At 41.8% G+C, this 144,179-nt stretch overlaps 8 protein-coding genes across 9 annotated transcripts; 2 read left to right on the top strand and 6 right to left on the bottom strand.

Annotated features, from left to right (window-relative positions):
• Positions 1-32,764: 32,764 nt before the first annotated feature.
• On the bottom strand, positions 32,765-33,679 carry LOC131285723 (trypsin 3A1-like). The gene is made up of 3 exons (XM_058314580.1): positions 33,446-33,679; positions 33,027-33,382; positions 32,765-32,957 (listed from the first exon to the last, which is right to left on the bottom strand). The coding sequence occupies exons 1-3, from the start codon at positions 33,677-33,679 to the stop codon at positions 32,765-32,767; spliced, it is 783 nt and encodes a 260-aa protein (XP_058170563.1).
• Positions 33,680-66,262: 32,583 nt separating this feature from the next.
• Positions 66,263-67,091, bottom strand: LOC131285722 (ribonuclease P protein subunit p29). Its single transcript, XM_058314579.1, has 4 exons — positions 67,085-67,091; positions 66,715-67,024; positions 66,499-66,644; positions 66,263-66,432 (listed from the first exon to the last, which is right to left on the bottom strand). The coding sequence occupies exons 1-4, from the start codon at positions 67,089-67,091 to the stop codon at positions 66,296-66,298; spliced, it is 600 nt and encodes a 199-aa protein (XP_058170562.1). The 3' UTR covers positions 66,263-66,295.
• Positions 67,092-67,287: 196 nt separating this feature from the next.
• On the bottom strand, positions 67,288-70,873 carry LOC131285721 (uncharacterized). Its single transcript, XM_058314578.1, has 5 exons — positions 70,814-70,873; positions 68,280-68,475; positions 68,089-68,212; positions 67,455-68,028; positions 67,288-67,395 (listed from the first exon to the last, which is right to left on the bottom strand). Exons 1-5 carry the CDS (start codon positions 70,871-70,873, stop codon positions 67,288-67,290), a joined length of 1,062 nt encoding a protein of 353 aa, XP_058170561.1.
• LOC131289961 (pantothenate kinase 3) lies at positions 70,225-85,217 on the top strand. Its single transcript, XM_058319315.1, has 5 exons — positions 70,225-70,931; positions 82,975-83,446; positions 83,522-83,821; positions 84,560-84,695; positions 84,767-85,217. Exons 1-5 carry the CDS (start codon positions 70,889-70,891, stop codon positions 84,956-84,958), a joined length of 1,143 nt encoding a protein of 380 aa, XP_058175298.1. The 5' UTR covers positions 70,225-70,888; the 3' UTR covers positions 84,959-85,217.
• Positions 85,218-100,111: 14,894 nt separating this feature from the next.
• Positions 100,112-100,412, bottom strand: LOC131289964 (uncharacterized). The gene has a single exon (XM_058319318.1). The coding sequence runs from the start codon at positions 100,410-100,412 to the stop codon at positions 100,227-100,229; it is 186 nt and encodes a 61-aa protein (XP_058175301.1). The 3' UTR covers positions 100,112-100,226.
• Positions 100,413-100,484: 72 nt separating this feature from the next.
• LOC131289963 (uncharacterized) lies at positions 100,485-101,857 on the bottom strand. The gene is made up of 3 exons (XM_058319317.1): positions 101,631-101,857; positions 100,743-100,870; positions 100,485-100,660 (listed from the first exon to the last, which is right to left on the bottom strand). Exons 1-3 carry the CDS (start codon positions 101,774-101,776, stop codon positions 100,485-100,487), a joined length of 450 nt encoding a protein of 149 aa, XP_058175300.1. The 5' UTR covers positions 101,777-101,857.
• Positions 101,058-119,012, top strand: LOC131289960 (protein argonaute-2). 2 transcript variants are annotated; one of them, XM_058319313.1, is made up of 12 exons: positions 101,058-101,175; positions 106,285-106,359; positions 108,538-109,147; positions 109,715-109,809; positions 109,897-110,119; positions 110,197-110,442; positions 110,510-110,675; positions 115,509-115,848; positions 115,932-116,098; positions 116,165-116,683; positions 117,125-117,294; positions 117,380-119,012. In XM_058319313.1, the coding sequence occupies exons 1-12, from the start codon at positions 101,058-101,060 to the stop codon at positions 117,516-117,518; spliced, it is 2,868 nt and encodes a 955-aa protein (XP_058175296.1). In that variant the 3' UTR covers positions 117,519-119,012. The 2 variants fall into 2 exon arrangements, with proteins under 2 accessions (XP_058175296.1, XP_058175297.1); XM_058319314.1 differs by lacking the exon at positions 101,058-101,175 and adding an exon at positions 102,571-102,935.
• A 4,102-nt stretch (positions 119,013-123,114) lies between these two features.
• Positions 123,115-128,168, bottom strand: LOC131285720 (lipase 1-like). The gene is made up of 5 exons (XM_058314577.1): positions 128,091-128,168; positions 127,644-128,011; positions 123,637-124,118; positions 123,425-123,570; positions 123,115-123,258 (listed from the first exon to the last, which is right to left on the bottom strand). Exons 1-5 carry the CDS (start codon positions 128,166-128,168, stop codon positions 123,115-123,117), a joined length of 1,218 nt encoding a protein of 405 aa, XP_058170560.1.
• Positions 128,169-144,179: the final 16,011 nt, after the last annotated feature.

Raw genomic sequence — 144,179 nt, 5'->3', positions numbered from 1 at the left:
ACTATTTCCTGCAAATCTATCCCCCCACCCGCTTCGCCTCACCCATTACCGCATGCCCGGAGGCACGCGGCGACCGTACGATCATCAACATTCACATCAACATCGGGCAAACATCATGATCGCTTTGGCCTATTACTTACCTCCGCACCGCCACCTCCCTACCTTACCCGTCCGCCTGATGGCTCATTTGCGTTGCTCGTTAGCGGTCGCCATATTCGATTTGTGGGTGAGTTATTATTTTCTCTCCGTGCCACACAACCGCCTCTTAACATAATGGCTCTACTAGAGGGGCGAGGGGATGGGGGACTTTGGTGTCGCAAAAATGCGCCCGGAATGCTACCACACAAGAAATGGCGAACCAGGAGGATATACATACATATCGATAATGCGCAACGAACGATTTCAGGAACACAAAGTTAAGTTAACCTTTTCGCCCGCCCGAAGTGGTTAAGAGCGTGGGTAGATAAATGGTAAAGAAATTAAATTGAATCTACGACACCAAAGTTAATTACGGATAAAATATACTTATAAACATCAGATGTCGTAAATTATTCGTAGCAGATTTGCTTTTCATTTGTTTGTAGCAGTTGTATAATTAAATTTAAAAGTGTCTTTAGCTCACGAGAAATCCAAACACAAAAATATAGCTATTTTTTATATTTTATAGATAAGAAACATTTACAGACCAAATCGATCGAAATGTATGATGAACTACCGAAGTTTATTGTTAATTAAAGAAACTAAAATTAGCTGTCGTGTAATGAAATTGACTTCTAAATCTAGAAAAAATATACAAGTGGAGAAATATAAAAATTCCAGAAGAAAATTACATTTTTTTTAAACACAGGATATCACATCTTTTAAAATAGTTTTAAGTATAGTAAATAAAGCATCACAACAAACTAATTTTTCAATTTTTTTTCAAATGTTGAATCGTACTGAATTTCTAATTTATATGCTGAACTTACGAGGAATATTCATTTTGTTGTAGCATACAGATCCGAGCATACATTTGAACTATAAAATTGTTAAATCAGGTATGAGCAAACTGCTGCTCTAAACCTGCATAGCAAACTACTTGCTACTTAAAATAAACTTGCTCAACTTACATGTTTTGTTTTATTTTCAATAAGTTTTAGCATTTTAACTCCACGTAAAAATGTCAAACTGAATCTTAAAACAGACTTCAATGACGTTATTCAATATCTTTGTTTGAGAAATACTTCCAAAACGTATGAAAACCGGTGTCAAAGCTCTCCTTCTGTGAATTTGTGATGAAAACAGCTAATTCATTTTTGATGTTCGAGATGTTATCAAGCAGGTAAAACAAATAAAAAGCAAATCACATGTAAATTAATCAGCTTCGAATAAAAACCCTTCCCGTGTTTAGAAATGCTGCTGCCACCAAATGACTGCCTGATGACAAAATGCAACCGAAGGTAGGCGCACTCAGCCAACCGTATGTCGTGTAATATCTTCTTTTTTTTAAAAAGAAAAAGGCATCACACATTCGTTTCCTGCTGCACCCGAAGCCGCGTGTGTCACATTTGCATATAAAAAGGCGCGCACGCATATCGATGCACCCGGTGCACCGGAGGGATGCAGATCGATGCATCGATGCACCTTCGCCGATCCCACGATGACAAACGGCACGACGGACGGGTTTGGGACCCACGAATGAGAAGCGAAACGAGTTTTGTTGTGGAGTTTATTTTTTACACCCTCCGTTCGGTTCTTGGAGCTTGTCTTTCCTCTCCTTTTCACCATCGGTTCCTCGTGAATGGATGCAACATTAACGGAATTAGGCCCGATTTATCATCATCCGGTGGTTTTCGTACGGGAGGCATATGGTGCCGTTCCGGAAGTCTCGCCGCAACGGAACCGATCCGAGGACAAACAACAGAATCGACCGCGGGCCAATCTAGATGCACCGACGAAGATAAGTGCTTCCGTTCCTAGGTCAAATGTGAGAAAATCTTCGCCTTCCTTTTTCCCGGCCCCTCTCCGCCACTAGTTTATCGCTCCCTTTATCCGAAGGCTAACTGGATCGAGCGCCATTCGTGTGGCAGACAGCGATCGAAGCCGAATGCATCAAGGACAAGGACAAACTCGGGTTCTAAATCGACTCCAGCTGGTGGAACCGAGGAAATGGGGCACGCAATTCTCAAAGGTTCTGAACGGAGCCTAACCTTCGATGAGATCACTTAGCGATCGACCGAACGGAAGATCTGTAGCAGCATATGCCGTGCAGCTGATCGTGTTCGCCTTTGGAATGTGGAGCTGAAACGGAACTCTAGCCAAAAAAGTCATAGAGCATTCGAACGATTTGTAACGTTTAGCGACGGTTTAACGATGTAAAATCAACCAGAAAAGAGTAAAAACCAACATAAATCATAATTAAATATGGCCATTTCCCAAAACCGTCCATTCCTGTTAAGCCATTCTAAACACTCCCCGGGTATGAAATCGGTGTCACCAGCAATCAACTAATACGACGGTGCACAAATCTTATTTATTTAATCACCCATTAGCTCACTCTTCAGCTGAAGACGGGGGAAACCCGAAAACAACCATAAATTTCGTGTCATTACCGTTAACTTTTCCACCAGTTTTTCCTTTTTTTTCGTTTGTCGGGTCACGAAAAGTGGCAAACCAAAAATTTACACCAACTCGCGTGCCACGCGGAGCTCTATTATCGAGCCGGCGCAGGTTGAAAACTTGGAAAAACGGCTTGGAAAGAAAAAGCGAAGGAAACAAACAGTGACTAGCAAACTTTGACTGTTTAATTGGATCAAACAATTAGACACGAACCACATTTTCGCCGGATTTCCACGCGTTGCTTTCCGCCAACAAGACAGCAGCACGGAGCGAAATAAAAGCTAGTTCCAAACCGTTACCTTGCAGGATGGAAAACTTTTCCCATCAGAGGCAGTAAAGTAAGTCATATAAATTTATTCCACATGCCATTTGACTGCTGTCAACGAGTGGAGCATTTTTCGCCTACTTTTTCACCCGCTTCGGGGTTTTTTGTTTTGTTTTGTTTTGTTATTGTGGTGTATTAGTTCAGGACCGTGTTCCGCTTTTTCCATCGTGAACCCTTTTTGCCGATATCGGACCCGGGGAAAAACTACCGACCGGGAACATTGGTGAGCCTTTTCGAAGCCTCGGTGCCAAAGTTTGCCCCGTCGCGACCCTCCCACTTCCGCATCGGGTACGGGCATTGGGTGGGGGCGGATTGTTTGAATTGTTTTCCCCGCGATGTGGGTGTGGACACAGAGCCACCCACCAAACGGAAGGGCCGTGGAAAAAGGGGTAATTTTTCGTTCCACCCGCTCGGGCTTGGGCGGATGTCGTTCGATAAAGCGTTCGATACTTGTGCCCCAACCGCCCACTGAAACGCCCAGGCGCGCACGCGGAACATGGACGCTCCGTGTCACTTCGCGTTGAAGTTTGTCAATTTGAGCCCACGTTTTCCCTCACCCGTCGGGGTTGGTGCGAGATCTACGATTCCAACCCCGTGGCCCCAACAAAATACGCAAGGTGTGGGTGTCACGGCCACATCAGACTCGCGGAGTTGGTTGGGAGGTAGTTTTATCTTCTATTGTACGTCCGTTCATTCTGCTATCTGCTAGTTCTCATCGATGTTTTGAAAAAACACGTCTGCCCACATCATGCGCAAATTAAAGTATTGTCAGGCTACCAATAAGAGAAAACTTTCCTATGAATTGAAAAATAATCGCACAACCGAAAGGCCGTTTAGGTGCTTTATAAAATAAAATAACAAAACTCTATACAAAATTTGATTTTAAACACTTTCGAGCAAGAATCATGTTACGTACGACGTAGAAAATAAAAAAAAGTACTCGGCAATCAAACATTTCCTTTACTTTTACGTTTTTTAAATCATTAAGTAACTAAAAGTTACTTTAAGACGGCGTTCACACGGCATCGTAGCGTAGCGATTTTGACACTCCGTCGTAGTGTAAATGTTGGTCGAGAGGCCTTAGCCACGGCCATAAAAAATAGTTGACACTACGAGGGAGTGTCAAAATCGCTACGCTACGATGCCGTGTGGACGGCCAGTAATGCGAGGTTATTTTGTCTGTTATCCTGTTTTGTCTGACTTTTAATAATGTCGCTCGAATGGCTCAAAGAGCTTGATCAGAGTATGCCTTTCGCTTTTGTTTAGAACAAATTAAATAATGTCGAAATGTGAGGAATGTGACCACAATTTAATTTTTTTGGTTAGTTTCAAGAGTTTTAATAAAAGAGGGAATAAAAATTCTGAGCAGTTACTGAGCTATACTTAGAGGTTTTTTTCTTCACTTTTTTTAAGCATTATTTAATCTAAAATTCATTTTTATCTCTTTATACTCTCATTTGTTTGATTTAACAACACAAAAATTCATAAATTTACAAACGTCAGTTGCAAATCAGATAATTACTTTAGTAAGTTGCGCATTAAGCAACTGTCAAAAAGGAATGCGACGAAAAATGTATTTCTTTGCCTCATAAAAGTTTTAGTAAGAGTGATAACCAATATTGTGAGTAATTCACAATGGTTTTACTATAACGAGAGTTTTTATCTTTGGCTTTTAGTACTTTAATTAATGCTTAGAGTAAATCCAAAATTCATGTTTATCTTTTTATCTTTTCTGTTGTTTTATTTAGCACAACAAAAATGTATAAATTTATGTTCATTAGTTGCAAATCAGTCATATAAAAAAATCAACTCATATCAAATAATCGTTTCGTGCTGCTTTGAGTAAAACTTTATAATAAGTAAATTATTATTTCATGTTCTACTTTTGTTTGTCAGTGTACTAGCCGATCATTTAGAAGTTATCCAACCCTTCCCCTGTCGGTCCCACGGTGACGTCCCTTTGCAATGAAGATCGGTGCCTTTGCGTTAACAATTTACCATTTTTCCTATTCTTATTAACGAAACAGAGCTCACTATCCGCTAGAGCCGCGAAAGAAAGGCGACACAAGACACAACGCCAACTGCGGGTTTAGCCCAACCCGAGCCCGGTCGGTTCGGTGTCCGTCCCCAAAAACGGTGGGAGGATTTGATTTTCCATTATAGATTTATGGTTGTTTATTCATTATAACTGTGGCAACAAACTGTCGCCGGAGTGGTTTTGACAAGCGGGGTGACAAAAGAAAAAGTCCCACGGAAAGCCAACCGAACCGACCCGACCGACCGGAAACCGGGTTTAATGTAATTTGGAGAAACCTCCCCCTCCCGATCCCACCCAGTTCGAGTCGGCTTCAAAGGGCCAAACGATCGGGAGAAAAAAATTAAATAAAATGGCTATCAACAGCAAAGCTTTTCCGAATGCGAGGTGGTTTCGGAAAGGGTTACGCTGGCAGGCTCTATGTCCTTTTTTGCGTGTTGAAACACATAAACCAAAGGGTGGCTGACGGTGGTTTCATGAAATTACGACTATTGTCAATGCAAAAGAGGTCGCGTTTTCTTCCAAACCGCCAACCCCCCCTCCGGGTCGTGATTCTCTTCTTGGCTGTTTGCGTTTTCGGCTCGTGTATCTAAGAGCGATCCCTTTACGCCACCGCACTCAACGTTTATTAAGCAACCTTTCCATTGTTTAATGAGACAACCCCGGGGCGGATTGTCCTTTTTTGCCGGATAACTGCCAAACAAATGTACTCCACTTCCGAGCGTTGGGGACCAAAGCACCGACCGACCGATTGACGCTCGAAAGAGAGATGTCCATGCGTTCTGTAGCGTAGGCACAATCTCAACCGAGGCCCCAACCGTGGCCCGACGGATAGATAAGTTAGCTGCTACAAGCAAGAAGCTACGACGCAACTCATCACAACCGCCGAATAAAATATTTATTGCTCGAGTATCTTTGCGATCGAGGGGCTGAGGGGAAGGGAAGGGGTGATAAAACAACAACGTTAGAGCTTGGGCAACCGTTCGCCAACTAACTAATTGGTAATTCCAGTCAATTCCATACCGAGTGCCGCCAGGTTCGATCGATCCATCTTCTCCGACCGACTGTTGAATGGGAGGCGCCGCCGCCGAGGTGAGGCGAAGGGTGGCGCGGGGGCCACGATCGGAATCATAAATTATGTTCTTTGCGGCTTTACAATTGCACCGACCCCACGAACTGCTGGGCCCCGGGTGGGTGGGAGTGGTGGGGAACTTTATGGTCAACGATAAAGACGCTCGATAGATCGAACGCGCACTTCGAGGTGGCATTCGATTATGGCGATTACGAAACATCGCTCCATGGAAGGAAACGGAAGGCAAGTTTCTACCGTTGTGGATGGAATTTTGAGGGGATGTATTTGGATACTTAAAGGCTTTTAAGGACTTGAGGAAAATTAAAAGTGTCCTGATGCGGGTTATAGGTTCCCTAACTATTATTAACAGCTTACGAAACGAGTGTAACATAAGCTAAAACATAATTAAAAGAAACATTTGTCGGCTGAAGTAGACTGTAACATCACAGCTAATTATAATTCGTACTCTTTTATTTCTTTCCATAAAACAATCTCAAAGTTAAGTAATCTCCATATTTTAAACAAATATTTTTCTACTTTTATTTGAAAACTGATGTCAATTTAATATAAAAAAGTAAACAAATGTTTTGACGAATTTGCAAAACAATCGATCTTAATAAAACGTTCTCCAAACCTTTTCGATATTTGAGCCAACTGTTACAAAAAATGTATTTAGTGAGCATTGTTGATTTGTTTGCGATGGATTAAATAATTGATTCAATAGTTCTTGTTCATATTTATTTCACATTTCTATTCGAAACCATGTTAATGCCGCTTTTTAATCTTTGCTGAGTAATTATTTCTGAAATTGAATACTGCAACACTGGACTTTTTAACGCAAATGTGAAAAAAGCAAATTGAAAGAAGATTTACCATTCGGTTTCGAAATTTACTTTGAACAAAGGCTAACATTTGTACTATAAATCGTGCAAAGGAAGCCTTACGGATATACTAGAGTTTTATGCAATCAGCATAGAGAATAAAAGAATAAAAAATGAAACGGATTATGAAGGGTATGGTGACCTGGTATTTATTTCTGCTCGGTTCTATCGATGTAAATGGATGATAATGTCGATTTTTGCATAAACCGTTATATGAAACCATACAATTGAACGCATTAAAAATTGTATTCAATAGATACTAACATAGTATAACATGTTAAAGCTTCGACCCCATTTAGTTGTGTTGCAAAACATAAACCAAGTTCAACCCTTTGAACCGAGCTTAATACTAAAGTTCAAAATCAATTTTCATGTTCAAATAATGGCTCACGCCGGTTCAACACTATTGGCAAATAGGCTATACATACAGTGATCCTTTTAGCCCCACTAGTGGCTGCTTGCCCCAGCAGGTGAATACAGGTGAAGCGTGTGTGTGTGTGTGTGTGTGTTTGTGTTGATTTTCCTTCAAATGAGTAATTAAGCAGAATTCGATACAATTGATTCGCGAATGCGTGCCCTTAATGAGCAAATTCTTTCATGGCGATGGCTCAAACCCGATCGCTAACCGTTAATATTGCCACCCGGATTTTCGCACCCGGCATCGGCAGCCTCAGCCGCCATGTTCCGTGGAAAATCCACGATTGCCCCAGCCGGGCGTCGCTTAAATTGCCGTACGGGGAATTCGATATGGGAAGCTTTCGGTCGTCCGGCCAACCGGTGCAGTTTCCACTCATTGAAACTCATTAACACCAGGTCAATGAATACCGTTTCGTGCTGGCGTCAAACACACGCCCTGCTCGTTGTCCGTGCCGGGCCCGTGCCAGTCCTCGGGCCGCCAAAGCTCGCTTCAATCGGAGCATCGTTGGAAGAGTTTGCATGAACCGCGTTCAAACTCCACAAAGCTCGAACAAATTTACCGTCAATAATCGATTATGAGTTCATGCGCATGCACCAGCGAATACTATAATAATCAACGCCCGACGGTGTGGTGTGACATTTTTTCTGACATTCTCACCATACCACCCCCCGTGCCATTAATAGCGATCATCATACACAGCGTCCCGACTCGTTGTCCGGCCGCGCTTTCCAAATGCAGTTTGCCCCGGTAAATCGTTTCGAATTGATCGCCTTCGGGTGCTAAACGATTAAAATTATGCACCAATCGCACTTCAACGAGCACCTGTCGCATTTTCGCACTGGCGTTTTCTCGGTACGATTATGGGTGCAATCAATGTAAATTTTCTCTTCCACTTTCAGTGCGCTTCAGAGGGTTTTTTGGTTTGCTTGTCTATTTTGAGCCACCGCAATCTATTCATTTGCTACACTTCAACTGAGTCTTGATAAAAAATGCGATAAAATCATTTGACCGTTTAGTTTCAATAATAATTACTGCTATCACCGGTAATCGATATTTATCACCTCATACATATTGTTCTCTGTATCATTAAAGCAGTTTAAAAAATTTATCGTTATTCCCATTGATTTTGTCTCTGATTCTGATTCAAACATCTTGGCACAATTTCTCTAATAACAAACCGTAACTTTTTTTTTGTTTTATGTTTGAATTCTACCTTGTTTCTAGCTAGCTAGCCTAACTATTAATTTAACTTAAATTTATATAAAAAAAAGTTGTAACATTGAGAAAACACTTGTAAATAACCTCGAAGTAAGCGGAATACAACAATATCCATGGTTTAAAAACATCAGAAACAAAACAATGCAGAATAAATCATACGTCGCAATCAATATGATCCTGGATAATAAAGAATGTGTGTCAATATTGCTATTTTAACCTAAGAAATCGTTTGAAACAATGCTAAAAAGGTAGGATACAACTAATCATACACCAAGAAAGCAACTTTTGTTGTGTTTTATGTAGGATACAACTAATCATACATCTAGAAAGGAACTTTTTTATCTTTTATATGTTTACCCAAAACTAGTAAATATTTAACACTGGTTAAAATGTAACAATTTAAGTTCTTTTAACATATGGTTCAAATCGGGAGGCTGACATCATTATTAGAAACTTTACTCTTAACATTTGTTAGTGTATGCTCATCCATGTTGAACATATGTTTGACGGTTTTTTTTAAATGTTGAGGGCCAATTTCAATTTATTTCAAGAATCACTTTATTCAAGCAATCGTTCTTAAACCTGGTTCCTTTGACACCAAAGCAAATCTCCGGCGTGTTCCCAAATCTCTCCGTTGAAGAACATCTCATTCACACACTCACTCGGCAGCAAAAACGTGCAGGATTGCGAGCGAAAACCTCTGTCCAGAATTTATTCCAATTTTGCTTTCGTTGCTTAATATTCTCGTAGTGATTTGTCACTAAGGGCGAGCAAACGGGCCGCGGACGCAGCCGCGATTGATGTTCTAAGACGGCACGATAAAGACCAAAGCCACCAAAGCGGAGCAGATCGGGCTGAAGAAATGAGCATCAATCCCAACCATGATCTATTTAGTATGACTGCCGCCTCGGGGGAGAATTGACAGTGTCAAACCATACCGCCCGCCACCTTGGCTCCGGTCTTATTAATTCCTTCGCCGTTATTCCAACGTCGTTTGCGAACTCACACGTTTTCGTGCTAGACATGAGCCGTCTTGCTCGCGACACTTTGGACTTGCGATCGTGTGGAAGATCTGTGCGATATTCGGGTGCGAAGCAAACGCGGCGATCGAGAAGAAAGTGTCGCGCCGACCGCATGGGAACTTTTTAAGAGGAGAAAAAACCATCCCTTAGTCACCCATCGCTTCCGAGCGCATTAGCGTAGAATTTTCTCACACCTGATTAACATATTTACGGCACGGTTTGGTTTCGTAGATGTTTCGTTTTGCGAAGATAGCCCAAAAACGGTAGCTAAATTGGGCTAATGACGCATACGGGAATCCATCCTAAAGAGCTTGACAGAAACAGAAGAGATGTTAGATATGTTTAATACCCGGAACATTTTACTAAAAATCACAAGAAGAGGATTTGACTGTTTCATAATGATTTTTAAAATTCACTAATTTCAAACATCCGTGAAAAAAAGATGATAAACATAAATCAATTTTCAATGCATTAACAGCAGCTTATCAAACAGATTTTGAGATCAATCGATGTTTAGTTATCTAGAACAAACGTCATGAAAAATACATTTCAACCCAGCAGCGTTATCATTAATTGATTTGACATACAATAAAATCTTCACGTTAACGAAAAATTCATCAGAATCTCATTGAGAGCCACTACAATCTTTGAGCTATGTTAAAGTTATATTTCATTTCAAAGTAGATAATATGAATTTACAAGTTACAACTCAAACAAACAACTTAAATCTGTGTGAGAAAAAAAGTGCAATTGCATAACTTTTGTACTATTTTTCAAGACATATTACTGTAACACCTTTCCTAATTATACGAAAAAAACATGTTTATGTCCGAGGAAATATGTTTTTTCTAAATTGACAATTCCCAAATCGTAAGCAAAAAACGAAACCAATACATTGTTAAATAAGTTTTAAAACAGAAAACTTAATTATACTGAGTGTGATTTGATTATTCAAATCAAAACGGAATAACTCTATCTATTTCTATTCTTCCTATCTTTCTCAGCATCTTAAACCCGGATACTAAATAGTGATGACCAGTTTTTCTTCCAATGCGTGTATTTGCGTCCAAATGGCATGCACAATTTGTGCAGACAGTTTGCTCAACCTTGACCAAAGTCACGGCACTGATGACTGATTTCGCGCATTCGAACTCGCTCCGCTCGACTGCTTCCGTCCCGGGAGGCCAAACCTCTCGAAAGCATCCACCACCATCAATCCGACCGCGGAATCCGATCACACTTTCACTACACCACGCCATCGGCCCCCTGTTTCCACTGGCGGAAGTGCATTTTCCTTCTCGTGAATGCTTACAAATCCTCCGATTCACGCCCATTTTTCAGTGAGCGGTTATTTTTTTACTCGTTATTATTTTAACCTCCCGTTCTACGCAAATTCCTCGAACCTCTCCTGGATTCCATTGCCGCGGTGTGGTGGTTGCTCTGGGAAAGCTTGGGCGGAACTGGTGACGGGGAAAAATTCAAATCAACATAATTTATTGCAGTTCGAAATTATCGTCAACAATAGAAGGAAGTGGAACATAAATTCCATCGGCGTCCACCAGCGGGTGCGTATTTGTTTGTTTGTTTCTTTTTTTTCCCCCTGTCCCAATACTTTATTTTCTTCTCCTCTGCCTGGTTGAATGCTCTGGATCGGGGAACAAAAAAAACCATCGCTGGGCGGCAGTTTAAAACTTTTATTACCATCGAGCAGACACTCCTAAATGGTGTTACAATTTCAGTTTCGCTTCCTGCAAATGCCGCACTCTCCCCCGGCCGGCCGATTGCTGTGCGCTCATTATTTCTCTTTTATTTTTATGAAACGCCGTTCAACACCGCCGGTAGCATAAATTTGACTCATAGAACTCGATAAATAAATGACTCGCCAAGAACGCGCTCGCGGGGACTTCGGAAAGGGAAACGGAACGAACGAGTCGACAATCGAAACTAATTGATATGCCAATAAACAAAGAGCAAACCCAAACCGATAATGTGAACTGACTCGTGACACGGGTGGGAATAAAAAAAATCGTACAAAACGTGCGCCCTACAAATAGGGAATTCAAAACGGGTGACAAAAAGAGCAACGACTACCGCGTTTGAAGATCGAAAGCCTGAAGAGGTTTCGTTATGTTTAAAAAAAAAACCTCCAAAACAAAGGCAACATAAAAAACGAACAGGCGGACCAAAATGGAGATGCGTTAATCAGCATTCAGAGATGTCCGGTCGAACAAAAGAAGCGAACGCAATTTTATCCGCGTAAATTGCAATCTCGCCGCCATTATTTATCCACATTTCGACTGGGTCGCGTATTAACGCAATTTACCACTCGATTCCGCGTCCGGGACGAATGATGCATTTTTTTTTCATCAAACGCATCCCCATCGATCGGTATGATTGAAATACAACATTTTAAATGAGCCAGCACGGAAGCGAACCCAACAAAAAAACCATTCGGCACTTCGGATGGTGTTTAAATTGTGAAAAGCGCCACTAACACGTTACCGACCCGACGGATAAGCTTTCGGGAGTTATTGGAAAACCATCCGGGTGTTAAGCCGATTGCGAAGTGCCGTTTTGTGCTGCTGATGCGATCGGTTTAACGCCATCGAATACCCGGAACCAGCAAGGATATTATTTTTTTTGTTTTATTTGCTACCACTTCAGAAATTAAACGTTTAATCACTTCACCATGAACAACTTCAATCGTTTCAAAAAGAAGTTTAAAACCAAATATGATTATAAAATTTTTTTTTTACTATTGTTAGAACTTGTAGTGTATTTTATTTTGAAATAACTGTTTCTAACTAATTTATTTGAAACAGTTGTAAATCTACACTCATTTGAATTTGAACATTGATTGTATTAAAAATATTTTTCACGCCCATCTTCATTACTTTCGCTGTTTTACTTTCACTTTACTCTGCCTAGTTTTTATCGTGTACATTATTTAGTCTGTTCCATTTCTTTCAGATATATTATTTATGTTTACGACGTTTAATTCATGGTTATTCAGTCAACATGATCTATTACTAACCATTTTGAATTTTTGAGTTTTCAACATAATACATACATTTTTCAGTGTTTTCACCAAGAATATTTCTTATACTACTGGATTGGAATTTAACTAATTTGTCATACTGCTAAACAGAAATGTAATTTAAATTCTGTCATGTTCCTGTTTGTGTAATTGTTTTTTTTTTAACTTGGGCAGAACTAACTGGATTATCAATTTGAATGAAGTTTATAATAAAGTTTAGAGAATCTTATGGGGCTAATTTGAGACATCATAATTTTTTGCATATGTCTGTAGGGAACAAATATTGCTTTATTTGAAAATTCTGAACGGAATCGAAAGCCTAAGTGATTAATTAAAAATAATTTGAAATGAACCATATTGTTTTGACAGGCCATAGAATAAGCTTGGTTTGTCTTTTAAGAAAATGAAACTACTTTTGTCACATGCGATAGTTTAGTCTGTCGATCCAGAGCGATCCATTGTTCATGTATTTTGCACGATAACTCATAAAAAGGCAAATTTCTGCTCGTATCCTGTGGCATGGAAAACCTCACCTCATTAAGCCACCCATCCGTTCGAGGCACACAGTAGATCAGTTTGGTGCTTCGCTAGTTTGCGTAAGAAGCCGGAGCACCACGCACCATTAAAACCTGACGACAATTGTGCGGACCGAAGTGGGACCTTCTCCCGCGTCATAAAACCTGGGCTCTAATCGGCTACCGGCCATCTTCCAGGCCATTTGGAGAGAAACGACCTCGGCCCATGATAAACATCTCCCCACCGCCATCGGTCGTAATTTCGAGGGCAATCGACGGAAATCTTTCGAACGACGTCGCGAATAAAAAGGAACGTCACACATCCGGTTCCGTGGCGCAAAACCTCTCCCCTTCGGTCGGCAAACGGTCGCGAAATGGACTCACATGTTGATGCTCACATTTCATCTATAATGCAATCTGCACCCCCCGTCCCTTCATCTCGACTGTCCTTCCTTCCACCGCATCCTGGGTTGCACTTTCCAACGTAGGCAAAATCGCACGAAAATAAAACCATTCCAACGCACAATGACCGCACATGGTTAGTGTGGGGGAAAAACCTACGCACCCAGGAAACTATTGCTGCCGCATTCGGGAAATGGTAACAAGAGGGTTGGGAATAAAGTTGCTGGCGACAATTTAGCGAATTAATTACTCATATCGGCCGAGCATCAAACCCGACGCAAACAAACCTCCACCCGGCTCGATGTTTTGGCACCAACAATCTCGCTCTGTGTGTTTCATTACTTGCTGCGGCACTAAAAGTGAAAATGTTGGCGACAAAATTTCGGTATGATAGGTATGAAGGGATAACAGCAAACCAACCGCACACACATTAAAACATCCAACGATGGCAAGAAAATGTTGCATTTTTATCTGCCAAGCGTCTTCCTCGGAGAGTTTTTATGTGGTCTATCAGATCTCTACGATTAAACAGAAGGGCTCACATAGAAAAAGCACCCAACACAATTACATAAACCATTACTAGTGTTCACTCGATTTACTAGCGTTTGTTTTACGAGAAGTGTGAGACCGTTTTCGGGAGTCCTTATAGAAAGGATAGCGAATAGTTTTATCCTGTTTCAAATGAGATCAGTGTCTGAGTGGAACATAACAACTGAATGGGGCTTACAACACAACGGACCTTTCACAATTTTAGATTCTAGTGGTGGTCAACTTTGGTGTAAAAGAAAAAAGATCAGTTTAAGGAGTAAGGAGAAATTTTAAAAAAATAATTGAAAACTGTTAGTCAAAATGAAATTTTTCGTTCGGAAAGAAATAAAAATAATGTTATTAAATAGGCTATATTGATTTAACTTCTTCATCTTGATTAATTTTGGAGTAATCTTCAAAATAAGACGAATATAAAGGCAAAATATAGTAAATATTTATGTTAATGTCCCAAATTAAATAGTAACTTTTACGAACAGAGAGTATTTAGAAAAAGTCTTGTAGAAGAATCATTAAACTAATATCACAGGAATTAACAAGTAATCATTGCACTTCAATAATTGATCAATCCAGTTACTAAAAACTTCGTTTGAAAATACATAATCAACCAAAATAAATGAAGTAAGCATTTAAATCAGGACATTTCTCTTAGACTGCTGAATATTCATCACCATCGTATTGTGTTCGTCATATTTTGCGTGACGTTTTATAAAGTGGATCGCATAGAAACTTTCCGTCCCAGCCAAACAACGCCTGACAAATGCACCACAAATGAAACGATTTGAAAACAAAGCAAACAAATGAAAAAAAGAAACAAACCAACGAAGATACAAAACCGTCAGTATGCTGTCATGTTCGTCGCTGACAAGCGTAACAACGCGATAGAAAACGATCTGACACGGGGATGGAGCGATAGCGCAAACGAACTCTAAAAAATAACCCCGGGATTAAACTCGATCACACAACATCGACAAACGAAAGGAAGGAAAAAAAAGGAATCGACCTTTCAACCCCAAGCAGTCCCCCCGAAATGGTGTCAGCAGTAAAATGTAACCGTTTTTCGGGTGGGGGGATGTTCGCGGGGGAGAAAACTCCCACCACGTTGGACGGCGAAAAGCGAGGAAACGCGCGTATCATATTTACATGACAAAAAATTGTATTGTTCGGAATACTTTTAATTGGTTCTGTCATAAACTTTGACAAGAACCTCGCATTCGCCGTCTGGTTGTGGCGTGCTTTGCTGATTGCCTTTTTTTTCCTTCCCGTACTCGCTGTCATTTTTTCGCGCCGAAGCATTCAGGTTGCGGGTGTTGCGAGGGGGCGAGAGTTGATGTTGCGCAAAGCATTCCCGATGTCCCGGTGGTGCTTTGGAAAGGACCTTCCGCTGGGGCTCGGGTTCGGCGAACGGCGTTGTCACACTTTCATCCTTCGACGCCCACGAGTGTCCTGGCAATCGCCATTTTCCGTTCGCCTCCGGCACATCGAATACATTATTGTGGAAAGGAAACGATGACTCTGCTGTAACGGGATGACATTTACAATCCGGTAGGCTAATTGACTATCACATTTTATGAACATCTCAACCAGAGCTTGTATTGGTAAAACTCCCACAGGTTTTTTTATTGGTTGCAGGAAGAAGGAAAGGTTTATTTTGGCTTTTAATCGTGTTATTATTATTTATTTTTGTGTTTCTTACCCTACTTACGGTATCATTTGTAACTAAACTTCGACATTTTCTACCCTTCAGTCAATCAAACTTTCAACTATTGAAGAAGTAAGTATAGTTGGATGCTAAAAGTTAGGAAGGTTTTGCATTTTATGATTACTTTATTTACCATTTCAATGTTATCTTATTGAGATAAGAATTGTTGTGTGGGCACAACATTTTTTTAAGACTTTTCAATAGATCACTTACACACAGGTTTACTCTTAGCAAACACATTACTCCTTTTCTAATTTTGAGTATCGATTTGACTCGTAATAAAAATCTGTAAGCGTAAATTATCTAAGAAAGTTTTTATGCATACTGCCAAACAAACAACACAAACGCTCATCGCATTATGCTGCGCTAGTTTATGGGGAACATTCATTGATAAATACGATTTGACTGACTGAAACACAACGGAAGGCAGGATCTTCTTCACACGGTTTCATATTTCAGATTAGTCAAATAGGTTTACGATGGAATCGCTTCGAAGCATTCGACACAAGAGTTCCGGTTAAATGCGATGCTTGTGAATGGACCTCATGATTATGCAAATCGGTCAAAATTAAATTAATATATCTGGAAGTTTCGCTACCGTATCGCGTTTTTGGGGATCCGAATTTAAATTGAATTTAAAAAGATACTCCATCTTCCCCAATTCCGCCATATTGTAAGCTTTGCATTAAACATTCGTTAAAATCGGAGATACACTTTTTGAGCTATTTTTCCCGAAAGTTCTCTACTCCACGTTTGGTGACAAAACGTTTGAGTTTCATCAGTTTTATCTTAAATATTAATCGACACTGTTTACTGAATACTCCAGGCGTTGAACAAAAGCTTTACTGCTCATTAAAATCTTCAAGCGGGTTGGTTTTACGAGTATTCAAAACAGTTTATTTTTATTTGTAATCATGATTATCCCACAAACACATAATCAATCCATCAATCTCGTAGATAGACACTCAACGTTCCACTAGCAAAAGTCTTCGCAATAAAATAAAACCCCCACCAACACCTCCCGAAACAGTTATCGGGACCTCAAACTGTACTAAATATTTATGAACATATGTCATTTGAATATATATTTCACGCACTCCACAGCCCCGACACCCCATTGGCGTTTTATGTAGGATATTTAATCTCCACATCGGAGGCGTTTTGGGGAGTCTTTATAGCCCATCCACCTGATAAACGATCGCTAACCGAAAAATGATCGGTTTCCCTTCGTTCCAACCTTGCTCCACAGTTGACCAAAAATCGTTTCGACCGAAAATCTTCACGCCATCATCGTGGGAGTAGACGTTTGATTTTCTGTTTTGTTTAATTTTATTATTCCTTCCATCGAAGTATTCGATTACAATCGCAACCGCGTTCCGCGCGGTACACTGCATTCTAAACACTCGCCCCAAGGGAGCTCGCATTCTTCACACACCCAACCGTTAAATCCTATAAACAAATTAACATCCTTGTTTATGCTTGAACTGGTTTTGCTCCGACCAGAGAGACGCATAGATCAATAGATAATTTTTAATGTTTACCAATCACCGATTCGCTTTCACTCAGCAGCCGCAGGCCGTACAACTGTGTACGAATGATAATAAAAAGTCATGGTCCGCTCTCGGTTGACGGTTTCAGCTATCGGTGGCAGTTAATTTATGTCGTTATCTTTGCGGCAAAATAGTGTGGCAAACTAAGCTTCGAATTTAAATGCACCGTTTAGCTGGCCATTAAGTTTTTACTGTGACACTTAAAAGGAATGTAGTAATGATCTTTGAATCGCGCTGTTGACTCACAATGGGTTGTATTTCTTTTAACGCCATAAAAAGAAAGAAGACAAATTATAAGACTAAATAATTCCCACCTATTAAGAATATAATTTTAAAGGAAAAGTTTCAAAATGTGTAACAATTGCTTTATGACTATATTCAAAATAAACTCTTGCAGCTCTATGAATGGATAAAAGAAGAAAATGTAATGAATAAATAAAAATATATAATAAAAATATATAAAAAAGAATAAAATAAAAATATAATAAAAGAAGAAAATGTATAAAAGTATGTGTATGTAAGTGTATGAATGAATAAAAGAAGAAAATGTAATAAAAATATAAGCCTCACGTAAAAACATTATTGAAAAATAAGAACAATCGTATAAAATGAAGCACATTTCCTTCCATCCAATTGTAGAAATAACAAAAGTTTTTTCGACTGCATTTTAATGTTGCTCAAATCTTACTATGATTGATTAACCATATTTTGTGCACTGACTTTTCTTATCCCACTGAAACTTATGGAATGTAGAGGATCAACTTTAGCAAAAAAAAAAAAACTTTTTAGAATTTAATTTTTAATAATATTTCAATTTGTTAGTAATTACTAAGGAATTAAACTTTTATGCCATACATAGTGCTGTTTCAAATTAAAATGTAGTTTAAGACAATGAATTATTGTCATGAAGTACAATATCAAGAGAGCATGTTTAATAACATGCACTCACCACTCTACGACAGTTACATATGTCACGTCAAATAAAAGTAACTCCATAATTTAAAGCATATGTCCTGCACACACGCCATTTTCAATTCATTGACTCAGCAAAGGTGGCATCCACCTCGAGCCTTATTCCGTTCACCGTTTTCCAACGCCGAGACATAAACATTTGATATCAATTGCAGTACAATTGAATTAAGAACTCAAGAGCACGGAACAGTCCCCTTTCTCCAATAAACCTAACGTTTCTACTTACAAATTGCCCAAAAAGTCATTGTTTTTTCCGTAATGGAACACACGGCCTGGGTCTTTTCAAGATTAAAACAACTTTTATAGCCGCGAACCCCACCCACCCCCGAGGCAGTGGAAACAGAACATCCAGCAATGGCCTATAATCGACAGCATGCAAATTGAGCACCTCACCCGTCAGTCAGTGGTGGAAGGTAGTTTTGTTTTTATTTGATGTCGTAGTTGCAATAAATACGTCATATTTTACATGCTCTCTGGAGCGTTCCATTTCCCTTAACAACGACGGCGTCGAGGGACGTTTTGGCTTTTCGGTAAATGAATCATTTGTTAAACAAACTCCCGAAAGTGTTTTAAGTTTCCCGGGGGTTGGGGCTGCGATGGATCACTGCGTTCACTTTTCCACCAGTGTTTGGCCCAAGAGTCGGGGGTTCCGAATTAGACGAAAATCAGGGTGTGTTTAATGGCTACTTCCTGATCTCTGTTCTGCTCACATGTCCCCTCGAACGTTATGCTGATTGGCGGTGAGGAATCAGGTGAAGCTTTTTCCACCCCACGGTGGCTCCGTCACAGACAATCTCCGTTTCCTATTAATTGCACGGTTCTATCCCTCGTAGGCAAACGTTAATAATTCCCACGAAGAAACCATTGACGACGCTGTCAGAAAAGTGAAAAGAAACGATGAGTGGCAATGATCGACTGCATCGAACCTCCGCCGGTCCCGTACGCTTCCTCCTCCCTCGGGTCGGGCGTAAAAAGAAAGAAGCATAATTTATCCAATGTTTTATGGTGCGTGACCGTCACTTGCGCCTGACGGTGGCGTCCAGGCGAACTGCTGCCGTTCACCACAGACCTTTTCGGTTCGTGACGTCAACAAGCAACAAGCAGCGATGCACCCGATGGCTAAAACCACCGATGGAACTGGGGGGCCTGGAAATGGCCCGATCGGGAAGCATGTCGATGGACAAATTCATTTCCCGTTTCTCACCGACAAACCCGCGACCGGACGGCGGACACAAGGAAAGGGGACCGTTTTTAATCGAATATTCCGACGGCCTTCCTCCCGAACACGGCCTGGCAGCATATGCCAGCATTTCATAAAATAACCATAAATGTGGCACCCTCACCCTCACCTTTCCCCTGTGACCACGGCCAACCACACCTCACTGTATGAGTGTGTGTGCGTGCGCATTGAATGGTGCATTTTTAATGGGTTTGATCGTCAAAGTGCACCGTCCGGGATTGACACGAACTCACCAGAGGAGGTGGAGGAGGGCGACGATGGGGCGAAAATGATGACCGGAGCGCTCGGAAAAAGTAAAAACTATGCATAATTTGTCGCATGTGACCCGAGGGGGGGTAGGGAGTGGCCCGACGGGAAGAAGGTTTCGGAGTGATTATATGACCCGTGTGCAATCAGGCGTCAACGAGGAAGTGCGCTTGAGAAGGGAAAAACAAATAGTTTTCCTCCGGCCGGGGAACGGGCCGGAGTGCTTGCGCGGGGAGAGGAGGGGATGAAAAGCCACAACCTCAAGCCAGGCTCGGGCTAAGAAATAGTGCGTACTGTAGCGTGGAGAGCCCACCGGCCACCTATCATTAGATGGCACGATCAGAAATTATTCACAAAATGCAGCAGAATGAAACGCACAACAGAAACCCCAAAGCAGTTGGTTTGAGGGTGAAAAGTAGTGCAACATGGTATTAATAAATGTAAAAATCAATAAATATAACACTGTATGTAATACCAATTAAGAAGGAACAAAACAAATCAAACACTCAGAAATATTGACATTCGGTTTCTTTGTCATAGCTATTCTCGTAATTTCGATTACATTACTTATTAGTTAAAGCTTTAAAAAACATTACGATAGTCTTCAAAGAATCACAAATGAATTTTAATGATTTTCCTTCTAAAAACTCTACATCCGAAATATTTTGCATTTTGTCGATGTAAAATATAATATTGAACTAGAGAAAGAAGTTTAGAAAAATGGTAATTTTTTTAATTATTGTTTTGTTGTCAGATGAAATTACGGAAGAAAGTTTTATGGAACGAAGTTTCTTCGTATTACTTACTTATATTTACGACCTTTTTAAGTACAACATTGTCCATTCCAATTAAAACTTATTAGGTACCGTGAAGAAATGCAAACCCTAAAATTGCTACAAATTTTGTAGATGCGTTTTGGAAAGGTTTTATAGTTTTGATGTAGGCTTGGTAAAATTAATGATAAATGGATTGTTTCTCTTTTCTCTTATCGAGAAATTTCATGAAGGACATATTTTCTATATGCAATCAAGTCAAAGTAGATAATTGTTTATCAAAGTAGAAAGTATTCATCTATGAGCTTTTTGAAATAAACAATAACATTTTTACAGATATTATTAATTGTTTAGAAAAAGTTTTTTTCCTTACTACATTTCGGTTGTAAAATAATAACCTCCTTCGAGCGAAAGACGCATAATAAATTACACCATCCCGGACAGCCCCTGCTTGATTCAAGTGCATTTCTATTGCATCCCGGACTCCAATAAATTGGGTAATAAATTCAAATTAGCAGGAATTAATTTTCAATAATTTCCGTGAGCGCCATCCTGTCATAAAACCATTCGCCGTTTATTTGGATTGTTCCAAAGGGAGACGCCAGTTGTTACGCGCCTCGCGCCTGGCTGTTATTATTTGTATTTCACTATTCCTTCCGCGTTTTAAATACACGAATTTCCATACGAAGAAAACGGTTGACGAAGGTAGACTTAATTTGAGAGTAAGAAGACGAAAGTTCGAAAGACGATCACCTAAAGGTGAGCATGATTTCTCAAAGCATCACAACATTCACCGGAGGTCACCTGGTGTCGGACGGAAGGTTACACACACGGAATGCTCTAAAACCAGGAAATAAAAAGGGAACATGAACCCAAATGCGATCATGCAGCAAGTGGCGCGTTCAACTGCGTGCGAGCCTACACTTGGCATCATATTTTTGACGATTGTCCGCTTATCCGTTGTTCGTTCTGTCCCACCTTAGAGAACGGTGGAATAAATTTCATGCTCGCAACGTGACGATGTGACAATTGGTTTATTATTTCCGCTTCCGGCTGCAGTGCGATGGATGCATCACATTATGAACGGTTTACGATAGCGCTCCCAACCATGCAAGAGTCTTGGAAAAAAGAGTTAATTTTTGATCACTTTTCAAGACTGGTTTCTCGTTTTTAAAAATAGTATCAAGCTTTTTGTATCTTAAAACATTCCCTTGAAACACTTTTTGGGAGACAAACATCGGCGTAGTGTCGTCCAAAGATTGCCACCCGATAAGATGGCCTATCGGGGGGACGCGGCGACAAACATTCCGTCATCCTTTATCACAACTGACAGCTCAACTCGGGCGTGTAGCGAACCTTCGGGTATAATAAAATAATTGCCCTTTTAACCAGCCCGAGACAAACACCTTCAGGACGCTGGATTCAGCTGTCGGTCGCTCGTGACGTGTCAAAACCGATGGCAATAATTTACATTGAATCGAAGAGATCGCCCGGTACAAGAAACCCCCGGATCTTGCGGTGGGAATGAGGAAAAAGAAACAGTGCCCGTTGTGCACATATTCAATGGAAATGTCGACCGTCGACGGCAAGGATCTGTTTTGTTTCACTGTTCGGTGTCCCAGACTCGAGCCCGTTTCTTCGACGCCGTTGCTGCATTATTGATATCATTGGCGGGATGATTTTGGTTCTGTTTCACCTTTATCACATCTTGCTTCACACCTTCTCGCGGTATCGAAAGACGAAAACCGACTCGATCTCAGACCCCGGGCACGATAAGGATATTGCGATACGGCCGCCACGATAAACGTGTCGCACGGATTGACGCGCCCCACGAACGCCAGTGACATGTTTCCCCCGCTGCCTTTCCACCCCCTCCCACCCGCGAAACACACGATCAATCGCACGATCGTGGCGGGCAGGGGAACGCATGCGGTAATAAATCTCATTTTGTCACTCAACAACGGAATAATGTCCTCATCGGACACCTTCCGGCGATCTCGCGACGCGAAAGTCCCCCCCCCGGACGCATTCCGATACGGTTTCGACCGGGTATGATTGTTCCGGGTTTTGTTTCACTCGAGCATCCGTTCTTGTTCTGTGTGTCCACCGGGTAGGATCTTCTTCGCAACTATTTATTTTACTTCTCTTGGGCAAGAGTGACAGCTTTGGGGTGACAAAGATGTATAATTGCGAGCTCCCATCGTCAGGGAAGATGAGGTTAAACAAAACCGAGGCATATTTTCGTGGCATCGGCAAGTTGTCGGTTTGAAAAACTATCACCATTTAAATTAAGGGATGCTTCCATGCTTTCCACGACACAATTAAAACTAAAATAATCCTAAAGGGGATATTCCAAAAATAATTCTTCTTTGAACTTCTTGTTATAAATGGTATTCTCAAATGAAAAAATTTTTTTACAGAATAAATAATACTTATCATTTTGGTTTTTTTAGGTTAAGTTTAGTTGCATATGATCCAATATTGTATTTCTTCAGTTCTACTATTTTTATGATTTTTATATGACTGTAAGCTCGTAAATGTTATTCTTCAACCACCTCCCCCCTTCCCCCCCCCCCCCCCCCCCCCAACCTTCAAATTACCACGAGGAACATAAGGCTTTAAATATCTTCTAATATCGATTCGCAAATTTAAAACTAAATTTCGTAGCTAACTAAAATTCTAAACTATATTTAAAATTAAATTTAAAATTAAATTTGATGAGCACGTTAAAATGTCAATACGTCTAGTGGTTTTGGGAAGTTATAAAAATTGATGATAGAACGAGTTTTTTCAAAAAGCAACATTATATACTCAAGTTAAACTGTAAAACAAAACATTAAAACCAAAAAGGAATATCTGAAATATCTTAAAAATATTGTTTCTATGCATCATTAAAATTTCATTCTTCTACTACATATTTTAGCTTTTTTATATATGGAGTTCTGTGTACACTAAAAACTCGACCAATACTGTAACTTCTCACACTTTAAGTTTAAGTACTTCAGATGTTGTTGAAGGTTTGTTTGATCACTATTTGCTGAACAAATCATCTAAATTTTAAAATTTAAACTCAGTTTTACTAACCCAAACAAAACAAGCATGTAAACAAATGTCAAGGTGTATCCAACATATGTAGTTACCCTAAGATTTGTACATTACGGGGAAATTGATGAAATATCAAACATTTTAAATATGTCGTTATTGTAACTTTACTAGTACTAAATAGTTTCTTAAAATACGTTGCTCTCAAAAAACATGACACACTACCCCCTTAAGAAAGGCGAATTCTGAACTCCCATCCACGGCGTTCGAACTTTCATTTTCTTTCCTTTTTTCCTCCCGATTTCCCAAACCATTGTCCAAGGTGCTATGCGGCGGCTCCTCCGACGGGCCGTGTGAAATAAGCAAACATTTATCCCGCTTGTCCTGTCAACGGCGGCAGCCGGCAAACTGAGGAGGCAATTGAATAAAATTGGGATGTAACAGATTCTCGAGTTAATCTGTTCTGATAGCCTTCCGCGCGGCGACGGAAAGGACGCAAGCAATCCCAAATCCACCGTCGACCAAGAGCTGTCGGCCGGATCGGGTCGGCGGAATGTCGGACGGTCGGACGGCGTTCGAAAATTGGTCTGCAATCGATTGTACATTTCCGTTTTGTCAACCTCGCGACGGTGGCGGCGGAATTTACGAGCGTGTTAAAATTATTCAAACATCTTTGGATTTCTAACGCGCTGGGGACGCGTCGACTGCGAGAGTCGGTTGAATGTCGAGCGTTGCATATTCGGCTGTTGAATGCGTGGCTTTTCACGGCCACTAACCGAGCGGCTACCGGTGTTCGGTGGTGGGCTTGCAATTTAAACGGCCGACCTATGCAACTTGAGCAAAGCAGTACCAATTTCGCACCCGGGCAGAGATTATCCTCGAGATGAGGATCCCACTCGATTCGGTGCTTTAATTCGCGAGCGGTGAAGTTGCGTTCGCTGATCGAACATAATTTGCATTCCACGCAAATAATCCAATCGCACCTTTTGTATTGTGAAAAATGTTTTTGTTCGGCTTTTTGGCGTTTTTTCACTTCACTGTTTTACTTTATCTTCATTCTTTCTTGAGCTTTCACACAGCTCATTATATTAACTAACCTTTTAGAATTTTTTTAATTTATCTCAATGATTTCAAAGCATTAATTCTAACTTTTTGTTGGACGTTTCTCGAGAAAAATGCAAAGAAAAGTGACAGCAATAATTACAATGCAACGCATAACGAGTTTGAACCTTGTATAGATTACTTTCATTTCGAAAATGAGAACATTTCATCATTTACGACTTCATAAGAACACGATAAGCACAGTATTCCAAACTTAATGGAATACTAAACGATTTACACTTTTCGAGCAGTCAAATTTACTGTAACAACGTATTGAAAAATTTGTCACAAATAACAAAAATTCTGAAATTACACAGTGTTATTCCAAAAGAAGGCATACTTGAGATCATTCACCTGGTATATGAATTTTATTTGTTATATTTTACATATTGGTAAATTTCTATGTTATTAGAACATAAGATAAGAGTTTGAAAATGTTTTGACACTGAAGTAAACAACCATCATTTGCAAGTTTCACTCCTAATTGTGTTTGAAGAAGAATCCTTTCCAGCTTTGCTCGATTTTTCATTGTTCTTATGTAGAAGAAGTTTTCCAATAATACCCTAATATTTGTAAAAAGATGGTCGTTGATATTGGAAGTAATTCGAATCCAAACCGGACTCTAAAAGCTTTAATCAATTACATCAAATTTACATAGTTGCTTGTATCTCGAGAATAAAATATCCTTACAGTCGTGTTGAAATTGTAAGAAATTTCCCATTCCTTTTCCTTTTGTGTTGCATACAAAAACCATACGATCTAATCTAAGCCAAGGAAAGCGCTCAAAATGGTTCCGAGGAGAAAAAAAAGGTAAATGAAACAGCTCGGGAAATAACCATTTATTGCAGCGCGTTTCGGTTGCCCATTTTATGGCTTCGTCGTTTCGGTGACATATCGCCAAATTGTAGATTCATATCGGCACCATAAACCCCACCAATCTCGCTGGCAGGCGAATCGACACGAAACCGCACCGGATGGGCGACCAACCCCGGGCTCTTGGTCTAGCCTTAGCGAAACTCTTCCTTTTTGGTGTTTTAAAAATTCGATTGTCAGCCTGGCTGACTGGCCACGGTCGGTCGGGCTGGTGCGACGTTCGGTTGGAGTGGGCGAGCAGTTTGCAAACCGTTTTTTCCGTTTCCCCTACCCCCGTCCCTGTAAGGGAAGCTTCGGTCGAGCGTTCGTCGGTGGAAAAACCGATAAAGTTTTCAGCATGCAAGGGACGAAAAATTGTCACAAACTTTGTGTCCTCTCCGGTTGCTTCCGATTTGCCGTGACTCGCGATTCCGTGGTGTGCGCAAATCGTTCAAATTACGCCATGCGACCTCCTTTCACCTTATACCAAGCGCCCTTCCCCTTCTCTCACCCCTTGTTAACCGGAGGGCAAACAAGTTGAAGTTTAAAAAATGTTTTATATACTCCTACCGCTCCGCCTTCAGTTTAGTGCTTTATTTGAATCGAGTTTTAATGACTACAGGCTAACCACTGAGACAGATAGCAGATACAGACAGATACAAGTGTGCCAGGGAGGAGGAAAGGGAGGCTTAAATATACGACCCTAGGACTCGTAAATGGTATTCCGGACAGTTTGAGCACGTTTGTAATTTCCATATTTTACTGCTCCACTTTTCATAGCCGCTCTGACTTTCCTCAGCTCTGCCGCCTCAACATTTGCACCGTATTTTGATAGTTCTTGAAAACTCTATCCGAGTTTTTCCGGGCCACCATCGGATGGCCACCGACCATATTTTAGTCCATCTCCCTCTCGAACCGCTCAAGCTCACTTCTTGACGCGACCCCCAAAGGATTACGGTGGAATGTTTGGTGCTTTAGAATGGGTCTATAATTCAACAGTATTCTTGTACGCGGACCTAAGCGTTACTTCGCACTGACACCACCTTATTATGCCATAGAAATAGGATCTAACAAACAACCAATCGATGATATAATGTTTCGATTTTCCTCCCAACCTTTTTTTCAACACCAGCTCTGTGCTTTGTTTGATTTCAATCGGTTTTTCAATCCCCTACTGTAACCTTGTAGATGAATGATTTCGGGCGAAATCTAACTCGAATGCATAGAAACACTGCGAAAAATTTGATTTTGTCCTAGTCTAGACGATACTTATCTAGAAAAATGATGGTGTATGATTAAGTATCATGGTTGCCGACTAGCAAATAGACCGTATTAATCAACCAATTGATAAATAATTCTCAATACAGTTGTAATACTACCTGATCAATGAAAAAATAACTGTAAACAATACTAGGCGTAATTCTATGAGATAATATATTGACACTTCTTGATAGCTGATTTTTATCCCCAAACATTTTTACTTCTAATTTTTCTAATTCCAATTCCAACCATGAAAATCATTAATTTGTAGTCCATTAAAATAGTTTAAAAAAATGCTACACTTTTTCTTGATTTATAGCACAGCTTTGCGGCACATTAAAATAACGGTCCCTTTTTAAAAAAACCATGTCCCCAAAACGCCTCACTAACCTAACTTCCGTGCACATATTGGAACACCGTTCGAGTGCGATAATAGTTCCGGGTTTAGAGCAGATTACTGTTTTTCCTACCGTAAAACCGAAAATTCCCTTGCACAATGTGTCTCATAATTCATTTCCTTGCGTTCAATTCTTACTGCTGCTCCTGCTGCGACTCGCATGGTAAAAAGCGGCACAGTTTGGCCGCTTCCTGTACATTTTCCGGGCGGAAGCTGTGGCAGCTTCGAACCATTTTGTAGCTGCAATTTTTACAGCCCGCGCGGCTGAAATGGTAACGGAATATGTTCGCATCGTAAATTTACAATTTTACCGCCAACGCTTCGCTGGGTTGGGGAATGCTTAAATTTTTGGTTTAAAACTGTTATACACCTGCCCGCTTCTCTTTTGTTGGAATGCAAGTTTAAACTGTACTTTAATTTTTGTACAAATTTAACTTACATCTTATGTATATAACGTTTTGTAACAATGCTGTGCAGTCTTTATTGTGTTCGGTTGAAATCAGTTTTTAAATATTATTCTGACTCCGTGGTCACGCTACAACTTGCCCTAGAATGCGAATGTAGTTGCGTGCATACATCCTACCCTAGTGACAGTTAGGATCATTTTCCCTGCTGCACAGGCCAACCCACCTCCACGGAAAAGGGTGTAACGCATCGGTGAGTGAAACTGTTTCCCTTCGCCAGGGCAATAATAGCAACCGCACGTATCGGGTTTGCGTGATGCAAAAATAACCTTCTCACAAACATTTCCACAGGTCCAACTCTTTGGCTTTACTAGAAAAAAGAGGAAAAACTGAAACCGAACAAAAAAAAAGGCGACACAAGAAACCGACCACTACTGGCGTGCAAGAAGGCACGTCGACGCGTCACTGCACATCCAAAAAAAGGGCGAACGGGCAAACGTCACGTCGGTCGTGTTAGTTGTCATTTGTCGAAAAATTTCTCGTCCGAGTGCCATCCCCGGGCGGGAGGGGCACGGGGGACGTTCGGCACGCCGGTGGGCGCTCACTCGAGCGTGGATTATTCGTTATAAATTTTTAGTACGACTAGCAGTAATAAATATAATTATGTTGTCACCCTTTACGAGCTGTGAAAGAGTTTTGCGCAAAACGAGGGCCCGAACTGCACCGAGGTGTGGCTGTCGGGGTTTTTGCTCGCATTAGTTCCTGTGCGTTCTGTGAGTTGATCTTTTCTGACAGGTTCGTCAGCCCGTCCGGGCGAACACGAACCACCCGGGAACCCCGGGGTGGCATATCATGGATAATTGGAGGAAAATAAAAGCGAAATCGACTCGCAACGGACAGTCTTATAGCAAACCGTACGCCGCGACGACATGCAAACCAAAGCGACTTTTACATAATACACGAGCATCGATTGTAGTTAGGGATCTCATTGTGTGTATCAAAAGTCAACTCAAACAACAATAGCAAAGGAATGTTTAGCACAGATTTACATAATTTTCCATACATCAATTGATGACGCCACCGAATGTCTGAATATTCGAATATCAATCCTTTAACGATAAAGGCCAACAGTTGTAACTAAATAAGTTTCAACAGAAAAAAAGTCAAGCTCGAAGCAAAATGTACAACTTTGATTCGAATGATTCGAGAAATTACAAATTAACTTTGAACTGGGACATAAAAAAGAATACATATATTTTAAAATAAAAAATTATTCAAAATCAAATAACTAATGAGTAACGCACAAGTTTTTTAGAGCGAAGTAGAATATGACAAACACAAAAAACCAAAACGAAACTCCAAATAAGTCCAAAAACAATAAATAATCCAACAAAATCATAACAGTGAATGATAATTGTTCAACAGTTTCATTTTGAGACATGTTCAACATGAGCATTAACATGAAATAACGCTCAAAAATATCCCTGTAATAATGCACATCCCTTTTTGAACACATCGAGCAAACGTTAAATGATGAACCACTACGCCGCATGGTGGCCGCATTAATGTTGTAAATCCATCATAAATCACACACCACACAGCGCAGTGCCACCAGCGGTGTGTCCTCGGCTCGGGCGAATCCACCAACAGCGCTGTGAGATTAGATTATCCACATCCATCCACATCCGCTTCCGAGTGACATTAATCGAACCGCAAGACAGGCCGGCGTCATCGACAAAAGGACACCCTTTGGCGTTTGCGATGGGGCAGGTCCTGCGCCGACTACACCACCGTTGCAAAACCGTTCGCGGGATGCAGGGTTTTGCGGCTCATAAACCGCGCAGCGTGATGCAGCGTGGCCAACATGGCTGCAGTTTCTTGCTGCGGAGAGGGGAAAAGCGAAGAACTCAATAAAAAAAAATAGAAAACAACTATATAGGGTCACCCGGAGGTCGGCAAAGGAACTGCGTGGAGATCATAAATTAGCGCTACCATGTCATAAATTTGCAATTAGTTGCGAATCATTTCAAAGCAGCAGTAATCTCCATTACAAGACGAAATAGTGTTTAGTGTAGCCATGGGACGATGAAGAAACCCCCGGCAAACTTGAAACTATAAATTGTAGGATCCCCAGCAGGACAAAAATGAGACGGAGCAGGAACTGATCGAAGGATACCATTTGTTTGCAATAAACAACATAATCTTCAAGATAACATAACTGTAAACAAAATAGCAGAACACTTTCGTCTTCCACAAAAGACACAACATCTACCGACATTAGTATGAGCCCCGCAAGGGCCACATCCACCAGCTTAAAGGGTTATAAACTTACACCTCCGGAGGCGGGCACGTACTGTGTGTTTTAAATAATTTCTTTTCGAATACATTGACCGGAGATTACACAGACTTTAATGGCCTCCCGAAACTCCCGCCCAAAACATGGTTCCGATGGTTTATTGACTTTGTCCGACGTCAAAATTTTGTCCCCCGCGCGACCCTAAATCATGCCTTTGACGACAGTGGAATCTGTGCGTGGAATAATTAGTCACAAGCGCGGTGAAATGGTGTGATGGTGCGATGTGTGAGGCTTTTTAGAAACTTTCGAGACTTCGATACAGTTCAACACTCAAAATTCAACAACACGCAGCTCGCTGGTTTGTGGAGCGTGGAGCTGCCCAAGGCGTCCCGATGTCGAATGGTCAGCTCGGAGCGCGTCTGTATCAGTATGCCGACGAGGTGTGAAGAATTTATGCTCGATGATTATCATGCACGCACGTTACACGCGCGTTCTGTCGGGGATGGGCGATAAGAAAGGCGGCAGAGAACGAGTTGTTCCACGGTGGGAATTGATGTTGTACCGGTGATAGCTTGTACTGGACGTAAGGTGCATGTATGTTTGTTAGACCGATGGGAATCTTCAATTTTTTTACATAGGGCTTTATGGTTTTAACTTGGTATTTTTACACACAACGGACTTTTCATATTTTATTATGAAAAATAAAATTTTGGTGCAATGAACATCTATTTGGAGACACATTAACATTGCATTCAATTACCCCCACATACACGTAGAGAACCGGTATGTTACAGATTTGACAAAAAAAAACAAACACGTTTAAGTTCTACATGGCCACATATGAATTATTTAAATTACCAAGTAAGGCATTGTAGATTAGTTCCATTCCATTTCCTTACACCTACGCCGGCACGTGTCGATCGAGCAACAACGGTTCAGAACCTCCACCTGACCACTGGGTCCAAGACATTCCCGATGCAAGGTGCATAATGGGCGAAGGTTTGTGAGACAACAAGAACTAAGAACGGAACATGCATTCCAATGGGACCCTTATGTTCGTAACTGTACATTCGTAGGCTCTTTTAATGAAAGAGAAAGTTTAGTGGAAGCATTTTAAACAAGTTGAAAAATATCCATAAATTGCAGGATGGTTTCCCCTTCAACATTTTCAAAAGCAGGCCATAAACCTAAGGAATTAACTATAATTCCATTAACAGATGTAGAGCAAAGGAGAACTAATATAATGCTGGAGATACTTAAAGACCTTGATTTCTTCCGATTTGTTATCTTTTTGTTAATATGGCTATATGTAGATACTATTTCGTTTGATGTTTTCCTAAAGTTTGCTCTAAAATTCCAGCAACTTGTTTCATGAACGAGCTAATGCTATTAGAAGACACTTTTGCAAACACGAACTGTTGGAAGCATTCCAGTTCAGTCACGATATCCTTACAAATGGATGCCAGTTAACTCTCCTTCACACACGAGCGGTCCACCACTGTCACCTCTATAGACAGCCGTGTTCAGGATACTCGTACTCATGATCCTGTACAAGATTGGAGAGTGGTTCATCAGTTTATTTTCTATATCAATATTAACATACGATACACTTGCCGTGAAGTTCCATCGTGAGTGCAATTCCTATAACAGTTCTACTGCGATACCTGACCTACATATACAGTAGAATATCAGAAGAAAATATCGTCTCGAATAAATTCACAAGTTGTTTGTAGACTTACGGGAGCAATATTCTCATATCCCTCGAACCAGGTATCTTCCAACTGAAACAGGAAGAACCATGCTGTTAGTTGTTGAATAGCTCTCTTGCATTATCTGATATACAAAGATCCACAGCTGGAATTAACATGCTTGAGCATGATAATGCTAACACCACAGAAGAATTTGCCAAAATTATGTAACCGTGCAATCAATTTTTAGAGCTTAATAGAAACTTCCAGAAACCCTTCCAGTTCTTCCAGGTCTGTGCGAGAACGCTGACGAACACATATCTCACGCAAAAGAGAACGATCACTGGCTTCTTCGTGGCGCAAGTACTGTACTAGCTCTCACCTCGTATGCCATTAAGTTTGCACAGGTGCATTACAGGAGACCGCGAGCCGTTCGCGAACAAATTCCTTTCAGTGAAGGTGAAGATTGTGTCGACAATGACCTAAATCAAGCGAACAAATAGGAGAAGAGTCCAATAACGCGCTTTTATTGGAATGCATATGCAATAGGTTCGACTGAACTTTTCAATGTCATTGAAAATCTGTTTGGCTTTTGTTTTGGACGCGACAAAACGAACGATATGGTGTACTATGGTTACTAAAATGGTCGAAACTGCAACTGGTGAGCCCTGGCGCTCATGGGTCCATTTTTATCCGGTGCTCGGCTGTCGCAGACCCACCTTCAATATTACTAAAACATGTAATTAGTTAGATAATAAAATTTAGCATCTTTCATTACCAATTAAACAATTGATGTAATGAATTATACAATAAATTTAACCCGGCGTGATTCTTTCGTAGGGTATCCTTGGACTCCTCATTGTCTGCGAGGTAGTTACAATCTTTTGAATGATCTTTCAAGTAGAATCTCAACTTGATGTTTCTTGAAATAGAAGGCATTTGTAATCAAAAATATGTTTACCAACCACCGTAATTTTTCGGACGGAAGTGGTCACAGAAAAATCAGTCTAACAGATTGATTAAAACAAGTATAGCTAATGGATACAAACTGAAAATTGCGTACGAGGTAGAATTGAAGGAACGGAACATATGAAGAATTTTTTGAATCTATTCTATGTTTGGTTTGACCCGTTGCTCGGGTTTGTTATGTTTATTTACCAGAATAAGTTAATTCAAAGACCAGTGTGTTGTTTGATGAACGAGCGAATGCTTGTTGATGATACCTTTGCAAATACCGATGGCGGCGATCCAGTGCAGTACCGATCTCCGAATGAGTTGATGCCAACCAACTCCGCGTTACACACGAGCGGGCCACCACTGTCGCCTCTACATGCGGCTGTGTTCGGAAGGTTGACACACACCATTCTGTAAGTGAAATTAGTTATAAGAGTATCCTTCTCATAAACTTGTTAACACATCGGTTAATAAACTTACTGTGGTGTGATAGCTACATCACGAGTCCATTTCTTTTGACAAACGTACTGCGATATAACTTGAGTCCACACGAGCTGGAGCGTATTAGAAGCTCCCGGCGAGTTCACGTTAGTCTTTCCCCAGCCAGCCATAAAGCACCAACTCGCATTGTCTGGTGCGTAGGTTAGATCCTTCGTTGGCAAAGATATGGCCGAAAAGACCGGGTAATCACCGAACGAACCATTGATGGTGACAATAGCCGCATCATTATTCGGACTTTGGTCTTCCGCGCTTACGTATTCTGGATGAATAACGTATCCTTCTACAGAAAACTGGATACCACTGTTCAGCTCAGAGCTTCCGCCGATCAGCTTCATCTGTGACAGAAACGTGCTCTGGGTTATTGCATTTCACAGTCATTTGCTTGATCTCATACTTACAAAAAAAGGATGCGGCCGGGTGTGAAATAAACAATGGGCGGCAGTTAAGGCATGCTTGTATGATATAATGCTAGCACCACAGAAAAACTCGCCCAAATAGTGCATCTGTAGGAGAAACGAATATACGTCAGCAGACACGGCAGTTCCGCTAACAACTCTTCCAGATGGTTTGTTCTGCGCGAGAGCGCAGCCGAACAGATATCCTAGGCAAAAGAGAACGATCACTTGCTTCATCGTGGCGGGGAAATGTACTAACTTTCGGAGAGATTCTGTGTGTTTTTAAATCATTTGAGATAGAATTTTGCCGCTCGTCATTTAATTTGCACAGCCGACACTGCGAAGGTCGTGTGTGATACGGTCGACATATTGAGTTTAACAACACGCCAACAACTCAGGCGAATCATATCTGCTTTTTCATGGCATTGAACCCTCCAATGAGGTTAAAAACAAGGTGAATCAACAACACGGAGCTGGCGTATGTAAGGAACATTCTAGACCTTTTTAACCTAGCCTAAGGAGTCCAAAACAAAGGTTCAAAGGGGCCAACGACGAGACAAATATATTTCATATTAGATGTTTAAACTTTTCAATGCAAAACTATATTTTTATAAATCAACTATGATTTCTCTTTTGACAAATTTAATTGATAAACTCACTCAATGGACATATTAAAGTCTATTTACTTTTGCAAAAGTCAATTTTCTAGTGAGTCTACATCCCATCTCACGCCTCAGATAGTGCTCTTGTTATCTGACGTCCTTGAACATGTTTTGCATAACCTGGGGATCCTGTAAACCCACCTATGTCAACACATACGCAGCTGCAAAGTTCGTGGTTTTGGGGTTTAAAAATGCCTAGCACCCAACATCTCCCATAGTAAGCATTGCTCGCATCAGGATGAAGCAATCGTTTGGCATCGTGTCTTTCGTATTACTTTTCGGTTGTGTTCTCGCGGAGAACAACACCGAATCGGGCCCAAGAGGAGCGCCATCTGGAAGGGTTGTCAATGGAACCTCAGTGTCTGATGAGCATTATCCGTTTATTGTGGGCTTGTACCGCATTGAACGTTTAATCTGTGCTGCTAGTATCATTACTGAGAAACATGCTTTGACTGCAGGACATTGTTTGGCTGATCAGATACTGGAGCCTTCAGCTGTGAGTATAGAAAAAGGATCCTGACAGACCCTCAATAACCAACACAATGTTTATGTCTGTTTCAGTATATACTAGTTGGAGGAAGCTCATATATTTACAGTGGTATCCCATTTTCCGTCAGTAACTATACTATACATCCAAAGTATAGCACTGATAATGATACAGCGGATTACGATGCAGCCATTATGACCATTGATGGTACGTTCAAAAATTACCCGAATGTTGCCCCCATCAACCTACAGAAAACGCCAATAAACTATTCGCGCGATAACCCATCCTGGTGCTATGTCGTTGGATGGGGAAGTACTGATGCCAAGAAGGGAACTTATCCTAGAGTGCTCCAGCATGCATGGATGCAGGTTATATCGCAGTACAAATGCCAACAAATTTATATTAAAAAGACAGCTATAACATCGCGGTAAGTAAATCTTATTCTGATTTTAACGATCAAGATTAACCGATTGTACTCCCTCTTTCTCTCTTTTACATGTTCAGGATGATTTGCACCGACCTCCCCAACACATCTGCTTGCTACGGCGACAGTGGTGGACCGCTCGTATGTAATGGAGAGCTGACTGGAATCGTATCTTGGGGTAACGATTATTGTTTGGGACAGCCATCCGTTTTTGCGAAAGTGGATTCAACAAGCATTCGCGAATTTATAAAAGAAATCGCTGGCATCTAGGCAAGGACATTTATTTTATAAATTCACCTACCCCATTTTACCTTACCGTATCAATAAAGACATTTATTGTCGTAGAGGACCAGTAAAGATAGTGTTCGTCTATAGGTCAATTGCGTAAGCAGTGCTTGTCTACTGATTATCAATCAATATTACTATTCAGATATATCCGACAGTAATGGAAAGGTTGTTAACTGAGGTATAAGAAAAACAGTATACAATTGTGTATATTATTTTATAAAACAGTATCATGCACAGCTTTCTGGAAAAAGATTTGTAAGATCATTATCTCAAAAATGCCATCAATCCTACTTGCCAGTGACAAAATGTCGTAAAAATAGAATCAGGTGAATAAACAGACCCAACGGCAGAAAAACAGAGGAATGTTCCAGTGCACTCCAGTAACCTTGACCGGTTGAAAAACAGTAGCTCTATGTGTTGAAATGCATTGAAAATTGCAAAACAAGAAATGTACAGCAATACGAATGTAAAGAAGTCCATCCCACAAGATGATCTCATTATTTGCACATCTTGCAATAGCCTTGAAAATCGTTTTATTGGGACAATTCACATCGATATTCATCTTTTGGATGTATCCTTAACCTAAATTTACGTGCAGACGTTTTGTTTCTAATATACTCGTTTCATGTGGATTGGTTTCCAAAGTGGATAGGATTTTAATGAACAAGAAAACGGGACCATCATGCAGTACTGACAACAGAGACTGATCTACCTATGAGCGGACTGACAGGTCGCGGGAGGGCTTACGCTTTAGGGGCCCTCGAGTTGAAAACCTAAGAAACCATCATAACTATTTTTCGCTTTTGGATATGGATAGCGAGTGACATCAAAGATATTTGTTTAGCTAGATACAAAGCTTTTGGTATACTTTGATATTGATTTACCATTACTTTTAATGTTCATCTTTAAAACATTGATAAAATATGTTTTATTTTGCGTTGTTTCGGTCTAATTTTTCTGTTTGAAGTTTTAATCATTGAAAATAATTATTAATAATTTAATATATGAATTAATTTTATAAAATGACAATGGTAGTTATTTGCACTTTAAATAAAATATCCTCTATTAACAAAAGTTTGAATGCCTTCATAATTATTCTATCGGCTCTGTTTAGGATTTGGAAGCCGTAAAGAGAAGCTAGATTCGGAAAGTCAAGATTTTTTTTACATGTATAGATTGTCTAGCTAAATATGATGATTTTTAAAAGTTGCATATAAAACACATGCAAATAGTCGATAAGAAAATGTGAATCACCTATCACATCCTACTGATGATGAATGTATAGAAATAATTGAAAATTTAATTCGGATCGAAGTCCAATTGTAAATTAGGAAACAAATCAAAGCGATTCCAAACTAAAGCATTATTTTAAATCATTCTTCTGATATTTCCCATGTTTACCTGAATCAGCAAAAATAACAGAATATTTTTTAAAATTTATTGCTATTGATAAACATAAAAACTTTACAATGGCTTACAAGCTAATAATAAAACAATGAAGTTCAACTTTGGTCGTTGGTATAGAAAATTTAGGGGACAGGAAAAAGGCCCTCGCTTGGGGCTCCGGAAAAGATTGATCTGCCTCTAGCTGTCTAGCATACTTTTTACATATTTAAATGAACTACTGTAGTGCACTTACTTTGTTACAGTTCACGTAGTAATTGACGTTCGTTTTTGTTTTATTTCCTTTTTTAATGCGCTTGCAAACGCGAGCACAAAATCATAAAACGCGGATCCATACACGAGTGCCCTCTAACGGTGACTAGCGGAACTGCTCAAACGTTGCCGGAAGGAACTCATAGGACGCATCGGGATGAACTGACAAACGCGTTGGTGGGCGCTTCGAAAGCTGGACATTTTCCAGGAAAACGCTAACACACCGTAGGCAAATGGTGGCGTATGCGTTGGTTTAATTATTTACCTAGAATTAATATCCTCCTCCCGACCGACCGGCTCGCCGATAGGAGCGAAAATACAAAGGGGGCCAAAAGGACACCGGCCGCCGCGATGCGTTGTTGCCGAGGATGGCACAGCCGGAGGGCAACATAACCGCCCCTCACCACACCCCTCACACCGCCGGACGGACGGGACGGACCGAAATAAGTTGTAGTACAATTTATTTATTTCCCATTAGTAAGGGATTTTCGACCTTCTGTCAGTCGCGTCTCTTTCGCTCTATCTCTTGCACTCGACGGCGGCCCTCGACGCTGGTCGTCGGCACCTTTTGGGTCGGCACGGGCGGGATGAAATCAATACTCCCTGAAGGGAAAATGGGATTCCTCCGTGTGCGTCTCTCCGTGCGGCTGCTTCTGCTCCGGTTGGGTCCTTTTTTTCTTTGTTTGCCTGTCTCCTCTGCGGTAGCGCTCCCGGCGCTCGTATCCCCCAGCACGCTGGTAGTTGTGTGAACGTGTCACGCAGAAGGTGCTGCAAATTGAATGCCAGAAACACGCGCGCACCACAGCTTCATCATCAGCGTGGTCCGGTGGTCGCGTTGCGTACTGCGCGATGGTGATTATTTTCACATCTGCCAACCGTCGGGAAAAGGATCCCTTCTGAGCATCACCGTTTCCCCCGCTCTTCCCCGCTTCGTGTGTCTTTCTCTCCGTCTCTCTTTGCCTCTTATCTCGCATACCTCCGATATTTCGGCCCAGGCGTAGTAATACCCTCGGGAGGACAAATCGCAATCGAAACTGCGACGCCGTGTCGAAAACACTCCCGTTTGCTCGAGAGCGAAACGAAGGGACTCGACTTGGGCGATGCCGCTGATGACGACGATGACGACGCTGATAATGACGAATCCTTCCGGGGGATTGGAGTTTTTTTCCCTTTCCCGCAATGGCTGACAGCACACCACGGGGCGGACGAGAAATCCCTTTCAAGTGGGAAGAATAAATAAAAAAGCAAATCCGACCCTCCCAGGTTCTCTCCCTTTGCGCCTGTTTTTGCAGGGAGATTCGGAAAAAAAGAAAAACAAAATGGGCCAGAGTGAATGGAGAGACGCCTCGGCATGACAACAACACACGCGGCCCTCTAAGGTACGTTCTGCCCTCTTCTCGAACAAGGGTGACAGATTTGGCGATTGGGTGAAATAATGAAGGCTTTGAGGAAGAGGAGCAAAAAGAAATAACCATGGCGATGATGATGATGATGATGATTTTGATGGAAAAAATAATCCCATACGAAATTTAATTAAGATTAGGCAATGTGTTTTCAGGATCGCGTTCGCTTAGTTGAAGATAGTGAAACCATCGAACGAAACATGGATGCATCTGAACTTTGTCGATATGAGTATTCTGATCGAACAGTTTTTGGAGAAATATTAACTTTGCTAAAACTTCCTTTTTTATATCAAACACTCCATTATCTAACAACCAACGAATACGAACTGTAAAGATGATTCATGTTCATGTTACATACACGTGAAAGTATCAAACTTCAATTGAAAATTAAAGAAATTAATTTAAATTCAGTTTACATTAAGCTCGATTCTAACTCTATTTTCGATTACAATGTACATGTTCACAATATTCATTTTCTTGTTCTATTTATCGGAAATATTTAAGATAATTATCAGTTTTTTCTTGTACGCAAAGGTTCTTTGGGTTGATATTCATATCTTTTCATAGATTTGTAAACAGCTGCGTTAATTGAAGATATAACTAGAAATATTACCGAAGGTTGTATTACAACGAGCAAAAGTTATGGCAATGACAGATTTTAAAAGCTGGATTAAAAATTTGGATTGGTATACTTAAAATTTGTTGCATCACACAAAAATGTGTAAAACATGATGTCATCAAAAAGTAAACATGGTATCGTATGGCCGATTTCATTTAACATCAAAAGACATACGCTCCAAGTTAAACAAAAACCTGTTTTAAGGTAAAAGCTGAATATATATGAACCAGCAAAAACCAATTCATGAAAAAAAGGACTATGACATGCAACCGTTTTCTACTGATGTGGAATTAATTTCAAAAACGAAATGAATCTTAACTATGGTAAAGTTTTCTTAAGTTTTGCTACATTTTTAGTTAAGCTCCACGTAATAATTTTTTACACAATTGATTCCGAAAAACTTTATTTATCTTCAGAAAAAATCAAATTTAAAAAAGAATTTGTCTGTGGTTTGATATTTGACAAACAACGAAGCATAAGAAAAAAAAGCTTTGAGTTTAAAGAATAAACTTCTTGTGCTATACAGATCAGGATTGAAGTACCAAGAAACATACATGCAAAGGTACACAAATAAAACAACATAGCGCTATTGTGAAAAGGCAAAATAATACAGCACGAACCTCGATTCAATCTCTTGAAGAACTTGATTTTAAGCATGCATAAAGACATGTTTTCATCCATGAAAACTCGAATGCTTTCCACGAGAACTGTTGAATTAAGAATCCAATCCTTCATTACTCAATCCACAACCAAATGGAGCCAACGAGTGAGTAACCCATTGCTATCGCTGCGTATCGTTTGCATTCCAACCCGTCAACTCGGGAGAGAAAAATATACTCCAATTTCCGCACCAAACCCGCAATTTACATAAGTGCTGATTCCGTTCCCCCGCTCTCGTTCCGTAGCGAACTGTAAAATTGTGAACATAATTTTCAAATTGTCTCCAAAGTGCACCGGAGCAACAAAGAAAACCCGCACGGAACATACACACACACACGCCAGGCACTCTTGGTTGGGGGGTGGATCTAAAAAGCCTCACCCAAAGCCGCTAAATAATGATTCCAACTCGGTGGAAAATGGCGCCGATGGTGGTTCATGTGCACAATTTGCAAATGGAACTGGAGGTTGCAGCAAAACAGAAAGGGTCCCATAAAGTGTCACCCGAACACGGATGGGGGGGATGGATGGTATTTCCACGGCGGGAAACACCATTAGCGTTCAGGTTCAATGAGGGCATGCCTAGAACGCTGACGATTGCATGCATCGGTACATTCGCACTGAGATGCACTTTACACGATGGGATCCATTAGACGAGCCTTTAAAATCCGGCCGGAATGCGGCGGTGGAAAACAGGAAAGTGTTCCTGCTTAATCTTTTTTCCCCTAATGACGTCGAACCATCTCCGTACCTGATAACCCTGCAGTTGTTTCTCAGGACAAGGTCTTAACCGGAGGCTCGGGAGGCAGTACACTCATTAACAGAACAATCCGCTCGTTTCTCATCATCATTAGGCAAAGCAGCGACACAAATGGGTGACATCCCGCTGGGTCTTCGGTGCGTTACTTGAGGACCGGACCGTGAAACAATAGTATGCAACTGCAGTGCTCCACTCGACTGACTTGACTACCGCCGGGGAGGGAAAACAAATAAAACTACACTCGAGTCAGAGACAGTGCCGTGCTCAAGATTACGGCAGACGCTTATGCCATGCGTGAACAACGCTCAAAAGGGGGGGCGTCCGTGAGCCACAAACGAACGATCGTCAACTTGCTGCGGTTCAAATGAAAATGCGTCCACTTGATGGATGAGTTTCATTTGCAGTCCAGCTTTTTCTTGTTTGTGATTTTTAATCATGAAATGTTCAAAACGTCTCGACGACCGCCGCGCAGACGTCTGCAACGCGGACCCTTTTCTGTCGTACTTCGATGAATGCGGTGGCTCTACCATTTTTAGTGCGGTGGAAAATACTCCAAGAAGAAGCCGTAGGACTTACCATAGACAAGTCAAATCAACAATGTTAGACGAAAAATTATGGATTTAAGGGCAGAATTGAGTGGATGAAAAGTGAGTATAAGTGAGTACCAACCAAAACCTTAGCCTATTTTAAAGATCATAATGCACACTTTAATGCCAACAATATTTCTATGAAACGTACTTGGTGCTTTAAACATCGGTACTTCATAGACAATACACACTAGATATTATCTAGCAAAGAGTGAAAAATGTAAAAACCATAGATTATTCATCAATAAAGTCAGTAATGGAAGAACTAATGTATATTAGGAAATACCTGAGTATTTATAGTGGACTTCTGAGGTAATGTTTTTGGAAAACTAGGTAATTTGTTAAAACTATGACTAAAAGCTCTTGTAAAGCAACACAAATCAATAATTTTGCTTGACTTTTCGGTTTTGTACAAAAAGGAGGCAAACGACATATAAAAAACTTTAAAATAAGCTGGCATTATACAGAATCAATACAAACAATGTACATCATATTCGTTTTGTATCAGCCAGCCACTTGTGCATAAAAGGATAATCTTAATGCTTGTATAAATAAACAAGTTGTGAAGATAATTTGGGACAAAATAAGGAAATCAAAATAAAAGTAAAAATATTTTTTTCGAAAGGCGACAGAATTATGGTGTGCTTTCCACACACTGACTACTTTCTTTTATTTGATTTTTAGTCCTAGTCCCACAACCCATCGCTAGATTGAATATTTCTTAATTTTTATACCCGAAGTTCAATCTGATGCGCAACATACCAACAAGCTGGTATTATATTTGGGTAAAAGGAAGACGAAACCGCTGAAAAGTTAGATACAAAAACAAGTCCGCAGCGTCGAGTAAGTGTAGGAAGGAGCGTTGGAAAGAAAAATTACGCCATTTTGAAGGGGCCCACGCCCGATTTGCTGGCTCGAAAAAAAAACATAAAAATATCCTCGGTGCTTGTCCTTTCCGAATCCTTGACTACTTTTGGCTGCAGAATGTGGCATAAAAAGAATAAATAAAAAAAAAACAAAAAAAATAGAAAACGAGTGCGAATGATTTCCGTCCTGGGGTGTCAGTGTCTACTGTGAACAGAGAAAATTAGGAGAACAAAATGCAGAATTACGAAGAAGAAGCATGACAAATGACACGCCAAAAAGAAACACTCTACACTGTATGGCAAGCAAACCGCGACTTCATGAGATTTAGAATTTTGTCAGACTAGCATAAAAAAGATATTTTTCCACAATCTCCTTTTTCAGACATTTTGGTAAAATCACATCGCCAAATTGGACTTCATATTCAAGAACAAGCTTTTTCGATTTAAGAAAGGTTTTAAAATGTAGAACAGAATACAATAACATTAATAAAAATAGCATACTACCATAAAAGCCCCACGCCAGCCAAACACTTGCCCATAACCGTGCGAAAACGTTAACGCAGCTCCCGGTTCCCGATAATGCCGGCGGCGGTCTACTGTATTTATGTGACACCGACCGGATGAAGCGAGTGTAGCAACAATGCAGGAATAGTAGAAAAGAAATGTCCAACTGCTCGAAAGCCACTCGCAACCAACAAAACAACCAACATGGCTGCATTGAAAAGGCAGTGACAGGGGGAAAAAAACGAAAGAAAAATACACCCCAAAAACCACCACGCAAGGCCAGCAACGACAAAATACAAAATGGAGTCACCAGCGCAGGACTATCAAAAGGACCACCCCGAGGAGCCGCAAACGGTTGACTATGGCACGGCGAGCGACGACAAAGCCACCACCAACGACGACGGCGCTGATGCTGATGATGATGATGATGATGGTGATGAAGAACGCCACACAGCAATGGCGGCAGCACCTCACGGGAAAAAAAAGAAAGCAATGCTCGAGGGGGAAAACCGACTAGGAAAAATTGGAAAAGCAGGAGGCTACCGCATTACACCGCTATGGTTGGGCAACGGAAAGAGATGCGCGAGGAATGACAGTGGTGCGAGTGAAAGCGCGGATGAAGCAAGTTGACAGCGAGGTTGACAATTTTCTAACCCCCGAGCGTTGAAAGCGTGTCCTTTTTCGGGGTGGAAACCGACCGTGAACCGTGAGATGGTGGTGAGAATGAGATGGCGAAGAGACGGGAGCGAGAAATGCGAGAGGATGAGATGGCGCTAATGTGTTGGGCTAGGGGTTTCCCTCGACGATTCTCACCCTTCGTTCATTCGCCCGGTTCGACCGGTTACCCTCAAACACAACCTTTTCAATTTTTCATCTGTCATCCGCCTTTTTTCCATTTCCATTTGCGCTGTTCAGTTAAAAGGAAGCATCAAAACCCGAAAAAAACGAACTCATGGAAAAAGCGAACATCGCTATCAGAAACGGGGCTGAAGCTCTCTTCAGCCCACCACCTACCCCGGTTTGTGGGTGGCACAACATCTCAATGCCAAACTAAGGCCACGTTGCCGGTTGGACGGATGTCACCGAAAAGTGAGATTTGCGCACCAACCGGTGGAAATTAAAAACAACCATCATGTGATTACAGTTTTACAAACTGCTCTCGCCCAACTAAAGCGAAACCAAACTAATCCGGCGCCTGGCGACGTGGGGTGAAAAAGGGTTCTATTTTGTTGTTTGTTTGTCCATGTGTTGATAAGCTGTAATGAATTCGATGTGTGGTTTGGTTCGTTTTTGCTTCGATGCGATGGAATAGATTAATTATTTTCCCGTTTCGCAAAGTTTTCATTTGGACATGGCGGATGTTTTTGCCAAATGAATATTCGAACCAACTAAATTACACATTTTCAACAACTTACAATACATTACAAACAGGGAAATAAAACTATAATAAATATTTATCATTATCATAATAATAATAATGATGAATCTCATCAACGATAAATTAAAGGGATTTGGATTTTTCCATGAAACAGCCAATTAAGTTAAAAATATTTCCTCTCTTATATTTCTTTTGATTTGCATTTGATAAAACATATATTTTGGCATTAATTTCGTAGAGAATAAACTTTCACTCTTTATAAACACAAAACACTTTTGTTCATGTGTATAGTCGCTCTAGACTGCATAATCGTTCAAACATTGTTTATTCGTAAACAAAGCATTGATGCAAAACATGATTTATTTCATTTCAAATATAGTTTTCATATCTCTTATTTCACATTGATGCAATTTTGACGCCTCTCTTTGATGTATACTTTAATAAAATGGGATCGTTCATAGTGATTTTTTGTTTTACTAGTTCTAACCATCTTTAGCGCTGGCATTGCAAGAAAATCAACAATATTTAGATTTATTTCAACAATTTTCAAAGCGTTCGTAGCCTTATGGAAATATGTTATCCACAAAAATTGAATAATATGAAGATATTATGTTTATGAAACAACCTCCAATGCCTCAACTTGAATAAAAGATTTAAAAATTCGCGCTCTCAAGCGTCAACCTGAACAGGATGCAAGAAAATGAAGGCAATAACATGAACAAAGGACATTTTACTTTTCTTTCACCACTCAAAAGTTCGGGCGCAAATAGGATCCGGTAGCCAATTATCGCACTTGAGAAGCGGTTGTTGGTCCACAAGTGCCGCCACGCTTCACGCAGGGAGTGCATTTTGGCCGGCGAAAACCTCAAACTCCCGGAAGCAAACTTCGATTTGGCACAGGAAGTACGAATATTGCCGCCGCAGTCACCCATTTTCCGTTTACAAAACAATTCCTCCAGTTTCGTGGAAATTTGCCCGCCTTGTGTTAAGCTGGTTGACGGTGGGCAAGAAAGGGGACTTGGAATGCGACGAAATATGTTTTAATTGGAAGGCAAATCCGGCACTCAATGGAACGGAATCACGCTGCATTCATCCACGTTTACCAGCAGGGGGGGGATAATTTTTACAAATCTTCATCCTTCTTCAGCCGACATTGTTAACCCTTTGCCATTGGGAAAACGTCCCGTTGCAAGATGTACGGCGGAGCGTAATGGCGGAAAACGAAGGCGTCATCAGCAAATGGGGCGTAGACGGCCCCGAAAGTCCCAATTAGAAATATTTCTACGGTGTCTGTTTCTTGCCTTTCTTCCATCCATCCATGCGCTGTTGCAGCAGCGGCATCCCTTCCCTACACTTAAAAAATCTCCCCACAGCTTTTTATTCAAACCGGGACTAATAAGCCGAACGATCTGAGGACTTCGCGCGGACAAAAGGGCGACCCAAACCCCGTTGAATGGTAGAAAACCGTACGCTACGCTGACTGCAGGATGAAATTGATTCCTCTCCAGGGGGATTTTAGCGACGCAAATGAAACGAAGCCGGCTGCCGGCCCAGACGCGCCCAGATTATGATCCGAATTTTATGATGAATTTCTCTCCCCCACCCCGACCGCGTTCCGGGTTCCTTGCCAAAACGTGCTGGCGCAACCCGGAAAACGTGTCCGGGAAAAACACTTACCGTCATCCGCGGTGGGGTTTCCCGAAGCCAAAGCAACGCATTTAATTATGTGAATACTTCTGGCCCTTATCTTGAAGGCTTGTGGTGGCAACCTTTTGGCACGAAGAGGGTGGATTTTATATTCACAGCCCCTGTCCATCGAGGGTGGGTTTGATTTGGGATCGAGTTTAGAGAAGGGTGCAAAAGAAAAGGCCAGGACTCATGCCATGTTTGGTCGAGATTTGTGCTGAATTTTATACAGACTTTCTGGCTTATTTTTCTCTTGTATCACCTATAAAAACTGTAAACACATATTTTTGTGCGTAGTTTTCTTCAATTTTGATACATTCATAAAAACTAACATTAATAGATACTAGTTTTACATTAAATAAACCGGATTTTATATTTTTTTATGTTACACTCTTACTTTCTTACAAAAGAAATACCCACGTCATTTTAGCAAGATGGTTTCATGACATAATTCAACTTTTGTATTCAATCCAAATGTCTATGTTATCCTTACTTTTTGCCAAAAGAACTCAACGTCTTAACTTAACCTTCCATCTTGGCTACCTTTCCAATCTTCAAGCAGCTGGTACAAGGAAATCATGAAAAAAGAGCCACGATACACTGAGCAACTCTCAAATAAAAGTACCGGATCGCTCGTCAAAAAATGTTTCGTAATCCCTTTATGAACCATATTTCACGCCATCGTGGTCTGATCAAAGCGGTGCCGTATTTTTCCCTCCGCAAGATTTTTGTTCCCAGATCTCCTCAAAGCTCGTACGTTTTCATGCCATATTCTGAATCCGATCGTATTCGAGAAGGCCCGCTTTTTTTCTAGGTCAGACCGGAGCAAGGACAAGCTCGAGCGCAGCCAAAAAGGAAACGTTCCACATCGGTTCATCCTCCGACACCGAGCGCATTGTCGAAGCGTAAAGTAAACGTTGTAACGCTTGAATTCAGCTTCCATTGCAAACGGCGGCCCGGCCATCGGTAGATCTTGTTTTCGAGTGGCTCGGCCGAAAAAAAAAACTTCGGGCCACCGATCCTTTCGCCGGATGGTTCCCGTGACGCATGAACAGCGATATAGATGGATGGTTAAAGTAGAGCGCAGAAAAAGAAACGCAATATAAACATTCAAACGCCCAAACCCAAAACATATTATTCCCGTTTCGGGCGCGAAGCATCCGGGAAGCCTTCCGACCCAGAGGGGTTGCATTAGAGGCGCTGGGAAACATCACAACACGGTTGCATCCATGTTTTCCGCGCCGATCGATTTTAATAAATGCAAACGGCCTAAGCGGCTATCGGCGGAATGGAAAGGAAACTTTGGCATTGCCGCATTTCCATAAAATATTGAATTGAATTTCAGACGCGATAAGATGGAATTCCCCACAATATTGTAAAAATGCAATAAAGATGCTTGATAAAAGTAAAATAATTGGACAATTCAAGAAGAATGTATATTTCTATACTTTAAACACGAACAATGTTCAATAATTTAAGTTTATTAATAGCTCCAATACCGAAGCAAACTGAATGTATTTATAGTATTGTTACAAAAAATAGTATTGTTACAAATTGTCATGTAAAATTCCTATTAAAAACCGTTAAGCAGCAATAACAAAAGTCGTATTTAAGAACGCAAATGTCTTAGAATTGCTTTTAAAACAATATGAAAAGATAGGATAGGATAGGAGATAGGAAAAAATCATTCGATCATCAAATATGCACATACGTATATTATTTCATCCAGTGACACATGGTCAATTGTAAGTCTTATGTGTTATTGTTCTTTGAAACAATATTCAACGGCTTGTGTGCAATATAATTTATAATAATTAAAAAAGTGTTTATAAAAGAAGTTATTCTTAATATTATATTATTAATAATTTAAGGAGATCAAAATAAAACAAAACAAACACGATAAACTCAATGTGTGTATGTTAAAGCAAACAACCAAAGGCCAACCATATTTCCCAACATTTTTGATTAGTTTATACCACACTACCTAAAAACTATCAATCAATGCAGTCGAAAGTTGAGATAAATCAGTTCGAAACAATTTGCTATGGAAAGGAAAAGAATGTATGGAATTTATTGCTTTTGTTTTACTCTATCCGTGCAGTAGAATCTTATTTACTATTTTTCTATTTTCATTCTAAACATACGGGAGAGGGGTGTATGCCCCTCCAACATTCTTGTAAAGCGGACCATCTATCCATCGATTAATTTATGCGCACATTTATGCGATGCTACAATCTGGAGTTTGCAGAATGCAAACTGCATGAACTCGCACAATAAAATGCCTGCAGGATTTTTACTGATCGCATTATTTCCGATTTTCACGTAAACGGAGGCCAACGGTTATGGAAGGCATGCAAAAACCGTTTCCTTCCCTGGCCGATGGAAAATCCTCACCGGGATTGGGGAAATAGATTTTTCCACACCCTCAACCGTCCCTCAGCCAGGAGGTTTAAGGTAATATTTATAGGATGCAAACGGCACTGCTCTTTTGAACCCTGCACCCGACGGCCCTTCCTCGTTGCATCCCGATATGCCATTTGTTGATTGGAAACCAATGACCGATGGAAAGACTTCTCGTTGCGACTCTCGGGGCTTGGGAGCAAAATAATATTTGCTAAGTGAACCCCCAAAGCCGCACACAGTGCGTTACGATTATGCGTTTCGCTCCTTTTTCGGTCCCAGACCGGGGGACACAATCCACCACCACCGCTCCCTGTTGACAGGGACTGGACTAAATCATCCATACACCGGCCCGTTTCCGACACGGGTCGGGCAAAAAGCGTACGGCACACGCTTAGGCTGGCCATCCAGAAGCCGAAAAACCCGAAATGCAAATATGCATGAGAGTGAAATTGAAAATTTATCTCTTAAATTAATCTCAAACCCAATCAAACTCGATGCGGGGCCCGGGCGGGTGGCCTACCCAAAAGGCCCCCAAATCGCAAAGTGCACTCCATCGGAAGAAAGCAGTGCCATGGTGTCCCGCAGCCAAATCCGACAAACCCGTCCCGGATGGTTCCGATGTGGATGCAATCGATTTGGGGCGCATTGGAAATTAAAAAAAGAAAATTCGGATGGACCCCTTTTCGGGGACGAGGAAATGTCAACCGAAATATAACAAAAACACGGGGGTGGGGGGCGGTGAAATGTGCATCGCCCGATGCATTCCTACAAACCAGCATAATCGAAAATGCATACTGCAACGGTTCCGAGATACGGGCCAAAACGGTAGGAGCTTGAGAAATTGGCAATGGTTAGATATATCGGTGAAATGCCTCAAAAAACCACCCAACTTCGCCCCGAATGCGAACATAAATCAACCATCCTAAATCCGCACGCTGGATGGCCGATTCTCGCCATGCAAACCCACCCCCTACACACACACACACACGTGCGGGCCGTGGAAAATCCATCGGAACCGGGGCAGGCATTTGGAACGTTGCATTTTGCATGTAGAAATTATCGAATCGATGAATTTATAATTAAACATTTGTCAACAGCCGTGGCCAAAAAAGCGGTGCAGAACCGTGCGGGTAGTAACCAGGGTCGAAACCTGGGCATCTGGAGATAAATTGCACAACTGCACATCACGGTGAAACAACATGACTGACTGACTTTGGCCGCAGATCGGACTAAAAACGACCATTTTCAATTCTACATGGAATGCATCTTTGATGGAGCGATGGCTGCCCGCGGTATTTACCGCTTACATTCAATTTTTAGCAGATAACAATAAATAACTGAGTGCTCTGGAAAAGACCAGCGTGGTGAAAACGTGTTGCTTTCGGTAGCTCAACCATCTGCGAAACTATTTTCCATCACCAGGAGAGTTCTTTCTTATTTCAGATTAAACATGTAGACGTTTTTGGTTTAGCACTAATAAACGAGTATTACGTAACTCAAAATATTATACATCCTTTAACGATGTTATAATGTTTTAAAGGTGATTTTAGAATGAGTATTAATTTTGTCCGCCAGAAAGTAACATAAAAATAAAAAAATATTCCAGACTTTTGCTTTTTTTTGAATACTACTACTTACTTTTAATGAATTTTGTACCTTTTCAATATTTTATTCGTTTGTTGCATTTACTTTACACTAATTGATTTTATTTATGCTTGAAATTGACCATCTACTCAAATTATTTTACCCTGACAAGGTTTTACTGGGGTGCTCTCACTAATAAAAAACAACTTAGCTTCGGGATATTTTGAATATCGTTATTTTGGATCACATTTTGTTTCGTTATGGTATGGAATCGACAATTGTATTCCCTGAATGTGGTTATTAGCATAACGAAGTAAACATGTCATCATGAGACTGAGATATATTTAGAAAAATCAATAGATGTAATGTGGTGAAAAAGACTTGAAAGTAGATGTCGTCTGGCTTCTTCGGCAGAAGAAGACTACTTCAACAGATTTAACGAACATTGCTAAAAAAAAACAAGTATCATATCGTGAACAAATCTGATGAGAGATATTTTTTTTTAATTGGTTGTATGTTGGTCTAAAATTTTCTTACGGGCCTGAGTTGGTCCGTGGGCCGGACTTCGAAGACGCTGATGATAACGAGAAATGTTTTATTTCAGTCTGAAATAGTAGTGTAATTCGATAAACACCTTAGACATCAAAAAAATGTGAATCATCGGAAGGCTTTTTGAAAAACATAAAAAATCAAAACCAAGTATTGAGAAACGCGAGCAAACTAAGGTAAAAAGTAAAATACACGTTCTAAACATTCGGTAGTGCTGTGTTGAAATATAAACATTTCCCACATTATCATCAAAATCATACAAAATAAAACGAGAAAAATGCAAACGCGCCAAATATAACCGAATACTATGGCACATTGAGTTTTAAAGAGGAGATTTTAGCGAGCAAATATTTTTTTGGCCCATCGAATGTTTGTTGACATTTTTACTTCCTTTCTATTGCGATTTCTTGCTGCTTGCTGAATGAAAATGTCCCGATAAGCTACCGACTCGAAGGAGCATCTTTTGTTGAGCTGACTTTATTTACCAACCACCGAAAGGATGTCCTTAAACTGCATCCAGTAGCAATATGTCTTGCGGAACGGTGCGCGGGCAAAAAGAAACGAAGCAAACATAAGTACCATAGTGGCAACCCTTTCGGTATCCCCAAAACCTGGCTCCCAGTGTGCCCATAATAAACCCAACGGGTCGGAAAGCTAATACTCACCGCATTTGTCACCATTCAAAAGCCTCGACTGGTGGCGTCCACTTACATGCCAACGAGTTGGATTGCTGAAGCTGAGAGCGCTCTCGAAAAAGGCAATCAATCCGACTTCCGCCAGCGGGAAACCAGTTCCGGGCGTCCATCTTTTCCAATGCAGATTATGTGCATTGCGTTGGGGGGGGGGGGGTCGTATTTTGTATGCTCGTGCGCTTCGAGTTCACCGATCGAGTGAATGAAAGAAGCAAAAGAAAAAACATGTCCGCATCTTCCAAAAATCCATCCACAATCCTTTGCCGACGAACGCACGATTCCGATATCCACAACGAAGCGGAGGAAATTGCTTTTCCCGGCGCCAGTTTCGACACACGGGAAGCACACGTGCGGGTGTTCGGTGTTTTCCGACCGGGCGAAGGTAAGGAAAGCAAACTGTTTCGTCCCGTTTCGAGAACGTTATATTAAATTCAAGAAATCTCCATTGCTGCTATTGTCATTTGAACTCCCCCCGAAATCGTCCGGGAGCGGATGCTTGCGGATCGATGGAAAACCCTCGGTTGCGGGATTAAAATTGTGAGGAGGAAACAGCAGCCTCGATTCCCATCGGAGGAAGTTATTCGGCGAAAGCAATGTCGCCCGCGGGAAGGCGTAGTGTAAAGATTGCAAATATATCCGCCATGTTTACGCCAAACATTCCGTTCCGGTCGTTGATTGTTCGAGTTCAATGCTTCACTCCCAATTTCCCAGCCTTCCCTGCTCCCAAGCATCGGCCACGTATATTTTCGCCTTCGTAAACGCTCGGGCACAACAAAGAGAGTCCTTATCAGCAACCCGCCCATCAACATTTATTTGTTTTATTTCCTCCCATCTAAAGCCGTCAAATAATAGCGACGATTTTCTTACTTTGAAAAAAAATCCTCCTCCGACGGCGGCGGTTGAAAGAATTTTATTGTGGGCGAAACCGCGCCACCGAAAAACTACTTATTAAATTTCTCTCGTGCATACAAAGATGGCGTCGTTTGACAAAAAAAAATGGCAGAAAAACTCGAAGGGCCGTAATAATGGCTTAAGTGCATCCGAAGAGCAGAGGGGAACGCACCAAATGAAACGAGCTGTCAGGCTCGTTGCGAACGAATGCCCGTCCCCGAACGCCATTGTTCACAGTAGGTGACATTTTATAAAGCCTGAAGTGTACGGTAAACAATCGAAACGTACGATTAATTTTCCGATCCGTTTTCCACTCCGGGACCGGGTTTTTTAATACTTGCCCAGCGATTGATCGATAAGCATCACTTCAGCTCTCAGTGCCCTACCACTTTCGTAGCAATTTTCGCTCACAATTGGTTCGACAAGATGACAGCTTCGATGACAAAGTCCTTCTGCACTCAGGAATATAAAAATAGGTTATATTAGCTTCCGATTGTGAAACCATCGCAAGTGGTTTGCAAAAAACCAAATTGACGAACCCAAACACTAATGTTCTCGTTTGAAAAGCACAATTATTCCCATCAATATAATTCTGGGGACCTTTTTCTTCGGTAGTTTCACTCCTCCGCATCGTAGTTCAGTACACTGATAAGAAATCACTCAACGAATCAGTGTTGCAGACCAATGCACTAACGATGTCCTGAAGCGAATGGTAGAAGTGGCACTTACACCACCGCTCCTCAAGCTATACGGCAAAACCAAGTGACATTCTATTTTCTACCCAACAGAATACAACTGCTTCGATTTTATATTCTCTTTTTTCCCAACTCCAATTATCCACAACCTTCTTCAACTCTAGCGGAATGGGTTGATAATTGGATAGCAATAATTATATATTCAAACTTGGATTTATGAGCGGATAAATTTTTGATGACAAGTTCAAAAGTACAAATTCATTATCTTTACAGTACACTTCGATTTGCTGGCGCAAAAACGCGTTTTCCTTACTCCTATCTTTCCAACGAAGAATATCTTTTTTATACTTTCTTTATGTTTTATGTATTTTACGGTTCAAAAATTTGTAAGCGGTTTTCGTTTTCGTAACATAAAATTAAACTATCCCCGCTATCTTATTTAATAAATTGTAACTCTTTACTCAACCTCGTATATTGTAAGTAACGTAATATAAATGATACACGTGTCTTAAATTGTACTTCATGGTATATGTTTCTTAACCATTGGCACATAAGCGATTCAAATCGGTTCATTCCATACTCTCCGAACAGAAAAGCAAAACACAATCCACTTGAGATAAGCCATGACCGAACAAACGGCACCAGAAAAAGCAAAAGGAAACTGTATATTGCAACAGCTTCCATTGTTACCACCTTCAAAATAAGTGAATTGTAAAAAAAAAGTTTGATTCCACCCAGAAACGAGAAAAATCTTACACCAATTCGACAAATGTCAAACGTTACGAAGTAATGCGACGGATGTTAATCGTCCCGAGGTAACGTAATCGAGATGCTCCTCCTTACGTTACTTTTCTTTTTTGCCGAGTACAAATCGTGGACGGTACAAACTCGGTCGAGATTTAGAGAAAAGCCCAACACACCCGTGAAGATGGAATAGATTGTAATGAGCAAAAGTATCCTATTACAGTGGTATCGTCGGTCGCATATCCGAGGAGGGTTGCAGTTCCATTTTCTGGACAGACGCTTGACCGAAGGTTCTGCTGTAACAACGGACGAGCGAAAATCCGCGTATCCTACCGACCACATTCGAGTGTCTGCTTCTCTTAATAATTCGTCCTTTTTTTATATTTCCAACCTTTGAGCCCTTTGCACCACAAACCCCGTCTGCCCAGAACACGAGAGGCTCGCGAAAAGTGCGCACTTATTGTTTCTGATGCGGCAAAAAGGATCTCACGCGATAATCGTATCATTTCACAAAGGACGACCGACTTCAACTCGGGCCCAAGGATGGCCGGCCGGTTCCCTACCTTGCTGCAGCCAAAGAGGTCCCTCTTTCGGACCACGACGAGCAAAAAAAAAAAAAGGGAACCCGATTGGCCACCGGCCTAGGGGAAGGTCCTTTACAGGGCGGCATAGTTCAATCATTTCCACCACAGCCGTCCGTTTCGCAGCTTCACTTGCATCACACGCGATTGGAACGGGGATGCAAAAGGCAAATAATAACGCTGAGGCAGAATAAATCTGGTAGAAATATGAGCGTCAGCCTCGGAAGAGAAAGACTCCTTGAACACAAGCCCTTCAACGGTGCTCACAGGCACCGTTTTCAGCAGTGTTATGAAGAAGTATGATTGACGTATCCTTGCCAGCGAACTCCGGAGCACTTAATTGTGTTATTAAAGCGATACGGCGGAAGGAAGCGGTGGCTCCGTTTACGCGTGCCGCGTGATTGATGATTGGCTCCAGTGCAGGATTTAATAAAGCGCGTTAAAAAGATGAAGCGTAACCTTCATCAGCACTGATTTCTTTATAGACTTTCAAAACGAACTTGAACTAGAAAAACTATTTTTGGAAGCCTTTCCAAACAGCTCGTAGTTATAAACATGACGGACGTAAAACCTTAACAATTTTCTTTTTTATTTAATTTTAAAGACTTTGATCTCTTGGTCATTCGTTTTTCAACCTTAATAATACCTCCTTGTTTTCTACAATATAACATTTAGCATTCTTGTAAACCTCTGAACCTTTCCTCGTTAGTTTTCAATAGATAGAAAATAACAGTTAAATAAAGTGCGTTTAACGTTGCTAAGCTACTTTCCTTAAGATTTTTCACTTTTTGATCCGCTCCTCGTATGAATTTATTTAATTTTTTTTGTATGCAGAAATTGCTAAGTTATTTAAAAAACTAACATTACGATTGAAATATTCATAACCAAAGCTGCAACTATCACTTCCAATTAAGTTGCTTTTCTTGCAGCATAGGAAATGCTTTTGTATGACTCTTGTTTAGGCCAAATTAGATTTGGCCTTCTTAGGTAAATAGATAACAACATTAAAATAACAAAAATTTCGTTTATTGTTCGTTTCGTTGGTGTCGTTTACCTGGTGTCGTTGCCTTCGTTTACCTGGTGTCGTGGCCTAAACGATACACGACATAAACACTGTAAGTTAAAGAAGTGTTTCTGTTGCCGTAAAATAGTATCTAATTGTCACTGAGATCATTCATTGAATAGTTTATGCAGTATTTCGTACCGATCACTTTTCAAAGATGCTCAGTTATTGAAATAGTGTTGGTTTTAGTAGTTAAACTTGAAAGCTACAAGGAATACCAATGTCTTTCGAGCAAACAAGAATGGAAGGTTTGCTATCCAGGTAAGATATTTTAATTTTCACTCCAATGGTTTGTTTTTGCATTCCAACTTTAATAAATTCAACCTTTTCGTGATGCTTTGCGGTGCAACTTAACATCGAATATGTTTGGAATCTGTACAAACGAAATCAATGCTATGTCCGATAATCTGCCAATGCCTTCCGGTACAGTAATGAAACATTAAATTACCAATACCGTTGGATATTGGTTTCGGATCGTACGTTTATAAAATTGGCAGCAAGAATGCGAAGAATTTCCTCCCGGCTCGTAATTAGCCAGTAATTTACAACGCGAAGTCATTATGTTGCTCGTTTTCCTTCCCCCGCACGCCTGGCTGTAAAATTATTTTCCACCAAAAATCCACCAGCGAAAAAATGCACACGCTTGTGATTGAAAGCGATAATTTGATTGGCTTGCTGATCGGGAAAGCGTTGACATGCAGGGTGGCAGGAAAAATAAAACAACTCCCCACTTTCGAAAGCGTACATTTTCGTGCACAATGTACAATCCAATGCCATCCACCGATCTCGTCAGGCCCGCGGGCTTGATGCAATTAATGCCACATCCGCCGAACGGGGGCCAGATTTTAAGTCGCCTTTTGAAAATTTCCACCCATGCAAGGACGACAATAACAACACCGACGACGACGACGATGACGACTACGCCAGGGATCCGAGCCGGTTGTTAATCGAACAATTACCAAACAAAAAGCGAACCATTTCGGTAGCAGAAGAGCACCTTTCTGCGTTCTACAGAAAGAAGCTGAAGAGTAAACAAACAAGGTAGGCATTTGAAAAAAAATCAGAAACACGGTAATAACAGGAACGGTAAATCGGTTAGCCTGGAACAAAAACATGGCCCACGGCAGCACCAAAGCAAACATCAGCGCACAGCAACACGGGGTCTTAGCGAAGGGAAAGGATAAAAACCACCGAAAGCGCCGCCAGCCTGATTACCTTTTGCAAACGCATTCATTAGCACACACACACGCAGAGCGAATAATACATCACCATTAGAAGCACCCTTCTCACGTGTCCCTTACGCCGAAAGGGTCTCTCGTCTCCAAAAGGGATTGGATGCGAGTGGAAAAAAGGAAATTTACGCCCTCGAGACATATTGATGCGTATCGTTCCCCTTCCACTTACCTTCGTGTTGGTGACGTACGCGCCCGGGCGATGACAGCAGCATCCGGTATGGAAAGAGATTTGTTTTTTGGTCCTTAATCCAGCCGGGGCAATGGGTGCGGTCGATCCCAGGATCAGTGTATGGCTGTGTTCGAGTACAAACGGGTATGCCTTTGTTCCACTGCTTGTTTTTGCATTTAACCGATTAAGTGCAGGCTACGTACCTTAGAAATTTTTTTGTGCTTTCCTTTTCGTCCTCGCAAGGACTCCCGCTACGGAGTCTTTTTCATTTTTCTTCTCGTTCGTTACTCCACTCTCCACGAGGACAACCCTGGCAAAGGACAAAAACGACAGCCTTTTCAGCCGTGCGCTGACAAAACAAACACGCTCAATTGAACGAGCAAGTGACACATGCGTACGGTTGCTTTGATTTTTCTTAACACCGGAGCAGCACAAATCCTACCATTGTGCACGTTCGCCTGCTTGTCGATCGTCCGTTTTGATGCGTTTTCCAGCCGACGGAAGAAAACCTCGAAACGCTCAATTGACCAGCCCGCCCGACCCGTGAGGGCGCACACGACGACAAAGGACTCACCTCTATCGATTTCGGCTTCCGAAATGGGATTACGCACTTAGGCTTCGTTAGGGGGGGTTTGCTTTCGGCTCTTCCATTATCCCAAGATTTCTTCCAGTAGGCGACAGTCGAGCGAGCGTTTCTTTGAACGTTGGGATTTCGCAGTCATTACTCCTTTCCTTTTTTTGTTGCTTTGTTTGTTCCTCCGACGGTCTTAAGGGTTTGTTGTGAGTTTGTCCCCTTACGTAAGATTATACAATATTTCGCAACAGTCCATACGTGGATTCACAACACTGCATTGCACACCACACAAAACGGAATCCGCTTCACACTACTTTATGCAATCGAAAAGAGTTGAAGTCCTCTGTTAAAATGTCCGTTTATTACAAAGTGTGTTCGCTTTGTATTTAAAAGAAACAATAAACATGAAAACAAACCACTTGCATGATATGAAGATGAACATGATGATGTTGATGATTTTCATTTTCTATTTACAAAACAACACCAATCTTGATGATTAGATATCAACTAGTATTTTCTTACAAAACTATACAAAACTTGTTCTACTTCAGGATTGATTGCGAACCATTTTACGAAATTTGTTTCTTTACTTTAATAAAAGTGAATTGAAATTACCCTCAGACAACCGAACAAAGAGATATGATGTTTGACTATTAGTACTTTTCTCCTCGGTATCCATCGTATATAGCACCAGAACTGGTGTATTAAAAATATCTCTAATTCAAAGTAAATTTCATTTAACGAAAATATTTTAGATTCACCGCTTTTGTATTTTGATTATACTGTATAATCTATAAGATAACAATAAAATGAAAGTTACAACAAGCACATTCACATTTTATTTTTGTTCTTAGAACTAATTTGATGTACCATACATGGTACTGTTTTAAGTAGTACATTAAACCAACCAATATTGAATACAAAAATAAACATGTAAAGTGGGTGTTTTGTTTATAATTTGTTTCTTTTCCTTTCATGTTTTATTGGTGTTTTTTCCTTCATTCATTTAAAATATAAAAAGTATTGCAGTTAAAATTTGATTTTCTTTTCTTTTGCACTGAGTTATAACTTCCTCGGACACTTAACGGATGTTCAGTGCGTAGAAAAGCTTGCATATGTTTTATAAAATATACTTTGTATTTAATAAAGACAATAATTTATTTAAAAAAAGACCCCAAATTCCCCACCATCGGACCGCTCGCTCTCAACTGCCATTATCTCCTTCATTCAACCGCTTGTTGGAACGAAATTTCCCCCCCGCCATCTCCGAATTCCGCTCCTCCATCATCCTTCGCCGAACACTTTGGCAAGTGTAAATCCAACACCGTAAAGCACACCGTGCGGTTAGCCGTTGCCAAACAGAACTTTTCCTCCCCCCATCGAACCCTCGGCCCCGGGAACAAGCGGATTGCGCCACACGGAGGGAGGGATGAAAAACACTTTCACAAGCGCACAGCTTTGCTTAATTATGCCCAAAGTCTGACGCTCGAGAGATACGATCGTAAAATACGCTTTGGCAGCGTGTTATGTGTAATCAGCAAAGGAGGGAGGGAATTAGCAACGGCTTCGTGCTGCTGGAGCATGGGACGGGTTGGTCTTCTCCTCCCACCCACCCTCTCCCCAAGAGTCATCCACTCGCAACGAAACTTGGCGAAGCCTGGATCGGCGCAAAAACGACGAACGCTGTGAGTGTGTGGAAGTTAATCCTACTTTTATTACTTCCATCACCAGGCGCCTCCATCAAACTTTTGGCCTTCCCCGTTTCGCCTCCACCAACCATCCTCTTTGCCCGGTGGGCACACGCCGGAGTTGGCCAGTGTGAAAATGGAACGAGAAAAGATGAAAGGCTCCGATCGGTCCGGGGGACGGATTAATTGAACCAAATTGAAAGCTTTCGAGGCATTCACGTTTCGAACGGCGTGTATGTTCGTGTGCTTGTGCGTGAGTCGTAGACAAAGAGGCGCATTAAAACATCCGAAACTGAAGATAATTTTCCTACACCCATACACACACACACGCGCGCGTTGAAAGTGGGGAAAAGTGTCACCCGACACGTTTGACGTGCAGGAAACGCCATCGCTGTGACGATAATGCATGAATTGTGTGAGTGTGTTTCGTTTTTCGATATCATTTGCGTACATGTGTGTGTGTGTGTGTGTGTGTTTATCCTGTAAGATGAAAGTTCTTTATCTATAAAAGATGAGCGGTAGGTAGAATGATTTTCCCCGGAAAAGGTTTGCAATTGAAAACTATACAGCAATATAAGGGACCGTTCTAACGAACGTCCCAGGCTCGTGGTAGGAAAAACAAAAGGGCCAAGCCATCCCAAAGGGACCCGATGACATGTCCATTCTGCCCTCTACCTCCTTAGCCATGGTGCAGGGTATGAATTTGTAAGCAGACCGTTCCGCAAACAACCCTCTGAATAATGTAGCACCCGGTAAGGGACACACGAGCGTGGCCGGAAGAATGAGATACATGGCGATGGAAGGGGGGTGGGGGCTGGCGGGGTTGTGGGCGAAGACGTAGAGCCAGGGGGTTGCTTCAAATTGTCACCCCAAGGCTTGTCGTAGGGACGGCTCCTTGGAAGCTACAGACATATGTCCCTATGAGCGGTATGTGTGTGTGTGTATGTGTCCACCGTGGTACATAAAGATGGCCGGATAAGCCGCTCCACATCATCATCTTCCCCCTCATCCCCGGTGGAAACCCTCCGGCCCTCTCATTTGGTCGCCTTTGGCTTGGCGTAATTTCGATTGCAATTCCGGTTCCAATTTCGCCTCCATTTCAAGGTGGCTGAAGTACACGGAAGAGGGCGGTGGGAGTCGTGGTGGAATCCTGTGACAAAATAACATCCCACAAGGGCCCGCTCTGCCCTAATGCAGTTTTCGAGAAGCCGGGCTCCGGAGGCTCCGGTTCGACTTGGCTTATCTTTCTTCCAGTCGGTAAAGTCGCGCTATGTGTGTGTGTGCTGTTGCTCGCACGCAAAACAGGCCTGGCGACATGTTGGCCATAGCGTTTCATCACTTCCAACATCCACGGTAGGCCCTTGCAAGGTCTTGTGTATGTGTGCATAAGCCAGCAGGGAGGGAGCCTTATGTACAGTCCACGCTTTTCTTTGCCGCTTCCACATCCGGTGACACGCTAGGAAAATCTCCCATCATAGGAAAAGCTGCGGCGTCTGCACAGAAATGGTGGAAAATGGTGGAGGCACAAGCGAGACAGAACCACAAAACTGTCTCATCCAAGTGAAATGGAGCAACTGCAGAACCCTCCGCTAGGGCGAAGGAGCGCAGGTCAATCTCATACCACCGCTCGAACGTTCGTACGGCTGGGAAAACAAGGAAATGGGGAGGGCAGGGAGGGAAATATAAACATAATGGCGTTGCCTTAGGGTGACACACAACACGCCAGCTCGGCTTCGCCCCGTCCTGCATGCCCGAGCGAAGTCAAACAACCGAGCGAACGAAACCAGGAGGCGCCACGATAGGCGCCCTTCACGTGTACGTGTGCGTCTGTGTAAGCGCTTGTCTTTGTACGTGTGACGGTTTCCTTTGCGTCACAGGGATTACATGGTGGAAAAAATAGGAAACGTCGAATCAGACTGGCACGGAAAAAAGGGCAACCGCGTTTCCCTCCGATCCGGTGGCAGTTGGAAAACATGAAAAATAAAAAAGACATTTTTTTACAACAAGAATGGCAAAAAGGGAGGAAAAAAATTGAAAAAATAGACGAGAACAAGCTGACGCAATGAAGCTCCCGATTCCGCAAAAGGTGTTGATGTACGGTGTTGTGTGCAACAAATCTTTCAAAAAATATATGATGACCAATTTCTGACGAAAATGATCGGGTTTTGAAATTGCCCTGTTTGTGGGATTGTTTTTATTAATACAAAAATCATGTCATGGACATAAAAATAAATGAGAAATTTAAATTGTAAGCAAAATTCATTTTCACTTGAATTAAACATGAAGATATAAACACGGTAAACTGATAAAAGTGCCCATAGTACAACTTCTTTAAATTCTGTTTAACAAAAATAAAAATCTTATGAACATAATTATTTAAATCCTCTTTTCCAGTTTTATCGAAAACGGAAAAAATAATTGAATCGACAGGTATTGATAACACAAACAAAGTCGTAGCTTAAAAATACCGAACATGCGAAAAGGAAAATAAAAATATAAGAAAAGCTGTCATAAACAAACAGACTGCTGTTCATTTGTTGAAAAACTAAAAAGTCAAAGTAAAAGTGTTGTTTAAAAGAAAATAAATAGTGTTTTGAAAAACAAACATTCTTATGGAACTCGTTCGAAGAGGTGGAAAAAGGATGTTTCGCGCATAAATTGAACATCAGTGCAGCTGTGTATTATAATAGCTATCTACACCAATCGCGAAAGTTCTATCTTCCATCTTTCTTGCTGGAAATATCCTCGTTGCCATGGTTACTCTTTGACACCTCATTGGTTCGGTTGCGGAGAAACGACGTTTGTAGAAGTGATTTTTCATGTGCATGAATACTTTCTCATGCCACAGTATTTATCGTAAATCATATATTATCCATCTTGCCGGTTTTAAAGCCTTCCAGGATGTTTGTTCAAAGGGATGTTAAAGAAATGCTTTTTATCCATAATGCATAAGAAATCACATAAATAAACTTAAACCAAGAAAACTTGTTGTTCCACTATCTGCCTGCGAAATAGTATGATGCAGATTTATAACTGCCAGTGTTAGCAAAAATACCGAGATTTCTGAACAATGTCGTCAAAGGGAAAATATATTTGCCTAAATACGGAAAAAGAAAAATTGAGTTACAACATTCTCTAGCTTTCTGGGTTAGGAAAAGATTGAACCGTCCGTTGTTCATTTGCTTTTTCCTCGCCCACGGTAAAATATTTACCGAACAAATAAAATACAGCCACGGCGCCATCGCAGCCACCTTCGGTCGCGAGAGTAAGCCGAAACACTCGAGGCTCCTGCCGGTTCTGACGACGGCGCACTTATCTGGCGGAAGCAATAGTACCGACGCCCCGCGCCGCAAACACCCAAACCTTCCGCGGGCGCTCAACGCCCGGCAGCGAAGTAGTATTTACCCTGTTTCCTCCCCCCCAACAACTTGCGGCCCCCATCAGCGCCTATAGTGCCGAACGAACTAAGCAAACATGATGGCGGCCATCCGAAAGTCATCCCGAACGCTTCACACGTCGAGTGTCGGTGATGCCGGTGCGCTACCGTCGCCATGGTGACACAAACAACACCCATACAGACGCGTGCTCGTCTGCCATCGTCCTTTTTGTACGGGTCGGACGACGCTGGGACGAGTCCTTCCAATGGGACGAGTGTAGAAAATTTACCACACGAAAATTAAAAAAAAATATATAAAACTACTCCACAAACACATCCACGGACGAACACGGTTGGATGATTTTCACCGATTGCTGAGTGCTATTAGACTTACCGATCCTTTCGCAGAACGTCCCGTCTCATTTTTGTCAGTAGAAGGTAGTGTGGCATTTTCCGCTTCGTGGAAAAACCTCTCGACAAATTTACTAGGAAAGCTTGTTCATTTTCAACATCAGTTCAATTTTTGCACTACTATGTTTTCCACTGCTTTGATTCTACTCCTATCTTGCTTCGCTTGGTCACTATACCTACAGTTATACATTTATCCGCTTTATTTCACAGCAGAACTCTCTTCCTACCAACATCTTAACATGTAAAATATGTAATTGACCTCTAAATTCCAAAAAAAACAACGCTAAATCATCCGTTGATGCAATTTTGGTTAACTTTAGTGTGAACATGATCCAAAAGAGATTTTAATTCGAATAATATACTGAGGGTTATTCTATGTTTATGTTAGGGTTCCGCTATTGTTATAATTCGATTTTGAAATATTGGACTTTTATAATAATATGTGCAGAATTGACCACAAGATTGAAGAGTACAAAACGAGCATGGCCGTACACTGCTTTGAGCAACTGTAAAAATGGCAGTTTTTTAACCATTCACGTCTTTGAGCGAGCTTCTTGTTCTACTAAAAAACACACGAATTATTCAGCTACAACTACAGAACTTATGAACAAACCTCATTACTAATAAAATCATCAACATCAACAAATTGTATAGTCAGTTTATCATAACTATCACGCACGTATGTAATTATCCTAGTAAATAAATATTCTACACTCAAGTATTTTTAGGTGTCGGACCGAACTGATTATGCCTTTTCCATAGAAATTCCCTGCTTTTTCAAACTAAATCCTAAACGATAACCACCGACGGAAAGTTTGATCCACAAGCTTTTCATCTTTCCCTGAGGATACTGGATTGGACCAGTTTTATGAGGTAACACACACGTTGAATAACTTGTTGCTCCATAAACTACGTGCACGTCCAATCCCCAAAAATTGCCAGCAAGTTTTGGGATAGTTTGGAGTGAGTTTTATGTGTTCGAAGATAGAAAAAATGAGTGGTTCAAATCTGTATATTAGGCAACTACGCAGCAAGGAGCACTTCGGGAAGTGTTTCGCCAAATGAATTCCACATAAACCACATCAATTACGAACAAAACTAACCACGGTCCTCAAAAGGATAACATCAAACGATCGCTTCCCTGGTTTCACAGTTCCAGCCGTTCGTCACGACGCATACAAATAAAATCGCACATTGATTTGAAGTACTTTTACTTGATCACTTTAAAAATGATTTAAACGGGCCAGATAAACAACATTGTTGAACCCAGGCTGGTTTCTTTATTTCACTTACTATAGTTCTTTATTTAACTTAACTATCTCTTCACTTGTTCAGAACGTTCCGCACGTGGTCCAGTTCGTACCGGTACTAACATCTGTCGCTCTCCGAGCTGTCAAGCCTTTTTGTCTGTGGAGCCTTTGTTTTATCCAGCCATCCATTATCATTATCGCACCTTCATTTGCACCAGCTGCCACAAACGTGATGAACGAGAGCTTTCAAAAGCTAAATTTAAAATATGTGTCAATGTACTAATAATATAAACTAATGTTTTGCGTGTACGAAGACGTATTCTTTTTTACATTATTTCTTCGACTTTTGGATGTCTTGACAGTGTCAGAAAATGTTGAACAAAAATTCCTGTGATATCATTCGTCTCGATTACAAGAGATATCATCATTCGTATGAAAGGATATCCTATTAAAAGATTTCTTATAACCCTCCCATAATTCGCTCGGCTCATCTTTCTCAGTAATTTTTCAGCAAAGCTAGTGTCCCTTAAATTGTGAGCCGCTGGGACGATCGTTTAACAACAAATTAATCATTCTGGCTGCCCCCCCGCATATCGGACCGTGATTGAGTGTAACGAACCATCTGAAATGGGATCTACTCAAAATGCTCGTTAAAATACCTTTCACGAAACCCTCGGTTAACGGGATGCTCACCCTATGACCATATTCGCTTATTAAGAGTTCCCTCGTGTCAGCTCAAACGTTACTTCATTTCATTCGCCAATCATTTTTCGCAAAGAAAAGGGTTCTTGTTTTCAATCAACTTGTTCCGAGGCGCATCAGGTCGGCACCGTTCCGTCCGGCACTTCCAGGCGTCCGGATATCGACCGACACCCGGATCCGATTATCAGTACACCTCTCGTCACCGGGTTGCCACCGACAATTTTTGACTAAATGCGAAAAATCTACCAAAAGGACGAAAGCCTACGAGCTAGAGACACGTTCATCGAAACGGCCATCATCGGTGGCGCATCCTTGCGCTTAAAAACACCTCCCGCGTCCTGGCGCGATCCTTCCACCCGTTCTTCGGAGGTTGGGATCGCTCCCTGGTGACAATGTTTTTCCTTTGAAGTGCCACTCTTCAAAGGGATGATCTAAAATGATAATAACGGCTTTACATTATAGTTGCGTCCTCGGTCCGACCCGGCTTGCTGTTGGTCGTTGCAGAGAAACCGTCGGATGTTGGGTGCTTCTATGCAAAAGTGCTTCGGTTCAGCTAGGGTTTGTCCAATGGCCGACGTTTCCGCCCGTCAATTCGGTCCACGACGGCAAATAGCCGGCAGGACTTGAAACTTGACTAGACCGTCCCTATTTTGCTGAAGAAGAAAAAACAGTACGCGTATGAATCATCCCCTCGGTCTAACATCCGTACATAGACTTGTGCTGTCCACGACAGCACGGTGTGCAAGGACGGATGCTTCATCGGCACACCATCGAGGACTCATCATCAAGGCGCGATGTGTGTCAGAACCAACGGCCACTCCGAGCCCATCGATAGCTGCTTCTAATCGACAGTGGCCTCAATGACGAGAGCACCGCGTGGTGATGATTACTTCCCGTGTCCGTATCAGACGGGGGCCTCGCGTTTCCAGCATGAGACATGGATACAGGTTGTGGATGAAGTGTTTCCCTTTCATTTCCTTCCGGGGGTGACATCGCGTGTTCGAACAGTCATCTTTTGAAAGCGCCAACGGCAGAGGTAGAAGCAGTAGAGGAGGCAAATTGCTCACTACTTCAAAGTGGCAAATCCTCTTTTCAATTTTCAAACGGAAGATGAAGGATAAAATTTTAATGCCCTAGAATAACTCAATTTCAACCCTCTCTTACTCTGACTGACACTCTCTATCTCTCTCTCTCTCTTTGGACAGGAGTCTTCCTGAACGATCCTGATCAAATAGCGAATGTTCGTGGAAAATGGCTTCCCAATCGAATCATACGAACAAGATATTGCCCCTCGATGATGTTCCCGCTGATGTCGGCCAATCTTTGTTCAACCGATGTGTTGTGTAGGGTAGCTTTCAAGTGCAAAAGATGTCCAAAAGACGATAGCTGTAAGATGGATGGACCCTCATCTTTACCTCCTTGCCCTATCGCATGAGCTTCATAGGGTCATCTGGGACATGGCCGGGAAACATGAAGCCGGTTTTGATCATCATATGGAGACAATTTGAAGTAAGTTGATAATTTTTGTTCATAGACAATTATAAAATTCGATTATCATGAGCCAAAACTTCTACTATTTAACACTAGAATACATTGCTTTGGAAACTTGTCCGAATGCTCATTTGACCCCTATTTTGAGAACTTCACTATTTTTGAAAATTTTTCAAATCCGTACCGTGTTATCTGTTATTTTTTAGTATATTTCTTGACTATCTTTTGACATTTTTGGTTTTTCGATGCATTTTTTCATCATTCCGCTAGCTCGGTGTAAAGCAAAAACGCATGCAGCGCCACCATACATAGCGGAGAGTAGCAAAACTGGCACAATTCAAATCGCACACAATTTATCCAGGGGTCGGCATTATTTTTTAGTTTAAGGACCTTTTCACTGCTTGTTTTAAGCAAACCGGGCAAATTATGCTAACATTCCTATCTAAATACCAGCACCAACATGTGCAAACTGTAATACACATGGTCATTAACTACCTATTTCGACTGGCAAATTTTGGAAAAGATGAAAATGCTAAAAAGTGGTTGATTACAGGCACTGCATAGCACAATTCGTTCAATTTTGAAAATTATTGATTAATAATGAAAGAAATCCAGCGTTTTTATGTCATATAACTAAAAAAAGACCTACTATCGACGTGAAAACCTCTAAGCAAAGCAAGATCAATGTTTAAACCAAGAATAGATTAATTGAAAAATACCAACAGGTAGTGGAAAATATCTTTGTTTAATTCAATTCCATGTACTAACTATTGCTTCATTAAACATCGGAAAATGAAAAGTTCTTAAGCTTACGAACAGAGCGTTCCGCAGGACGAGCATTCAAAATGTTTCCGGAAATCGTTACCACTATATCACGGATGTGTACTTCAAACAGAGAATCGTTTTTCGGTATAGCTAAAACAAAAAGTTTTACTATAACTTCCGCACGAACCAGAACGAAACATAAGCATTTATACTTACTCCGAATTTTGTTATCTTTCGAAACGATTTTGAATGTCCCTTTTGTTTCTAGAATCACGATCCCTTTCACTCCAATTACACTAGACTGTTTGGAGCGAACGATAGTGACCTTGGCCCCGTGATAATCCGCTTTCAAAAGGCTGGCTCTATAAAGTAGAATACTTTAGATTAGAAGGATATTTCTGGCTGGGGCATTCCGTTCCGTTCGTTACATACACAGTATTGTTGTATCGCGGCTCGGTCACGCTTGGAATCTCGAGGCGGTGAAAGCACGTCGAAATATACTCGCACCACATTTTGTGAAGCGGCACAGCATCGTTGTACGTAATCGTACCATGCGGTAAGGCGTATAAGCCAAGATCCTTAATTTGTTGCCGGGAGAGGACTGACTTTTCCTGGTGCTTGCGAGTTTTTTTGCGTTTTGCGGGATCTTTTCCAAAAGGACGCTTTGAGAAGAGCAGGTCTAATACATGGGGTTTATGCTGATCATTTTTGTCTCCAACAAGAGAAGCAATAAATGTTTCATCTAGAAAATAAATATAATATAGTAGGTACAATTTATTGATAGAAATCTTTAAAATATTACCATCCATTCTGAATATGCTGTGTTGTAGTAAAAAGTGTTTGTTTATTTACGAATGGGATCGCACGTTGGACTTTTGACGTTTATTTACCTTTCCTTGTGACGTCAAACTTTGACAGAGAGAAGAATTTAAATTTATTCAAAACTACCGTTTTTCGTAAATCTGAACCACTCATGGATAGATAATATATATTCAATTGAAAATTTTAAGAAAACGATACAGTTGTTTCCATAAGGCCCAAAAGGCTGTTTGAAATTTCTCCAAGTTGAGGGTCGGGTGATGTCGTCATAGATTTTATCAGTGCCCAAGGAATCTGTAAAGAAAATGATTTGCTTTTCAATGCAATTTGAACGCTGGTATCTAAAATATTACCTTTTCCGGTAACGCTGATGGTATTCCGGCTTCCAAAGATACTGAGACCAAGCGATAAATTATCGCCACAGCAGCACCAACCACATCTGTAGGGTCGTTTATACCGAGACACTTCAGTACAGCGTTCAGCAGCTTCTCTTCACTTAGTACAAAATAGGCGACATTGTCCACTAGTGTCATGTTGTAGGCAAACGTTAAAACCATTCGCTTCATGTACCGGCCTTGCGGTACATTCCAATGCTCTTGTTCGATGAGCAATTTCTTGAGCAGCTGTAACCCGTTATCCTCTTTCGCCAGGAACATTCTACCTTCTGTGAATGCAGCAAAGTTGGTCAACGCACCCAGCACGGATATGACGAAAACGTGCTCCAAGGAATGTGGCGGTGGCATCTCAATCCTGTAGGCCTGCAGAAACGAATCGATGACACCTTTCGAAAGAGCACAATACTTGTCCATCGTTTCCTCAGCCTGAACGAGCATTTTTACATTCGCGTGGCTTTTAAACGATTTCCATACAACCTCGCCGAGAACAGCGCCGGTTTTCATCATTATCAGATACTGTCCCTCATACGAACTGAAACGATAAATGAGACATTGAGGCCGATGGAAAATGACAGTTGACCATACGCCATACCTTTTCAACTGGCATGCCTGATTGTTTCTTTCCTCCAACTGCCGCTCGAGTAACGTTACCCGGCCTTCCGCTTTCAAAGCACGCTCTTTCCACATTTGTACATCTTCATCGCTTTGTTTTATCTCTGAAAAGTATGCAATGACAAATTGTTGACCGTAAACGCCTAATATTGTATTTTTTTTTTTACGTACTCTTTTCAAACAAAGGGAAGCATTCGGAAATTATATGCTTCACTACTTTACGATGATGCTCGATTGCAGCTTCCAAACTCGCACAGTCTTCTTCCATTTCTGCTATGGTTTGTTCGTGAACAAAAAATCCAGTAGAAGAGATGTTATCAGCAAAAGGATACTTTCCGCTCCTTGAAACCTTCGATCTCGGCAAATGCTAAACTACTACTGGATGAATGCAAGGCAAGCTATGAGCAACCAAATTCACAGGTACGCAGGTTTGCCAATATGATACACATTATGAAAGGTTGCCAGGTTGCATTCATCCTCTATTAGAAATAAGGAACTGTACAATATTTCTCGTTAATAGTAACCCAACGAGAAATTTTGGCGTCATTTTGATGTAAAAGAATTCTCTTGAGACCTGATCGCTCTTCTTTTCAGAAGTGTTTTACACCTTCTTTTGCAGCAGATTTCCTATGCAATTTTGGATGTAAAACACTTCTGAAAAGAAGGGTAAAACAATTCTCTTGATACTTGCGGGACACCGCAAAAGAGAACTGTTTTGACAACGTGACTGTGCAACGTGTTTATAACACCTATTTCTGGCTATACGCGTAAAAAACGTATACCCATTCGTAGTAGATTATATGAGCTGGGTTCAGGATATCTTTTCTTTCCCATAATAATTATTTTCATACAGGAAAATATTTTTGATTGTTTTATTATTTTGATACATCTATAATATTATATATATATCGTCCGGTTCGGTAGGCAATCAGGGGAAATGTTCAGAAATCGTAGCAGGCTCCTTCGATGTACGATGTGCAGCACCACTCCGTCATGGCCAGTGAAAACACGTAGAACGCATTGATGATTATTTCAAGCCGCTTCTTCCTCCTTGTCGAGACCCTGAAATGTGTGAAAAGCACGGACAAATCATCATCAGTAAGAACTCTCTGCTGTGGGTTCTTACACACGTACTTACTGTCTGATGCGAGTTAACACGGCCCCGGTTAACCACCCCGAGTCGGTCAATCCAAGCGCTGCTATCGAACACTGGCCACCGATACTATGTTACAACCGGTAACAACCGATGATCGCCGCGAAGTCCGTTGGCCACCGACCAACTATTTACACTGCGTTGCAGTTTCTATACCTGTTGATGAGGGTCATCGTCCCTTCCTGTTTTCGAATGCTTGCTAGTTGGCCAGACTTGCACAGTAAACAGTAAACAGTAAACAAACAAAGGTTTGACAGCCAGTACCTCTTTCTGCGGTGCCTCCCAAAACAAATTATTGGTAGGTTATGAGGTGTCCATGCCTACCAAAAATACACTCGGCAAGGTTCTTTTAGGTAGGCATGGATACCTTTGGTAGGCAAGTGCAGCAGGGTTCTCCTTGGGAAATTAATCTTTTCTAAGCGATTAACAATTCTTAACGTTTATTTCTTAATTTGTAACCCATCTGACAGCTGCCAGTTACGACCCGTCGGGTATACGTTATATGACAGTATCTCACTGATCATTTTCTCGAAAACAAGAAAATATTGAAAAATCTTACTTTCGCAAAGTTCTGTGTCTTGAAAAGACCTTTTATTTGAGGGGTCACATGTCTAAATCGGTCCGGCGACTATAAAGTTATTAACTAATTGGCAAGTTCAGCATTAAATTCCGACCAAGGTTTCCGTACCGCTTTCTCGTTCAACCAAAAGTAATGGAGATCCTGTAATTGTGCAATTTGTTTTTGTCTTAAGAACAGTTTTCAACTAAAAAGTATATTGTTCAAATTGGCCTAGGAGTCCAAACAGTTTACAAAAAATAAACTATTTCTGTCATGGTATTTCATATTTGATGCTTATTTAACGAACCTTGGTCGTTAGGTAAATGTTTTGGTCTTGCGAACAACGCAGCTGTCAGTTCCGTGCAATGCTCGAGGAGCTCAGTCGTGCTAGGAGCAGAGGAAAATAGCAAACTAAACATAAGCCACAGCAAAAGAACACTTTCGCCAACGTTGCAATCTTGCCTGGACGGAAGCAGTCCGTTACCACATCTACCGTCCGGAAACCGAAGCCGTCTGAGTGTAAGCTTAACTACAGAAACAGTATAAACCCTACAAGAAGCAAAAACAAGTGTCCATAGTTGTGGAATGTGTGATCCGGTTTTCTGATCATTAGCCTCTGGATTGTGCGAACCAGGGGCTGGGCTTCTTCCAACTCGACACAGTTTTGTGCATAAAATCAAGAAATGAAACAGTGAACGAAAAACGTCGTCAACGCCTTCCCAGCTACGGAACCGCTGCATCACCGTTCGATGGACCAGAATTGTTTGTTTACGTACGGCACCAAACAGCTAGGCGTGTATGTGATCACCTTAAAGTAGAGCATGGTTGCGTCCCACCGACATTTCGAAGCAACAAAAAGTGTGCCCAGAAGCAAACGGCAGATGCGAAACGTCTACAACGAGTGGAATCAAATGCCCCACATAAACGACACAAGAATAATCGTTCAAGAGGCCTAAAAAACGTACAAAAACAAACTCTCCCGTGGAAAGTTACCCCTAGGGATGCGTGTGCATTTTTGATCGAAATCATTTCTGAAGTTTCGAGCCGCCCCATTTTTCCAGTATTATCATGGATAGCGATACGGAAGGCACCTCTAAAGTTGTACGAAAAGGTAGGTGTACAGTTCATACCATTTCAATACGAATGAAGATGCAAAAGAGGCGCTCTGGTCCAATGGGGGAAAACATGATGATGACACGGGAGCATCCGCGGTGCATCTGACCTCGCGCCCCAGCCCCCATGGGACAATCAAATGAGTTGGCGGTTTTGCGTTGTGTCGCAGCTTCTTTGAGCGTTCGTCTTATGCTTGGATCGATTAGATAGGATTGAACCGGTCAACGGTTGGACTTTGGTAGGCGATGCGGAAGAGTGCGAATAATTGATGTTCGCCTATTATTGGAGAAATGGAATCGATCTAGCAGGAGTGTCTCAAACGAAGCAGTTCCATTCCTTCACTTACGGAAAGTGCTACACCGTTTCTGCAAAATTGCGCACAATGTACCTTTACTCGGTCCAGATTCGTGGGGACTCAACTCGCCAGTCAGCGATAAGCGAAAATCATATATTTCTTCTCTCATGGAGTGTCGCCGGTGCGCCATATAATGGCGCTATCGTGGTCGCTCCGCCGGGCTTATCTTTTTAGCCACAGCGAAGAACACAACCATGGCACCGGTTTCCCTTCTCGAAGGACCAGGGTACTTTTGCTGCAAGCAACAACAACCTGCAAGCGCTCTTGAAAGCAAGGTCATCTGGTAGAAGTATCGCGTTGATGTATTCTGGGTTATCATTTTTTAGAGGCTTCCCATTCAAGTGGGTCGCGTATCAAATGCTAAACTTTCCATACTGAATTTATTGTACACCTCTCGACTCTGTCTTTTGTTGTGCCTTATCAGATAATGGGTGTTTTAACAGTGTTGATTTACAATTAATTGGATATGAGAGTGTGGGAAAAAATGCACATCTTCATGTTTAATTTTACATCTGTTATCGAGGACAAATAAATACACGTGAATGGATCAGGAGGTAAACCGATGAATCGACATAAATTGTGATGCTGGGTGTTTTATATTTCTTTAATTATTTTGAAAACATGTCAGCTTGGTAAAATGTTTTTTCACATTTTGTTACCAACTGACTTAGAATATTTATTGAACAACTGTTTAACATTCAATTTATGTATCTTCGTAGGATGATGAGAACTACCTTGGGATGTCATACCGATGGGGCTTTCTCATTTTATGTTACGGAAATTCAACTGGAGCACAACATACAAACTTTTGATCAACAACGACAAAAACCTTGAAAATGTTTGATCAGATTAGGCTGTCAGGATCTTTGCAAGGATGCACCAGATGCATTTGTTTGACTCAAATTATAATTTCATCGATTTTTTATTGGTGCGGACAACCTAGACGAATGATTGCCAAAGGAAGGAAACTCCAAGATAAATGAAGACATCATTAGCAGCCCCACTAAAACTTGTTAAATCTCACTTAGGAATGACGTACAAGTGAGTGATCGCTCTGTTGAAGTCGTCCAAAATTGAGTCGTCCTCTATCTAAGTTTTAGAAAAACTAAGGAGCCATATCATATAACAGAGTGTTACTATGGATGGAACCCCTGGGATCTGTACTAAATTTTTTTAGAACGATGAATCCTACTTGGCGTTGTTCCGGGTATCGGTTTGAGGTTGCTCAAATATAAATTTTAATTAACTCAAACGGAACCTTCCAATGGATGTCAGTTTTACTCCGGCATTTGTGCGGAAGTTTCCCACCGTGAAACGATGACGATAAGCGCTTGCTGCTTCGATGTTACCAGCATCACGTCATCGTTCGCACACGTCATGGAACCGCGGTCAAGAGAGAGAGCCGCGCGCTAGACACAAACGGCGCAAGTGGCTCCACCGTTTGCGGGCGGCTCACAGCGGTTCAGTTTCCATCGTACAGCAGACCGTCGCGGATCGCATCCCGCGGACACCAGTGTGTGTTGTCTAGTGGTCCGTTGTTTGCCTGATTGGTTCGGTTCTATCGTACGATCATCGGATGATCTTTGCCCGCGGCTCCCGGCGTGTTACAAAACGGTGCAACGCGTGCCGAATGTGCACCGACTCCAGTGGTGTTGTTAACTAAACGAATTTGCATAAATTCCTCCCATGTTGCGACGTTGATAAACGCTAAGAAAAGAAAAACAGGAGCAAACACCAACCCTTGTGCAGCCTTCGATCTCCTCGAGGTCAAACTCCGCGTCCCGTCCCGTCGCTAGGGTGTTCCGGTTGGTTTTGTGGCCACTTGGGGTTTTTTCGCGATATAACCGTAGGTGTCAATCAAGCAAATCAATTTGTGCGTGTGTGTGTGTGTGTATGCCAGCGAGTGTTTCGGCCGTTTGTTGGCCGGCGGAGATGGGGCCAAGATTGGCGCGATCTTTCCCTTCTTCCCCGCCCTTGACCGGAGTGTTTGTGGTTTCTTTTTGTAGACAGTTGATAGCGGCAAGCAGCAGCAAGCTTACGGAGAAAATAGTCTCATCTTTTTCTAGCAAGATAACTTTCGTTCAATAATGAGTGGTTCGATTGATCGTGTGTTTGGAATGTGAGCATTGGTTATGTAAGGAAAATTGTTTCGTATCCGAACTAATTGTTGTTTGAATAGCATTTTCTAACATTTCTGTACAGAGAACAGACCAGTATTCCAAAGCGTTACATGTGTTTCGTCAAACATATTTGAAACAATGCCCCATGGGGTTACCACCTCACGCCACGCTGCCATGAACCTCAGGGAAAAGACAAGCGAGCAGGAGGAGGTGGAGGTTCGGGGAGTTGAGAAAGTTGGAGGGAAAAAATCTGCGCACCAATCGGTAATGTGCCATGTGCGTTTGGCTTGTGGCCCCTATCCCCACCCCGCCTGATCCACATTCGACCACCACCACCATCACCACCGTGCATTGTGTAACCGATTTTGGCGCTATTTCTGCTGCAAGCGGCCACTCTCACAAGAGCTCACCATCATGTTGCCGTTTCTATGCTCTCCTCCGGTGACCGGCGGTTTCGTTGTGGCGTGGCGTGGCGTAGTTCACGAACTATCGGTCATAATTTCGTTTCGCTTCCTCGTTGTTATGCGAGCGAAAAGGTAAAACCCCATACCCGGGGAACCGTCCATCTCGGTCGAGGTCTCGCTTTCTAGCGAACCAGCCGTCGAGCACCAGTAAACACACTTGATGTTGCTGGCGATTATGATGAGTTCACACCGCATACCGACCGACCGACAACAATGGTTCGAGAATGGTTGCCCGCAACCGCTTTGTTGCTGTCGGATGGCCAATCTTGCATTTTGGACTTTAAGAAAAGACCACTCTCAGGAATATATTGCAACTCCGTCACATTCAAAGAAACAGAGAAACTTTATCTCTAAAATACTTAGAGTTCCTTTAGTTCTTTGACGTAAATGTAAATTTCAAGACGAGTTGCTGACGAGTAGAGTGCTCATAAGCTCCAAAAGGCATGACGTTGTGTGTTCTTGTACCGCAACTTAACAACATGCTTGACATACACAAGGTACACAAGCTCGCAAACGACGTGTTCTACTTCATTCACGGGGAACGTTTGACGCTGTATCTCAAAAGGGCTTGACCTCCTTGGAAATGGCTGAGACCGTATAATGGTAAACCTTATATGGATGGTGCAATAAGGTGTATGAAATTAACTTCTACATCGTAGTTAGGAACTCAACCAAATGGAATAATTTTTTTAAATCATTTTTCTTTCTGGCAAGCAACGGCCTAAGCCAGTACCTAAATAAGAAGACGTATTTCTTAGGGATAAAATGAGGCTAAACGTCATACGCAATTAGAAATGTATAGGCAAGATCCCTTTGGGTGGCCCCGACAGGCTGCCCGATGGGACGCTAGTACATCGCGTGACCAGAAGCCTCCGTGGAGACACACCTTCGCCGACAGCGAGTCTCGCTCGACCCGGCCAGACGTAGCGTTAGGCTCTTTTGTAGGTCAGTGCGCAAAATCCGCCAAAGATCCGGCAAGCCGCCCGAAGAGGAACACCCAGACGCTGGCGGAGGAGCGGGGTCTGTTGCTTGGTACGACAAACCTTTAACCGGTTTTACTTTCCTTCGCCATCATGCGATGGGCTTTGTCCATGTGTGTGTATGTGGCCATGCACAAAGCGACACAGATTGACCAAGCGGAAGTAGGTAGTTGCCACCGGAGTGGACAATGTGTGCGCACGCGCGACCAGCTCGGCCGCGGCTTCTCAATGTCGTGTCAGCAGAGGTCGGTGCAAAGTTCACACGAGCGGTGGCCAAAGGGCCCGAAGGTGTGCAAGGCAAAAACCGGCCCTGCTCTGGATGCTCAGGTGACTCTTGACGTCGGTGTAGCGTGGCCATCACCCGGTCGGGTTTTGCGTGACGACATGAAGGAATGGCAGAATAACGAGGTAGAAACTTGTACCCGTACGGGTTGCTATCTCTTTTTCCGATCCGGGAAGCGATTCACCTCGTTGCCACACTTTGGACCTTTTCTGGGTACTCCGGCACTTCCTGGTTTGCCACGAAGAACTCGGAGCATGTTGTGGATAAGATCGTGATTAAATACTGATTATGTGTAGATAAAAACCTGTCCGTTGATCTTGAGCAGTTGATTAAGGTTTGGCTTGTTCCTCGTATCACGCTCTTTATTCTTTAACCAATTATGAAGGTGATTACCTTAGTTTTCATTCGTGAACAAAGGTTCATAAAACTGGGATCATTGACTTCTGATAGTTATGTGTTATTTTATTTCATATTTAATTTACTTGTGGACTATTCTGTTCACCAGCGATCTTCGTTGTTGCTAAACATAAGCCTTAAAAATTATACCCAACAAAGAGATCCCTATTCTTGTTCTTTTTATTTGGTCTTTCAGTAGCGATCTTAGCGCGATCTTTTTATTGCTTTCAACGAAGTAAGTCATCATCTATGAGCAAGAAGTTCAGTACCAGTACAAACAATGATCGCGCGGATACTGTTTCCTATGTGTTCTGAGAATTCGAGGCATCAAATCCGGTTTGTCTTATATCCGGAAAGTCTGACGCACTTCTCCGGTACCATCCGAGTCCGTTCGATTCGATGCCTGCGTCAAAACATACGATATTAACAGGATGTTGATCAGTAGCTTTTCAGTGATATTTAAACCATCCGTTGATATCCCCAAAACATTAAAATAGACAAACAAACAAAATACTACAGGTCCACCCAAAAAAGCGAATTTGCCAGAAGTCAGAAGTAAACATAAAGCTAAGGTGTCCAAAATACCAATTATTTGGCTTTGATTGCGGGTGAGTTGTTCACGGCCGGCTATATCTGATGTAAACATTCGTTTGGGGGGGACCAGTTTGGGTACCTCAGATTAGATTAGGGGTACCACAAGCAATGAACGGCGTATAAACGATGGCGTCCCCGTCCACTAATTAGCTGTCCGCGGAGTGATGAGTTTGCTGATTTCGGTAAACAGATTTCTTCCATGCACACCACCATCGCACACGTACGGTTTGAAGTCCTCCTCAGCGTTTCGCCGGAGGCCAGAAAACAGCAGTGAGCGAAAAAATGTCACTTTTTACTGCGTCTTTGCAGTAGCAATTCCCTTCTTTTTTGTTATGGCGCTAATGTTTACAACGCAAAGCAAAGACACGACGATCGTTGCTGAGGCGTTAGGCAAGTGCCCGTAATAAAACACAGAAGACTTCAAGACACCACCTTCATGATTCGAGAGGCGGTTCACGATGAGACGCGAACGGTGGCTTCCTCATGATGATGATGGTTCCCTTTCGGAAGGTTATCAAACACGGGTAGCGTTCAGTGAAAACATTGTTACTTCATACAAACACAGACACATTTCAGTCCCAAAACCCACCAAGTCCGATCATCATCGTCTCTGATTTTCGCCCCTCCCTCCTCCCCCCGGGACAGTGATAGTGTTGGTTATGGTTAATATTTTCGCGATGTCTTGAACCGATGGATCGAGAAGAAATAGCCTTTTGCGGTGATGGCATTTCGACCATCGAACATTCGCGACTACTGTTTACGATCGCTTTTGACTCATTATTTCTGGCCTCAATCTGGAAGAAGGATTCCAGAAAGAAGGAAGACACACGAACCTTCTTCCAATTTTAGGTAATATACAATGGAATTTTGGGGCCAAATTTGGAGCATTGCTTCGTAATAGAAAACAACATTATTGTGAGTTTTTATTGGCTATCGCAGTTCGCATCGTTCGTTTCTATCAGAGATTTAGATTCGCGTGTAACAAGAAACCCTCTAGGTTTGGATTTGGTTTTAATTCTTGAGTAATAGAAGTATTTCTATGCAGTTAAATGCGATGTGGTAACACAAGTTAAACATGATGAAAAAATAAATCCATTGTTCACCCATCCAGTGTGGATTAGACTACATTTAGTATCGTTGCCCTGCAAACGCTCTATCAGTCGCAGGTTTTGAAAGATGTAAATAAGGTTTACAAAGTTTACCGGCGCGACCTTCTACGCCAGATTGCAAGAGACTGACTGCGTCCCCGGGCAGACCAAGCACCTACCGATAATCAAATGTAAAGCAACGCAGTCGCCGATCGTGGCCAGGTTTGCGTTGCCAGTGCTGAATGAATCGAAATCGCGTTGAACTTACAACTCATTTCCATTTGCCACTGCACACACTCACACACGCAGGTTAACCTTTGGTGGCCTCGCGGTGTGTGTTTTTTAAAACAATTCATGAACTAAAAACTTTAACACCATTGCACACAGAACTGACATGAGATCTAAACACGTGAAGATTCCTATAGTTCCTAACTAGAAAATACTTGGGAGCAAAATCAACACTAAATCTGAATGGAGTACATTCCAGCTGTTGCACGGAAGTAATTTACCTAAAGTACGTGATTTTTTTATATTGATTCCGGAGTTAATTACTCTTCACCCACTCCACGTGCCGGCGGACACGCGGTTCGTGGCCGGGGTGTTTACGGGTGTTCGGTAAACAAAAATGAAATAAAAGTCTACGGCCCTCGTCGAGTGCTGCCACACATTTGCGTCATTTTATACGGCCAGTGCGAAGTTGTGACCCCCCGCGGAAGGGTGATGATTTTTTTTTATCGTCCAACCTGCCGATGATTAGCTGACGTACGTCGGGAAAGGATGAAACCCGCGCGTAAACAACGTTGGGCAAACAAAAAATTATCCAAACGAAGGAGGGGGAAAAAATCACTACCGTTGGGACGTGGACCCAAATTGAATAACTATTGGTACTAACATATGTGGTAGAAAAACGAAGGTCGGTGGCCAAAAAGACAAACTTTTGAAGTGCGTCACTGTAACGGCAGGAGTGGACGTGGAAGATATCAAGAAGCAATGTGATAAATTTAACCTATAAGAATATTTATTAACAACTTATCCGTCTGGAGATTGAAAAACATATGGAAAATATTAAAAAGCAGTTTACTAATCTGCTTTTTCAGTGCGACGTCTATTTGATAGGTTGTCCTTCAGGCAAGGCTTGAGAATTGAAATACCCGAATTATTTAGACAATTTTGTATTTTCCTTCTCAAAAGCCATAGGATATAGTTGATGGGGATCTTATTTTGAGTCGAATATCTTTGGTTGATAGTATCAACAGTATTATAAACAAAAATTAAATGAATACTAGGTCACAAGACTTTGTCGATTGGAAGAGATTAAATGACTTAGAGATTCGTACAAATTCTGAATCCGAAAGATAAGGAACAAATTATTTTAAGCAAATCGCTTTTTTTTAGAATCGGATTTTTTTTTAAACCATTTTCTGTCTAATGCAGAAGTATGTTTGTTGGCATGTTTGATCAGCTGGAGAAATGCAGCATGTTTTGACTTGGGGCATACAACGTTTGTTGATCGTGCCGTGCCGTGCAGAAATCTTCATTCGACAAGGACGTTATTCCGTAGAAGATTTACCTTTTGGTTGGGACCGACTTGAACCGAACTGATCCCTCTTATTCTTGATTCAATTATCTTGTTTTTAAGCTCTAAATTCAGCTCGATATAAGATTTAAAAAAACGTTTAACATATGATAAATGATATTGAAAACTTTCCCAACGTCATTCTGAGCAGAAATTGTACAATCGATCGTTTAGCACAACAAATCAGTCACAGCGTAAACAAAACCTCCAGAAATAGTGCCCTTCGACGTTTTTCACCTGTTCAAACGTGAGTTCTGATCGGTAGATAGCAATTGATTTTGCACACAACACCTTCCATCTGTTTTTTTGTAAACACCGTAATACTTAAACGTTGCAGAAATTGTTCGATTATTTATGCGCAAAGAAACACGTCATCGAAAACTTGAACATTGAACTCAGTTGAAATGGAAGATGGAGCGGATGGGTTTTTTAACATTTGTGTGTATCAAAACTCGCTTGGATAGTGCTTAAGTCTTAGGACAGGATAAGACAGAGCCAATGAATGGTTACGTTTATCAAACACCACCACATGCACCATCTCCTTGGAGGCAATATTTCGGGGTCCCCAGATAAGACCGTGGCGCCCTAAGCTAACCTAAGAAAAAAAAATTGATGGGGTAGGAAAGCGAGATATGGTTGAGCTATCGCGCGGTTGTTTTCCCTTTCTTTTTTTTTTTGTTCGGTTTTTTGCACTGGCGTTGTAACAGATTACTGCTACATCAAGGTCGATAAGAAGTGAACCACATATCGTGCGCGACCGATGATGGTTAACAGGTATATTTCGTCGTACCGACCGCGCCACGGTTACGAAATGATTCATGTTTCAGGTCAGCAGGCAGCTCGCCGTCATTGCAAACGCCGCGGGCGGCCAATTGGGCAAAGAGTGAGCTAAAGTTGCTAACTTCTCACTTCTCAGGGCAGGCTTTTTTTTGCGGAACGATGATAACAGATAGGTGGCGGGCCTTCTCATCCTTCGGAATGTCGGAGCGGTGTTTTTGCTTCATAAAAACGCCATATTTTGTGGCTTTAAAGGTTGCACACTGAAGCGCATGTTATCAGCCTTTGGAAACAGTTTAGGAAGTGTTGTCGAATCGTTTATTGTACGTTATTGAACATCGTTTCTCAGCACAGAATTTTTGTTGATTGTTTCGTTTTGTTTTTGTCTGTCTCAATTTGCATAATTTGCTAGTTTTATTCCATGTTCTGATCAAACTTAGTCATTTTCATTTTATTTTGATTATTATGATTGTCTAATTTAAGCTGAAAATGGATATGTGAAAAAAAATAATGAAAAACAATCAATATTAATTTTTTTTGTTTGTTAAATTCTGATGAGGTAACTTCAATCGAAAGAAGTGACATTAGCAATATCAACTCTTTAATATAAACGCGTAATACAATGCAAGAAAGACACCAAGCATATGAATGGAAAAATACATCATTATAATATTTCTGCTAATTTAAACACAACTTCCTTCGTTGCAATGCCAGCCGTAAGAATGATTGTTTCTAGAAAAATAAATCATTATAATATTTCTGTTAACTAGAACATAACCTCCTGCGCTGCTGCTGCCGCTAATCTGCTACAAACAAAAACTAACAAACACTCGGGAGCATAAATTACCACAAACAATTCGTATGAAAACACGCTGCCAATGGTTGAGAAAATAATTCCTCCCAACAACCCGCCGATTATACCGAGTAACAGAAAACACCATTCCATCCCACCAGGTGGCGCTGAACGCTGCGATCGAGAGGGGCATCCGTTTGCGCCAAGAGCGGGCCCTCGAACAATGCCGATTCGCGCAGCAGCCGCTGGACCTGGCGGACTATATCGTTCCGCAGGGGCCACTCTATAGTGCCGTGCAGCGCATTCTCCTCACCGGGACCACCCCGACCGTCGGGTCGGTGCTGTCCATCCTTCACCACCAGCATCACAGCAGTAGCGCAATGCGCAAAACGCGCCACATATCCCCCCCTGCCGAGGGAGGAGGGGGAGGCCCAAGTGGTGGCGGTAGTGCCGGTTCCAGCGGCCCCAAACCACCCTCGCGCACATCCGGTAGCAAACGCGCCGGCCGTGGTTCGGCCGACTTCCGTCCGCTGAATCGCACTTCCACGGCCACCTCGTCCTCGTCGGCCGGTTCCAGCACCTCCATACTGTCCAGTCTGTCGTCGTCGGCCAGCACGACCACCACCCCCCAGCGGCGCCAGCGACGGAGGAAACGGCGCCCGCCGACCGCTGGCTGCCGGAGAGCTGCGGGACATTCCGACGGCACCAAAGAGGCGAGAAGAAGGGCCCGGAAGGCGTCCTCGTCGCCGGCCGACGCACGGTGGACCGACGAGAGCCGGTCCGAGTCGCCGGAACATTCCAATGAGGGAGCACTGTGTAAGAATCCGTCCATGTTTGGATACTACAAACTATTTTACTCTTTTTCCGAGGTTTTGGCTTTGTTGGTGGACTTTTAGTTTCGTTGGATTTTTTACTTTTTTTTAACTTTTTCAAACTGCTAAAAATTTAAGGTTTAATTTGCATTTTAGTATTTTAGTTTTAGGTGGATGTAAAGTTTTAATGGAAATATGTTATTCTTACGGATTGGTTAATTTCAAATAACTAAACTAATGGAACCGGTTGAGGGTATCTAAAAAATTATAAAAAAGTAGATGAAGGAAGCCTAAACAGAAGAAAAGACAACCTACTCCACGGAGTATTGGATATCTTAAAATAAGCAAACATATTTTAATTGTAAATTGTTCTAGATAATCAACATAAACATTCAGATAGAATTTAAATTTAATTTAAAATTCAGTCATTCAGTGGGAGTGTAATGCCTAAAACAATCAGAGTAAATTTTTTATTTAGTTCGAAAATTTGAGTCTGCCCGATGAAAATATCAAATAACGTTAAACATTTAGCTTTTCTTAAATGTAGATAGAAAAAACGATTTGAAACTAAATGCATAGACGATGGAAGTGGAGATCAACCGATGTAGTTATTGTTCTTTTACTTTTAAGAGAAGGAATGGTTATTTTTTCTATAAAGACGTTTTGAAGACTGATACATAATTTTTGTTAGATTTCCTTCTGTTTGCTGTTGTTTAGGTTTTTTAAAAATATTTTTACTCGCAACCTTCTAACGCTGCTTATGAGCAAAGTATTTTGATTTCTTCCTCACAAATTTCCTTCACGCGGCACATGCTTTCGCCTGCTTTCAACATCCGCATTCTCTCTGCCTCCCGGTGTGTCAAACAAACGGCACACGCGTTGGCATTGCCAAGAGTTCTCTTTGCGACAAAACAGCTTCCTAACCAACCGGCTGCCACGTGCAAAGAAACCCAGCAGCATCAGCGTGGCCACTTTCCGCAAGGAGTTTCTATGTTTTCTTTTTCGCTATAGCACCGCAACACGTGAAGAAAACCGGTTCTCCTCGTACCGTTTAGAACCGTCACTTGGCATGTGCACCCACCACCTCTCGAACGGAGGAGGAGTGTGACCTCTGGGAGAAGTCTTTTTTTATTTCCCTCGTTGGCGGTGGAGAGTTTATTGGAAGGTTTGGTGTTTAGAAAAGAAGAAGCTGACTGTTACTTGAATGTTTTCAAATTTAGTAACAGTGATAAGCTCCTCTATGGACCCTTGATAGCGTGCCTTGGAACACCCGCTCGGTTTGAAGAGGCTGCGCTCTAGCGACATGTCCATGGTTTGGATTTTGAACCTTTTCTTTATTCGTCGGACGAGAGGGGGGGAAACAACAAGACGGAGGGCGGAAAACAGCACCGTCCAACCGTGTGGTGATAAGCGGCGTCGATACTACAACACTTCAGCCACCGCGGTTCACCTCCGTCCGTCGTCGTCAGCTGTCGATAATCCCTAATCAAGGATTAGATCGGACTAGTCTGGCGGTCTCGTCTCGGCGTAATCACGAACGCGGAGGGCACAAGCGAGGGCACGTGATCGATGCGATGCATTAGTGCAGTGGTCGATGGTCAAGTTCGGCCAACGTCGTCGGGGTGACGATGATCAGATGATGCTCAACTTTCGTTACATGACCTTTTGGGAGGAACGCACCAGCTGATAGGGCGAGTGACGTTCGCTTTTGAGGATGGAACGGTTAGGGTGGGACACTCTTTTTTTCCGGTGACCTTTTGAAATGACAACTAATCGGCTTGTCCTTTCCTTCTCATCCCGCAGCGATGCCATGGTTCGGCATGGACATTGGCGGCACACTGACGAAGCTGGTCTACTTCGAGCCGAAGGACATCACACCGGGCGAGCTGGACCAGGAGGCCAAGATTCTGCGCAACATACGGCGCTACCTGACGAAGAATTCGGCCTACGGCAATACCGGCCACCGGGACATCCACCTGCAGATGGACGACGTGGTGATCCGGGGGCGGCGTGGCTCGCTCCACTTCATCCGCTTCCCGACCTCCGAGATGCTGAGCTTCCTGCGGCTGGCCAAGTCGAAGGGCATGGCGCAGCTGGTGACGACGATCTGTGCCACCGGTGGCGGTGCGTACAAGTTCGAGGACGATTTCCAGCGGGAGGTCAACATGAAGCTGGCCAAGTTCGACGAGCTCGATGCGCTGATCAAGGGCATCCTGTTCACCGAGACGCACAATCCATGCGAATGCTACTACTGGGAGAACGCCAATGAAATCAGGTAACTGAAAAAAACGGCAACCATCCACGACAGAGCCGGTACTAACAGGTTCTCCCCATTTCCAACTTCTTGCAGTAGTACGAAGAAAAAGTTTGACTTCAGCCAACCGTACCCGTTTATTCTGGTGAACGTCGGTTCGGGCGTGTCGGTGCTGGCCGTGCGCGGACCCGACAACTACAAGCGCATCTCCGGTACGAGTTTGGGCGGCGGAACATTCCTGGGCCTATGCTGCCTGCTCACCGGCTGTGAAACGTTCGAGGAAGCGATACAGCTGGCGACGACGGGTGATCACAAGAAAGTAGATAAATTAGTGAAAGACATTTACGGCGGCGACTACGAGCGGTTCGGGCTGCCCGGCGAGCTGGTGGCCTCGAGGTACGTACGCGAGACGCACGGAGAAAAAAGGGAATACTGGGAATAGGGCAACTTTCGGTCAATTGGAATTGAATCGTCTTCAACAATTTGTAGGCAGCGTCCCTACTGGAACATTAGTTCTGTAGGTTTTTGCTTATAAGAAAGCTTATCGCTTCTGAAACAAGAAATAGTTGGGTGATATTATATGAAGTGTGAGAAGTTGTAATTTGGTCAGTTCAAGCGATCTTCTGGTCAAAGGACCGGAGTGAATAAGCCATTTTTCATTCTGTCTGTCGCTTCAACTTCTGTTGCATTATGGAGTCCCGAGTCCAGTACGGTCCTTGGCCGGGAACGAGCCTTCCACATGATTTCTCCTTAAGTGACAGAACCTTTAACCTTTTAACCTTTCTCCTTAAGTGACAGAACACTGACACGAAGTGTCTCACAACATCAAACATATTCACTGCGCGATAAAGCTGGAAACAAAAGCAACAAACTGCGTTGCTTCACTGTTTTGGCCACGACGGATTCAATTTAAATTATGACGCTATCAATTTTGTTCTGAACACAAAATAAATGGAACTCTTGATGATGATATCAACAGACAGTGGCTGACGATTTATGAAAAATCATTTAAATTTGACCAGTTTTTCGATCAATTGTTCTTTTGCCAGTCCTATAAAAAGGGTAATTTATGGTAATATCAATAATTTGAACAACTATGATTTTTAACCTTCTCTTTCAAACGTCTACTTCTAGCTTCGGGCAGATGCATCTACAAGAACGGCGGCAGAGTGTAAGCAAGGAGGATCTGGCCCACGCGATCCTGGTGACGATCACCAACAACATTGGTTCGATCGCCCGGATGTGCGCCAGCAATGAGAAAATTGAAAAGGTAAGCATCCCCTACCCGTAATCTTTATCCGACCGGACAACATCTTTTTAAACCCGGCCCTCTGATTTTAGGTCGTGTTCGTGGGCAACTTTCTGCGCGTCAACCCAATTTCGATGAAGCTGCTCGCGTACGCGATGGACTACTGGTCGAAGGGCACGCTGAAGGCGCTGTTCCTCGAACATGAAGGCTACTTCGGTGCTGTCGGTTGCCTTTTGCAGTTCAACGGTGAACTGCACGCACAAGTCGGTGATTTACTTACCTAGGCTAGGGTAGAGTTACGATGGGGGAAAACAGTACTCTCCCAGGTGTATCAGTGATGGGAGAAAAGCAGAAAGAAAAACGAAGGTAGGAAGGAAAACTTAGTGTATCAGGAAGAGAATCAGCTAGTGTGAGGGTAGAACGCATGCGGGAGTTGTCGTATATCATTTACTATTTTATTTAAAACTAGTTTAGTTCAGTTCGTCAGTTCGTTTTGTCCTTCTGTAAGTTTTCATGAGAGGTTTATGGTTCTAAACAAAGCAAAAAAAAAAAATAATTGTGAAATAAAACAAAAAAACGCCAAGCGGAGTTAACGAGTAAGCGAACCACAAGTGCAACGAGATAGGGTTTTAGTTTTTCTTCCAGTTAATTGGTTTCTAAAGTTTATCTAAATCTAGCGGAGAATCATTAAAATATTCCAAATTATAAACTCGACGATGTAGGATTCCTTTTGACGGTCGTACGATTGTACGATCTGTACTATTGACTAGACGTTACGTTGGACTGCCGCGTGTAATCGGTATCTCGTTGGCACGTGTCGGACTGATCTGTATCTGCATTGGTGGAAGGTTACGAATAAGTAAGAAAAACAATGTTTCACATCATTTAAATTATGTCCCATTTAATCGCGCGAAAGAGCACCGCTCTTTAAGAGAAATTGAGCGTTTCAATCAAGGGTAAAACAAACAAAAAAATAGGAAGGCAAATAAAGGATTGCCTGGTCGTGGAGAAGGAAACAGGTGAGAAAAAGGAATGGTGGATATCCCGTTTTACTCGCGAGCATCCAAAAAATGACCCATGACGATCGATTAGCTATTTAGGTAAAGCAGAGAAACAAATACTGGAAGTGAGGTCGATTAGCGCGCGAACTAATTTGGGGACCGTTCCAATATTCAGTAGGATTAGGGCGGCGAAAAGAAAATAATCAGGGTTTTTATCGGCTTCAATCATTACTCGACAATTTTTGTTAAAAGAAAAGCAATTTGAGTTTTAAGTAGCAGCCGAGATATCGCCGCGGGTTCGTTATCGCTCTACCAGCATTGACACGAAGTTTTTTGAATGGCACATGCCAACTGCAAGACTAGCAGTCCCATAAAAAAAGCAAACAAAAGATTGACCCCACCAGCGATTTAAAAAAAAAGGAAGTAGAAAACGAAACCTTTGCCAATGCCTTGCTTCTTGTTCTCGTGTACTCTACTCTAAAAAGGGGCGAGCAACGCTCAATCTGTCATGTAAGGTTTCGAAAGTTAGCGAAAACGTTTTCTATGCATGCTCAAACCACCCGTACGCTATGGAACGTACAGCCGCCGGGATGGATAGGCGCGTAAGGGGCGCAGGAGATCAATGGTAGATAATGGCGAACAAAGCTAACTTAAACGAAAGACACAGTTTTGGTCGTGTTGGATCATAGCTAAACAATTTTCCACTATTGCTTTATACAGTTAATAATAAACCAAATGAATATACACAGCGCAAACAAAGCCGAGTGGTCGACTTTTTTTCCTAACAACCGAAACAAATCGCTTTAACTGTCTACATTTCTCTTTTTTGTTCAGGACGTTACAATCAAATGTTGACGGTACTAATTAAATACATGTTAATTTGTTTCAATATTTGTAAAAAAGGGGATTGTGGCAAAATGGAATAGTCTTCGGTCGGATTGAGACCAGCTTGACAAGGATTTTGGGAAAGTGTGATTGATCAAACAAATGTGATTTTTTATTTATGCAGCTTGTATGCCGGATTTGATATACTGACGGATCAGCGCCACATATCACGATAAAATAATAATTTTCCTGAAGTTAGAAATGTTCAGATAAACTACACCACCACAATAAAACCTATTCCAATCCAACCCTGTTTGTATGCGTCGTATTGGAACAAGCAGGAAAACCTTGAATGAAGAAAAAACCTTCGCTAAGGTCAGTTAAGCGCCGACCCTTGGTTACAAGTTGTATTACAATCACCATTCTTGACAGCATGTCACGCAAGGAGGAAAAACTAGTAGAGTAGAGTGTACCTATGATGTCCTTGGAAGTACATCGATCGTGCACCGTGATCGTAAACGGACATAAAATAAAAATCTCGAATGCGATCGACATAATTGGATCGGCAATCCAGTGATCGATCGCTGCTCAACACTACAGGGGGAATATCGTTTACTGGAGGTGAATCAAATGCAAACAAAAAAGTATCTCTCACTCTCGCTCCTCACCTTCCAAGAAGAAGCCAAAGGGTACGAGTAGGGGGAGTAAGGTTGGTGAAGCAAAATTTGCATCAAGTTGCACTTTTGTGTAGTGAATGATTTTTAACAGGGTGGCATCATCTTTACTGCGTTTAGTATGGGTCTATAGAGGGAAGGCACAAGGCGAACCAGCAATATGCGAGTGCAGTTACGCTTTTATTATGGTGCACTTGAACCGCAGCACGGAGCAGCACACATTCGCAGCGATCATCTTCGCAAAAAGGAGAAAGGGCACGCACAGTGGGGATGCATAAGGGTGGAAGTTTTCGTTACAACTTGATTTTTAAACCACACAATACCTCCATGTGGCTAATATGTTAAATATAAAACATCTTATTTAATTGAACAAAAAGTTTGTCACTTTAAATAAGTTCACATGAAGAACATTACTTCAAGTCATCCCCAGGTTGTCCTTTTCGATCAACCGTTGTTGAAGTATCAGGTTTTGAGTGATTTCTGCCCGGTTTTACATGGAATAACCTTTTCTGTTTATTGATCTCGTATGTTTTTGAAGAGTTTTATTGTAAATCCTTACAGATCAGACTTTAAAATTAACAATGACATCGAAAATCGTATACTTGCATAGCAGGAATGCAAAACTAGACATTGAAAAAGACGAATGAGTTTCTTATCACCAAATAAAATGTGATAGTTTGTTAAATTATGTGATTAAATTAGTTAAAATATGAAAAAATCTAGAACAAACAACAAAATAAGAAAAATATTTAGAGCTACATTAGAAGATAATATCGATCATGAGTAGCGTTATGCCTTATGAATCTTTTGGTGAGATTCATTCATATGAATCTTTCATCTAAGATTCATTCATATGAATCTTTCATCTAAGATTCATTCAGAGGGATTCATGTGGATCCCTCTACCCATTTTTGGTTCATCACTTTTCAGTTGATGTACCTTTGGGATTCATGAATCTCTTATAAAAAGATCTCTAAAACGCAAAGAATCATTCAAAATCATGAATATGAATCTGAATTACACAACTCTAATCAGGAGAGACTTTGTTAAAATTTTCTTTAAATATCGTGCAACTTTAAGTTTTTTAAATCCGTCCATCAAAATGAGCGATTCAAAGATAATTCGATGTTGTAAAAGAAGCAAATCAATTTTTCTGTCTCTACTCTTTGGCGTAAACGGTCAGATTTTGTAGGCCAACACTATTTATGAGTTCCATAGAAGATTTTTTGAAGTTTTTGTGTACGAAAAGGACCAGGATCCTGGCCCAGGGTTGGGAGTCAAACCACGTAGTGGTGCTCAGAGGGCAATCCTTATCGTAGTCCACGAACTACGGGCTTTCAACATCTTAATAGAATCCGGGCTTTCAACATCTTAATAGAAATTTAAATTTTCTCCTATCCACGATTAACACTGAACCTCAATCTCAACCACATACCGTAGAAAACGTGGTGAATCTTTCTCCCAAAAAACCCCGATTAGGTACACCACTGGCCACTCACGCTGGCGAACCCCCAACATGCTCCAAAATATCCCCCCCGCCCGCCACACTTGAGAACCGCGCGCGGGGCGGATGCTCACAGAAATTCGCGAGAGTGAGCTCCCGCGAGGCTGTGCAGGCCGTGCATCCCCCAAACCCTCCTCGATCCAATGCCCCCCACCCTCATGGGGGAGTGGGATCCAAGTTGGGGATGATGGGCGCGCGCGTTTACGCGATTCGCCGACGCGCAGTTCAATCGCTGTTCGGTTGTCGTTGCCGCCGCCGGTGTCGGAAGTGCTCGCGCTTGTTGCGTTGTTCGCGTTTGGAAGTGTTCGAGAGCTAGGCTTTTCGGTTCTGCCTTTTGGTTCTCTGCACACACTGCGTCATCGTCGATCGCTGTCGTCGTCGTCGTCGTTGTCTTTGGTTTTCTTTGGTTTGGTGACTTTGGTTATTGGGGAGGGGGCTGCCTGCCTCTGAGGGGCTCCACCAATACCGACCACCACCATTCTCGTTAGCCAACCGGACATACAGCGCGCCGGACAACTCGTTCCTTACCTCGCCCACCCACCCGGTCGGCGTCCCGTCGAGGCGCGTTTTCGCGCATTGTTTTGCGTAGTGTGTGAGCATCGCATCATCCGCGCCGTCGACGTCCGTCAACCCGACTCCTCCCATCCACACCCACCCCTCCCAAGGGGGGTTGCGGAAACCACCCCCGGACCGAAGCCGGGGAGCCTGTGAAGGTGTGTGTGTGTCTCTGTTTGTGTGATGGTAGATATAAAGAAGTAATCCGTGTTCCCGTGTATTTTGTGCCGTCCGCGGAGCTCTCTGCTTTGCGTTCTCTGGTTTGGTTTCGTTTAGGATAAAATGTTCTGCCTTTTTGTTTGTTTCCCAATGGCTGTGTGTGCAGTTTTTTTTTGGTGCGCTCGATGCACACGACCGAGATGTTGACGATGTGTGTCTGATGTGCATCGCGCGTCGTTTCGTGCAGCGACAATCCCCGGATGCCGGAATCGGCCGAGGATCGTGAAGGTTCCTACAGTTTGTTGCCCCCAATTTTGTCCCGCCTGCGATCATCCTTTCATCTGCAGGGTGGACACTCTTTCGTGTGTGTGTGGATGTGTAAGAGAGAGAGAGAGCGTAATTCACCACACCATCGTAATGTCCTGCAGAATCGAGTGGGCGGTACAGCACCATTCTCAAGAAATTGGGTTAAAACCATAAGAAATGATATCGACCCGATCTTCATTCCATGATCAGATCAAGACCGACATGGAATTGAAGTAAAAAGTTAGATGAAATTCAAACATTCCTTTTAATTAAAATGGGGTTTTTTTAAATTTAAAACACAACGTGAAGTTAAGGTCAAAAGTTCGAAATAGGTGTGAGAGTTTAAGGAAATTAAATCAATCAAAATTCAATAATTTCAACGGTAGAACAAAGATTGTATAACAATCCCTTTGAAGCGGAAATTGCTATCACGCATTGTTAACAAGGAGTAATTGCGCCCATTAGGTCTGTTTCGTGGAAATTATGAGAAAACTCGCGTCTCACGCTTCCCCAAACAAAAACGGTGTGAAATAATCGGTTGGAGCGATGTTAGAATCAATTGATTAGCCACCGTTCGCCACACTTCCACAGGTCAGTCAAGTGTATTTGTAGGATCCTTCCTCAAGCCAAAGTGCAGTGTGTAAAGTGTAGAAGAATACCCTCGCCCAGCGGTGTATTTCGAGTGCGTCGATGTGAGGCAGTGTGGGACGAGAAATATATTTGTGCCCAAAGGTGATAAGGAAAAATCGACCACGATTAGCTGGCGGAAGGCGGTGCCAAGCTCCCGGGGGATTACAAAAATCCTTCGTTGATAGATAAATGATTGGTGGCTAGAAGAAAAAAGCGTGTTAAGTGAAGAAAGTGTAATTGTGTTATTCCACAAGAAAAGTGAACCCAAAATTGGGTAAAGTATTTCTGGCTTCATTACGGTATATTTCGTTGTTTGAATAAGACAACAAGTTTTGGTAAGTACAGCATTTTTACGTTCGGAAAATTGAGCTTAAACAACATCCATTTTACAAATAAATATATTAGAAAAAAAGTAGAAAATCTACTGAAAACAAGAAGAATTTTACAGACGTTGAAACTGTTAACCATGAAACACTCCATGGTAAATATTTTGAAGGTCAACATTAACGTTTTGGTGCGTCTGCTAAAAACCTTCCTAGGAAGCAAAAAGAAAATTGGAAAGAAAAAACCCCCAAACGAACTCGTGACACAGTGGCGTACTTCGGGCGGCCACTAGGAGTAGGGGGAATTTAAAGCTCTTCTCGGGACAGAAAGCAGCGAACAGAAAGAAAACGTCTTTGGAGGAAACAATCTGCCTTCGCTCAGCACTCTCTCGCGTTCGGTTGCAATGGGGCACCCGGCGGTTTTGTGCTACGTGTCTAAGAACTCGCGGAAAAAAAAGTCCCTGTCCCTTATCCGCTTATCGATACTTTCCTTATCGTATTTGCTCGCCATCAAATTTCCAAGTAAATCGTTCGCGTAGCAAGTTTTCGAGCGCACCGCAAAGTGTCGTCTGTGTTTCCTATGAAATGAAATGTTTTTGAAAAGTATAATATCTTAAGATTACTTTCGCCAAGGGAAACCAATTCTGCATATTTTCTTTTTGGCAGCATTTGGGTTGGATAAAGTCACGAGGTGAAGGTAGAGCACTGCAGCGTATCGTTTGTCTGGGGCGTCTAAGAAAATGAAAGCTGTTTTTCCATCTCGACCAACCAACCTTCAAAAGAGTTCGCAGACTCGGCTCAAGAGCGAGAAAACACCTGTTCTCTCGCCGGCTTGGAATGGGATGTGATCAAATTTTTCCCAACCCTATGCCAGACGAAGGCTGGGACGACCTTGCTGGCACATTTCCACGACCTTGTGGTAATATATTGCCTTTACAGATACGTCTGGGATTTTTTTTTTCCCGGAGCGTAACTCTCGAAAGCATAACATTCACTCCACAATTCCATATGTTAGAATGCTGTTTTTGTTGTTTTACCATGATCAACAATAAACATTTTTTTGTACTGAGCTGCAACACTAAAATTTAAAGTTCAATCAGACTGAATAGTACCCTGAACAAATCGAAACAAATAAATAAATAAATTAAAAATCGTTTGAACTAACTTCTTTCGATCTTTAATATTCAAGATTAAAGTACATTTTGCAAAACTCTTCATGTGTGTTTTTTAACGATGTATATTACCACCTGAGGTCAAGGAATTATTTTCCCCTTGCATGGCACGACATCACTGCAGACTTTCGCGTGCTTTTTATCCAACCGACGACAACCGAAACCGCGAAGCAACGATAATATTTCGTTGAGCACGAAAAAACAAGAAATGTGTCATCTTTATAAGCCCATTCTGCGATCGACATCCTGTTGCGTGCAATGAAAACTTTCACATTTTTCGGGGCAGTATTTTTTCGCCAGATAAAACGATAACCATGCAATACTAGCGCTGATTTGCAGAAGAAAGAAAGCAGACCGAGAAAGAGAGAGAGAGAAAGGGGCATGAAAAGCAACTTGAAAGGAGTGAATAATACAATTATATTCCTTAAGACAACGCAATGAATAAATGATATTAGCTGCAAATCGAAACCCGAAAACAGGGCTTCTACAATCTATTCACCACGCGAATAAACCCAATGGGAGCTCAATACCCAAAAGGAGTAGTGCAGCTAACGGATTGAAGCGCATCAAAACCGATGGTTATTTTTGGCCTCTAGGGAAGGGATTAATTATAGCCTCGCGGGTTGTCTGGAAGGATGTGGCCAAAATAGACTCGCCATCGACTTAAGAGAGTGATCTTTTTTTTTTCTTTCTCGTTCCTTTCGAACCCCTCAACATTGGCAAAAAGATGCTTCGACATCGCACGTCTTACTGGGCCATCAATGCCACAAACCGCGATGGTGGCAGCAACAGAGCACATAAAAGAGAAGTAGCATAAAGCGGCAGAGGGAGGCTGGCTGTCGGCTGGCACAAACAAAAAAACCCCCACGAAACACTGTGCCAATCAAGTAGTAAGATGAACGGCATCGGAAAAGAAACACGAAGAAGCGAAAATGGCCACCGAAATTACGAGGCTCCATGGATGCGGCTCACGTTTACCCTCCGGAACACCGTCCGCGCAAACCGTATGACCGAAACGGTTCGATCGACCGATGAGCCACACACGGAGGCAAATGAAATAAAAACGACCGACTTTGCAAAATTCCATATTTTATGGCTTATCGGAAAGGTGCTTAAATTTTCGAGCCAATTTTCCCATTTCCTATGAAACCCTAATTAAAGTTTTTAAGGTTTCCCGGAACACAATAAAAGGATGTTTTTTTAAATAATTCACGAATAGAGCAGACCACTTTTAACCAGTTGTTTTTTTCCAGGATGTTTTCCTTGTTTTTCGTTCTATATAACTTAATTTTTATTTAGTTAAAAATATCTACAAATTGAAAAGATGGATTTTAATAATTTAGATAAAAACATTGAAACTTTATGTTGCAAATATAAATTGTATCAACAGAAACATATTTCCACACTTTTAACAAGTACTCTTAAAACGAAGGTAATTCTTCATACTGTAGCAACATCGATAAGTAAAAGGTCAGATCAGACGTAAAAAGCCTTTTTTTAACTGGAAGCCGATCCGGCAAATGTCAGAATTGGAAAATTCCGTCGATTCCGTCAATTTTCAACACCATCCACCTAAGGTACACTTTCAAGGAGAAGTTTTGAGGCTGCATGGCAACGATCAAGGCTCGAACAGATCAGACGAGGTAGTAAACTGATCGAGAGGAGCAAAAAACAAAACAAAAGTCCCTAAAGTCCGCGATGACTCACCACTCAAAAGGGAAGAGGTTGCTATTGTAAAGGTATAACATGAGCTTGTGGTAAACGTTCGGAAATGGAAATGCATAACAAATCTTCTTAAGAAGACATTAAACTGGCGAAGCTTGGAATGGAAATGCATACCAAATCTTCTCAAAAAGACATTAAACTGTTTGAAGGAGCATGTAATGGAAATACAAAATAATCTTCTTAAAAGACATTAAACTGTTTAATGAAGCTTGCAATGGAAATGCATACCAAATCTTCTTAAGAAGACATTAAACAGTTTGATGAGTCTTAGTCACAAACACACGGCATGAAGGTTTTCCAGCACTCTCCGAGGCGGACAGACAGACAGACAGACCGACCGACAGACGGACAGACAGACAGATAAACCTGACTGACCAGAGAGTTACATACAAGATGAAGTGAGGAAAGTGACACACATATATCAGAGACCATGTTTTTCGATCCTGAAAAACGGCAACAATAAAGAAAAGGTACCAAGAAAACCACATACACACACAAACACACGAAACCATGCCATAAAAGCATATAATTCTGCGTCGTTGGGGATGAGTGGGATCGTGTGTCGAGAGATCTTTACAGTATCGCGCTCGACCCGCTGGTCAATTTTTGGCCACCACTGTTGATGGTACGGTTCGCAAGGCGGAGAGGAGGTGTTTCGGGAGGACGCAAGCGAGAGGAAAGCGAGACCGCGCCATTATTCCGTGCGTTTCGCCCAATTTCGCGAGTGGGCTCCAAGCTCCTTCCAAGCAGCATGCGAAAGAAACCACCACGAAACAAAAGAAATAACCAGTTTCAGAAACCGTGGCCAATCGTCGCGACCCAGACAACCGTTTCCCCACTGTTACCTTTCTCCCATTCACACACACACACAAACGCATGCGAACGTCTCCTTGGAGTCACAATAAGAAGTGCTTTTTCCCTCGGGGGCTCGGAAGGCACACAATGTTTAACACCGCGTCAAAATGCTGAATACTACAGTGCGTGCCAAAAAATTCGTACACTTCTCCTTGGGATTTGCTTGAAATCATCTTTGAAATATTTTTACAACGTCTTGTGGAAAGTGCTGATGTATGTGTCTAAAGAGAACAAAACATAAAGAAGTGCCCCACGAGCGGTTTATCGATAAGAGGACCCCCATCCGGAGAGTGTACACACACCCCAGCTGATATGGCATTCACTTACATATGGGGTTCGCTGATCGTATGAGCCACCCAGTTGAACAGTCGATCCAATATACAACGAACACCGCCGCCTCGGGGTTGGAAAGACGGGAAGCATAAAATTGGCAAACCGAAACCGATACGCTCCGACACAAACTCATACTCAAGGCCCTGAGGGGGGGGTTTGGGATGGTGGTCCAAAACTGGCCAGATGGGAAAAGGCAAGACACCAACAGGGTCCACCAAATCGTGCGTACATCTGTACATTCGATACCGCTTGCCCAATAGACCTCTGCCCCGGTCCAAGGCGGCTTCAGCGTCTTGCAAGGTTCGACGGGAAGCTGTATAACAGTGTATGCGTGTGTGCGTGCGTGTTTGACTGCGGTTGACCATTGTGGGGCCAGGAGGATGTCCAGCTTCCTCCGGATGAAGCACGAAAAGTGCTCGCTCGCAGCCGTATCTCAGATTCCTTCTCATTTGCACCTTTCAACCATTTGCAAACGCTTTCGATACATTTTATTTATTTGTGATTTGGGTTAAGAAGTTGTTTGAAGAGGTTTTATTTGAGTGGTAAACTACCAGAAGAATCTGGTAAAATACATTTTAAAATACTATTCGATAGAGGCTGTAAGAAAATCTGAATAATCACATCATTAAAACTCAATAATGAAGCAGAAACGTAACGTAGAAATTATTCAATGTCAATTACAATGATCATCTAAGTGTCAAACAACAAAAATGGTAGAGTTGTGAAACCACAAAATTAAAAGTAAAACAATGTACGTACTACAAATATTACTAAAATGACTTGATTTCGTTTTATTCTCCACTCATGATAAAGAAAATATCCATTTGTAGGAATTCAAGCTAGACTTAAAGCACTGGAACATTCAATCTGAAGCGAAACATTAACTAATACTATTTACTTGTACTTGTACTAGTTTAGTTAGTTGATCGGTTTATAGATATAAAGTAAAAGGAAAGTCAATCGTTAACCGAAATAAAATAATTTTTCATCTTCATTGCAAACAAAGAAGATCGCTTTTGTAAAGAAAAATAATAAATAATACAAATCTTCCGGAAACTTTTTCTACATAAAACCCCATCTCAAGCAAGCAAAAAAGGTGGTTTGAATGGAACTTACACATTCATTCACCACAAAGAGACCCAAACAAGAGTGAATCCTATAAATATTCAAGTAGCTCTCCTAGTAGTAGCCCCTTAACTACTAACCTCAGCGCTAGTTAGCTAGCTAACATCTCTCATGCACTCGGGGGTGAAGAAATAATAAACAGGGAAAAAACAAGGGAGCACACTCCCACACACGCCAAAGCTTCTCATGCTTCCAGTTTTGTTGTTGTTATTGTGTGCTTTTCGTGCATCTTTCGCTCGTGAAATGGCAAATGGCGACCGGGAAAACCGCCGCTTTTCCCAAGGGCAATCCTATCACTTTCACCTACACTGCAAGCGCTTGAATGGTGCTACTGCGCGAAAAACCCTCCCTCCTTCTGTTTCTCTCTCGATATGTGTGTGTGTGTGTGTGTGTTTTGGTCTGAGTGTTCGCATCAAGGACACGACGGATCGGGGAAGAAGGGACCAAAAGGTTAAAGTATTACTTCATCCTTGCGCAAGACGGTGGAGCCGGAAGGACAGGGCACAGTGGTTGGATCTCAGATGGTGGGCTCGAGTTTGTTTTGTTTTTATGTCGAGACGTGAGAAGAAATTTAAGACGGAGAGAAAAGTCCTTACCCTTATTGGTTCCTAGGAAGACATAAACAAGTTTTGGACAGCAACACCAAAAGTTTGCGTTGCGTAATGAAGGATCTGTTTGGGTTTCCAAATGCAACAAACAACCTCCCAACGAAAAGGTTGAGATAACACGGACAATTGTCTGATAAAGAGCATTATATGGATTCTGAACATTTTAAGTTCTCTTTGGATTGTTTTCATTTTTACGATTCTTGGAATTTTAAATAAAAAAAATAGGAATTTCCAACCACGGGAAAATTCTCCTTGCTTTCCAATCGAGTTTGTTGAGCTGAGCATTGAACCGTAGCTCTCACTTTCGTTCACCATAATCGTTTCACGGTCATAATGCAATTCCTGCAGAATGTATACGCCTAGGTCACCGGGAAAATATCCCCATCGCTCCCCAAGTGAGACTCGCAAGCTTGTTGGAGTGTGTGTGTGTGTTTGTGCGAGAAAACTCTGTTTGTTTTGATTTATTTTTCGTTTTACTCTCATCTCTTCGGCCAAAGATTTCCCGGACTGGTAGTTTCTGGACTTTTCTAGCTTTGTTTTGGTTCCTCCGTGTCGTAGAGCGGCAAAGCCACTCAAACGCGAACGTTTTGTGAGAGGGATACTTGGGTTTAATTTATGTTATTGGTGGAAAAAAGGTAGAAAGAAATGGGAAAATATGCGACAACCATCTACTGGCAATGATCTTGAAAAGGAACGTGACCGACGGAAAATAGTTGGTATTCCATTATGTGAGCTTTCAAGGACAGGCAAACTTGGAAAAGCATAAAAATCAATACAAACATTCGAGTCGATGCGAATATTTCCATCATTGTCCCGATAAAAACATGATCGTCGTCGAGCATAATTTTCTGCAAATAAAAGTTCAAAATAGAACATCTCTCTAGCTTGCCCCCGGGGAGCACGTGGGGAGACGGACGGCAAGCCGGCCGGCATGTTATCGAAGCTGCTGGGGATGGTGGTGGGGAACCGAAAGGAATGGTAATAAAATTTATTGCGTTGCAGAAAAATCCCCCGTAATCCGAAACGGGAGAAAGAAAGAGAAGCAGGGCGAAAGAGAAAACGAGAGCGCCAGAGTGACCCTCCATTCGTGACGGTGCAACGCTTTCATCCCATTCCCCCGGTGCAGTTCCCCTGCGGGAACTTTCATCCGGAATCCGCATTTCCCGACGTTCTGGTTCTCCGCGGATGCTACAGCTCTGACCTTTGCTAGTGGGATGTTTGCAGGGCGAGGAAAAGGGAGGTTCTTCAATTTTTATGCTCCAGTAAACATTGCAAAACGGCGAGTGCTGCAGCGTTCTCGCGAAAATTGCATTTTACGGGGCACTCACTGCACTTTTAACCTCCCAGCTTGTGCAACGTCGATTGCATCGGGAGAGCGAAATGGGGAAAGATTCTGCTGCCTTTGCTTATGACGTCACGCATCCCCAAACGGCGCTCGCTCTGCGGTTCGCAGTAAAATCACGAGAGAAGTTTCCTGATATCTCGTTCCCGCATTTCCAGGGATGTCAAACCCTTATTATGATCCCCAGCAAATGTTTGCTATTTTTAATCGTAGATAAAATTCACACACAAACCAAAAAACTTCAAAAACAGATCTGAATGCTGCATCTCATGCGTTGTATGAAATATTAAGTAAAATTCAATAGTAAAAATGGTTGTAATTGAATGGACACAGCTGTATGTTTTTTACGGAAATAAATTTATCGTGAAAAACTCTTTGCAATCTTTCCTTCTTATAGCGTAGTTACGCGTTTATAGCTCAAGCATTTCAATCACCTTTTGTTTCGTAAAATGGTGTTATTACACGGGAACTAGAGTGTTATTCATTTGCACCAATTTCGTATCAGCTGAAACTTATGTGTGTGGTTTTCTTCAAAGTGAATATCATTTGTGGAAAAATACTAAGTTTGCTTTTCAACACCCCTTGGAACTGAACGTGAAATCCTATTGAAGTATGTAGAATTTTAAATCAATTGATATTTGTTTTGTCGATTACACCAGAGCATTGGTTGTGCAACCAGGATAAGGAAAAAAAATAGTTTTAAAACGTTTCAAAGTACTTGAAATGAAAAATAAAATTTACAGTCCCTTTGCTGTAGTACTGAATATTCAAACATTCTCCAATTGAAGGAAATTTTCGTTGAGTTTCCTTGAATTCCATCTCTACTGTATGGATCTTTCGACGGCCCTGACTTTAAAGAACCATGCATCGGTCGGAAGCAAACGAGACATGGGAACGTTTGAGTTCCGTCGTTCTGTTTCACCCTCCCCCCTTTCCTCCTTGTTCCCACACAACTGACCAGCCCGCGCGGAACGCACCAAACCAGCTGAGGAGAGAGTCACGAGCCCGAACTTTCTCGGTCAAAACACGGCGCGCGCTCCGCAAAACACTATATTGCCGATGCTCATCGTTCGAGGGCAGCATCGTCGGAGTGCGCAACCCGCGCCAACACACACTCTGTACGCGGTCACGGGTACCAACGCAGGTGTATGTGCGGTTTAACTTGACATTGAACTTGAGACGCCATTTCCAAAACACATCAAAGTTTCTCCAGTGTTTTTGTGCTACCGCGAACGGGTGCGTGCGCGCGCGCGCCTCTAAACATTGGGAACGGCCACAGAACGGCCAGTGGGAGGAGGAGGGGTGGATGTATCGCCCAACGTTGGCACGGGATATCCGCACCAGGCCTGTGTGTGTTTACCTCTGGGACACGAAACATTCCAGTTTTCCGCACGAAACACCCGCACGCACGAGAGCACCCCGAGCTGTGGACCGCCGTGTTTCCAGAGGCCAGTATCGGCAGTTTTTATAATTTCGCGCAAACGGTGTACAATAATCAAACCCTAAAACGCAAATGAAATTGCATAAAAGCCCAAATTTGTGAAGGCGAATCCCACCAACTTGGGAGCGGGAGAGAACGATTGGTTGAAGAAGAAAAAAGGGTTCGGAAAACTCAATCGGATTCCGTTGATTGAACGCAGTGCGTAGGTGGGTGGGGGTTACAGGACACCCGGGGATAATGTGCACCTGGTGTGAATTTGTACTGTAACACGTATAGCTGCGATAGAACTTGGACCTCCACAGATCGGACCTTCATTTTTCCGTGCGCCATTTCCCGACGAAGTGTAGATCATACCAAGTGGAAAAGCAAGCAAAGTGATTGGATTTTGGTTTTTCGCACCACAGTAAAGTGTGTTGTTTAAGTAAGATGGGAGGTTTTACCAATTGGGATCAATCGATATCGTCAAAGCGCAATTGGAGAGCCTCCATTGCAGGTAAGTTCTAGATTTATATGTGACCCCAGGAACGTTAGCGCATTTTTAAGCTGATTTTAATGTAAATCTGTTTCCCATGTTCATGCTACGGACGCAAATCGGTTTGTTTGATTCGCTTCCGTTTGCCCGATGGAGCAAATTTGCTTCAACGATAAGATAGTGTATAAAATTGATAAAGTAAAACTGATAACATACCCAAAGTGCCGTCACGGGGATTCGTTATGCTGTAACTGGTGCATTCGGAAATCAAAACCTAAAACGAAACAAACAAGCAGAAACACGTTCCATGTGTGATATATGAATATTTCATCCGGAAGATTCTTTCCAGCCATAGAAAGCAATTAAAAATCGTTCAGAAAATTAATTTCACATCAGTTCGGCTACGAACGTCCGCCTACCGTCATTGGGTTCTATTATTATGCAGTTTGTTTTTCTGTATGTATGTGTGTGTGTGTTCCCTCCCAGCAGTCGATTTTCCATTCTAGTCGACCGGCTTCAGGGTGATAAACCGCGACAGCACAAACACGACGGCGAGGGTGGCCAGCACGAAGCAGACCGCGAACATGTAGAAGCTTTCCTCCGTAAACACGTCCGTGAAGGCCGGTATCTGATGGTACCAGTTCTCGATGATGGCCATGTGTCCACCTTTAAGCTTTTTGTGGGACATCCTGTGCTGCTTCCCCTTGGTGTGGCCGCCGTCCGCCGATCGCGAGAGAAAGTGCTAGTGCGTTTGCGACCCCTAGCGGCGCTTGCCACCCGCTCCACCACCGGCCTTCTTTTCCGACTTGGTCTTGACCACGTTCGTCGCGATTTCCTTCGGGGCCAACGTGCTCACGTGCTTGTTGCACAGCTTGAGTAGCTCCAACGTGGACAGGTTCTCACTGTCCAGTGTAATCTTTTTCAGTTTCGCTTCGGCTGAAAGGGGGAAGAGAGCAGAACCTGGGTTGATTAAACAGAAACATGGGACGTGATGATGGTGACGCAATTGTTGCATTACCTTGCACCGAGGGTATAAGCTGGAACACGACGCTCGGTGGCCTCCGATCGCAGAACACTTCCGTTTTGAGCACACACGTCGGGTTGGTTTGTGAGATCTTTGGTGCCGAGAGGTGGTGCAAAAATTCCCTGCAAATGAACACAACATTTAATCACAGCAACCCGGGATGTTCTTGTAATTTGAATATTAGGTCAGAAGGAACATTCTAGACGCAGGATTCTGTTTATGTTGTTCTCATTTAGTTTGAACATGCTAACTTTCCTACTCCATTTGTTTCCATCTCTTTCAGACGGTGCGCACGATTGAACGGCAAGCATGTCAACCGAACGGGAATTAACGCCCGGAACCACGCAGCAACTGCACCCTTTGTCGTACTCGGATATGGCCACACACATCCAGCTGAACGGAGTAATAATGGGCAAATCGTTCAATGGTAAGCCGAATCGCCCCAATTTCCATCGGGAAGTTGATGTGAACCACACATCTTCACCGCACCGACCTGAGTCTCGCTAGATCCTATAAATACTTCCTACACCATCCCCATCCTATGTGGGCTGACAATTTTCCGAAGTTTCCATGTTCCGATTCTTACCTGACTTTCAACGAATGATGTGTTATTTATAAAGCGTCGAAAAACGATGCTTTTTCACTGCTATCAAGCTACTTTCCAAAAACACAACGAACTAAATGGACGTTCGCCCGAAGTGTGGCCAACTCGAATGGGACTGCAAATATTTTCCTCTCGCTCAAAATATGGATGGCAAACATGGTTTCATTTTGACGCACGCAGGCGCACAACGTGCAGCATGCTGAAATCTTCACATTTCTTCCTGGCTTCTCGGCAAGTGCGCGATTGCAAGCATTTACTGCGCCTTTCTCATCGCTTACCTTGTCGGGACCGCGCTTTCGTGGAATGGATCGAAGGAAACGGTGATTCGCTGGACCGCTTTCAGGTTGACCAGTTTTAGCTGTTTTCCGATGGCCGACACGATGCCACCGGAGCGCCGAAACGCTCCTCCAACCTTGATGGACATTTTCTAGCGTGCTTTTTCCCTATTTAACGTTAACAACACTTGCAAAAGTAATCCGGCAAAATACTACATCCGTTTCATAACATCACCTGAATGCAACTTACCAGAATGACGTTTCTAGTAGTGGTGGCAAAATCCGGATTCGGACGATTTGAAGCGAGTCGAAGACTCGTTCCAATTAACCTACTAGGTTCACTCAAAAAGAACCCACTTGAACCTAGTCACCTCATTGGCCAAACGGGAATTTGACCTTGGAAAAGAGCAGGAATTACTCGCGTAAGGGTCACTGAATCGGTAATCTACCAATCGAAATGACTGAGAACGGTATTAGTGGTGGGAAAATCATTTCCCGGTTGGGATTCCAATCTTTCTAAATCCGAATCCCAATACGTCAAATCATACGTGCACATCCAACTTGTCTTTTTTCATATCATTTGATAAATTTATTCAATGATTTACGTATGAAAATCAGCATATTCCATAAACTTCTTTTAATTAAATTCAAACAACACGACCACTTAGCCCTGCGAAATGTGCAGGAACTAACTGATTTTCCCCAGTTTATTCCGAGAAGTTTATTTTGTTTCAAGAAATAGTGAGTCCTTTTGTTGTTTTTTCCGCACTTCCCCCACTCCTGAATCACAATCGGATCAAATCTTTAGAACCCGTCAAATGGGATTGGAATCATTAGAATCCGTCTAGGGATCGAATCTTCAAATCTTCCGATTCCCGATTCTGCCAACACTAACCCGTGTGTGCCAGTCGTGCGTCTGCGATCGCTGGAGCTAGAAGGGGTGGCAAACGGAAGAACAGCAGAAAATAATACCATCCATACCGCAGACTCGTGGCGAAGCGTCGCAAAATCGAGTGATTTCGGCAGTGCAACAGTGATTCGGTAGCCCCGCGTGTGCGAGAAAAAGCGATTTATCAAGCGCGGTACGGTTTCGCGAGGTGTTTCAGCTCGCCCCACGCAGCAAAGTTGGTGGCAGCAGTGGATGAAATAATTGCGTAGAGAAAAGAGGTGCGAGTGGAGGTAGAGGGGAGGCAGAAAGACACACTTTTCGGTCGTGTGGTGTGCAGTTCCCGTTGCATGAAATTGAGCTGCGGAAGGTTTACGACGATTAGCAGCCACAACCCGTCATCATGTATCCAGTAGGGCAACGTAAGTAACGTTCGGGGAAATATTAGCACAGCAGGAAAAATCGTCGCCATTCATCGCCACCAGCAGCAAGCAGATTCATCAGCACCATCAAAAGCAGCAGCAGCAGCAGCAAAAACAGCAGCAGCAGCAGTTGTTGTCAGTGTGGTTGTGCGCGGCAGGGTGGTTTTTGTGACTGTGTTGGTGTTGCGAGGGGTGTTTTGTGTGTGTGTGTGTGTGTGTTTTGGTGCGTGTGTTGTATTGTTGCGGAATGTTACAAACCACCACAACCACTGAGTGCTAAGAACGGAAAAAATTGCCTGTTCAAAAAAAACCATGTACCAGACACAAACATGCTACCCAGCAGGTAGCGGAGGATTACTACCTGACGTTTAGATTGCACAAAACGGTACATTTGATTGAAGAAAAAGTTGTCGGAAAGTCGGTAAAAATAAAGAATAAAACGCTTCATTGGTACTTCTGTATGAATGAGCATAAAAAAACAACCATCCGCGGGGTTTGTGAACTTCCATTAACATCGAAAACGCCGCAAGCGCCAGAGGAGTATTTTTGACAAAATACACACAACGAAAGTGGCATGGCGCCACCCAGACGAGCAGCAGCCGCCTTTTGAGCGCAGCATTTTTTTCGATGTTGATATTTCAGCGCTTACTTTCATTGAAGACAAATAACGATTCTATTCATTTGTAGCGACAAAGCGGTGGTCTGGCTTCTGGTGGAAAAATATGGATTTGATTATGTTGTTGCCGTCCACAAATGTGTACTGGCCTTTGTGAGGTTTTGGAATGATACGAAATGATGACGAAATTCCACAACACGTGTTTGTCATCGTACAATCTCGTATTCGCGTCTGTTGTGAAATCGACAATGTTCGTGTTGATAGAGGTATGATTGCGATATGTAATGGAAGTTGAACATGGGATACAAAGATAAAGAAATTATTCGAAACTCTTTCATAAGAGTGTCGATCTATTCTTATCAAAATGGTAAGGCAGAAATTGTTAACAAAGTGATGTAGAGAAATTGATGATTTAGATTCATTGATATTCCCATGTACATTGTTTAGCAGCTTTTAAGAAAGCATTAAATTTGAACCGAAATTGATTAGATTTTTATGTTTATAAATCTTTAAAACGTTTCGAAACCAAAACAAAGAGTAATGATGGAAGAAGCATGTTGAGATGCAAACACGGGGAACCGTCGTGCGTTGTAATCTAATTTAAAAACCCAAAATATCACTGGTAAAACATCGCCGCCAAAGTTAACATTGGAAAAAAAACAACACACGTCGCCCTCCTCCCCCTGTTCCTTTCTTCTTTGTTGTTCCGTGTTAAAATGCCCACCGTGCACGCACACACCAAAACACCTGCCTTCCGTTGCTACACGCGATGACACTAGGCGGCGATGTTTTTTCGTCCTTTCGCCGTAACCTTCGCGGGCTTTCGCAGGTGCAGTCCGTGTCCTGGTGCGAGGCTTCTTTGTTTTTCGTTGTTTGCTTTCTTCCGGCATGTTTTTGGACGCGCATTTCTGCTTCTTCCCCTTCTTGGGGTCGTCTCCCCAACATATCCGGTCAAGACGCCCCGCGACTGTGTTGGTTTTCTAGCGGTAATTCGGTGCGCAGTTCGGTTCACTCTCGCACACACGCCGCCAGCAATCTCTCGCTCACTCACTCGCGCTGACGTTTGTACACTAGATTTTGTAGGTCATCGACTTCTATCGCCAGCGAGTGGTGTTAGGAATGAAGAGATTTTTTTTTATGCTCCTTCAAGAAAGAGCACGACGAAAGCGTTTCTTTTCCCAGACCTTTCGGAATCCGAACGACGCAGAATGGAATGTGACTTACAAGAGGCGCTTTACAATTATACTTTTTTTTTTTAAATTTTAAAACCAATCAATTGGTTGCATTGTTTGTCAGTTTTTGAAACGATTGCCATACACATTTTTTGGATTCCTTTACGAGGGTGGGAAGAAAAGTCATAAACATTCGTAGGATTTCATAGGCTCACACGAGAACCTCGTTGGGTAAAGTGGGAAAATTATGAACAATTCCATCTGTTGCTTTACTGCTCACCAACCGTCGTGAAGGCTTCGATTCATTGCCTACTGCTCTTTGCTTTCGTCACGACTTCCCAAATGCCTTAAGGATGCAGCGCTCGAGTCCATCGTAATTTTACGACTTTATCCCCAGCAGCGTTTGAAATTACACACATCACCCGTATCGCAGCAACGAAACGATTGTGTCGAGTTGGCCGTGTTCGCTTATCGAGTTTTAGAAGTGTGGCTAAAGTGTTCAACTAACTTATGCTGTGTGCATGTGCTCTGCTCCGGTGTCTCTAATCTATGTCGTAATGTGTATGCATGAACTGTGGAATCTCGATGGTGGTGCAGCCGAGCGGGGGGAAATTAGGGGTTATAGTGTGTGTGTGTGTGTGGGTGATACGATTATGATAATGAAAAGTTGAACATATTTCACGTTAACGTTTGTAAATAGGATTGCAAACACATCAGCATCTTCGCATCTCATACATTCCGGACTAACACTTAACAGAACTAATGCATTTTAATTGATAAGGATCGTGTTTCGCAATCGCTACTGAATATAAAAATAAAAATTATTTAACTTTATCTTTAACCACAGTTGTCGTTTGCTATCGTCCTACAATATAAACACATTGAAAGTTTGCTTGTCAATCGTTCAAAACTGGTTCTTAGTCACAAGCATCGGGTTGATTTTTCTAAATACCCTACCTTGCGATTGACGCAAGCAAATGAGAATGAGTAATCAATATTGCATCACAAACTATTCTTTATGAGTCACCGGATTTGTGCAGCCCACGTGTTCGGGTGCACATACAGGAAGTATCGTTTCACGATATGTTTACTACGATTTTAGTTTCTGTTTTGAAAAGCAGTACAATTACATGTCAACAATCAAATTCGTATGTGTGGCATCCGGTTCGGATTGACCACACTTCTCTACCAGGTCACAGGTTTTCAGGAACAAAAAGAATCTCGGAACATGGTTCGGAACATTGTACCAAATTAAATGTTTTCCCGTTTTCTAAGTGACTTTAGTTTCTTTTGATTTGGGAAATCCCGAATCCGCAACCCCAACGCCCGCGGGTTTTCCACGGAAATCCCGCGTTTTCCACGCTGTAGTGTATTGCTGCCTCCCGATTTACGTCCCGTTTTGCTTCCCCCCAGAAGTTGTTTTGGATTTTGCTTGGATTTGTTTTGACTTTTGTTTTTCTTCTCCACCCCCCCACCCCCCCTACTCTTTGGTGTTGGTATACAAAAAGTGGCGCAAAGAAAATATCGTTTTCGTTTCTTTTTTCTTCTCTTTTATTTTTAGAATCACCATGGACTTCTTCGCCGCCAAGGCCTCCAAGTCCGTCTCAGTCGCAGACCAGCTTCGATACACTCTCACGTAAAATACCTGCTTATTTTGTTCGAACTATTTTCGAATCTATTATTCATAAATTATCGCAGACCTTAGCTAAGCGCAAACAAAAATAAGGCAATTAAATATTCATTGGTAACGCAAAAAGGATATGAAACTATTGGTCCGACAGGGAAAGTTTGCAAAGAAATTATTTGAAGAAACAACATAATGGAACAGCAGCACATTGGCGAAACAAAAACCAAAACCATAGATGAAAATTAAGAGATCTGTACGATTGTTTCACGAAAAGAAGTAATTAATTTATGAATATCTACATTCGAAAATTCTACAACAAAAGAATCGAAATGTGTTCATCAAAATTGCAAAATTTCTTCTCCACCACAAAGTGCCTTACTTACAAAAACAAAAACCCGTCTGATAACGATTGTTCAGTCCCGTGAACGAAGCAGGATTTTGCTCACAAACCATTTGTTTTCGTTGGGTTTCCTTTTTGTACTGGTTCGTTTTGTCATCCTGTTTTATCTTCACATTGTAACATTCCGCTTCCGTCGCGATGGTGTCTGTTTATTTTGGTTTACATTTTCCGCGTTCCATTGGTGCGATGGGGGGTCATTCTTGAGCATGGCATAAAGGATATGTTTAACTTTTTTTTTATCTTTTGAAAAAAGTAAGTAAATTTTCTGGGGGTACAGTTTTGCAAGGCGCAAACTAAATAGTTCGATTTTTCGAAAATTATTTTTCAAGTTTCAGCTTCAAGGATCATCATTTTAAAACTCTTCGCCCTCTCACTCATGTCGATAAAATCATGTCTTCATAACGCACCATTTTAAAGTTTCATAAAAAAGCTTGATCTGCTTCCCATGACGACTTTTGATTTGAACTGAACTTTTAAAAATGCTTTGTAAATATATTCTAAATTTTGTTTTGACATAAACTTGATCAATGTTCGTGACTAACTGTGTTTGATAACAAATCTTACCTCTATCTACCACTCGTGACTAAATTAGCTTTGTTTTCAACATTACTAGCATTTCAAGTATGTCTGATAATTACTGATATTTATCATCTTAATATCAATGAAGTAACTTCCCTTGGTACTCTCGTGGAAAATGGAAATCAAAAACAAAAAAAATAAAAAAAACAGAAACATGTCGCAGCGGATTTCCATGCACACAAACTACGTCCTTTTTTTTTTGTTTTTACTTATGTGAAAAATTGTCTCCATTTGTTGCTTCATTCTTCGAACGGTTTCTTTCGTTACTTTCATTTTACTTTTCGTTCTGTTCGTGTCAATCTTGGCCAAACGTTTTATTTCTTCCTTTTTGCATTAATAGGATTAATGAATGAGGATGATGTTAAGAATTGTACAAAAAACTGCAAACAAAAAAAAAAACAAAAATCAGATGGTTTTGGCACTCGTTGAGCATTAATAAAATTAACATCTCTTAACATAATTGCTCTTAAAACAAAACAAACAAAAAAATCAGCAACTTTTGCAATAAAAATGTATATAGTTCCAGGATTCTTTTCCATCCATCAGTTGATTATATTGAAGCTTAGGGAAAGTGTGTACATTCAGCTAGTAAATATTTAACAGGAAAAATCAGCATTTTCAGCTTTTCATCGTTCTCACGACGATCGTACGGGAAGGGAGAATCAAATTCCTCCCAAGCTCTCGTCGTCGTCATTCGGGGACACACCTTAGGGATAATAGTGCTAGTGCAAGATCATCATCAGTGCATCATCATGTTCACAGTAAAATCGTCCCATCAGAGGGGGCAGCATTAGAACAAGCACAACGCCATTCTGCCACGATCAACGATGTTAATCGATTGTTTGTTTATTTTTTTATTTTTTCCTCTTTTCATTGGCCCTCACACGCCATCGAACATCATCAACCGAATCCCTTTCCAAACCCGCTCATCGATCAACCGATCCGATTTGGGTTTGGGTTATCTTTGCGTTCGTTGGTGCGCGTAAAACTAAAATCCCACTGTTCGCAATCTTGACACAACACCTTCCCACAATTGGTTTGGCAATCAATCGTTTGTTTGGTTGCGCGATATTTGTTATTTTTGTGTGTTGCGGTTTTGTTGACCCCAAAAATAATGAACCATAAATTTAATCCAACAAAAAATTTGATCCCGAACAACAACGATCACAACGACGACGTACGAACCCCGAACGATCTCCAATGCGCAGCACCACCAGCGGGAGCGACGGTCAACCCGACCACGGTGGCGACCACGACGGGCACGCAGGGCGCCCAGGCGCTCGGTGTGGTGCCGGCCACACCGCCCGCCCCGCCAGACCTACCGGTGTTTACGTGCCCGCGCCGGCCGAACCTGGGTCGCGAGGGCCGCCCGATCGTGCTGCGGGCGAACCACTTCCAGATCACGATGCCGCGCGGCTACGTGCACCATTACGACATCAACATCCAGCCGGACAAGTGCCCGCGCAAGGTGAACCGCGAGATCATCGAGACGATGGTGCACGCGTACAGTAAGATGTTCGGGGCGCTGAAGCCCGTCTTCGATGGGCGCAACAACCTATACACGCGGGACCTGCTGCCGATCGGCAACGATCGGGTCGAGCTGGAGGTGACGCTGCCGGGCGAGGGCAAGGATCGGGTGTTCCGCGTCACGATCAAATGGGTGGCGCAGGTGTCGCTGTTCAATCTGGAGGAGGCACTCGAGGGCCGCACTCGGCAGATCCCGTACGACGCGATCCTCGCCCTGGACGTCGTGATGCGCCATCTGCCCAGCATGACCTACACCCCGGTCGGCAGAAGCTTCTTCAGCTCTCCAGATGGGTAGGTTCAGTTCCTTGGTTCGTCAATTTCTTACAGTCGTTGTCAAATTTTATATCGAAAGTAGATGAGGTGTTGTCACTACTGTTGTTTTTCATATGTTGATCAATAAGTAACATAATACCTTGATTGTCGTCCGCTTTATAAGATAATTCTTACTACAAACAATAATATTCGTCTTTAAATTTATGCCGAAAGATCAAATTTTAAAATTGGGGCAAAATTGAAATCATGAGACAAAACCACATGACCACGAAACAAAAGGTAATGAGTTAGAGACAAAAAACTCAGATACGTTAGAGACCGAAGTGTATGAGCTATTTTTAAAACAAATATCTTAGAGGTAAAAGTTACAGCACTATTCCAACTATGGGACAAGTTATATAGATGGCAACTGTATTGTGATTCATAAAAAGATTTCTTTGGTTTCATTCACAATCTGTTTACAAGGAAATCTTAATTGATAGGCGAGAGTGTTTTTTGAGTCTCAATACGAAATTGATCGTGTACTGAAGGACGATAAAATGTGGGTAAATCAAAACGATGATTAATTATTGAATCTCGTTGCAGTTACTATCACCCTCTCGGAGGCGGTCGTGAAGTATGGTTTGGGTTCCATCAGAGTGTTCGACCATCACAGTGGAAAATGATGCTGAACATTGACGGTAAGAGATAGGGAGACCTGAAAACTTAATCTCCCTTGCCACAGTCACATTCATGAATGTCCAATTTTTGTTTCACCCCGTTTGCAGTTTCGGCCACGGCCTTCTACAAAGCACAACCGGTCATCGAGTTCATGTGCGAGGTGCTCGACATCAGAGACATCAACGAGCAGCGCAAACCGCTGACCGACTCCCAGCGTGTCAAGTTCACGAAGGAGATCAAGGGGCTGAAGATCGAAATCACACACTGCGGCACGATGCGCCGAAAGTATCGCGTATGCAACGTCACGAGACGACCCGCACAAATGCAATCGTAAGTGTCCTGTCCTCACCAAATTAGCATCAGTTCAAGTAACACTATGCACCTTATTTTCTCTTTCCTTCAACCAGCTTCCCGTTGCAGCTAGAGAACGGCCAAACGGTCGAGTGTACGGTGGCCAAATACTTCCTCGACAAGTACAAGATGAAGCTGCGCTATCCGCATCTGCCGTGTCTGCAGGTTGGCCAGGAGCACAAACACACCTACCTCCCACTGGAGGTATGCAACATCGTCGCCGGCCAGCGCTGCATCAAGAAGCTGACCGATATGCAAACGTCGACCATGATCAAGGCAACCGCACGATCGGCGCCCGATCGGTAAGTGTTGGCATAACCCTCGGAGTTCTCATTCATTAACGACCATGCTGTTGATTTTCTTCTGCAGCGAGCGCGAAATCAACAATCTGGTGCGCCGTGCCGACTTCAACAACGACGCGTACGTGCAGGAGTTTGGTTTGGCCATCTCGAACAGCATGATGGAGGTGCGCGGTCGAGTGCTGCCGCCGCCGAAGCTACAGTACGGTGGTCGCGTTTCCAGCATGAGCGGACAAGTAAGTTATCCGAGTTGTGTGGCACTGAGACGTGATGACCCGTGTGGGTGTTTGTGTGTGTGGTGTATTTATTTGATTGTTTCCAATCTTTGTGATTTTCAAACCAAGCCTGTGGAACATGTGTGAATTTGTATCTGTATTTGTATTTGAATTCAGAATGATTTTGAATTCAGAGAATATTTTCTTTTTAAAAAGAGAAGAAGAATCAACTTGTTTGATCTTGTGTTTGATTTAGGATAGTTATATATTTATTTAACAGTCCTTTTAGAGGATCCATTGAGGGTTATTTTGAAAATTAAAACAACGGGAGCAAGAGTTACCGAACTGGTTGCTCAATACCGACGTTGGTTCGGGATGATGTCCGTTTCTAACGTTTTCGCAAATTTAATTATAGATTAGGAGGACCCATTAGGAAGATTTCTAACCTATAGAAAACTCCCTTAGTTTACCCTCCCAAATTAAAATAAAGCAAGTGAATTTTTCTCAACACTTTTATCATAATGGTTTGAGATGATGCTTGCTTTGAACAACTATGAGAATTCAGGATGATTTCAACTGTATGTTCTCATGCCGACTCGGGTTATACAATGCTGGGTATACAATTAACACTCATAATTAGGAGGACCCATTAGGAAGATTTCTAACCTGTAGGAAACTCCCTTAGTTTACCCTCCGAAATTAAAAGAAAGCAAGTGATTTTTTCTTAGCAGTTGTCCAACAACGGCTTGTGATGATGCTTGTTTTGAACATTTGTTGAAATTTCGAAAAATAACAGGAAATATTTCTTATACATTTGAGATCGATTGAGCAGTTTAAATGTATTAATTTATAAGGAGGACCCATTAGGAAGATTTCGAACTTATGGAAAGCTCCCTTAGTTTACCCTCCGAAATAAAATTAATGGAAGCTTGTTTTTCTCGCCAGCTGTCTAAAAATGGCTTGTGAAGATGCTTGTTCTGAACATTTGTCGGGATTTAGAATGCTTGCAGGGAATATTTACCTATCTATTCGAGTGAAACGCGACAGTTTAAAGTTTCGAACCTAACGTGACAGTTTTGTATCTGATTGGAGGACCCATTAGGAAGATCTCTAGCCTCTGGAAAACTCCCTTAGTTTACCCTCCGAAATGAAAACAATGCAAGCAAGTTTTTCTCAGCAGTTATCCAATAAAGGCTTGTGATGATGCTTGTTCTGGACATTTGTTGAAATTTAAAAAGATAGTAGGAAATTTTGTCTTATCTAGTTGAGTTCAAAGAGACAGTTTTAATGATATTTTCTGATTGGAGGACCCATTAGGAAGATTTCTTAACAATAGAAAACATCCTTAGTTTACCCTCCGAAATAAAAACAATGCAAGTAAGAGTTTCTCAGCAGTTGTCCAATAACGGCTTGTGATGATGCTTGTTCTGGACATTTGTTGAATTTTAGAAAGATTGCAAGTAAAATATCCCTATCTGGTCGAGTTCAAACAGACAGTTTTAATGTTATGTTCTGATTGGAGGGCCCATTAGGAAGATTTCTTAACAATAGAAATCTTCCTTAGTTTACCCTCCGAAATTAAAACAATGCAAGGAGTTTCTCAACTGTTGTCCAATAACGACTTGTGACTATACTTGTACTGGACATTTGTTGAAATTTAGAAAGATAGCAGGAGATATGGTTCTATCTAGTTGAGTTCGAAGAGACATTTTTAGTCTTATTTTCTAATTGGAGGACCCATTAGGAAGATTTCTAACCTCTGGAAAACTCCCTTAGTTTACCCTCCGAAATTAAAATAAAGCGAGCAAGTTTTCTCAACATTTTTTCATTATGTTTTGAGATGTTTCTGTTTTGAACAATAGCGTAAAATATGGACGATTTCAACTGTATGTTTTCATGTCAACTCGGGCTATTTTGTACCAATGTAATAAATTTAATTAGGAGGACCCATTAGGAAGACTTCTAAATCATGGAAAACTCCCTTAGTTTACCCTCCGAAATAAAAGCAATGCAAGCATGTTTTTCTCAGCAGTTGTCCAATTACGGCTTGGAAAATGCTTGTTCTGGACATTTGTTGAAATTTATAAAGATAGGAAGGAAAATAACCCTATGTAGTCGACTTCAAAGAAGCAGTTTTAGTGTTATTTTTGATTGGAGGACCCATTAGGAAGACTTCTTAACAATAGAAAACTCCCTTAGTTTACCCTCCGAAATTAAAAGAAAGCAAGCAAGTTTTCTTAACATTTCTTTCACAATGTTTTGAGATGTTTCTGTTTTGAACAGTAGCGTAAAATATGGACGATTTCAACTGTATGTTTTCATGTCAACTCGGGCTATTTTGTACTTTAATAAATTTAAATTGGAGGACCCATTAGGAAAATTTCTAACGTCTGGAAAACTCCCTTAGTTTACCCTCCGAAATGAAAACAGTGCAAGCAAGTTTTTCTCACCAGTTGTCCTATAAAGGCTTGTGATGATGCTTGTTCTGGACATTTGTTGGAATTTAGAAAGATAACAGTGAATATGTCCTTATCTAGTCGATTTCAAGGGGACAGTTTTAATGTTATTTTCTGATTGGAGGACCCATTAGGAAGATTTCTTAACAACAGAAAACTCCCTTAGTTTACCCTCCGAAATTAAAATAAAGCGAATCAGTTTTTTCAACATTTCTTTCATAATGTTTTGAGATGTTTCCGTTTTATACAATAGCGTAAATTATGGACGATTTCAACTGTATATTTTCATGTAAACTCAGGCTATTTTGTACTTATTTTACAAATGTTTTGGAGGACCCATTAGGAAGATTTCTTAACAATAGAAAACTCCCTTAGTTTACCCTCCGAAATAAAAACAATGCAAGGAGTTTCTCAGCAGTTATCCAATAACGGCTTGTGATGATGCTTGTTTTGGACATTTGTTGAATTTTAGAAAGATTGCAAGGAAAATATCCCTATCTGGTCGAGGTCAAAGAAACAGTTTCAATATTATTTTTGATTGGAGGACCCATTAGGAAGACTTCTTAACAATAGAAAACTTCCTTAGTTTACCCTCCGAAATAAAAACAATGCAAGCAAGTTTTCTGAACATTTCTTTCGTAATGTTTTGAGATGTTTCTGTTTTGAACAATAGCGTAAAATATGGACGATTTCAACTGTATATTTTCATGTAAACTCGGGTTATTTTGTACTAATTTAATAAATTTCATTTGGAGGACCCATTAGGAAGATTTCTAACCTCTGGAAAACTCCCTTAGTTTACCCTCCGAAATAAAAACAATGCAAGCAAGAGTTTCTCAGCAGTTGTCCAATAACGGCTTGTCATGATGCTTGTTCTGGACATTTGTTGAAATTTAGAAAGATAGCAGGAGATATTGTTCAATCTAGTTCAGTTCGAAGAGTCATTTTTAGTCTTATTTTCTAATTGGAGGACCCATTAGGAAGATTTCTAACCTCTTGAATACTCCCTTAGTTTACCCTCCGAAATTAAAATAAAGCAAGCAAGTTTTCTTAACATTTCTCTCACAATGTTTTGAGATGTTTCTGTTTTGAACAATAGCGTAAAATATGGACGATTTCAACTGTATGCTTTCATGTCAACTCGGGCTATTTTGTGCTTTAATAAATTTAAATTGGAGGACCCATTAGGAAGATTTCTAACGTCTGGAAAACTCCCTTAGTTTACCCTCCGAAATGAAAACAATGCAAGCAAGTTTTACTCAACAGTTGCCCAATAAAGGCTTGTGATGATGCTTGTTCTGGACATTTGTTGGAATTTAGAAAGATAACAGTGAATATGTCCTTATCTAGTCGATTTCAAGGGGACAGTTTTAATGTTATTTTCTGATTGGAGGACCCATTAGGAAGATTTCTTAACAACAGAAAACTCCCTTAGTTTACCCTCCGAAATTAAAATAAAGCAAGCAAGTTTTCTCAACATTTCTTTCATGATGATTTGAGATGTTTCTGTTTTGAATAATAGCGTAAAATATGGACGATTTCAACTGTATGCTTTCATGTCAACTCAGGCTATTTTGTACTAATCTAATAAATTTAATTTGGAGGACCCATTAGGAAGACTTCTAAATTATAGAAAACTGCCTTAGTTTACCCTCCGAAATTAAAACAATGCAAGGAGTATCTCAACTGTTGTCTAATAACGCCTTGTGATGAAGCTTGTTCTGGACATTTGTTGAAATTTAGAAAAATAGCAGAGCATATTTTTTTATCTAGTTGAGCTCAAAGAGACAGTTTTAATGTTATTTTCTTATTGGAGGACCCATTAGGAAGATTTCAAGCCTCTGGAAAACTCCCTTAGTTTACCCTCCGAAATTGAAGCAATGCAAGCAAGTTTTTCTCAGCAGTTGTCCAATAACGGCTTGTGATTATGCTTGCTTGGACATTTGCAAAAATGAAAACGTAGGTAACAAGGAATATATTCCTATTTGTTCATGTTTTGAGGGATAGTATAAATGTAATTATCGATAAGAAGGACCCATTAGGAAGATTTCTAGCCTCTGGAAAAGCTCCCTTAGTTTACCCTCCGAAATAAAAATAATGCAAGCCTATTTATCCAAAAAAGTTTCTTTAATAACAATTTTGGATGATGCTGTTTTGGAACAATTAATTAATTACGATGCTGTTAAGGGGATTTGATCCGTTCAGTATTGAATAATAAAGTAGGTTTTAATATGAGGGAATAAAGTATACGAATGTTTAGTTGTGCACCAATGAAATCTTTTTACATTCACTACACCCACACACCCACACATGGTCTACGTTTTGGATCCTTCGGCTTGTAGCCGGCTAGCGCGTAATCCGCTTCCCGTAAGAAGGCATATTAAAATCAGCGAACAAGTTACTCTCTGGTCCACAGAATAAGGTGAGCTTAGCATTACCAAACCAAGGGGTTTGGGATATGCGAGGCAAACAATTTTTCACCGGCGTCGAGATTCGCGTGTGGGCCATCGCCTGCTTCGCGCCGCAGCGGACCGTGCGCGAGGACGCCCTGCGCAACTTCACCCAGCAGCTACAGAAGATATCGAACGACGCGGGCATGCCGATCATCGGACAGCCGTGCTTCTGCAAGTACGCGACCGGCCCGGACCAGGTGGAACCGATGTTCAGATATCTGAAGAGCACCTTTAGCCATCTGCAGCTGGTCGTCGTGGTGCTTCCCGGCAAGACGCCCGTCTACGGTAGGGGTTACTTTCGGTTTGGAGATGGGTTGTGGTTGCTCGGATCGTTCATGGGTTATGTTTTCTGTTTTGTCTTTTTGTAGCCGAAGTCAAGCGAGTTGGAGACACGGTACTCGGCATGGCAACACAGTGCGTGCAGGCAAAGAACGTTAACAAAACTTCACCACAAACGCTGTCCAATCTCTGCTTGAAGATCAACGTGAAACTGGGCGGAATCAACTCGATCCTGGTGCCATCGATCAGACCAAAGGTATGATTGTCAACGATCGATTTATTAATCGTACTAACCGTCCCCACCCGGCATTCATTCCGGCAGGTATTCGACGAGCCCGTTATTTTCCTCGGTGCCGATGTCACCCATCCGCCGGCGGGTGATAACAAGAAGCCCTCGATAGCGGCGGTCGTCGGATCGATGGACGCCCATCCGTCGAGGTACGCCGCGACGGTGCGCGTGCAGCAACATCGGCAGGAAATCATCCAGGAGCTGAGCAGTATGGTGCGCGAGCTGTTGATCATGTTCTACAAATCGACCGGAGGCTTCAAGCCGCACCGCATCATCCTTTACCGGGACGGCGTGTCGGAGGGCCAGTTCCCGCACGTGCTGCAGCACGAGCTGACCGCGATCCGCGAGGCGTGCATCAAGCTCGAGGCCGACTACAAGCCCGGCATTACGTTCATCGTGGTGCAGAAGCGCCACCACACGCGACTTTTCTGCGCGGACAAGAAGGAACAAAGTGGCAAGTCGGGCAACATTCCAGCCGGTACGACGGTGGACGTCGGCATCACCCACCCGACCGAGTTCGACTTTTACCTCTGCAGCCACCAGGGTATTCAGGTATGGACTGCGTTCGAACTTATACAGGGTGTATGACGTATTTTGGCGGTAAAATGAAACAAACTATTTGTAATCTGCATCTATAAAATTCATAACAAGCTGGTTTCTAATCTTACAATTCACTAATGAAGCTCAAAACTACTCTATCGGAGTTTATTGATTCTGCACAGTACTCTCAAAATGTTGAAGCTTCCGCTATCCTCCAACGCAAAATAAAATGATGTTGGCCAACCAACGATTGCTCGCTTAGTTCGATATGGTTGTGTTTAGTAATCCCTGGTTATTGTTTCTTCATACCTTACCTTTCCACTGCTGTCAAATTTGTCCAAATATTGTGACGCAGAAACAATTTATTCAAATTTACTGCAAAAATTTGTCGTTGAATCTTTGGGGTCAGTGAAAAGACATCTGAACCGAACATTTATCCCGTTATCTCTGCAGGGTACCAGTCGCCCATCGCACTACCACGTCCTCTGGGATGACAATCACTTCGAGTCGGATGAGCTGCAGTGCCTCACATATCAGCTGTGTCACACGTACGTCCGGTGTACTCGATCTGTGTCCATTCCAGCGCCCGCTTACTACGCACATCTGGTCGCATTTAGGGCGAGGTAAGAAGCGGAACGCCAAATCCGCAGTCCCGTGTTTTGTCCCTCATTGAAATGACACCCACATCCAACCCTCTTCCTCCCACAGGTACCATCTGGTCGAGAAGGAACACGACTCCGGCGAAGGATCTCACCAGAGTGGTTGCTCGGAGGACAGAACGCCCGGTGCGATGGCCCGCGCGATCACCGTGCACGCCGACACCAAAAAGGTTATGTACTTTGCCTAAGCTGCTACGCCGGGGTTCTTCAAGCCACCACCGGTGCTCCGTTTTGCAGTTGTTTTTTGTTGTTTTTAAAGCGAAGACGCAAACAGACAGATACAAGGCACGAGATTCGATCGCTGCCGTACCAACGCCAAAACGAATATCATCCACGGAGATTAGAGGAGTGCGCCATGTAAGCGCTTCGTAAACAGGATATCATTATTATCATTGTCATTATTATGTCGACATCTCATCATCGTGCACACTCGAAGCAAGAACGGAAGATGCCCAGGAGGAGAAGAAGGAACAAACGATATCGCTATTTACCCGATCTCGGCGCATACGGTACACAGTTTTTCGTATGTGTATCGCTCATTTAAGGCTTTAGTTTTTCGGAACACCACCACACAGGCAGGCGGCATTACCTTCAATTTTGCGTATTGCTCATCACGATCGAACGACTATGATTCCATACGTTAATAACACGTACACGCTCAAATCATGCTCATGCTGCGTGTAGCTCTCGGTTTTAACGCATCTCACAAGCGTGCGTGTAGCAGCTTTTCTCCAATATCAAAGTGTGACTTACTTCAAAGTGTCGAGAGGCATTATTTAAAACAATTATCTATTTCTTAACATCTCCCCAATTGTGACCTAACCCCGAGGTTTGTTGTAAGATGAGCCGTCGATTGGCCGCTATCATGCTTTAAAGTTTTTTTTTTGTGTTGCCTCTTTTGCTATTGCAACTGGATAGGGAAGCAATGAATGGCAAAGCTCGCGTGTGCGTATAACAAGAAACCAAAGCCACGGTTTCAGTACCCAAAACATACGACAAAAATAGTACCTCTACTTCTTGCTTTTCTCTTTTTCGTGTCAATAACGGTTTAATTAATTTAAAGAAAAAACAAACAAACAAAAAAACAAAGCTTTTGTTGTTACAAAGGATTATAGTGGGAAAATTAGAAATCATGTGAGAGTATGAAGAAAAAGGTATCAGCATTGGGTGATATCGGATTTACAAAAACAACAAGGTTCACTCGCGTGTACACATGGTTAGTCGGTAATAGTTTAGTACAATTGAAATACAAGGGATTTTTTACGGCTTAACGAAATCACTCCAACAGGATCACAATACGTTCACGGAACGTGAACCAAAACAAAACGTATGAAAGAAGACATCTAGGAGGATAGTTAATAGTTGAATAAGGCTTTCTACATATTTTTTTTATTGTTTTAATTTAGGAGATAGTTTCCTGCCAATATGATCCTGTAACGCATACTTCGTATGAGTAATGTGCTAAGCAATCGAGCATTAAACCACCCGAACAATTATTCATTACAAACTGTAACAAAGAAGTCAGTAGAAAGAAGGAGCATTATGGCTGTATTTTTTGAGGTCTCAGATAATGTCTTGAAAGCGCCACAAAATGAGTCGATCGTGAAATACGGTGAACTATTTTGTTTCGCCTTGTTTGTTTTTTGCTTCTGTCAATGCAATATATCCGACTTTTAGACCTAGGTTTAGCATTTCTTTTTTTGTTAATGATAAATATTTACCATTACCTGCATAACGGTCCTCTCTTACGGCCTGAACCGCTCATCTACCATACTTTGCTAAAAAAATAGAACCAGTAACGAAATCTGACGATCTTGAAATATGATCCTCAAAGCAGTTGGAAAGGATTTGGGCGCGCGCATCTTCGTCGCCATTTCCTCCGAACCTCTGTCATTAACCATTACTTTAGTTATAGACCGTTTCGACTGCCACTCGAACCACGGACTCGATCGCTGGGATAGCACAACAACACACTACTTAGGCCACTACACGTGTGGCGCCTTTCTTACGTCGTGTCCTATAGAAAGCTGTCGCGAAACGCGAGTTGATTGTAAATAGTTAAACATTGTTCATCGTTCTCGTTTTTTACGTTTGCATTGCTTAGTGTCACCTTTGAACGCCGCAGAAAACTGCGATACAGTACGCAACAGAACATTAATTAAAACGTGCCGGGAATTAGGAAACGTTAACCAACAATCAATTGTTCTACAATATTGGACGGACCGTATAAGCATACCTAATCAAATCGTAGCGTAGTAATTGAGTACACTGATCGTGGAAAAGGATGTATCCAAGCATAAGGTATGCAAAAAACAATTATTAAATTCTCAGCAAAACACGTGGATGCCCGAAGCGCGCGTATCCGTGCCCCGGTTGGGGGCGGGGATAGTGTAGGGACGCGGAAGGTACACGTTTTCTCGACATCTCAGAGTCCGCGGCTTAACCAGCTTGTCAGGAGTAAAATGTATGTGTATATTTAAAAGAAGATGGCGACCATTTTAACCGGTAGCGATGCAAAATGGCATGTATAGTGAAAATCAAATCAAATCAAATCCTCTCGAATCGATGGAGGCTTTTTATTACTGCAAATCGTGTGTCAAACAATGGATGCTACTGAAGATATAGCAAGAAAGCGGGGTAAAAGAATAGATGAGAAGCAGCCACAGCAGCAATAGCAGCAGCAGCAGCAACAGCAGTAGTCTTAGTGGCCCATATTAAGGGACACGACACTAAACAGTAATGACAGCTAAGGGCAGAAAGTAAAACAAAACACAAATGAGGAATCTGTGTGATGATGCAGCTGCAGGTGTTTGTCTGGCTGCTACACTTAACCGTAAGGATAACTAATAGTAACGGATTGTGACCACACACAAACACACACACACAAATTGATCATAGGTCATCTGTAAAAATGACACCCCATGGACACCCAAAAAAAACCAAACAAGAATCGACCCACCCAGCACACACTAAAAACCAGATTGACCGGCGTAAAGCGCTAGTCAGAAAAAAATGATGAAGAATGGAGCAGAAAGGCAATAAGTAGGAAAGGAAGGAACGTAAGGAAAATTATGCATACTGGCGTCTTTCCTTCGAATCGCTATCGAAAACGAAAAAAAAAGTATATCTTGTTGAGGTTTCAGTAAGCACCAACGATGGATCCAAGTCCAGTTTCCTCTAAATAAACCCAAATGGCCCTCCAGAAGAGTGAAACGACCGCTTGGCTGAGACCCACGGGTTGTTTTCCCTATCAAAGCACAGCCTTTGGGAGTGTTTTTGCTCGCGGAAGAAGACATACGGAGGGCAATAAAACAAACACTAACATCATATGAATATTGATCCAATTTTTAAATCCGTTGCACACGTAGCTTTCATTAGCCTTATGTTTTTTCTCGTAGCGTTAATGTTTGAGCATCTACATACGGTATTAAGGTAGATACGTGTCTAGGAAACGAATGGTACAATTTTGATACCATTTAAGGTAGATGGCAAGCTTTGAATTTTAACCTTGGTCCACTAAAAGGGACTACCCATGAAAAATCGAATGAGGCTTACTTTGAAATCGGGTGAGGATGACGACGGACGAGTATGTGGTTTTGGGAAAAAACACAGAAAGCAACAAAGGGTTCTCTTAACTATCCATCAATAGAAAAAATATCAGTTCGCAACAACAACGTGTGTCAAGCTAACAATTAGTTAATGAGTCGTTCATTAAATAAAAAAAAGGAATCATTCAAAATAACGATAACCACTAGCAAGGTAGCCTACTACGGGCGTCCAGTAAGATGAAACTTCAGACCGGGAATTAGATTGTAAGAATTAAAATGAAAAAAAAAACTAAAAAAAAACACTTTTTCACTTCGACGGTAACCAAATCTACACAACTTTAGTTAAAAACGTGCAAAACAAGGATTCATAGAGCGTACCCACTGCTCCCCTAGTGTTATTATTAACAGTACGTTAAAGCTGTTTATTTTGTTTGCGGTCGTCTTTCGAATGCGTAGCTATGTATACTTTTTATTTATTAAGCAAACACAGAAGAAAGGTGGCGCCACAGTCAGGTTTCGCGAATAAAACAAAAAAAACTACTGAAAACTAAGTATAAACATATATTTTTATGCACTGGAACTTAGCCTCTAATTCTGCAGCATAAGTGAACAGAGTAAAAAATATTCGTTGCCGAAACTCTTTCAGTTGCTCTCACAGACGAATGAACTTTGGGTTGCCCCAGCAACCGTGCTAGACCTCTATTCCGTTTCGGCAAAAATGAAACAGATGAAAAACAAACAAAAAAACCATTGAATCTTTTAAACACCCCCAACTTTGCCCCTTCCTTCGCCAAAAACCACAAGAGTGAGGCTTGTGTGTTTATGTATGAAGGAGGCGCGTAGAACAAGTAACAAGAACAAGAAAACAGTGACCAAATCACACACTGAGCATAAATGTGGGACAGGCAAAAAAAAAGAGAAAAGAAAAACCAATAACTATATTCAACTCATACAAGGGATTTATAACATATTAAGGTAGCGCAAGGGCGTGTGAGGTGAAACAGCAAACCATCATACAAGAAATTATAAAGGGAGTAACATTGTATTTTAGATAAAAAAGAAACGTCAGAAAGGAAAGAGCCGATAACAAAGAATCATTTAAACAGGACCGCAATGTGGCATGAAGAATGGATGTCGTATTAAAGAAGTAAGTTAGTCAAGTAAGAAGACAAACGTAAACTTTAAGCAAAACAATTGCACGAATGGTGAGCGGTAGAAGAGGAATCGAAAGGTCGGGCAAGAGAAATGGTGAGATGAGAATGAAGATGGCTAGAACAATGCAAAAGATTTTTGTTTCTTATGAAGGAAAAACATGGAAAGCGCACGCGTAAAACGGACATTGATAAGAGATACCAAACACTTAAATTAATAATATTCCGAATTGTGCATCTGTGTTGGGACTGTCAATCGTTTAGAAAATGGCAACGGAAAGCGAAGAGAGACAGAGGAGAGAAAAGGAGCGAAAGTGGAATTAAGGTGAGGTGATGAGCAAGTGGCACACTGTAGGCATAGATCAGTGAAGGGCAACATGGAGGACTTTTCTGACAGGAAGTGGACACCATGTTGTCGCAGCCACCGTAACAGTTTAGCTTTAGAACACATACCCACACAAACAAACACCACAAACACACCCACACACCACGACCTCGATCAAGCAAAAAAGGGGAAGGAAACGGGATGCTAGGTTTTGGAAGAGGACAGAGAAATGCGATTAGTTGATCTAATTTAATGTTTTTGGCTTGCCCGACAAATGTGAGCGATACAGAATATCTGGTACTCCAGTTTAACATGTCACAAACAAAAGAACCTTGATACGTGTTGTTATTTTACAAACACATCCAGAGTAAGAGAGAAAGATTATTTGGTCTAGCTTTTGGTTAAAGATTTAATTTATAGATATTAAGCGGCATATTTTTCACTCTTGGATATATTTATACTTTCTCTCTTTTAATTTTGCTTTTTCTATGGCGTTTCGAACGCTAGATCTACCGCGGAAAAACAAGTATCCAACTTCGTAAACTGTTTCGTTGTGTCCTTGGTAGCCATACTTACAAGGAATCATTCTTTGAATCGAGTACCAGAGTTGTGAAGCCACAATAAATGATATATTAACTGTAAAATGGTGAGCCTGCCGGCTTTTGAGTGCTTGTTTGTTTTGCACCCTCGCGAAATGATGACATTTTTAAACATTTATTTTTTTGACACTGATATGATAATAGTGATGTTTACCATAAAACTAGATTTCGTTGAATATTTCGATAATCTTCCTATTGACCAGACCGTATAATTTATCGGAGTAAACGAAATCGATGTGGTTCATGCCGGGAACTTCAATGAAATGTTTCACGTTCTTTAGCTCGTCCTTCAGCTTGTGGGCATCCTGGCGCAGATGAAAAGAACATTTAAAGTGTAATATTATTTTTGGTATGCTATAATTAAAACCCTTCAACACATAATGATGTTAAAAATCACCATTCTAATGATTTTGAAAAATTCATTTTGATTATGTGTGTTGTTCATAACTGCCTGTTAAATGTTTAACTTACCTTGATGGACGTCACAAAATCTCTGGTACCGTGAAACAGGCTCACCGGAAGCCGCACCCGGGACAGATTGTACTCTGGCGGTTTTCCCTGTCCGTACCGTTGCATGTTGATCATGTGGTTCTTGTGGTCGAACTGTTGGAATTTTCCTAACGCAAAACAAAGTAATGGAAAACTGTCACACAGCACGAACTGTTCTCCGCTTTCCACCTTACTTGTCTGCATGAGCTGGCCGAAGTGTATCAGCTGCCTGGTGGAGATGCTGCTCAGCAGGTCGTCCACGATGATCGGCAGCAGGTTGCGCGACCGGTCAACCGTGGAGCCCAGGAACCCGCGGAGCATTTCCGCGCACAACTCGTTCGTCTCGCCGGAGCAAACGGTTCCGCTGAGCAGCCGCACGAAATCGGGCGACGGTTTGATCTCGTTCACGTTCATCGATCGGAGCGTGGCGTACAGGCGGTCGGTCAGGTCGGCGGCCCGCCGGATCGCACGGTTCTCGGTCGTGCCGAGGAAGGCCAGCGAGGCGAGGCCGATGGCGTGATGAATCTTGCGGTTGTAGCGCGGTTTGCTGGCCAGCAGCGCCAACAGCTCCGACATGCCCTGGTTGTGGCCGACGTAGAACACCTTCGGCTGGTTCGTTTCCCGCAGGATGTAGTCCACGATGGCCGCAATGTCGATCGTACCGATTTCGTGGAAGCTGTGGAGGTAAGAATACGAATCTAATCGATTAGACACTGCTGTGTTTCCTTTTGCAGAACGGAGCCATAACCCCATCGCAATGTTCTATTCGAGATTTTTTGTCCCTACCGGTAATCCTTATCATATAATCACCACATTCTTTATTTGTAGGTTGACGTATTTGGTTTGCGACAATGCACACAACGAGATTCTTCCTGAACCTTCATAGAGGAAAGTATGAGAGCAACTAGAAAAAGTATAAAAGTCTACCGAAAATGTAATGGGTAAGGAAAATAGAACTGGTTAAGCACAATGATTCAAATGTTCCTATTTTGAGCTTTTGACTAATCAGTCCAAACAGTTAGAATAGGTAAAGTCTGTTTATTTCCTTTTTGAATACTTTTCGTTAAAGAATGGGTTGATTCGCTCTAACCCTTTGGTTTTTCTCAGCCAGGAACAGATTGTTTTAGCAAGGTGAGTCCTACTAATGATTTTCTCGTGTAACGAAACAATTCTGCCTCTTCTTCATCGCTTAATTTTTTTTTTTTTTTTGTTAGTGCCCGGTTGCCAAAAACGGCAACTTTTATTGCATGCATCGGAAGATCGCAGAACTATTATTGCACTCCCTCTAATTCTTCGAACAACTGATAACTGATCTTTAAAGTCTCAGATTCTTTTGCTATGTCAACGTAGATAGAGGCGCCTGAAGGAACACTCACGAGCCAGCCATCGCAAATCGAGCAAATTGGCAACATTTTCTAACAGGTTGATCATAAGATTAACGAACCTGAAACGTGTGTTTTCAAACGAACAGAGCCTGCTGGTTTCTTCTCATTGTACTTTTGAATCATGAAAATATCCCTTCTGTTTCTCCTTTCTCGCCATTGTAGATGTTTACCAGGCAGGCTATGGATTACAAAACCGGCGGGTCCATAAATTGCGGTTGAGGGATTAGATAACAAACACCGCCAGCGTTGGGGCGTAATTCAATTTTTCGGCCACGGAAACGAAAACACGGGCAACCGGCCCGAGGTGCGGGAACGGGTTAGCAGAAGGATTTATTCTGGCGACAATGGTCACCTTGGTGGAGGAACGAAATGTAATCACCTTAAATTTCCCTACAGGTTACCCCGAATGCCACCGGGCTCACTAAATAATGGACGGAAATGGGGCAGAAGTGTGGTGTGGTCGTCGGAAATGGGAAATCGTTGGTGGCCGGCAATAACTGGCAGCGATGAAATATGGCACCATTCCGGTGCGTTTTAATCGCAAGTCTTAAGCTCGTGGACCGGAAAAACCCCCGAACGCTCTGCCGAGGTGTGTATTGGATTTCGTTTAAGCTGACGTTCGCTATTTTCCAGCTCCACTTGCGGACAGCGAGGGAGTGATGCAGGGTGAGGCTGGAGTGCCATCGAGACGATGAAGACGATGGCTTTATCGGGACAAGAGGGGGTTGCGCCTGTCTGGCGCCATTCGTTCGAGCCGTGACTTCCTTTTTGCCTCGCGCCAAACGATGCTTACCGGGGCAAACCGTTTGTTGGTTGGGTGGGAAATATGGAAATGAGTCTTATGCTTTTGGCAGACCTTGGAACGGTTGTGTCTTCCCTTAGGAGAACACTCCTGGGTGTTTCTGTATTTTTTCTGTTCATTTCCTTCCACGACAGGAAATGGAAGTGCACAAGCGTGGGGAGCACTTTCTATGCGACCGCCCATAAGTTACTCCCACTCTTAAGGAAAATCTTTCCTCCCGTCTTTGGTATACCTCCTGCTCCCCCACTTCATGCCACGCGTGGGTGCACTTCCTTGGGAAAATTAATTTTCATCTTAATTTCACATTATTAAATTCACAGCCGTGTTCTTAAGGACCAACACCAGAAGCACCCGCATAAATGGGGTGACAACAAACGGGTTTCTTCGGTTGTTGGTCGCGTGGAAATGGATGACTTCTTTCCGGTTGGGCGTTCGTGCGTCCGAAGCGACGATATTTATCACACTGAGACGCCCTACGTTGGGTGGCGCGCTTGTCCTCACGGGAAGCGTCCCTTGGTGGCACCGTTGTAATAATTATTATAATCGAAGATGCTACGCAAAGGACGCTAATAACCATAACGAGCGCTTCGAGCATAATTAACTGAATTACAAGGGCTCGCGAAAGATATTTATAGAACAAGCAGATTACTCATTAGACACTAATGCCTTTTGGAAAGCGTGCATAAGGATAATAGTGTTAATGAAGAATCACAAAACTGTTATTAGTTAGTCGTTCATTATGCTGGCGTAAAATATGTTTCTGTTCGCTTGAATCAGGATGGTGAATTGAAGATTTTTCTTGGATTTGAAACAATTTAAACTCTACCATTTTGAAGGGTTAAACTCTACCGTTACAAAAATGTAAATCAATTGCAGTAAATAATTCACTCTCAATTTATAAAATGGATAAAATTTTAAGTGTTTAAATTTTGCTTAACGACACCTTTGTATAATGCAACACTAGTATTTTTGATCAGTTTTGCTAAACAACTCTTTTAAACTATTAATTTAATTAATAGATAAATTAAATTTTGACTAAAACATAAGAAAAGTACATTTTACAATAACATTATTAAAAACTTGGTCGATTTCAAATAATTTCAAAGAATTTTAACCGCTTTTTAATTTAAACCAGCTGGAAATCATAGGTTGGTACAGAGAAAGCAACGTTAAGACTTATTTTGGTATATCAAATAGCCACTTCGACTTGATGCAGTGATAAAGGATGAAAAAGGTGATATTGTACAGGTAAAAAAAGCTAAATATGATTGACTGAAACTGTAAATATTCCGAAATAGATTGTCCATAAAAAAACCACAGTTTACATCAGAGATAGAGGTCCATTAGGCATATCGTGCCACATAAAACGAGATCTTATTTGCGTACAGAAAAGGAAAGTTTCAATTCTACTGTGCTGTGGTTTCATAGCGTTAGTTTTGAGATGTTCCAAGGAGTAAACAATTTGTTTTTCTTCCGAAAGACTATTGTAGACAATTAAATCTTAAAATATTTGCAACTTTCAATGAAAAATACGTTTTTCTAATATAAATTTTATATTATTAGTTTCAACTCTACACAAGTGTAAGTATTGATCAACAATATGAAATTTGTTGTGCGATTTTGATTTTTATATTTAATAAAGCTTCTTTTACTTCTTTGCCCAAATAATGCTTGAGCGAAAAAAAACTTAGAATAGAATTGGTTAAAACAAACTGGGTAGAACGATCTAACGGTGCAAAAGTATAATTGGAACCGATCTTGTCTAAGCATAGCCAACAAAAATGTAAATCAAAATTCAATAACAGTTCTCTGACAAATCGGTCGACCATATCGTCAAGGTGTGTTTAATTGTGCGGAAGAGAAACATCCAGCACACAAGCAAGGTCAGAAAAATCGGACCGTTCAAATGTTGTTTTCCCTTTCGCCACGAGTTTTCCACGCAATTGATCATCGGAGCGGTTTCCAGGTGAACGGTTTTCGGTAATTTATGACACCACACGCAAACGGCGCTTACCTGAAGTCCCAGAACTCGCTCTGGGCCACGTTGAGCCGTACGTTCTTGCGCGCAAACCGCGACCCGCGCACGTTGGCCATCCACACATCGTACCCGGCGTCGGCCAGCACGAACGCCAGCCCGTTTTCCGGTCCCGCCACGACAAAGTCGGCCGCCGTCGAGAACAGTCCCGGCACCAGCAGGACCGCGCCGCGGAATCGGTTCCTCGGACCGAAACGCAACAGCTCGGAGTCCTGCTCGCTGGCGGCGGGGGTCGTGTCCTCGAACTGCAGCGGGTCCGGTATGCGATGGAGCTTCAGGATGTAGCCGTCCGGCGTGGTGAGGACGTGCTTTTCGATCGGATAGTCTGCCGCTTCGACGAGCTCAATCTTTTTCGGGGCAAGATTGTTCAAGAGGTGTCAGAGGTTAGTTTCTTTTACCTTCCTTGTTCTTTAAGCTAACACTAACCACCAAATCTCTGTCGTACACGATCGGAGGCCGTTTCCACGGGGTGGCCGGTGTCGATGGGGTTGCCGGTGGTGCCATGGTTTCCACCTTATCGACCAGCGTCGTCCCGTTGAAGGCATCGGAGGCGTCACACCGAAGACACTGAAGCACCACAAGCAGTGACGCAAAAAGGTTCCACCCGGGCCACATTCCACTTCCGGACGAAACCTCGACGTTTCGACGTTGCCACCCGAAAAAGTTGCGCACCAAAGGGGGAATGTTTAATAACAGCGTCGAAGCGCTCAACAGCTTGCACCGAGCCGGAGTGGTGTGACCGTATCCCAACCGCACACACGATCCCCGGTGCCGTCTGTTTGCTTTCCAAAACAGTGAGCAGCTTAATTAGCATTTCCTGGTGCGCTGTTCATCATCATCAGCAGCAGCAGCAAAAGCAACGGGAACTGAGGTTAGATCGAGAAGCTTCGAATTGACGGAGAAAAAGGGAAAGCGGGACGCGAATGGTGCCGAAATGTTGCGTTGCGGAGCCCACAACTGCCAGATGTTTACCCAAATTGGACATTGGGGACTATCATAATGTACGGATTTACCAAAGCTGGAAAACTGTGGGAGGGGTTGGTTAGTTTGCGACCCCCTCCCCACAGCCTTCACCGAACCGTAGAATATAGAAGCTCGGTGTGTTGAAAATTGTGCCATGTTAGGGTTGGACTGGGAAAGGCTTTGGAGTTAAACGTTCGTTGAATTAGTAATGTGCAGTGGACGGGGTGAGATTTGTGTCTGTTTTTAGGTATTTTTTTAATGGTACCCTTGACTTTTTGTGCAATGTATTTCTTTTCATGGTCCGAGGTGCAATTAAAATACATGTTGTTTGATTTGGATTACGGAAATGGCCATCTGTTTAGTCCAATGAAGTTAGAACACTTTTTGAAATAGACAATTTGTTTACATTAGTTATTTAAGTGTTTGCCTGGACCCTGGACTTTTCTAGGTTTTTCGTTTATACTACATGCATTTTAAAATTCTTGTTTTTTGCATACAAATTAAACCATGTTGAAAATTTAGGAACTAATTTTTTGAATTTTATTAAAACCTAAGACAGTTTGGTTTTAAAATCAAATGGTTTTTGGGCATACCATCCGGGGTGGGCTCCGTTTTTATCTTGTTAGGTTTGAATTCGATATTTCACATCAATTTTGTTCAAACTCATTTTGGAGAAACTATAAATTTCACAAAATTTTATGAAGTGATATATCGATGATGATGGTAAACTTAAATATTTGTATAGTTAGGACATTTTTTTCACCGCCGAACCCCCTTTTTTATGTCTCTGTAAGTGTGTTTTAAAGACCCAATGACGTGTTGTTAGTTTGTTTGAAGTTAAGCAATTAAGTTTTAAAAGGCTAACTACCTATACGGTTAATTTTAATTGCTAGGATACTCTTTTTTAAACTTTATAGTAACTTTTCTAATATTACATTTGAACTTTTGTTTGTATTTGCTTAGTTTGATTAGCTTAATATCCATACAGTTCATATGGAAAGATAAATGCACACGATCGCAAGCTTTTCTTGCACAAAAATGTTCAAATCGTTAAACTCTGGGTTGAAAACCACTACTTCCACTTCTGACTCCTTAAAACACACAAAAACATCAAGTAGTAGCATTTGGAACCGCTTAAACGGTTGTTCCTAACCCAACCGAAATGGTTTCCTTTGAACTTTTCAATCGCTTCGTCGGGATGCACGCAACTTCACATTCATCGAAAGTGTTTTTTCCTATTTCATTCTTGTGTTTTACTAACTTTTATCTGCTAATGTGTGTGAAAAATGCAGCAAAACGAGCTTCTCGCATGGAAAAAGCTGGTCGGAACAGCACAAAAGGCAACATTATTCAAAGTGGGAAACTTTCGATGCATGGAATAGGATGGGAATAATTGTGGTTCCATGTCCGTTATACGCTGAAAGGTTGGGAAGTTACAAACGCAAAAACTGGTTGACGAATGGTTCTCTCGTCAGAACTATGATATTTTTTAATATTTTTGAGTGGAGAGAAGGGTTTTTTGTGTTATGATTGCAAAATGCTGCATCGGATAAGGTTACGTTACGTGCGGACACTTTTCCCAACGAAATAAGCAAATTAAAGTATTTTAAACCCTATTTAACTTTTAGATAGAGAAAAAGTTAGTTGAATGTCTACAGCCTACTTTTTATAAAGCATTAGATTAAAAGACACTTAATTTGTGCAACGTTATTTCAGAGAAAATAAAAGCTTTCCAATGCCGATGGATCTGGTAACCGAACCTTCCTATATCCAGAACGGTGACGGGTTGGTCATCCAACGATAACATCGGTCGGTCGGAAAGTGTAATAAATTTCCCAACCCGGACCAAGGGGAGTGTGAAAGAGAGAGCAAGAGACCAAGAGTTGACCTGTTTGAACGTGATTAAATTTAATTAGAAAAACTTTCGCCGCACCACACGAGCAGCGCGTTTTTCTTGCCTTGCCGAACTTTGTCCTTTGGTCCGTGAAGATTGCCCGGGTCAGTTCCTTCCACAGAACCGACCGTCCTGATGGGGACGATAGTTTTTCGGGGCCAGTTTTTCCCGCACTGCTTGATAGTTACGGCGTTGATTTTTTTCATCTAAGCAGATGGCCAACGTTTCTCTTCGCCGGGTTCTAGTTTGCTTCCGTTCCGTAGACCATGAGCTTACCATTGAAAAAATGTTTACTGGCGTTTCGAAAGGCCTTCGTCAGCTTGTTTGACGCAAGGTCTTTTTACTCCCGTTTTTACCGTCCATTTTTGTTGACGATGCACCAACTGTTCCTACGGTCCTGATTGATGGATGCAGGATGGAACCGGAACAGGTTACAATCACTTTGGATTTGCTGCGGAAAAGAACAGCTCTAGTGGAGGAAAAATTGGGCGAAAGCAAGAAAAAAGAAACTGCAATTGGTTCGCGCCGCTGGAACAAGCAGAGCCGAATTGTGGTGCGATCGTGAATGTGTTGAAAACGATTGATTGATGGATTGATTGGCTGTGTTGCTGCTTGTAGATGAAATGAAACATTTGAAAAAAAAATGGGAAATACGCCGAGAGGTACAAATGGAAGCTGAAAAAGAACTGATTTCAAACGAAACGAAACCAGTTGTAAATCGATGTACGGATGATAATTTTTTCGGTTTCGGTTTTCTTGTGTTCGTCGAAAAGGAGATGGTTTAACGGGAGGAAAACTGAATAAAAGCTGCATATTTTACAGAATAAAAGACTCCATTAGGTTGATTGAACCGTTTATGCCATTTTTGTCTGTGTTCGTTTTATGAATCGTTTGGATCGATGATATTCTGATCGGTTTTGGGTATGGACGCCAGGAATGTTTTCATCCAGACTTGAATATGAAAGCCAATTGTTAAAGAAGAAAAACATTTGATTCCCGGATTGAAACCGATTTTAGATTTAAAGATATTAAATATAACTGCTGAGTGACACTCATAACATAACATTCCACACCAAACCACTGTTTGATGATTTCTACTAATTACACTTGGGAAGCTTTTAATTAATTTAAAGTAAAACCATCTGCACACTCTCTCGGAATGTTTCCCACAAAAGTATTTTTTTTAATTTGCTTAATGCACTCAAGCTAATGGCCATCGGAGCCCTTGTAAGCTTTTTTCCCCGGTTCAGTTGTTGTATCTTTTTTTCCTCCTCCCTCTTTCCGGAAAGTTGTCCATGTCAACGCTCGGGCGGAAATTGACAAGAGCGCTCGAGTCCGGTGTCGGGCAGCAAAGGAAAAGCTTTTAAATTCTATTGCACCGCAATAGTCTTATGCCCTTAACGGTGGAAATATTTAGATTGAGTTGCCAAGAATAACAAACCAGGCGTCAACGTACACCGACCGGAGCGGACGACACTCGGCAGGGAAAAGAACAAAGACACCCGTACTAAACCCCGAAAAGGCTATAAACTCGATTCGATGGACCCTACAATTTGAATTCCGCTTCATTGTGGTTCAACGGACGTCTCGGCGTGTGCGCTGCGAAAAGAAGCGAAAAGTTTATCTGATTAGCATAATGGTTGACGAAATTGTTATGCATAGACATAACATTCCGGCACGGTCTGGAAAAGCGGTTCAATAATCGGTAACAGTACGTTCTGGACGAGCGATGGCGCACTAAGGGCGATGAAGCTGTTCCGGCGATGGCCGGGATGCCGGGAAGTGGACATTCACCGGTTCCGGGCAAGTGGATTCATGTCGCACTTTTCAGCGATCCTCCTGCTCCTCCCCCAAATCGCCATTGCGAAAGTTTCTAGTCCAATCACAAGTTGGTTCTGGTGTAATTTTCGTTTAGTGTCATGTGGCGCTAAGTAAAGCATCAGTTTTGAAAATAAGTTACCTTGTTAGAAGTTACCTTGTAAGTTAGAAATAATTATTATATGTGTTTGTTTGCAATGTTTTCTTTAATTCTAAATTATTTTATTTTATTGGTGTTTGAACACCTCGAGCATGCTTCTAAAAACATCTCTTTTTGTACATAAATGTTCCATCAAACGATTCGCTGTGGTTTTGTTGTTTATTGTTGTGTTTTTTGTGAAATAAAAAACAGTTTCATCCTGCGCACTAGCACTAGTAAGATCTGTAACTCAAATTGCGTCGTTACATCCCCTATTTATAAATAAGTTTGCATTTTAACCAATGGGTTTCTTTTTTCTATTCTACTGATAGTATAGACTTAATGTGACATATTCTAAACGTCTTACAAAACATTGTAAAAAATAAAAAACATTCTAAAAAATTGTGCCAGCAAAGCCTGAGATTTAAAAATGAATAAGATTCAAAAGCGTTTTCTGTAAAGAAATGAATAATAAAATTATGAATAAGAGAAATTGTTAGTTTTATTATTTCTATCCAATTTAATTACTCTCTGTGTAGCTTACTTAAGCTTGTTAGTACCAATCAAGGAAAAACTTGTGGAATTATTTTTAATTAATTCAGCAGAATTCTATACTTTTCTATCTTGAAATTCTACAAAGTTAATATCCCGCTCTGTGAGCTATTTTGCCCTACCTTACACTAGATTGTTTTTTTTCCGTTAGCTTCTGATACTATCTAGAAAATGTTCTACTTGGAAAAGAGCATTAAAAATAAACCACAAACAAAGGTTTTGCTCAACTGTTTAATTTTTTACCAATTTATATTAGCTTTTCATTAATAAGATTATTTTGTTTGTGGTGTTTGTGTAAGATGAATGTAAATGTGTAATTTTTCTTACTATCTCTTTATAAAATTGGAATCTATAACTAAAGACGTTCCCTGAGTTCTCCTTCAGCGTCAATTGTTCATTCCTAAACTAGAATGTTTACTTTCCTTTTATTTTTATCCTTCCTCCATGTATTGACGTATCAATTTACAAGGATTGCTTCGATTGCTGGCAAACACCCTGCTCACCATCACCATCATCATCATCATCATTATCGTCAGCGTACGTTTCCGGGCAATTTTCAGACTAATGAAGTGCGCTGCGTAGGAAAATGGACTCTTCGTAATCGTCGCTGTCCGCATCACCGGATGCTCGCTTCGGCATGGAAATCCATGAGACACCCAACCCTCGTGGAAAAACCGTCTGTTCGTTTCCGAGCAAACACTTTTTGCCACACTCGCCATGCTCGGTTGTATTGCTTCCTGTCCCCGGGTTTTCGTTCTCCGAGCGGCTGTTTTACCAGCGAATTGATCAGTTCCCGGTCGGTTCTCCGGTACGCGTGGCGCAATAACAATAAAATAGGATAATTCGAGTTTGGAAAATATTCAAACCAACCCCGACGGAAGTCGTACGCGTGAGTGTGTGTGTGGCTTCGATGTTGGTTAAAGTGTAAAAGGGCAGCCCAGTACGGTTCAATTTATGTATGCAAATGGTGTTTGCCGTCCTAATCGGAAACAGCCAGCTCACAGTGTGTTATATGAGGCTGGGTGTTCGAACCTCCGCTGTCGAAACCCATGTCGAAACCTTCGAGAGAAATCGAGCAAACGATGGGGTACGGTAGTTTAGGTTAGTTATAATATTCTCCCAAACGCACCGGTCCTATAATTGTGTGCGGTGTCTGGGACCAACCCCATTGCATCCGGGCCAACATTATTCCGTCCACGTATCCAAGCGAATGTGTCGAAATCGACCCTCTGCCCCGGCCGAAGAATGCATGCCCGGCGGAGCGTAAATTAATTCATTCCCAATTTCCCCCCTACCGACCGGAGGAAAAGCCCCTCGGGCTGCGACACTTCCGAAGCGGGCCCCCGCTTACACTTACATGTATTGCGATGTAAATTAAAATCAAATTACGGTTTATTATCGCATATAATTGATTTTAATACCCAGCGCTGTGGGCAAGTGCTGCATTTACCTGCCTCGCCGGCCATTTACCGCAAACCGGCTCTTCCGCAAAGGGCATGGAGGATTTTTGGGAAATCGCTTTTCGGCACTCCGCGGTACACCACAGCGCAGACCGCGGGCTCTGTGTGGCTCGAGGTTGGTTAAAGTGCGTGGCTGATACTGTTCCCCACAGTGAGGCTGGCTATTATACGGGTACAATAGCACAGGGTGACTCAACGTTGTAAAATGAGATCGTTTTAATTTTAAGAACTTATTTTTAGTGGTAAATAATAATAAGTCAACGAATGGGATTTTTAATTCTAGACGAATAAAATCATCAATCTAACTTCACATGTTTTTACATCAAACTTGTTTACTTTCATGATACTAGTCTGATAAAATTGTTCTAAAAACCTTAGCTTATGATACATTTCTCCTTCGACACCCTGTGATCGATGAATTCATGAAATTGGCCGAACCTTCCCCCGAATTTACTATCCCCTACCCTCCATAGACGAGCGCTACATTACTCCACATATAACGCCACTTTGGCATCGGTTTACTTGTCGCGCTCGGTCACTCCCCTTCCCTGCCCCGTCGAAACATGCACCGAAGTAGGATTTATGTAGCGGATAATCGGTCCAGTTGATTTATGTATTATGACATCTGTCCGGAACTGGGGCCGCAAATTGGAAATGGGTCACCTTTCGGTGAAGTGGGTTGGCGAGTCCGAAACCGACACGTTGAGGGCGGGCGAGGAAGGTCAAATGTTGCGCAGTGTCAAAGAGCAACGTGGAATTAACATGGAACGCGAATTAATTGCTCGCTGGACGCGATGTTCGCATTACGCGGTCGAGCGTGAAACGCGTGACACGCCAACACGACGCGCTGCAGCGTACGAGCATGATGGAATAATTGTCCATCGTGCAGTTGGACACGATGCTTAATGGTGGCGGGGAAGGGTATATTGGGTCGGGAAGTTCGTTTGATGCCCACGCGTGTGGCGCAATTGGATCGTGTGAGGTTGGAAATTGGAGTAAGCGCTTAATCAAGTGTTCGTGCACGCACAATTTAGAACATGAAGGTGGGGATAGCGAGTCTATCTAGCAACGTTTAAAACCAGAGAATGAGTAGTATAGTTGGATTTTACGTGAGGCACCATGCGCCTCCATCAGATGCAGAAGATGTAACATTTCCGAAAAAGGATCCTTTTATTTAACAAATAAACCATACCATTTGTAAAAAATAGCACCTTGATTTATAGATAAGAAGATGTATAACAGTTCCTAAATACTAAGAAAATTAAATAGCTAATAAGGAAACTTAAATAGATAGGTGAACAATCAGGCAGGAATTGACACTTCCCTAATGTAAACAAAAACACTGCTTAAGCCATTATGGCAATTACGGCCATAATTAATTTATGGGCCCGAACCTGGCATGAGCAAAAAAGGGAACTAAAAGAGTTAGGTTAAAATGTTATAAAAGCTTAGAAATAAAAATCACTCTCTTCTACCAAAAAACACTCGGGTAAATATACATCGCAACATCGAAACATCTGAAATTATTGTGAAAGAAAATCGCGCAAGAACAGTGTAGAACAATTGTATGAATCTACTGGACCCTTGTTTCAATAATTCAAATAGCCAGAGAGGATTATGTAAAATAGCTAAGATGCAACATTTTTAAAGAAATTTATAACTGCTCCCAAAGTAAAGAAGTTTCAATATAACAAAACTCATTGTATCTTTTTGTAAAATTACCGTAGCTTAAAAATAAATAATCACTTTGATACTTGAAAAAAGTTGATCAACAATTGGTATTGAAATTATAGCAAACAAATCATTCAGCTTTTCAAACTATTAGAAGATTCCATTTTTTTAATGCTGAAGATGAGAATAAAAGTTGTTGCCCAAAGAGCACTTTTATTTTGTTTTGGATTAATCGAATTATACTTAAAAATAGGATGTTTCAACTGACAAATAAAAGAGCATAATGAAGTTATAAAAACAAAATATAAAATCATGACGTAGGATAAACCAAGCCACAGAATATAAAAACGTTTTTTTTACCTTTCACATGTGGAAAAGAAAATCTAAATGTAAACTTCTTGCTCGTGTGCCTTACTATCGAAAATTTTATTCGAAATACATTAAAATTACCGTTCAATCGTTAAAGCTGATCTTGAAATTCTTCCCCAATAGTATGGGAATCGCTTTACTTTGATAATAAATACACAAAAGCGACGATAACGAGGAAATCATTCCATTCATTTCTTTTGAATGCGCTTTGAAACAACGCTCAATATATCCGACGGGAGGCATTTGACTAACCAGCTGAAAGTCAAACATGCCCTCGATGTTTTTATTGCTCGAAAGTCACCGCTTAAGCCATAACCGCCGGTTGTTATGTGCCGAAGGCCATTAGGGAGCGCTGCGAGGGTGTAGTAAAACAAAAAACTTCCACCGTTTTGCCAGCTTGTGCCAGCCATTATTTTTCCTAACTTTCACCCGCAACTGCTCGATGGTGCAGGTATACCATGGCCTGGCATTATACCATGCAGCTTACCATACCACAGCTTCGACCTACCACACTTCGCACCAAACTCAGTTGATGCAACTGTGCACTTTCACCAGAGCATCGGGGGTGACTTTGTAGCGGTGGTTGGGGTGGATTGGGTGGATGCACATTTCAGTAGCCTCATCCCGTTTTCAAAAGTCCCCGTGGGTACAATTGAGCGTGGGTTCCACTACGGATCACCCCCGGAAATAGGTCCAGGTCAATCGAGCTACTGAACTACAATCGAAAGCTGTTCGCGGGGATCAAGGAATAAAGAAACAACGAAAAGGGCGGTTGGAGGGTTGGAAAAGCCAGATTGCATTAACGGATGGCATGATTGTGTTTTTTCCGATTGTCAAACTCCACCAGTGCAATCGAATGTGCCGGATCAAATGTAAAACGTTAATTGATAAGTTATTTGCTTTTAATTAAAAGGTTCATGGCAACGGATGCACGTGATTGTGTTGGCGTTACAATACAACTTCACTAGGTTATGTCATTAGGTAATGTGCAATGAGGTAAATTGTTTGTATTTAATTTTGAACGTGCATTTGCATATATTTTATCAACCTGTGAGCCACATGCATTCCCTTTATTTTATTTTTAATTTAAGTAAGCGCTAGTTAATTAACTGTTTTGATTAAAAGCAAATAAATGATACTACGAATTCTTCATTATTTTCAAATGTAACCTTTTTGTGACCACTACACACCGGGTGCCGCGAGTTTGCTACTGAAAGTAGAACCAGAACTAAATGCAAATAATTACCTAAACTGTAACGCTTCTCTTGCGGGCAAAGGGTGGCCGCGGATCCCGGGATCGGGATTGCAACGGATGCACCGGTGAAAATATAAAATGGCGTGGTAAAATATTGAAACGGCGGTGTTTATACATCCAAAGAGGCGGGGGTTCATAAACCAAGGCAAAGGATTAACAACCGACCGAAAATTTACGACCTGACAGGCGGGTTGATGTTTGTTTATGATGCGGAAGCCCTGGTAGAGGGATGGTGGTGGTGGTGGTATTTTGGACCAACGTGGAAGGAAAAAAAAAGCTGATAAAAGGTAAAAATGGAATGGCCATGAAAATGAAGCCATTCTCTTTATGAGGCAAGAGGAGAGGAACATTGGTGTACAGGTCAGAGGCCGGCAGCAACTGAACTCCGGTTTCTAGCTACCCCTTAATTGCAGTTGCATTTATAGCATCGCTCGGATTAACAGGAATCTGGTGGAAGTGGTGTGGGTGAGGGGAAATTGTAATAAATTATGAGCTGGTAATGTTAAAATAAATTCTGGTTCACCTGTCATAGTTAGAAGAAAGCAAAACAAAGTGGATTTCGTTTGCGAGAATAACAACGTTGAAAACCCATTTTTTAGTTGTAAATTTATAAATTGTAGTAAAATAAAACTATTTACAACGATTCGATACGATTCTACTGAAACAGGATGCTTCATTTAACTTTAAAACTTGAAACACATACTCCTAGGCTAAGGAAAAGCACGATTTCATCATAAGTTTTGAGCGTAGTCTTTTGTACGACAACAATTGGAAAGTAGAACGACTTTCGCACGAGTACCGAAACGAGAAGTATAAACAATTCATGCATTATTTATTTCACTTTACATTTATTTACTGCGCGGCTCGGCACAACGGAGAACCAGCCTTCAATAAACTGGCTTGGCCTCGCGGAAAGGTCTAGCACTGGATGAAAACTGTTGGAGGAATGGTTGCGGCTCGTACGCAATCTTGTGGAGATTGTTCACGGAAAGCAAACAGCTCTCGTTCCCAGTTCCGCCTTCACTCTTCTTTTGTTAAAGGCGATGAAGCTTGAAGCTCCTTCATCTTTGACGCCGACCGAAGGAAAGAAAAGGTCCCCAGGTTGGCGTGTGAGTGAAATTTATGTTTGACGTTTGCTTGGTTCGCCTATTGCCTTTCATTGCCGAAAGCTGATGATCATATAAATAGCGAAACACACGAGCCCCGCTTTCCACGTACGAGTTTCTTCTCTCGCCCTTCCTTACCACGCGTTCGGAAGATACCGAAACTGATGGTGGAAGGTTGTGTGCCGCCTCGGAAATTCGCTACGGAACGATGAGTTTGAGATTGCTTTTTACGCTTTCGCTAACGAGGAGCATAATTTCAATCTGCAGAGCGGCAAAAAAGCAGGAAAACTTCGAGCACTTCGGCTGGCTTTGGAAAGGGTTGGTTGGTTGATTGGGGCATGATTTAGAGTTTTTGGATGATTTCCATATGTCAGACTGATGGATCCACACGTGAAATGACTAGTGGTAAAAGATAGTTTCAGTTTACTTCGTAAATTTTTTTAAAAATAATTTCAATTTAAATTTCAAATTATTTGGATAGCTTCACAATTTGAAATTGGAGTCTTTTGATACCGGTTTCCGTGTTCTCTATTCTAAAAAGTGTGGAAAATTTCCACGATAGATACCATTTCGTACCATTGTAGTAATCTTTTCTCAAACATATGTGAAGTTATAGATTACATGATATTTTGCATATTTTTAAGACGATACAAAATTGCTGCTGATAACTTTTTAAATTGAAATCATCAATCTTCAGAAGCTTTACAATATTTGTCTAACGAATAAACATGTTTAAGTAACTATAAAAGATAAGCAGATATTTGACTCTCGAAGTTCTTTGTGAAACAGACATTACTTTGCTCTTTTAACAGACACACAATTTCATTTTTATCTGTATTTGACAAACTATCAAAATAATTCCAATTGTTTATAACTTTTGAATGATTAAAGATTGATTAAATAAACCCAACGCATCAATAAGATTTGTTCATCTGCGTTTTGTATAATTTCAATTTAAATCTTCCATAAATCCGAGTTGACAAGCTCAGGATAAAGCATTAGTTTTCACAACACTGCAACGATTGAAAATGTAAATACTGCAGACCCGCTAGTGAAACATTCGCCCCTCAAGATAGACTTTCCATTGTGAATCCATTCGATTGTTTACAAAGCGTTTGAATATCTGAGCGGAAAACGCGCAAAAGATTCATTTAAAAGCTTTAAGTTATTCTACCCAAAAAAACTACCCAAATTTTCTCGATCCCTTTTAGCGCGCGAAAGTTGCGAGTGAACAGCAAACAGTCAAAATGAGTGAGGATAAAGGATAAATGGTCGGTGCGAGCCGAAAAGTACGAAAACCCCTAACGGCTCAAGTGTCCAGACACTGGTAAAGGGTTGAAATTGTGCGCTCTCGCAAAATCACTCTTCCACTGTTTGGTGTCCACCATTTTCCCATTCTCCCTCCCAAAAAGTGTGCTTTTGTTCACCATTCTTTCATGCGTCTGATTCTTCCCCGGGTTGTTGTTGCTTAGATCCTCATCCTGCTGCCTATCCTTACGTCGCGGTTGATGTCCATAATCGTTTGCTACACTCCACTGCGTACGGTTCTCGTTATTGAAATTGGATCATCCTTTTCATTACGGTGCCGGGCCAAAGGAAAAAAACAAAACAGGGAAAGTGGGTTGTGAAACGCTGACATCGAGGGTGAAGGGTTTTCGTACCTCGAGTACGAAGGGTTTCCATCTCGCTTCCGGCAGTCTGTTCGGCTCGTTCGGTTGCAAAATTCATTGGTTTCGGATAATGGGGGGGGAAAAACTTCTGCCGTGTCGTCGTAGGCCGCTTTTCCGAACAAGTTGTTTCGTTGACGTACACGACCAAATAATCCTAAACCTACCTTCGCCCCGCCGGAGGGTCGGGTGTTTCGCAGTAACGAGAGAAGCGGTCTCTAGAAGAAAATTTCTCAAGTAAAACTCGTTTCAGCTTTTGTTACAAAATATATGACAGCAACGCAATAGCCGGGTTTTTTCTCGAAGGCTATCGGTTTCGGTTTTGTTTTACTCCTCTGGGGTTGCATTTCCCGTGGATCGTGATAATTACTGGCTGGTTTGGTTGACAGGTTGTCCCGGGCAGTAGAAACGATTAATTTTTCTTACCATTTTCCACCCGAATCAACCTAAACTAGGGTTCGATTTCATGTTTGGTATAAATTTGAAACGTCCAAAGTGTCAGTTTCGGCTGACGTTTTACTGAATATTTTTCTCTACACAAGCAAAAAGGTGCTATAAAATTTCAACGGATCGGATATAAACTTCATGGTTGAATTACGGAATGCTAATTTTGTTTGAGTTGCAACGTTCTCAATGAAACCTTTCATTCCCATAGTACCCTTTTTTGTGCTCTATCGTTTGCATAAGAGAGTGATAGTACTTGGTGGCGTATTTGAAATGCCATTCAATCGCAAGCAGGAGAAATGGGTATTTGCTCAAGTGAAAGCTTAATCTTTTCAAGTCTAAATCTTCAAGTGTTAGGTTAACAATAGGTTTCGAAATTAAACAGAGAGTGTTATTGAAGAACTGAAATGAGTGGCAGATTTTTTGCAAGTCAACATACGTACAATTTGTTGAAGTGAATGTATTTGAATTTTATACATTCAGAAATGAACAATTATTGATATATGTCATATTTTAACATTCATACCTTCATTGATTATTATATGGTTACATGACCACAGTAGTGACAAAAATAATTGATTAAGACTCCATAGTGCCAGAGTAATTAATATATTGGCTCTCTTTCGTGCTCGGGTTCTACTCAATGAAACGTTCTAATCAAGTGAATTAGCAAATCCAGCATAATAGCAAGCAATCGGCAAAAATATCCTGTCTTCTGTTTTTGACATGATCCCAAAATAATATGGACGGAGTTAGGGAACCCAAATAAGAGCAACAACAAAATTGCAATACCAATACCGGTTTCCCCGGGCCAACCGAGTCTTTTCTGAATGGTACTTAATTAACCACCGTTGCTCCGACCGGTGCCATGCCCCGAAATATCTCCGGTATTTCGGGCGAACAATGAGTGTATAATAATATGATTAATTAAATGTAGCAGCTCCACTACGGTTGGCTTTTTCCGCCCAGCACGTGCTGAAAGCGGTCGGTGAGGCAACTTAGCAGCAGAACCACCGGGCGCCTCCATCGTGCGTGCGCCATATTGCGTCCAACGGTATTGGTTTGTGGAAGCAAAAGTGGAAGAATCGAACAAATCGGCTATTGATTAGTTTCATTTTTGCTATGATGGTAGCTGCCGTGTGGTACGTGAGAACGACATTCGATGTTGGCAAACATGTCAACGCTGTATGAAACTTTTTGTTTTCATGCATGCTGGTTTCTAGGAATTACCGCACCGCCCGTATGCGCCATGAAACATTCGTCGTATTGGGAGCACGATTTGTTTCCAATCAGCAACACAGTCCACCATGTCGCAATACCATAATTAGTGGTTGTTTGCGTTGCCAATTCGATGTTTGCTAAAAAGTGTGCATCTGTTTGAATTTACAACGTTAACGAACTTTGACATTGTGTAATTGTTGGCTTATTTTCATAGCAGCAGGGGTTCGTTATATTTTTAAAATAAAAAATAATTATTATACATTGAAAATTACCATTTGTCTCTTCCGGAAATAATGTGGGGGTACATGGAAAATAAATTGACGGACTTTAATTGTTTCATGTTTTTATGATAAAAGTTGTAAATGTTTATTTCATAATCAAATTTGTGTGATACACAAGGAATAGATTTCATTGAGGATGCAAAAGTTACATTGTGAGATTGGTAAAAGAATTTTTGTTTAGTAACACGATGATTGACAATCTTTGAATTTAAACGATTTTTTTATTAGCAGTTGGTATGTTGAATTCGACCTGAGACACAATTAGATTATTGGTATTTTTAGAGATTTTTATTCCATTTGAAGTAATTCTACAGTTAGTTTTACGAAATCTGTATGCATATTAAAGTTCTCTTAGAACTTCTTGTTGTTTTGATCGTTGTTTTCACATGTTTAAAGCTCTTTAGCAACCCATAAAATCAAAGAATTTATTGGAAATACTTATTGTTTAGTGTTAAATAGTTAACAGATGTTATTGTTTTTACAACACACACAATAAATTGGAAAGATAACGCTCATAACAAACAACAATAAAGAAATAAAATACAGTTTGTTATCATGAATTCATGAACAAGAGCTGATTTTTGATGGCCATATGGGTTATCATAACAATCGTCAGTAGACTTTCCCCTTTTAGTTACAAGTTTAATCTGGGGAAAATCCTTCCGTAAGGGGAAAATGCATACCTCAGCCGAAGCTTTTCAGCATCTGCGCATTTGCAAAATACCCTACCAAAGCCACCAGACCTCCCCCCGAGTGCTGTAAGTATGCTGTCAGTTGCCGACGTCAGGCCTCGGGTGGAATGTTGTTTTCGAGCGCGCGTCTAGTCTCTTTGTTCACGTTTATCGCTCCTGTCATCATGATGGCCGTCGACGGTGTCGGTATCGCGTCGGTTTGATAGTAGCTCGCGATAGTACAACCCACTGTACGCTTCCCGGTAAAGCTGGTTATAAAAGTTTTTCCGTCGGAAGTTCGAGCGGATAAGTAGAAGCGTCTGCGTCGGACAATGGATGCGTGCGTCCGTTCGGCCGTGCTGATAAGATCCGGTTGTGAAAAGTTTTGTAGCTTTTCCAAACCAAACGGGAGGCTGTTCATGCGATGAGGGTATGCTTGGGTATTCTTTTTTTATGTTGTTGTCTCACAATAGATGTCATCGCAACATGATACGCACGCACCAGTGCTAGTGACAGCTATCGGGAAAAAGCTCTTTCGGATGTTGAAAGTACTCGTTTGATTGACGATCGTTTGAAGAGTCTTGCGAAGAGAGTAGAATTTACTAGCAAAACTAAGGAGCAGAAAAGAAATGTTTTCGAATTCATGTTTGCACCATTTTTCTGTTTTATTTTTAATCACATACTTCGAGTGTTGCAATATAATATTATTCAGAAATTTTAAACAAAGATTTAAAATACTTAACTACGCTTGTTTCTAATTTTTATGTAGTAAAAATGTCAAGGGAAATTGTGCATTAATTTATTAAAAAACTCCACGTGATGATGACTTTTTTCTCTTTGTGTTTATTGTTATTTGTATTACGATTACCAAGATCTGCATATTCACAAATCATAATGTTATTCTCATTGCTAATTTCTTACTTCACTGATGTTAACAAACTATAAATTTTATTCGATGTTGACAATTGCATGACTGTACATTATGAAGCAAAAGAACAACTATA

The sequence above is a fragment of the Anopheles ziemanni genome, chromosome 3, assembly GCF_943734765.1.
Source record: "Anopheles ziemanni chromosome 3, idAnoZiCoDA_A2_x.2, whole genome shotgun sequence".
Taxonomy (NCBI): Eukaryota; Metazoa; Arthropoda; class Insecta; order Diptera; family Culicidae; genus Anopheles; species Anopheles ziemanni.
Note: the sequence above shows the minus strand (reverse complement) of the source record. Positions and strands in the feature narration are given on the sequence as shown.

What these genes read in the sequence shown, in the direction of transcription:
- LOC131285723 (XM_058314580.1), bottom strand. Translation starts at nt 33,679, where the DNA reads ATGAAGCAAGTGATCGTTCTCTTTTGCCTAGGATATCTGTTCGGCTGC. An exon ending in CCCGGCCGCATCCTTTTTTT is followed by an intron (nt 33,383 to 33,445) that starts GTAAGTATGAGA and finishes TTTCTGTCACAG; the next exon opens with ATGAAGCTGATCGGCGGAAG. An exon ending in GATGTAGCTATCACACCACA is followed by an intron (nt 32,958 to 33,026) that starts GTAAGTTTATTA and finishes TTTCACTTACAG; the next exon opens with AATGGTGTGTGTCAACCTTC.
- LOC131285722 (XM_058314579.1), bottom strand. An exon ending in CCGCGATACAACAATACTGT is followed by an intron (nt 66,645 to 66,714) that starts GTATGTAACGAA and finishes TCTACTTTATAG; the next exon opens with AGCCAGCCTTTTGAAAGCGG. An exon ending in GAAAGATAACAAAATTCGGA is followed by an intron (nt 66,433 to 66,498) that starts GTAAGTATAAAT and finishes TTTTTGTTTTAG; the next exon opens with CTATACCGAAAAACGATTCT.
- LOC131285721 (XM_058314578.1), bottom strand. Translation starts at nt 70,873, where the DNA reads ATGGGGCGGCTCGAAACTTCAGAAATGATTTCGATCAAAAATGCACAC. An exon ending in ATGCACACGCATCCCTAGGG is followed by an intron (nt 68,476 to 70,813) that starts GTAACTTTCCAC and finishes GTAGTAGTTTAG; the next exon opens with CATTTGCCGAGATCGAAGGT. An exon ending in CTTCCCTTTGTTTGAAAAGA is followed by an intron (nt 68,213 to 68,279) that starts GTACGTAAAAAA and finishes CATACTTTTCAG; the next exon opens with AGATAAAACAAAGCGATGAA.
- LOC131289961 (XM_058319315.1), top strand. Translation starts at nt 70,889, where the DNA reads ATGGATAGCGATACGGAAGGCACCTCTAAAGTTGTACGAAAAG. An exon ending in CTCTAAAGTTGTACGAAAAG is followed by an intron (nt 70,932 to 82,974) that starts GTAGGTGTACAG and finishes CTCATCCCGCAG; the next exon opens with CGATGCCATGGTTCGGCATG. An exon ending in GCAATGAGAAAATTGAAAAG is followed by an intron (nt 84,696 to 84,766) that starts GTAAGCATCCCC and finishes CTCTGATTTTAG; the next exon opens with GTCGTGTTCGTGGGCAACTT.
- LOC131289964 (XM_058319318.1), bottom strand. Translation starts at nt 100,412, where the DNA reads ATGTCCCACAAAAAGCTTAAAGGTGGACACATGGCCATCATCGAGAAC.
- LOC131289960 (XM_058319313.1), top strand. Translation starts at nt 101,058, where the DNA reads ATGTCAACCGAACGGGAATTAACGCCCGGAACCACGCAGCAACTGCAC. An exon ending in GCACGATCGGCGCCCGATCG is followed by an intron (nt 110,443 to 110,509) that starts GTAAGTGTTGGC and finishes TTTCTTCTGCAG; the next exon opens with CGAGCGCGAAATCAACAATC. An exon ending in TTTCCAGCATGAGCGGACAA is followed by an intron (nt 110,676 to 115,508) that starts GTAAGTTATCCG and finishes TCAGCGAACAAG; the next exon opens with TTACTCTCTGGTCCACAGAA.
- LOC131289963 (XM_058319317.1), bottom strand. Translation starts at nt 101,776, where the DNA reads ATGTCCATCAAGGTTGGAGGAGCGTTTCGGCGCTCCGGTGGCATCGTG. An exon ending in GAAAGCGCGGTCCCGACAAG is followed by an intron (nt 100,871 to 101,630) that starts GTAAGCGATGAG and finishes GTTCATTTGCAG; the next exon opens with GGAATTTTTGCACCACCTCT. An exon ending in GCTTATACCCTCGGTGCAAG is followed by an intron (nt 100,661 to 100,742) that starts GTAATGCAACAA and finishes TCCCCCTTTCAG; the next exon opens with CCGAAGCGAAACTGAAAAAG.
- LOC131285720 (XM_058314577.1), bottom strand. Translation starts at nt 128,168, where the DNA reads ATGGCACCACCGGCAACCCCATCGACACCGGCCACCCCGTGGAAACGG. An exon ending in CGGCCAGCTCATGCAGACAA is followed by an intron (nt 123,571 to 123,636) that starts GTAAGGTGGAAA and finishes GTTTTGCGTTAG; the next exon opens with GAAAATTCCAACAGTTCGAC. An exon ending in ATTTTGTGACGTCCATCAAG is followed by an intron (nt 123,259 to 123,424) that starts GTAAGTTAAACA and finishes CATCTGCGCCAG; the next exon opens with GATGCCCACAAGCTGAAGGA.